This window comes from Platalea leucorodia (assembly GCF_965183815.1).
Source record: "Platalea leucorodia genome assembly, chromosome: 8".
NCBI lineage: Eukaryota > Metazoa > Chordata > Aves > Pelecaniformes > Threskiornithidae > Platalea > Platalea leucorodia.
Window position 1 is genome coordinate 57,624,752 of NC_138830.1, and position 120,859 is coordinate 57,745,610.

Here is a 120,859-nt window from a genome sequence, read left to right on the forward strand (position 1 = left end):
CATTCATGCCCCTGCAAGAAACTGCCATCCCAGGCTTTGCTGTTTAGTGCAGGGTGGAGTTTTCTAGTTTAAGGTTGGTCAAAGTAGGCGGGCACGGCACTGTTGAGTAGTCAGTCTTAGAGCTGTGACATATACAAATGAAGGGGACAGGAGGGAGCAGGCAGGGGTGTAGGTAAGAGCTGAGTACACGTGTGTATGAGAGCCAGGCACGAAGGCAGAGTGCCAGTACATGAACGCACAGCTGTCTGTGTGGCTGCCTGGAGGAGCGTGTACCACAGCAGTGTACGTGTGTGAGGGCAACTTTGCTTGAACCAGGTCTGGTGGTGCTTCAAGAGGACTTGTTAAGGTGAGATTTTCAACCGTTTCTTGGTATCTGGTGTGGGTGCCCAGAACTGTATTCGCTGCTCATGCTCAGCAGCCTGAACTGGGAGATAATTTTTGTAAAACACTGTAAACATCTGGATGCCAGTAAACTGCTACATGATTCCTCCCGCCGACAGAAGCTGTTGGTCTGGCTTAGAGGGTACCTCCTGCTTCTCCAGACTGTCTTCTCAGTGCCCCTTCTCAGCATTTCCCACTAGTGAGAGTCATGCCATCTGTTCTCCTCTGAATGGGCAGATGCTACTTCTAATTCTGCAGAAGCTGATCAGGCCAAATTGAAGAATTTCATAAAACCATGAGCAACCATTAGTGTCATCAAAGACCAGTGTCTGGGGCTTCCCTGGCACCAGATGGTCTTTGCTACACTACTGCCACTAGAGCAGTGCGGGATCTGTACGGGTCTGGAGAGCTCCCCCAGACTCGCAGAGCGCTCAGCTGCGGTCTGCAGAGTGCGAGGTATTTTGCGCTGTACTGTCACCCCCCCAGACACGCACAGGTTCAACAGCCCCGTACTCTGGGGACATGCTGCCCACGCTCAGAGTGCATTTGTCTCCATGGGGCTACTTGCTGCTTTCTGTAATGCTCCTTCTTTGCCAGGATCAAGCTTTTCCAAGGCGCCTGTGTGTTTCTGAAAAAGCTTAAAACTCTCTTAATTTTTGCGGAGACTCTAGCTGCTCAGGCAGGCAGATCCCAGTTCTTTGCGTTCTCATACATGTGCTGTGGGAGATTCTAACATGGTGACACTGGATTGTCGTATTTTTCAGTAGTTTCTGTTCTTCATCCTTAGTGCCTTGAGATTCTTCCTATTCTTTCCGCTCTCAGCCAAATCCTAGCTCATCTCTCTGCCAGCAGACAGTAACAGTGTGCCTTTTTTTGTTCTGTGGCTGAGGTTGTCTCAATCATTCTGGGCTGATCTTTACTCTGCAGCTCTGCGAGGGCTTCATATTTCACTTTTGCAATATGAAATGAACTGAATCACTTGTGACTTTCAATGTTTGCTGTAGGGAAAATGTGGTTAAGCTTAAGACCTTAGTTTAGAAACATCCCAGCTGCCATGATCGAGAGATACAGCAGTGAAAAATAAGGTTACGTAATTAGTATTTCTTTCATGGTTTTAGTATTAAATATTAATAGTATTAAATATGTAATTAGTATTTCTTTCACAGAACCCCTACTGTTCCTTGCTGCTCCTTGATTCTACTTCACCAAGCGCACACAACTCATTTCAGTCCTTCTCCCCTCCCTGCGGGACAGACTGGTCAGGGCAACAATCACCACTACTTCTCGTATAAGAGTGAAGAAGCTGTTGAGGCTGTGGCCTCACATGAGGCCATTTCTCAGGCAAACACCAGGAGCAGTCACAGGGATGGTCTGCATACTCTCTGAAATGTCTAAAACATCCAGCTGTCCCACCCCGGTTTGATTCAAGATAAAGGCACGCTCTTGCTTCCCCCAGAAAACTGAATCTATTCTTTTTTTACTCATACTCAGACCATTCACACACAGGTTTCCAGACAAATAATGATTTCTGTGGTTTTAAATTTGCCTGTGTATCTTAATGCCAGTGTTCATGTCTGCTCAACAGAGTTTTTCTCAATTAAGAGCTTCTGGCTATAGTCCAGGAACACTGTCGGGAGTTAGAATAATGGTATTAATGGTGCCAGACGGAAGTGATATCATCAAAGTTCATTCGGAAGCCAGGACTTTTGGTAAACACTGCTGTATTCATTTGCAAGGAGGAAGCTGATAGATGAGTTGTTTTTACAACAGTCTTTGTTTGCAGCTCTTCCTAGGCTTGATCCAAATGTTGACCTGAATCAGCTTCTTGTCAGACCTGAACACCACAGTCCATTTGTACAACCAAAAAAAATCAGTGGGCTGCTTGTGAGGGACCACATACTTCTGGTCTCCTGGACTAAATGCACAGCTCCATCCTTGCAAGACATTACTAAAATAAAATTCATATTGTGGTAGCACTTATTGGCAACAACCAGGCTTACCCATTGGGCTGGGTATTGTCCTGGCTCTGAGAAATTATAATTGCTGCCTTATAAATGCTAAACTCAAAACGAATGCACAGCAGGTAGATTAGATAAACAAGCCAACTTATGCATGTATGCTGGAAAGATAAGTACTGTTCCTAGTTGGTTAGCAGCAGTGACTGTACCTGGAAATCTAAACATCAGTGCTACAGGAACTGAAATCGTGGGAGGAGGCACCTCCATGCAAATTAGTCTGAAATCTTCACTGCAGAGGGAAATTGAGGCAGGGCATAAGGCGGAGGTTAGGTAAATTTTGACTGCGAACATTCATACATTACCAGGGACCCAGAAGGTAACATGGTAAGCACGTAGCAGGGAAGCAGTGTCTGCATTGTGGCCGGTTGGGGCACACTTTATACCTCTGCTGCTGTAGTAGGGAGGCAGCTGCTCTGCGTGGGCATGGCTGCCTGAATTCAGTGCACTCGTGGGCTGCACAAAAGCAGTGTACAACACTGCAAAGACCTGGGCTCCAGTGCTGCTCTGTCCAGGAGGACTTCCAGCTTGCCCTGCAGCCCTGAAGGCCCTGTTCTCTCTATCCTGTCTGGCTGTGGAAGCACCTGGAAGGACTGACCACAACTGAGAACCAGTAAGATTTTTTAATTTTAGTTCACCTTGCAAAACGTAAAGCAGTTGCACTGGCTAGGGAGGCCTGTCTCCACTGCAGCACAGCTAAACTGCCAGCCTGGCACGTGGTGACAGGGGAGCACACCATACGGTGTGGACTTCACCATGCTGCGAGGAGCCTGTCCCCAGGGGTGGCCAGTGCTGCATGCACCCACCTATATTCAAGGTACAATCAGGCATGGCTGGGGGCAGGGGGAGGAGAGCGCACAAGAGAGGAGCGGTTGGCAGAGCGTGCTTTGAGAAAACTCAGATCCCATCCCTGACGGTGTACTTCCTGCAGATTCCTGTGCCAGCCAGTACTCAGGCTATGAATTGTCCCCAGGCAGCGCAATGGATGTTTTCCAATAATGAAGTCATCCTCAACAGGCAGAATAGAGCTTTAGTGCAAGAAATAAGGAGCCAGCTTTGGGCAGACCTTTGAGTTGGACTAACACGTTGTGTTGTACCTCTTGTCATAAAAGACCTACAGGATGAGTGGAGTTGGAGAGAGGGCTAGCAGGAAACAGTCTTTAAAAAGGAGTTAGGCTAAGAAAGGGGTTAGGTGTGGGTGAGCCTGCCTACACAAAGATGGATGAGAGAAACACTTGTGGGCCTTTCTAGCAAAATTGCCTATGATGTTCTGATTGTGGAGGAGATATTGTTGTGCTTGGATTTATTACAGTGCCAAATGACTTCCTTTGTGAGCTGGTTTTGGGTGGGATAGAGCTAATTTTCTTTATAGTAGCTAGTATGGGGCTGTGTTTTGGATTTGTGCTGAAAACAGTATTGATAACACAGAGGTGTTTTAGTTATTGCTGAGCAGTGCTTACACAGAGTCAAGGCCTTTTCTGCTTCTCACCCCACCCCACCAGCGAGCAGGCTGAGGGGGCACAAGGAGTTGGGAGGGGACACAAGCGGGACAGCTGCCCTCAGCTGACCAAGGGGATATCCCATACCACATGACGTCATGCTCAGCAATAAAGAGCTGGGAGAAGAAGGAAAGGGGGACATTTGGAGTGGTGGCATTTGTCTTCCCAAGTAACCATTACATGTGGTGGAGCCCTGCTGTCCTGGAGATGGCTGAACACCTGCCTGCCCATGGGAAGCAGTGAATGAATTCCTTGGTTTGCTTTGCTTGCGTGTGCGGCTTTTGCTTTTCCTATTAAACTGTCTTTATCTCAACCCATGAGTTTTCTCACTTTTACTCTTCTGATCCTTGTCCTGTTGGGGGGAGTGAGTGAGCAGCTGTGTGGTGCTTAGTTGCTGGCTGGGGTTAAACCACGACACTTTGGTATGTGAGTTTTTGCATGTGATGACAATAAGTGTTTCCTGAAATTCCAAAAGGAATATAAGCAAAAGAAATGGAAGCCTGCATTGTATTTTTGCAGCATTCTGGCATAAAAATAATTGTAAACGGTGATCGGAGCAGGAGCTTAAAAGCAACAATGTGCAACCGTTGAATTCTCCACAAAAACTTTGTTCCATCTTTCCTCCATAAAAATTGCTGGGATCATGTCTCCAGGGATTGTGTACACTAAGTACACATTCCTGTGTACTGACTTATTTCAATACACTGAACTAACTCTTAAACTTTGATAAAAGTGCAGAAGCTTTTCAGTCATCTTCTAAGAGTGCATTAGAATGGCTCACTGACAATGCTTTTGTCACAGAAAATCTTCAGCCCTACAGTATTTATGTCCTTTCCAAAGACACCTTGTGCTGTGGTTGTCACAGTGTCACTGGTAGTGTGGCAGCTTTCCAAAACCAGGAGCCTGCAGAGGGATTGGCAGGAGCCTGATGCACCACATCCTGCCTTCTTCATGATCGTGATGCTGAATTTCCTCTGTCTCTGCAGGTCCTTTGCAACCATGATGAAGTCTAGAGTGGTGCACGTGCTCCTGATTCTGGCAGTTCTGTCCTTCCTTCTGATCCACTTCCACTTCCCGCCCTGCAGCAACAATGCCCCCGTGGAAGAAAAACCTTCTCCAGTCCACATCCTCATTCTCTCCTCCTGGCGGTCAGGATCTTCCTTCACTGGACAAATCTTCAGCCAGCACCCCAGTGTCTTCTACCTGATGGAGCCTGCGTGGCACGTGTGGGTTAAGATGTACCAGAACAGTGCCAAAGTCCTACACATGGCAGTGCGGGACCTAGTCAGGTCCGTCTTTCTGTGTGACATGTCTGTGTTTGATGCTTACATGTCTAGCCAGAAGAAAAAGTCTGATTTATTTCAGTGGGAAACAAGCCGAGCCTTGTGCTCCCCCCCTGCCTGCGACTCATTCAGTCGCAGTGACATAATCACTGCAGGCAATTGCAGAACAATCTGTGGCAAGTACCCATTCAGCAAGGTGGAGGAAGCTTGTAAAACCTACAGCCATGTTGCCATCAAGGAGGTTCGGTTCTTTGACCTGAAAGTTCTCTACCCCCTTCTCACTGATCCGTCCCTGAACCTCAAAATCATTCACTTGGTCCGCGATCCTCGGGCTGTGTTCAGGTCCCGAGAGAATACAGTGGCAGACCTGAAACGTGACAGTAACATTGTTGTGGGGTCCCAGAGTGCAAACGGAGAAATGGGGCCCTACAACACAATGGAAGTAATCTGCAAAAGCCATGTTGAGATTTACAAGGCAGGCAGCCAGGCCATTCCCAGCTTCCTGAAAGACCGCTACCTGCTGGTTCGCTATGAAGACATTGTCAGAGACCCGCTAGCGAGGGCTGCTCAGATGTACAGGTTTGCAGAACTCCATTTCACACCAGAACTTCAGAGGTGGGTGCACAACATGACCCATGGGAAGGGGCAAGGAACACAAGCCTTTGATATTGGGTCCAGAGATGCAGTGAGAGTATCCCAGGCCTGGAGGAAGACCCTTCCCTTCCAGAAAATACAAAAAGTGCAAAATGTGTGTAAGGATGCGATGGACTTGCTGGGCTACCGGCTCATTCAGTCCCAAGAAGAGCAAAAAAATATGTCGCTGGATCTTTTGTTTGCCCAGAACTCCGAGTAACAAATTCTGAAGGCAGAAAAGCTGCTCTCTGCACCTACTCTCTGAAGGCTGCAGAGTGGAGAACTGTCTACTAGAGCAAAAGAGAACAGAGGTACGTGCATGGATGTGCTATGCGAGGACAAGTAACACAGGAACCCCGACTGCACTCATGAGAGCTTTCTCAGCAGCACAGGGTCACGCTCCAAGGCCCCTGGAGGCTCAGCCACAATGCAGGCTGAAACAATGCAAGTCTGTTTTCCAAATTAAGCCCGTGGTTTATGTGAAAGAGGACATCCGTGTAGGTTGGAGCAAACAATGCCAAAGGACTGGGGCCAGATAGCAGAGCTCAAACCCCTCACAGACCACAGCTATATACTAGTGAAACCACATGGAGCAATGGCATTGCAAAGGAAGAGGATATCTAAATGGATGCTGAATAAAGAGAACATTACTTGTCGTGCTGCCACCCAGGACACTTAATGCCAGAAGAGATGCAAGGATGACCAGACGTTCGTTTCTGGAAAGATCCTTTTTTCGGAATGGTTGAGTTTTCAAGCCTGGTTTTTCTTTGCTCCATTCCTGTACCTGGGGATTCAACCTTAGTGGCAATGTTGGGGAAACGTTTGTATTCACTTAGTATATAATGGGAAAAGGGAATAAACCAGCTATAGTTGAAAATAAAAACTCCTGGGTTTGCACATGGGGATCCATTTCTGGGACTATGTGAATCCATTTATTTTTCAGCTGAAATAATTCTGTCTTCTAGCTTTCAAAACCAAGAATAGTTGTTCCCCTGGGAGTTTTCACAGTCCACATATGTGACTGAGAAGAATTCATTCTAAGGTTGAGACTATAAAGACAAGGTAAGGACACAGATTCCATTGGTATAAATACTGGAACTGGGAAGATAGGCTTATGGCAGTGGGCTGAAGAAGCCGAGAGGAGAACAGGAAGTTTTCCTATGGAATTATTTGGTGAGAGTATTTCCTGTCTTAGAGCACAACAAAATCATGTTTACTAGACTATGCCATTCTCCACCATCTCCCTTGGAGATGCCATTCTTCCACTTCCAATGGGAATATGTAGCTCAAACCTGAACGACAGAATTATTTTTACCTGGTTTTAGCAGTGTTCCATAAGACAAGGAGAAAAGCTGGTTAGCAGACTTGGGGAGTGAAATGCCTACCAATACCTCCTTCTAAACATCCTCTTTCATGTGTAAATTGCAGAGTCCCTTTAACGTGCATCCATTTAACAGTGCATTCAGATGTTGCTGCAGAGCTGGAGTATTTCCACTGCCCTGCAGACAGCAAGGCAGCTGTCCTAAGGCAGGATCACAAGCATCAACAAGGGATGAGGCTCGATTCTGAGGATGTGCATCCCTGGGAGAAGGTGATCAAGGCAAGGCTGGGCATTGGAGGTGACCTGAGGAGGCTCCAGGCAGGATCAGGGCATTCAGGGCCATGGGAAGCTGTGTTCCCATTCCCTCTCCACCAACGCCACCCCCCCCCCCCCCCCATCCCCAGTTCACCGCTCCTTCTCCTGGTGCTCCTCTTCCCTGGCTGCAGCCCCCTCCCCCAGGCCCTGTTCACTTTGTCAGCTGCCCTCATCATGCCACTGTAGTGCTGGTGAGGAGTGCTCATATTGAACTTGCCAGAATGGCATTTGGTAGTCACTATAGAAAAGTTACAACATCTACCTGGAGGATTAGACCTTGTTTGCATGTTATTAAGGAGTTGCAATATCTACTTAAAAAGAGAAATGTATACTGCTGAATTTTAAAATTAGGGGATATAGCGACTGCGTTCGTATTTGAAGGTGTATAGGCAAGATCCAGCCTCTACCTATTGTGTGTGTTTGAAGGGTGACAGAGAAGGATTCACCTTAACTGAATAGCGATCTCTAACAGTAGGAAGAAGCCTCTTCTCAGAAATTCACAGCAGCTGGGTTGGTTGTTTTTTTTGTACCAGAGAATTAATGAGGGTTTTGTTATGTGCTGATTCTGCTGAGGAAAGTAGGGAAAGTAACCTTACAGACAGGCTTTGAGCATTTATGTTGGTTAGCAAGAGAAGGTAGCTGCTAGCTAAAGAGTGGACCTGTGCAATGAACCAGTGAGCCATCCCCAGTTAACAGTCAGCTCCGAGACCACAAGGGGTAGCAGCCTAGAGAAGTGGGAGAGCTTCCCAGCCCAAAGCAGCTCTGTAGTCACCTTCACTGGGGTAAGCGCCGGCATTCCAGATCCTGTATGGCCCTTTGGGGTAAGAGACCATCCTGCCGCAGCGAGGAAGAGAGTTGCAGGATGAATTGTGCAACAGCCAGGGGTGAGCGGGCGAGGTTAGGGGCCCAGCAAGGCAGCTCTAGATGCAGAATTGCTCAGCAGTGGGAAAGATGATATAGGCAGGAGGGAGGAGCCTTTCTTTCAATTTCCGTTACCTTCGGTATTATTGTTAATTATTTAGATTTCACAGGCTGGTGTTTTGTCTTATCTGTGAAATTCTGTTTCTTCAAATGCCCCTGCGTACACTCATGCCTTGTAAGGGGTGGGTGGGCAGGGGCAGACCTCAGCTTGTTACCCGGTTAGTGGGGTTTTCCTGGTTTCTGGGTGCAGAACTAGATGAATGCCAGTGTTTCTGAAGGAGCCCTTTGAAACTGAATCCAGACATCTCTTACCACTAAACAGGGCCTAGCACGTTGAATTATTCAGATGCACTACTAAGTCTGCACACCATACAAGCTGAATTTCTCCTATAGTTGCCGGTGATTCCTTCAGCACGAAGTCGGTCACTATCCAAATTTCACTTTCAGTCATGCTTTTCTTTTGGATGAAGCAATCAGCCCTGATCACCAAGACTAAAACCATTTTAAAGCAGCTGTGGGTGATTACAGGATGTTTGCTCCTCAGGGACATGGTTTCTTTCTGGAGACCACTAAGATAGGGTTCCTCTACATACAAATCCTATTGTTTAAAACAAAGCTCTTATTCTTAATGGTTGGAAAGACTTCAGGTGCTATTTCTGTATCTTTCCAGAGTCTGAATTTCCATTTCATCATCTGTAAAACTGGAATAATACTGACTCAATTCAGAGGAGGCAGGTCTCAATCTTGTATTGTGTAAATAAAGGTTTGAAGCTAGATTCATAAAGGAGACATCTGAAGTTGTATCCGACGTTTAGGCTTTAGTGACATTTACAGATCACTTGCTACCATAGCCCTGTGGATATCTATATTCCTAGAGCTAAACCCCTAATCCCTGCAAAGGGTGGGATGTTGTATAATATGGAAATCATAGTCTTACTACGAGGGATCCTGTTGCTGAATGACAAAATCCGTGCTGAGCAGGCAGCGCTGGCATCACGGTGGTAAGTCCACTGAAAGCAAGGTATCTTCCTTCACACAGTGTTCACGCAAACGGAGAGCAGGCAGGCTGGCATAGAGAAGTAGGACTCGTACTGCGCCAGAGGCGCACAGCCACTGTATGTCTTTTAAAGTCCCTTTAAAATGGACCTTAACTCAGCTAAAAGCATGGAGTCTCAGAAGCCTGTTCTTACTGAAGTCATAGTAAAGAGCTTCCTACTTTATGTACCACGAAGCCTGTTTCTGAGCAAACATGGACTCTTTTCAGTACATTGCTAATTATATCTCTACATTAACCAATGTCAGCTTGAGTGGCATAAATTTTATTAGGAATACTTGTTTTCAGTGGACACAGTCAATTCTGTGTATCAAATGTTTAGCTGGACAAGAACCTTCATAGTGTTTCCAGTCACTCAGTAAACAAATGACATAAAAATAACATATGATGCATTTTCTTAATCTACTGTTTTGAAAATTACTTTAACTTCTGCTTCCTAAGTGTAATCAGAGAAAAAGCAGGATCGTTGATTTCAGTGTGTCTTTACTAGACTCCGTTAGCTATGTTTCCTCAATACAACAATTGGTAAGATTTCATTTTTTGTGGAAGTACCAAAGCCACACAGTGTGGTCACATGAAAATTTAAAGTTGTCTTAATGCAAGTAACGATGACTTAGAATACTTCTTGGAGGAGGGGGAAAAAAAAAACCAAACAAACAACAAAAAACCCCCAAACTTTTAAGACGGTGAGCGTGATGTTTAAAACTATGGCTACATCCTTTGGAACATGCGTAAAATAAAGATTATGGATGTCTGTTTAGAAAAAATGTCAAGTTTACATTGTGCAAGCTCAGAAGAGTAAACTCTGCTTTTATACCAATGAAGTGTAAGGTGGAGAAGTCACCAATCAAAGGGACATTTAAAAACCGACTCTGGTTTTCCTGTCTGTTGCTCTTCAACCTGGTGCATGCAATCAGTTCTTCCCTGGTAACTTTAGTTATGAAAGGCCAGAATTCATCGATTTTGATGAATGCTGGCCAACTCTAAAAGGAAGCGAATGGGAAATACCCACATTCCAGATAATAGTTTGCAGACCCAGTATTTCTGCCTCTGGAATTGTCCTTAACGCTAAGTTCTGGCATGCACGTTGCCACTCTGCTCGCCCTTCTAGGTTTGCAAATATTGCTGCTCCAGGCAATAATACAAAGAAGAAACTTGCATACTTCTTTGAGCTACAAAAAGAGCGTTCCCGATAGTACAGGGACCCGATGTTAACAAGGGAAGCCAAACTGTCTCCAGCATATTGGAAGGATTGTAGCTGTGTCTTGGGTAAGACAAAGCAGAGAAAACAAGGATTTTTGTCATGGGAGAAGGCAGAGCCGGAATGCCTTGAAGAAGCACCCTAAGATGTAGTGACATCTTCAGGTCCTGTTAATGGGAAAGTGGACTGAAGAGACCTAGACCCATGTGCCTGCACAAGCAAGAGTGTCTGCGGATAAGCAGTGCCTTTCAGGAGTTCAGAACAGATGAAACAGAGCAACCTTCGGTAAGCTGTGCTCTTTATGTCTTAGTTCCTGCGCCTACTGAGCGCACCAAGCGCGTATGGAAGGGGTCTCAGTGCTAGACAATGTCTTTGTATCGTTCTGCAAAGGTAAAAGCACTGTATGCGGACTCAGAAGTTTGCATCGCGTGTCTGACGAATCGCCCTGAAAAAGACAAACTCACTCTTAAAATAAGTGTCACTTAGAATTATAAAAAGGTATAAGCCTTACACCTGATCTTTTTACGTTGCAGCCATTTGATGTGTTCTGCCTCTCACTTTGAATTCTAGAGCAGGTTAAAGAAGACGACATTGAATTGTGAGGTTATGGTACTGCTGAGATGTGTACAACTGGTCTCCTGTTCATGAACCTGGTCATCAGGAGTCCTTGGATTTCAAATCCAGCTGGTAAGGTTTCTAATTTTTTAAAAACCTTACTACTTTATTTGCTATGGTGCATTCTCACGTGAAGTGCTTGTCGGGTCTTCCGCACAAGTCCCAGGTAACCAGTCCGAGCAGCATGATGTACCAAATCATTCCCACTTTTTCAGCAGGAATGACCCGTCCAGTGAAAGTGCGCAGTCTAAAGCAGAGTTCTGGCATTTATTTGGTTACATCGGTTAACACCTCAGATAATCAGTTGGTGTTTCAGGACAGTGGTTTTCTGAAGTAGCAGTCTCATTATATCTAGTTATTGTTATAATTTGAATTTAGCTTAACATCAGCAACTTCCTAATTCACCTTAATTTTTTGAGTGCCCGAGTGCAATAAGCAAAAACCTCAAAATATAACTCTAAGGAAAAAAAAAAAAATCAGTCTTTGCTTTTACAAGTCTATTTTATTTCACCAAAAGAATGAATTCCAAGTTTACAGGACTGACTTCAAATAATATTAAAATAGTGACCAGAGCACGACTTCAAGCTGCAAGTACTGAGTTTTTTAGACTGTGACTGTATACTAGCAATGATATTCCCTCTCTCTCAAACATAACTTAGGTGACAGATACCTAAATAAACTCTGAGCACTCTTTCTTAACTTGTATCTCCTCCTTCAACTATTGCACGTGGCCCTGAAAGCTGGTCTGCTTTTTCCAACTAAACTATATGGTCTGGTACAAGCGTTACTTTGCCTGAATTAAAGAAGCTGGGACTCTTCAATCTGTAGAGAAGCAAGCTGGGGCAGAGCTATTCATTGGTTTTGAAATCACGAAGCAAGATGGTAAAGTTAATGTTGTTAAACAAACCCCACAATATTAGCACTGAAGAACGGGTGCTGAAAGTGGTAATAAAAATTCAGATGGCTGTCTACTGGCCTGAGGTTTTAACTGACAGATTCCTGTAACATGAGACTGAGTACCGTAATGTCACAGTGACCTTTTTTGGCCATTCCCAGTACGCATGTCCACTCTGAGACATCTCAGCATTCATTTATGAGACCAAGTACCTCATCTTCTGGCATGAATGTTCTTGATCCCTCTTTTTGAACAGTTACATTTTCATTGTTATCGTCTCCAAATGTCTGCTGCTAATCAAGGTTCATTCACAACAACAACAGAGACTGGCAACAGCTGGCAGAGCAGGTTATTAAATGATCATCCACAACAGGCTGAGGTAACAGACACACGACAGAGAGCAGGCTGCTATTGTGCACTAATAATGCATTACAGGTTAGAGCACTCGATGCGATTCTGTCAGATTTCGGTGCCAACCCAATTCAAAATCCTTTGCGTGCAGCAATGTACAGGTAGGACTGTCAGCTGGTTTGTATAGTAGATACACACTTTAAAGCAAATTTTCAGTGAAAACTTGATACCGTATAGAACCTTTCTCTTCACCATTTTCTACTTTTAAACGTTTAGTATACTCAGTATTACAATTAAAAATCAAATACAAAATAGGCCTTTTATAAAAAAATCATTTTAAAGCATTTCTGAAACTTCAGAATGTTGCATCAAATTTTGCATCACATTTGCATTTCTAAAATGACTTTGTTTTTCAAGTTCCTGCCACAGCCCTAGACGAGTCATTCCCCTCTGCTTTGTTATCTAACTTTTCCTAAATGCTACCCGCTTTGCTACATTTTCAGCTCCAAATTTTGCTATCAGTTTATTTCTGACACGTTCATCATCTTTTTGCAATTCCAAATCATCCTCTCTGCTCCATACAGGGTACCCATCCAAGCGCTCCCCTGTCTGCAGAAAGTATAAAGTAGTCTCCACTTCACCAGTGTTTTTCAGAAAGGCCTGTGTAACAGTGAACAGGTCCATGCCAAACTTCTCCATGAAGTGCTGCATAGTTTTTACTACTTCTCCCACCACACTGGAAGAAGAGCAAGTGCTTGTTGGTCTTTCTTCCCTTTGTAACTGAGTGTCAGGGAGAGCACAGTCCTCCGGTCCAGCTTTCAAACCAGATTCTGTTTCTCCTGGGGACTTTCCCCCTCCATCTTGCGTAGAAAGTTCTTCTGAAACGTCCGAAGTGTCGCTTCCGGACTAAAAGTAAGAGAAGCGGAGTCATCAATTAGGCATGGTATTTTCTGGCAAGCTGCTTCTATCACTGCTACCCAAACACCCTCCCACTGTGACTCTACCGTATATAAAAAAAAACCCTCAGAAATTGCTAGGCATAGTGAAGTTCAGTGACTGAAGTGAAGCCGTATGTGTTAGCGAGGATATAAAAGATCACAGAAAAGCATGAAATATAAGGGAGAATTTGAACAAACTAAGTGTAAAAGGCAAACGTTAACACAACTGCAGGAACGTTTTATGCCTGAAGTGAAAGGAGGACTTCCATTTGCCCATACAGCTTTTACTGTCGCGACACTGCCACATTAATTTCCTCACGTTAACTTGGGCAGAAAAGCAAGCTCGGGAAATGGGTGGCAGCGAGGCACCGCTCGTCAGGAGCCGCGGAGCCCACGGCTGGCGCGAAGCGGCCGCGATGCCACGGTGCTCGGTCGCGGCGCGGCCGCTCGCTCCCGGCGGCGCGCAGAAGCGGCTGCGGCAGCAACGCCCGCGCCGTGCGGGCCGGACGCTTACCTCCGTGCTTTCGAACTCCCGATTAGCCGCCTCGAAAAGACCCGTGCTCTGCGCGGGCTCCTCCGTCCGCCGGGGCTCTGCGGGAACACGCGGGCGTCGAGGGCCGGGCCGCCGCGGGGCTCCGGGGCCGCGGCGGGGCCCGGGGCCGCGGCCGCCCCCGCCCCGCCGCCCCCCGCCCTCCCCTCACCCCGGCCGCCCCGCCCCGCCCCCCGCCGCCCCGGCTGCCCCCGGCTCACCCCCGAGCAGCGGCCGCAGGTGCCGCAGGTAGCGGTCGCGCATGGCCTGCCAGCTGTGCCGCGTCAGGCCCGCCCGCTCCAGCTCCTTCCAGAGCGCCTGGCCGCTCGCCCGCGCCTCGCCCCGCCCGCGCACCGCCCGCAGCAGCGCGGCGTCCTCCGCCTCCGTGAAAGCCAGGCGACCGCGCGGCGCGGCGGCGGGCAGTGCGGCGGGCGGCGCGGCGGGCAGCCGGAAGGGCTCCAGCGGCAGCCGCCGGTTGCGCTCCACGCACTCCGTCACGTACTCGGTGGAGACGGCCCCGCCGGGCGCCGGCTCGCCCGGCTGCGCCAGGAGCACGGCCCCCGGCTCCTGCACGCGGCACAGCCGCCCGCCGCCCGCCAGCACCAGGGGCGCCAAGCGCAGCTTGGCCAGCCCGGGCCGCACGTAGAACCGCATCGGGCTCCCGTCCTCCCACAAGAACAGCGACCGCGACCGCGCCGCCGCCGCGCCCTCGCGTTCCGCCATCGCCGCGCCGGGCGCGCAGGCGCGGGGGCGCCGGAAGAGCCGGCGGGAGCTGGGAAGATGGCGGCGGCGGCGGAGCGCCCGTGCGAGGCGGCGGAGACCGAGTCGCGCCTCAGCAAAAAGTGAGGGTGGGCGGGCAGGCGGAGCCGGGCCGCGCCGGGCTGGGGAGGCGAGGCGAAGCGAGGCGAGGCGAGGCGAATGTCCGGCCGCCCCGGTGCGCGTCTCCGCCAGGTGATCCGCCGGAGCGCGCCATGCTGAGCCCCGCCGCCGCGCGGCTCCGCGGCTGGGCCTGGAGGGCCGCGCCCGCGCTCCGATGGCGCCAGGCTCTTCACGACCAAGGCAGGTCCGTTCCGGGCGGCCGGGCTGGGCCTGCTGCTGTCGTCCAGAAGTCCCGGCCGGCGGGGTCGGGAGCCGCGGTAAAAGCCCGGCGCCCGTGGGCGCTGGGGGCCGGCCCGGGCTGCGAGGGCGGCTGCGGGAACCCGAAGTCGCGCCTGACTTCTTGCGGTGCGGAGTTTGCCGCGGTTGACTTCCGCGCTGCGTGGGCTTGCTGGTCCCTCGCGCGTGAAATGGGCCGCGGAAGGTCCGTGGGCACAGAGGCGCACGTCCTCGAGGTCCGTTTATTTAATGTTTAATTCAGTCCTAACTTTCTCTGAGTATTTGTATCTCGTAGAAGGTGAGCTAAAAGAGTTCAAAGAAGAAAATGCTTAAACGTGCTTAAGGATTACTTTTACTTTTGGGCAGAGTAAGAGAAATGGCAAGGTTATTTGTGCAGTAAGCCTCTGGCAGAATCCTGCCGCGTGCTTCTGTGCAGAAGTATCGGAGTACCTGCTGCATCTGCTTTCCTTCTCTTTTGCAGTGAGCTGAAGAGACGTTTAAAGGCTGAGAGGAAAATAGCTGAAAAAGAGGCAAAGCAGAAGGAGCAAAGTGAAAAACATTCAATTAATCCTTCCTTGACTTCTGACTCTGAGAATAACATCGGTGCTGATGAGGAAAGCTTGGATCCAAATGTGAGCATCTGGCCTTGTGCTTATTACGGTTCTGAGAGTAAATGTTATTGATTTACATTTGATTTTTTTTTTATTCAAGACAAATGGTTAAAAGGGGAGAGACCTAAAAATTCCTACATAAGGGCAGCTGTGTTTTAATTTACAACCTGTAAAATATTTTCAGTTTCTAACAAAATCGTTTGGTTTTGTTTGTTTCTGGTGACAGCAATACTACAAGATCCGTAGCCACGCAGTCCAGCAGCTGAAGGGCACCAGCGAAGATCCCTATCCTCACAAGTTCCATGTGGACATCTCTCTCTCAGATTTTATTGAGAAGTACAGTCACCTGCAGCCAGGAGATCACCTGACAGACATTACAGTGAGAGTGGCAGGTAAAGGCTTATCTGGGATACAGAAAGATGGTCTCTTGCTTTGCTAAGCCAAGTTTTAGCTGCTTTTAGTGATGGGGTGGTTGCTTTTCGAGTTTTGCCTATCCCCCGTTACTTGGTCATGAAGTCTGTAGCAGCGTTAGACTATTCAGCACACGTCCTTTCAGACTGAGTGGGCCGTGCAGCATCCCTTACAACTACGAGATCAGATTGTGATATGGGCTCTAAGACCCAAAGTTCGTATGGTCTTTTGTGCACTGATAGTAATTTTGACACTTAACTGCTTCTCTTTCACGGTTAGTGATCAGTTCAGAGCTGGTGATCCTTTGTCCAAGTGATAATACTGTGGCTTTTGCCCTTGTACCCTTCTGCTAGGAACTCTTCTCCTGATGTCCTGCATGCTTTGATATTTAGGTCGAATCCATGCAAAGCGTGCCTCTGGAGGGAAGCTGATTTTCTATGATCTTCGTGGCGAAGGAGTCAAGTTGCAGGTCATGGCAAATTCCAGGTAAGCAGAGGTATTCCCAGTAGCATTCTAACCCGAACTGCATTCTAGGGCCCAGAGATCTGTATTTGAGCATTCTGTTCCTTCATCTCCTTAGGCTATTTGTCTTTGGGTTGGCTTAGGCAGCCAGGTAATGTTTTGCATAGGATGTTGTTGTTGGCTTCCCTGCTAGAAGAATCCTTTTTTTAAAGGATTTGGTCTGGGGAGAGACTTGCAGGACAGTTTGGAATGATGACTTTTAAACAAAACTGCTTACACTGGTTTTGTAATTACAGGCTCTACAAATCCGAGGAAGAGTATTTCCGTATTAACAACAAGCTGCGTCGTGGGGACATTATTGGTGTAGAGGGGAATCCTGGGAAAACAAAGAAAGGGGAGCTGAGTATTATTCCTTATGAAATAACTCTGTTGTCTCCATGCCTGCACATGTTGCCTCATCTTCACTTTGGCCTCAAAGATAAGGTACTTGTCATACCTGTCACTCTTGGAGGCAATTTGACAGATAGGTCTGAATGGATGACCTTTTAGATCTGCCGATGGTGTCAGTCAATAAAGGAACATTAGGGTTTTTTTGGTATGTTTTCCTTTGGCAGCATGTTTTGTCTAGCTTGTTCTAATGGTATTTGTTCTTTTCAGGAAACTAGGTATCGTCAGAGATACTTGGATTTAATTCTAAATGATTATGTGAGACAGAAATTTATAACGCGTGCAAAGATCATTACATACATTCGGAGCTTTCTAGATGAGTTGGGCTTCCTTGAGGTAAGGCTTCAGTGTTTATTTCTCTCTGCATACTGAATGTGTTTAGAGCTTCTCAGCTTCAAGGATGGTTTATATTCAGGCTCATATGCAAAATATTTACCGAAGTGAGAATAATTACCTCAGCACGGTGTGTTTTATCAGTTTAATGTAATGAGAGCCATTCCTTTCCTCTCTCTTTAATGTTAGAACTATTCCTCAGTTGGGGAGGTTATGACTCAGGAAACTTTTATCAAGGTAGTACTTCAAACTACTGCTGCCCTTTCCTTATTTCAGTAAACTAAGCTGGAGATAACATCTTTGAAAGGGCGTTTTGCCTCTGGAGGTAACTGCAGGTTTTACTTCCTGTAAGTAAAATTGGTTTTATATTCAGATCTATTGTGGAGTAGCATACGAGAAAATAATACTAGCTCTGCTCTCTGTTGCATCCAGATTCTTGGTTGTACTTTACAGTTAGCAAAAAGATTAGAGCTTAATGTAGTTTATTTACAAGTGTTTATCAACTGAATCTGCAAAAGCTGCCAGTGGGAGTTTTTTGAGAGCAGTGGGAATCCGAACCTATGCTATGTCATCTCTGTCATATGTGTAATGGCTTTAATGTCTGTCTTTGATTTGGTTTTGGGTTTTCTTTTTCCAAATAATTCTTAATCAAGTAACTTAATCAAAAAGGACCATGAGAGTCCTTCTCAATTTATATGAAGTTCTGACTTGATGTTGGAATAATGGAGTGAGATACTTAGGCTTGGCAAGAATGCTGGGAATAAAACAAAAGGCAGAGAAGTCAGGGAATGGCCTGCTATACAATAGAGTGCAGTCTGCAGGTACATGAATCGGGCAGTGCTCAGTCACCCCAGTACTCCATATGGCACAGTGTAGTCTCAAGCCATGGACAGATACTAGTTAATTTCAAGAAAAATTAGCCAAACTGTCATGGGTATTGGATTGTGCTCTTCAGCTGATTGTCATCCACAGCTTCTCTGGGCAAGCTGTGCCAGTGCCTCACCACCTCACAGTGAAGAGTTTCTTCCTCATGTCCAATCTAAATCTCCCCTCTTTCAGTTTAAAGCCATTGCCCCTTGTCCTGTCACTACAGGCCTTGGTAAAAAGTCTCTCTGTTCCTTTCTTAGAAGCCCCCTTTATATATTGAAAGGCTGCAAGGAGGTCTTCCCGAAGCCTTCTCTTCTCCAGGCTGAACAACCCCAGCTCTCTCAGCCTGTCCTCATAGGAGAGGTGCTCCAGCCACCTGACCATTTCCGTGGCCCCCCTCTGGACCCGCTCGAACAGGTCCACCTCTTTCTTGTACTGGGGACCCAGAGCTGGACGCAGGGCTCCAGGTAGGGCCTCACGAGAGGGGAGCAGAGGGGGAGAATTCCCCCCCCTCACCCTGCTGGCCACACGTCGTCTGAAGCAGCCCAGGATACGGCTGGCTTTCTGGGCTGCAAGCGCACGTTGCCGGGTCATGTCCAGTTTCTCATGCACCAGTACCCCAAGTCCTTCTCCGCAGGGCTGCTCTCAATCCCTTCATCCTCCAGCCTGTACTGATACCGGGGATTGCCCTGACCCAGGTGAAGGAGCTTGCACTTGACCTTGTTGAACCTCATTTTCTGCAATGTAGAGAGATGATTTTGTGACAATACCACAGCCCAGTTCCTGGCTTTGATAACATGAACCCAGGAGGTTCACATTTATAGTAAATATGAATGATTCTTAATAGCAACAAATAGTTTAAGTAATTTATCTTTACTGACTGCATGGGAGAAGTGCTGTTTAGTTCAGAATTGTTTTTATATACTGGAAAGTTAAAAAATAAATGAAATACAGAGCTTTTTCATCAAAGCTAGCTGTGGTTGGTTTGTTTGCTTGATCGACAGAGTTCTGCTTTGGAAACAGATCAGACAAAAGCAGGGCATTGAGGTAGGAGCCTGGAAATATTTCTGCCACTGTTAAATTAATTTCTTTGTTGTTATTATTTTACAGATTGAAACTCCTATGATGAATATAATTCCAGGTGGAGCTGTGGCAAAACCTTTTATCACGTACCACAACGAACTGGATATGAATTTATATATGAGAATTGCTCCAGAGCTTTACCATAAGGTAAAATACAAGCCCCTCATGGCTAAGCCTATATTGTCCAGACTCTTATGATCTTATTCTAAGAAAGTAAATGTAGCTAAAATGAGGATTATTCTTGAAGAAAGGTGAGACTCACTGGACTGGAGGAAAGAAAAGTTATCTTGAATGAGATTTGTAAGGTTGCGTTGCGGTTGTGTGTGTTTGAGCTCTCTTTAGTTCTTCTTCAAAAGTTCGTGAGTTTACTAGAATTTCCTTTTGTTTAGATGGTGGTGGTTGGAGGCATAGACAGAGTATATGAAATTGGGCGTCAGTTCCGGAACGAAGGAATCGATTTGACTCACAACCCTGAGTTCACAACTTGTGAATTCTATATGGCTTATGCAGACTACCACGACTTGATGGAAATTACAGAGAAGTTGCTTTCAGGTGACGTATGCAATTGTAATTAAAAAAAGAGTAAGAATCTCCGGAAGAATTGCGTATTGTGTGGCATACTCTTCTAAACTTCAGGTTCCTTTTGCAGGGATGGTGAAACATATTACTGGAAGTTACAAGATCACTTATCATCCAGATGGTCAAGATGGACAGGCCTATGAGATCGATTTTACCCCTCCCTTCCGGCGAATTAACATGGTGTATGATCTGGAAAAGATCCTAGGAGTGAAATTTCCATCAGCTGAGTGTTTTGAAACTGAAGGTTAGATGCTGAGTATGAATGTCCTAGCATTCTTCCTTAACAAAAAGAGGGCAAAAGGTCTCAAGTTCTCAGCCTGCAGCCTGTCAGCTGCTTTTTTGAGGTGGTATTAACACATGGGATTGCTTTTCTCTGGTTTTGTCTGTTACTGAAAGGTCCAGAAAGAAGCCTTCATGCCTTGCAGTCTTTGGCAGGATCTGACTCTTGTGCCTTTTCCTTTGTTGAGTATATGCGACGCTGTATACTCAAGAGGCATGATCTGGGGACTTCTTGATCTGTTGAAGAGACCCAGCTTTTTATTTCTTCTGTCTCACGTGCAGTTGAGTCTCCATGCCTGTGATCATAGGTTAGGAGTATGATTATTCTGGGCTTTTTTCAAAATGTGGGTATGTGCTATTTTATTCCTGGAATCCAGAGCCATAAGGAAATGAGTTCTTACACTTTTTAGTGATATTTCCCCCCCACCCCAATTTTTGTTTTTTCCAAATGATAATGTCCAGCAGTCATGTGGGGTTGTGCCTAACTGTTGTCAAGTTTCTGAAATATAAAATAACTTATATTTTAGTGTAAACTGATTAAAAACACACACTGTTTTTGCAGATGGACGTTTAAGCTCATGTTTTCCATGATTTATACCATTAAGATCTTATAAATCCCTCTAAGACACGTTGAAGGATGCAGAAAGAAAAAAACGTGGTTGCCTGGGTGGCTTTTTCTAATTTTTGTCTACAACAATTTCAGAAACTCGCAGGTTCTTTGATGACCTTTGTGCAGAGAGAAATGTTGAGTGTCCACCTCCCAGGACAACAGCCAGGCTTCTTGACAGAGTAAGTAAAGGTGGTGCTTTTATGATCCTTTGAGGATCTATCTCTATCAACAGAAGTCTCTTCAGAGCAACAGTTTAGCTGCATCTGGGAAAACATGCTGAAAGGCACTTCATCTATTTCTGTGTCACAGTGAGAAAACTTGCTGTGTCAAAATCTTTTTTTTTTGCGTTGTCTACACCAAAATGTAGTTTACCGATGCCTGCTTAATGTGAGTGCTGGAGGATTTTAGTTTGATAACTGGTCTCTTGAGCTTAAAGCAGATCTGCTTTATCTTATGTCAGTTTTGTCTGTGAGATCTGTGCATTTGTGTGTACCTTACCAAACTGGTAGGCTTACCATACGCCACTTCTATCAACTGTATTAAGTCTTTTCCTTTGTACCCAGAATATTGCCTGATAGCTGTTTTTCTGCTGCTTTTCCTATTGGCTTTTGTTGTAATGTCCAAACTGAATTATGTTACTAATTTTTATGCATTTTCTGCTATGCCATTTTTCTTACCCAACTGTGACACACACTCTCTGTTAATGAAGACGTTACCATGATCAGAAATTATTATTTGGGAAACTTCTCGGTTTTATGGTACCTTCTTCAGTAGTGAAGACAGAGAAGTAGGATGTTTGGGAAAGGCAGTGCTAGGAAAGTGATATTGTACTCTACATAATTGTTTTGCTTTTGTTTTCCCAGTTAGTAGGTGAATTCCTGGAAGTCACTTGTATCAACCCTACATTCATCTGTGACCACCCACAGATCATGAGTCCTCTAGCCAAATGGTAAGAGTATGAGTCACAGTCAGTGTGTAACTCTTTCAAACCCTCTACTCCTACTTTATTAAAAAGAAAAAAAAAAGGGGGGGGCAAAAAAAAAAGTCACATAGGTGAAAACAGAGATTTTTATGTTGTATACTAGTTTGTGAATTCTGACACCAGCCAAGGTAGACATTGGTTCCTGAGCTGTGAAACCCATCATCCAGGGAAGAGGTGTGCTGATGCTTAGTAGTTTGAAGTTCTGACAGAGGTTACTGCCAAGTGTGGGTAATCCTCCTGAAGTAATGTGTGTGCTCTTTGCTTCTGTAAAGACGTTTATTTAAGGTGTGGTTGTTTTCTTATCTTCACATAGGCATCGCTCTCATCGGGGACTAACAGAACGCTTTGAACTTTTTGTGATGAAGAAGGAAGTGTGCAATGCGTACACAGAACTTAATGACCCTTTCCGGCAGCGGCAGCTTTTTGAGGATCAGGCCAAGGTATGGTGTCTTGCTGATAGTGAATCAATGATACAGGCATGTAAGCAAAGAATATTTCCTATGTTTATTCCAAATCTGTCAGTAGTCCCTACTGCTGAAAAGGGTTGTTACTACTTTGAGCAGACATATGATTATATGTATTGAATGAAAATTTGCCTGAAAATGTAATGTTAAGGTGGAGATTGGGATGAAGGATGGCAGTTCACGTTTCAGGTTTTCAGAGTCAGGCAGAAAAGTTCGCTTTAACAGTCTTTTGTAAAGTCTTCCTTCAAACTGCGTGAGCAAAAATGCTTGTTTCAACACTTGGCATTTTCTAAATTTGAGAGGGTTGGCTAGCCTGCGTTTTTATTCTTATGACTTTTAGCACTTGGAGGCTGTCAGTGTCAGATGCGTTAGTTACCATCTCAGTGTAGGGTTTTTAAATCTTTCTACTTGAGGGGGAAATAAGCAATCCCTAAATGTTGTTTGATGGAGCAACTACTGATGATTCAATTATGCTTCCTAGCTGTTTCTGCAAACATTAAAGGGGGGGCTGCAAGCAGTAAAGAACCTGAGAAGCCTTTGAAAGCAATTCATTCCGCTGTCATCTGCTGCCACGTGGCCCTGGAGGTAGCTTTTACTGAAGTGAAGGACCTGGGCCTTTGTCTAGAAAGGAAACTTGCAGATCAGAAAGCAGTGGAGCCCAGAGCTGTTTCGGAAGCACCTGTACAAGCGACCTCCACAGTTCTGCAGGTGCTGAGAGTCCTTCATCTGTCACTGGTGCAGCTGTACAGGGCTTTGGTTCATCAGTTACATGGCTGCTACAAACATCGATATTCCTCCTTTTTGGTAGGGGTTAGCAGAAGTGGCACTCTCTAGCTCTGTGCAACCCACCTTTTACTATTAATTTTCTCATTTAGGCAAAAGCTGCAGGCGATGATGAAGCCATGTTTATTGATGAAAACTTCTGCACCGCACTGGAGTACGGCCTTCCTCCTACAGCTGGCTGGGGCATGGGAATCGATCGCTTCACCATGTTCCTCACAGATTCCAATAACATCAAGGTAAACGTTAGGAATGGCAGCGCCTGCTGCTAAGCTTCGTCAGAGAACAGGGAATGAGGTTCTGCAAAGCAGGCCAGCTCTCTCGCAAAACAAACAGCGGAGAGCGCAGCCGTGGGAGGTTCTTTAAGATGCAGAAGTCCACCCCAGGAGAGCTCTCCTCTGTCGCGCCGGCTTAGGGATCTCCGCAGAGCCCGCGCGGGCGGCGCTGGGCACCGCGGCGGCGGGCGCGGGATCCCGGGCGGGGGCGGCCCCGGCGCTCGCTGACGCTGTCGCTGTCCCTTTCCGCAGGAGGTGCTCCTCTTCCCCGCCATGAAGCCGGAGGACAACAAGAAGGAGGCGCAGCCCGAGCCGGCTGCCGAAGGCACCTCCGTCTGAGGCCCGCGGGCCCTCAATAAACGCTGCGCGCTCTGCCGCCCGTCTCCGTGTCTCTGTCTGCGCCTGCGCGGGAGCCGCCGCTCCCGGCGGGCTCCGCGCGGGGGGGGGGGGGCAGCTGCGCCTGCGCGGGCCGGGTATCGCCGCCGCGGTGGGGGCGGGGCGCGGGGGCTGCGCCGCCTCCGCCCGGCCCGGAGCGGCGGCGTCACCGCGGCGGGTCGGGGCCGCGCCGAGGGCCGCCTGCTCCGCACCGGCTCGCTCGGGGCGCTGGCCGCCCCGGCCGTGCGGGAGGGCGGAGGCCCGGAGGCCTCGCTCCGGGTGCGGTGGCGCCCGGCGCCTCGGGTGCGATGCGGGGACCGCACGGGGACGGCGGTGTGAGGAGCGCTGCTGGCCGCTGCGTGGCCGGAGCCTCGGGAACGCAGCAGTCTCCCCTGCTGCTGCGCTAGCAGGGTGCTAGCATCGCTTTTTATTCCTAGCGATTTGGAAGGAAAGTGTTTTATTTCACGTGATATATTTCTTATAAATAATCCTGAAAGGGGCGGTGCACTTAGGCCTTGGATATCGCAGTCTGGTCCAGGAAGGTGTCGCACAGAAGGCGGCAGTAGGGTTTGACGACGTGGGGGCTGTTAGTTGGTGTTGTGACGGAATGCAGTTCTGTTTAGAACCTGCCCCTGCACCGGGAGCCGTGTGGTCAGCTGATGACATTGCTGAGCTGTGTTACCTGCATTATAGGACCAGACTCCCTAAGCAGGGGAAGCCAGATCCAAACAGGGAATGGACTTCACTGGCAGCTGTTGTCAAAGTGGAGTCTGCAGCCCAGAGAGAGGTTCTTGCTAGTCCAGGGAATCTGCAGGGTAAGAATGAGTTGTGGGGATTGGGGCAGGGGGGCAAGGGGGAGAGGAGGTGGCAGTCCTTGATGCTTTGCTTTTTTTGGTTTTGTTTGGTTTTTGTTTGTGTTTTTTTTCTCCCAAGATACCTTTTAAAAAAAACATAAACCCCTTCCTGCCCCATTTCTGTCTCCACCCAAATTCTTTACTCTTTGTCATTGTAAAAGCTTTCATAGCTTCTGTCTGGAAAGACATGGTTATAGTGAAATGCTGTACTTCCCAGACTGTAACTAAGATGATGAAAGCCTGCGTTTGGCTGTTCGCTAAGTGGCAAAAGTCTAGGCAGGACCTGAATTCCTAATGTAAACCCTTGCAAAAGTGTGTTCGGCTGCTGTTTGAAAGAACCTAGAAAGATCTCGGTTTGCTCTCCTTTAACAGACTGCCTTATTACATTGCGTGTTTGTGTTAGTTCACCATCATCTTCTTTTCCCTTACTGGCACTTCCATGTTGTCATGCAGACTGTATCCCATGCTTCTCTCTTGTGTTTGAGGAATCCTGTGCCAGTGTCCACTGTGTGTTGCCTAGCATATCAAGCCTGTGTTAGCACTCCTGCCATGGGATCGTAGACTTTTCCTGGCACTGGTGCTTCTGCCTGCTCTGTTCAGTTCTCCAGCTGATATTGTTTCCTTCCTGGAATGTCACCTGGCCGGTCTCCCTGTACCTTCCCTTCTACACAGTGTTCTGTGTGTTGTCTTACTAGAATGACTGTACGAGAACAATGCTTCTGGCCATAGTTTGTTCAGTTAATGTTGTTTCTTTTTTCAGTAACGAAGGAAGTTGTTGCTATGGGAACTGGAACAAAATGTATTGGCCAAAACAAAATGAGAAAAACTGGTAAGTATGTTGTAAAATCCAAGAACAGACTACCTATGGTACCTTCTTTCTTGCTGGTGTCATAGAATCATTGAAAATGTCCAAGGAATTGAGCTCAGACTTCTGGGTTGAAACCAGAAGTATAAGGCAGACTTCACCTCGTCAAGAAGAGAGGGGCTTAGGCGGCCAGAATGGCTGCCCTGAAACTTTGCTGCACGTGCTGCCTTAAAGGTGAATAAACTTCTTATATGTGGAAGTGTGTAGTTTAGACCCTGAGTCTGCATACCCAAAGACTTCATAACTGAAAGCAAAACAAAACATAAGCAAAAGAATTGTGCTTCAGTCGCCTGTTACAGTCTAGTTTTATTGTGGTCTGATGCAAAAGATGCCACTGCTGAGTTAGGGCAGGGGTGACACTAGAAAGGTACTAACAGGCTTTTTCTCCCTTACCGTATATTCTGTAGCTAGATAGTTTTAAGTGTTTGTACAATAAATGCATGGGATAGATACTTGACTTCCCACAGCTACCATTTCTTACCATTTATCGTAGGACTTTCCTTGCTCTGCATGTCCTTTTTTTTTTATTCAGAATGTATCTGTCTCCTCTCCTAGGAGAGGGGAGAAGCCGTAGTAATTAATGCTGGAAAGTGACTAAGGAGGAAAAGCGTTTGTGAATATGTAGCTACAGGGCTTTCTACCTTCTTTAGACTTCAGAAGAGGAGTAGAGCTGGATAGGAGAAACGGTTTTACATGCATCGGTTTTAGGCTGTTTCGTGTTCTTTATAACGTCCTTCATATCGAAATGAATTAGTGGAGCAAAAGAGAAGAAACTAAATTCTGTATCTTAGATTTCTGTGGATGTTTCTTGTGACTTAGCCATCTTAGAAGAGTATTAATACAGACATTTTTCTGATTGATTTAGGAAAATTGTGATTAAACCATTGTACTACTAACAGTGTAGATATTAAGAGTCAAAGTAGAAATCTGACTGGAAAAAAGGAAAGCTAGTTCCTCTCTCTGTTGTTTGTCTTGAGTAATCTTAAGTTTAGAGAATATTTTCCTCTTATGATAACGTTCATTTATTTTTAAGTTAACTTGGTTGGTAGGTCACGTTAATGATTATCTGTTAGAGAACTTTTAAACTTTTAGAACTGTTAAAGAGGACTTTTATCACCTGGCCTTTCATTCCTGAAATAAAAGCTGATCTACAGATCCTGTTCCTTTAGAAACCGCAATAGGCAGGCACTGCAGGAAGATTGAAGATAAGATGTGTAAACCTGGTAAATATCAGAATTACTTACAATAAAAGTAATTTAAATTGTAGGACATAGTAGGACGCTTCAACCAAAAGCTTAACAAACACTTGAAATTTTCTGGATGTTACGCTTAATCTGAGAATATCAAGATTTACTTTTAAGAACAAACATCAGGGAGGTTTTGAAGGAAGCCAGTGTTTATTCAACTCAAAGGATTTCAGATATCAGAAGAGTTAAAATTTGGTTTTTAAACAAGTCTCTGACTTGCTGCAGAGTGAAGACTTTTCTCCTTCATTCGTGTAGGCTATTGACCTCCTTTTGTAGTGACTGGAAGTTTAAATATCTTGGAATAACCTAATACCAATGTTAAACCTTCAAATGCTAACAAATCTGGAGAACTGTCAGCTGTCAAATTCTGGTTGTTTTGTTCATCTCCTTTTCAGTAACGATGCGTATTGTTCTCATTTGGTTGTTGCTTTAGGAGACATTCTGAATGACAGTCATGCTGAAATTGTGGCCAAGAGGAGCTTCCAGAGGTGAGGCGTGAAGTTCACGTGCTGTTACTCAGTGCCACTTCAGGTTGCTTGTTGTGATACAAATGGTTTTGACCTATAGCTGAAATAGCCAGATTTTGCAGCTTTAGGGATGAGAATGTAATGAAAGAGACGTTATTACTTCTGTGTAGGCAACACTTTTTTCCCCTTTGTTAGCAGGAGTTTAACCTAATTTTTACACTTCTGGGTGGTGTTAAGGCCCTTTCACAAAAGCTTGTTTCTTCCTCATTCTTGTAGAGCCTCTGTATGAAGAAGTAGGATCTGATTTCATGTGACATCAGTGCTGGTCTGATGACTAGCTGTCAAGGGTGGCCTTTTTGCTGTTTCCCACATACCAGCCCTCTTGTTCACATGGGATAAGCTGGTTCAAGGAACTGAGCCAGCAGCAATGCTACAGAAATGAGTACATTTCTTGCGGTTTGATGCCACTAAACTGGCTCTCACAGAATTGGATGAGTTGCAGTGCTGGTAAAAATACAGAGTGGGAGGAGGGGACCTTAGATATACAATTTGAGGAGATAGTTAACTCCACAGAATGCAACCCTTTGAGGTCTGTTATTAAGGTTCCAGTGATGCGCTTGTGTTTATGGAGTGTGTCAGATCCCATCTATCTGTAGAAACATGACTGCTTGGCTCCTCATAGACTTCATCAGGAAAGAACAGGCACTAGTGGGCATCTAATTTTTGTTGTTTTCCCATGCATCAAAAACGAAGCAAATGTTTCATGAAAACTTTCTGCCTAACAGGTATCTTCTCCATCAGATGTGGCTGGCAGCTTCCCATCAGCAATGCAGTATCTTTATTCCGGGAACTGAAACCGGGAAATGGAAACTCAAACCAAATATCGTATTTGTTTTCTTCTCCAGTCATACCCCATGTGAGTATGCTGGAGTGAAGCAATTTCATGGCTCCCACTCGTAGAATCTTTTCTGCCCCTTGCCTTTCTTTGGTCTCTATTTGGTCTGGAGTGAGAGTGAGGCAGTAACTCATGTTGTCAGTATGTACCCTAACATCTACTTGACTGATCCTCCGCAGATACATTTGGCGTTTTATCTTACTGGATGTGATTCATGAGAACTCCGTAATTCCAGTATACTGCTCATTATATAGTGGAATGCTTTATTTTCTCTTTAAACAATAATGGCTACTATTTTCTTCTGCAGAAACTAACATACTTGTCAGAGGTCTTGTCATGTCTCCTGGTTGCTTTGCTTTAAATGTTGTTTCCTTGGATTAAAATTGTAATAACAAACATTGACATTTACCACAGTTCCTTAAAAAAAACAAAACAAAAAACAAAAAAAACCAAACAAACAAAAAGCAAACCACCAAACAAAAACAAAAAAACCCAAACAAACCAAACAAAAATCCAAAACACCAAAACAAAGCAGGAAAAAACCCACAAAAAAACAACAAAACCCAACTCCCAAAAAACAACCAAAAGAACCCCACCCACAAAACGCTGCCACCCGGCAACCCAAAACTTCTTACGGAATGGAACGTAACTTTTTGTTTTGTCATGGAAAATGCACTTTGTGTGTTTTTAAAAATTGGCATTGCTGGAATATGCTATGATGGTTTTCTTCGTTAATGCAATATGAGAATAGAATCTACAGCTTCAAATTTAATAGCAAGAATAATTTCCTGACTGCCGTTTTCTCACCTGCCTGTCAGACTTTGTTTGCTTTGAACTGAGATTCAGAATTTTGGGTTTGAGCTTGTTTTAGTGATACAGATTGAAACTTCCATCCTTATTTGGTAGGTTATTCTTTAATTATTCTTTTTAGGTTTGTATTGTTTAGTTAGATCAGACTAGTTTTCCTGTGAGTCTTCGGCACTGCTTGTAGTCTGTCAAATGCCTTTGAGACCTTTTGCTTTATAATTTTTGTTTTAAATTTTGCTTTTTTGATTATTTCTTGGGTAGAATGCAGAACTTGAAATTAAATATACTGGCTCAAATTTCAGCAAAGTCTGGTTCATCATTGTACAGGGCAATGTTGTTTGAAAAGTGTGTTCTCACAGTTAAATTTTCCTGAGCGCAAATCTGTAAAAGCTAGTAGTAGCTGTAATATTACTGGCGTGAGGTGTTCCAGTCATGAGATGCATTTTTGGCCAATTTTGATGTTACTTCTTTTGTTCCAGGTGGAGATGCTTCTATTATTCCAATTAGCGAACCAGAGAACCAGCTTCCTAAGCCAGGGACTGGAGATGGTGCAGCTGGACAATCAGCAGAGTGTAGAAGTAACCATGATCATTTGGGTGCAGAAGATAAAAGGAAATCAGAGAAAATGGCAAGTAACCATATAACCAAGAGAATGAAAACTGATGACGATGGTTGTTTTTCCGTAATCACTGAAGACCTGGCTGTTCAGGAAGTATCTGTGAAACAAAAAGACGACACAAATCTGAAGAGCTGTGAATGTTCTGCAGAGAAGCAAACAGCTAATAAGGAGACTGGCTTAGGGAGACCAAAGATAGTAGATGTTTATCGAACTGGAGCAAAATGCGTACCTGGAGAGCTGGGTGATGCCCGAACACCTGGGCTAGAATATCACTGTGTGGGATTATTACGAGTGAAGCCGGGTCGTGGGGACAGAACATGCTCTATGTCCTGCAGTGATAAACTGGCTCGTTGGAATGTGTTAGGGTGTCAAGGAGCTCTTCTGATGCATTTCCTGCAGTATCCATTGTACCTGTCAGCAATTATAGTGGGGAAGTGTCCATATAGCCAAGAAGCTATGCGGAGAGCAATTATTGAAAGGTAAGTGCTGTCCTTTGGAAATCGGATAGTGTGTATGGAGACAATGAGTTATGGAAGACAGTATGTGTCATGCAAATATCAGGACTTGGCACCAAAGTCATTTTCAGAGAATGTGAATTTCTGCAAATGCACATTTTCAGAAAGTGGCCCTGTGTAGTATGGAGAAAAGGTGACTACTGCTGATGGATCAGACTTGAAGATTCACAAAAGAATTTCCATTAGATTCAGGATCCCCTTGGTTGTCCCTTCATGAAGCAGTGAGAAGCTGTTACCCGCCCAAGTTTTTCTAGAAGCCTTCGAGGAGAAAAAGCAGCTGGAAGGACACAAACTCAGCATAGTGAAGTTTTTTAGCGTAGTGAAGTTGAACTTTACTTGTCCTCTTCCTGAATTTATTTCCTCAAGCAGGGTCAAGAAAAGTTTTAATTTATTCAGTTATCCATATTCCACAAAGTCATTCTGAATATCTAGAAGTTCCCTTTTACAGAATTGTGTTGGTGAGCAAAAGCAGCTTCTATTTCTTGCAGGACCATTCCTAAAATTAAATTAAAAAGCCCCCAAATCCATCCATCCTAAAGGCAATCTGACTGGAATGACTCCAAATGAATGCGTAGGCAGATTTTTGCACTGTGGGAAGGATGTCTTTCTGGTTGTCCTTACAAACCTTTTCATAACTTAGCCTTAAATGAATGTCTTAGTTCTTCTGAAGCTTTTGCTGAGTTTACACCCTGCTTTCAGACTTACTTTCCAGGAAGTAAAAGATGCAGTATTTTAGACTTGCTTTGAAGGGAATTATAGTGCAAACAGTTTTACTTTTTGCTGTCTTCCCAAAGTGGGTCCAGGAAGTTAATATGTGGGTTACTGCATATGCCTGCATGTCCATCCCATGTAAATTTCAAAATCATATTGTCAGTCCGTCCTCAGTAGAGGTTTTTGAAAACCGCTATTCTAAAGTTTTGACTGTATCGCGTGCCTTCGGGTGTGCCATGCAGCCCATGGAAACTGAGTTCTAGATCTAATGTAGAAATTGCTGTGGAGTGGTAGAGTACGTGTAGGTTTAGAAAGATGAGTGCTGTTTGGCAACCAGGTTGGAAAGTCATGATTTCATGTCAACACTTGTTTCTATTAGTGCTAATTGTCAGTTTGTTGCTTTTCGAGCAAAACTTTGTGCTTCTGGGACACTTCACACTTGCATGCAAGCTAATTATCTGTCATTAGTCTATTTCACCACTTATATTCACACTGATTTGGATGTGCAGTGCAAATTCACCTTTTGTAGTCTTCATGCATTCTGAGGGATGCACTTCAGAATTCTACTATGAGACTCCAGGCCTTCAGCTTCTGTAAAGGATGAGGTGTGTGGCTCTGAAGCTCTGGCTTTGGCATACTTGTTTCTCATCCTCCTGCTCTGCAATATCAAAAGAAGTGGGATTTTTGAACCTGACGCACCTTTAGGAATGATTGAAATGGCAGATAGAGGAGCCAACGAGGAGAGGTACTCTGCTGGACCTCATACTTGCCAGCAATGATGTGCTCATTGGGGATGTGAAGGTTGAAGGAGGCCTTAGTTGCAGTGACCATGAGATAGTGGAGTTCAGGATCCTGAGGGGAGGGAGGAGTGTAAAAAGCAAGCTCACAACCATGGACTTGAGGAGAGTAGACTTCGACCTCTTCAAAGATCTGCTTGGAAGAGTCTTATGGGATAAGGCCCTGGAGGCAGGAGGGGCTCTGGTTAATATTCAAGGATCACCTCCTCCAAGCTCAAGAGTGGTCCATCCTGACAAGTAGGCAAAAATGTCAGGAGGCCTGCATGGATGACCAAGGAGCTCCTGGCCAAACTCAAATATGAAAAGCATATGGAGGGTGGAAGCAAGGGCAGCTAGGAGGAGTATAGAGACAGTGTCTCTGTATGCAGGGATGAGGTTGGGAAGGCTAAAGCTGAACTGGAATTTAATCTGACGAGGGATGTCAAAGACCAGAAGGGCTTCTCTAAGTACGTAGGTGACAAAAGGAAGGCTAGGGAAAATGCGAGCTCACCGCTGAATGAGATGGGGGACCTGGTTACAAAGGATGTGGAAAAGGCTGAGGTACTGAATGCTTTCTTTGCCTCAGTCTTTACTAGCAAGACCAGCCTTCAGGAATCCCAGGTCCTAGAGACCAGGGGGAAGGTCTGGAGCAAGGAGCACATACCCTTGGTGGAAGAGGTTCAGGTCAGGGAATACTTAAGAACACTAGGCATGTATAAATCCCTGGGCCCTGATGGGATGCACCCAGGAGAATTGAGGGAGCTGGCAGATGTCATTGTGAGGCCACTCCTGTTATTCTTGATCAATTATGGCAGTTGGGAAGAGTTCCCAAAGACTGGAGGAAAGCAAATGTCACTCCATTCTTCAAGAAGGGCAAGAAGGAGGACCCAGGGAACTACAGGCTCGTTGGCCTCACCTCAATCCCTGGGAAGGAGATGGAGCAGCTAATCCTGGAAACTATTTCCAGGCACATGAAAGATAAGAAAATCATCAGAAGTAGTCAGCATGGATTTACCAGGAGGAAGTCATGCTTGACCAACTTGAAAAACTTCCATGATGAAGTGACTGGCCTGGTAGATGAGGGGAGAGCAGTAGTTATTGTCTGCCTAGGCTTCAGTAAGGCTTTTGGCACTGCCTCTTGTAATGTCCTCAGAGAATCTGTTTTAAGTATAGGCTGGATGAGCAGACAGTGAGGTGGATTGAAAACTAGCTGAATGGCTGAGCCCAGAAGGTGGTGATCATTGGACAAAGTGTAGTTGGAGGTGTAACTAGCCGTGAACCCCAGGGGTCAATACTAGGTCCAGTCCTGTTTAACCTCTTCATTAATGGCCCAAATGATGGCGCAGAGTGTATCCCCAGAGAGTCTGCTGATGACTCAAAACTGGGAGGAGTGGCTGATGTGCCAGGGGATTGTGCTGCCATCCAGAGGGACCTCGACAGGCTGGAGAAAGGTAGGAACCTCATGAAGTTCAACAAGGGGAAGCGTAAAGTCCTGCATCTTGTGGAGGAGCAGCCCCAGCCACCAATATATGATGGGGGCTGCCCAGCTGGAAAGCAGCTTCACAGAAAAGGACTGGGCGGTCCTGCTAGACCCCAAGTTGAACATGAGCCAGCAGCGTGCCCTGGCAGGAAAGAAGGCTAATGGTATCCTGGGCTGCATCAGGCAAAAGCATTGCCAACAGGTCCAGGGAGGTGATCCTTCGCCTCTACTGGCACCGGTGAGGCCGCACCTGGTGTGCTGTGTCCAGTTCTGGGCTCCTTAGTACAAGAAAGAGACATGGACATACTGGAGAGAGTCCAAGAAGGGGCCTCAAAGATGTTTAAGGGACTGGAGCGTCTCCCCTATGAGGAAAGGCTGGGAGAGCTGGGACTGTTCAGCCTGGAGAAGGGAAGGCTCAGGGGGATCTCATCCATGTGTATAAATACCTGAGGGGAGGGTGCAAAGAAGATGGAGCCAGGCTGTTTTCAGGGGTGCCCAGGGAGAGGACCAGAGGCAATGGGCACAAACGGAGACACAGCGGGTTCCCTCTGAACATCGGGAAACACTTTTTTCCTGTGCGGGTGACGGAGCACTGGCAGAGGTTGCCCAGGGAGGTTGTGGAGTCCCCCCCCTTGGAGGTATTCAGAAGCCATCTGGCCGTGGTCCTGGGCAGCTGGCTGTAGGTGGCCCTGCTTGAGCAGGGAGGGGTTGGACCAGCGACCTCCGGAGGTCCCTTCCCACCTCAACCGTTCTGTGATTTACTGAAGTGGCTCAGGACACCTAGCATATGACAGCTTGTGCTGGTCAGCTGGAAAACGATTTAAGAGTTGTGTTAGACTGGACAGGCAAAGCTTATGTGCATTTCCATGGTGATAAAAATTTGTCTGCTTCTTTGACCTGAATTAAATCCAAGATTTCGTTTTGCTCCCTACTGTGAGTAGTAGAGCTCTGATAACACAACATGTCTCCTCAGGGGAATTTATGTGGGAGGTGAAGTGCAGTGCTGCTAAATGAGGAAAGTCGTCTGCTGTGCACTGGCTTTCTTGATCCTCAGATCCTTGAGTTGATGAAAACTGTCCCAGCAACAAAAGGATAGGAAGTGGATATTTTTCGTGCTTAAAAGGTTGAATCAGTGCAAAGGAATCTGCAAGCAGACTATTACATCTGACAATATGAACCTCAGTCTTAATTCATACCTGCTCTATGTAAATATTATGATGATTAAACACACGCCGTTTTTCCCTCCTCATATGATCCTAATCCCATTCAGTGTGTAACGGTAATTTAAGGTAAAGGTGAGATTATAGTGTATTTTTTGTCTTTCTAGTCTTTGATTTTGAACCTCTAGCTTTTCATAAAACAGTTGTTAATGTAATATGATTGACTATGTAAATACTTTGATTATTATTTTTCATTGTGATTGCAGAAGTATATTGCAGTTTTTATCCAGCATACTTTATCTCCATCAATTATACTAGCTTTTGACTAGACCTTTTTTAAAATCAATTCATTATAGTTTTTCTAGGATGGACAAGGTCTTAATAAACTACGTGGCTTTATTTTTTTTACAAATACTTTTTTGAAGGGAAAAATGCCCCCAAACCTCCCTGTCTCTCTTCTATAACTCATGTTCAATTCCATTTTACTGTAAAAGTAACGTGTTTCAGATTATGAAGGGAAATTGCACAGAATCAGCTTGTTTGGGAAGACAAGACTTAAAATCACTTGCATTTTCCTGTGTTTACTTTAGGTGTCAGCACATCTCATTTTTACCAGATGGCTTTCTCCCTCAGGAGGTTAAGCTGCTGCAATCGGATCTTCGATTTGAACATAGCCGTCAGGCAATTCAGGAAGTTCAAACTAATGGCAAAACAAAACTTGTTCCTTGTAGTGCAGGTGAGTTAACTTGGGCTAGTTGCATAACTATGTGCAAAAGTCCCAATAGAAATTAGGTGGGTTTGGCGGTTTCCTAAAATGGAATGTCATTCATTGCCAGTGCTAGAGGCAAAGTGTGACTTATAGCAAGAAATTAATTTCAGGGCAGAACTTAATTGTTAATAATTAATAATATTCATCTCAGCCTTTAGTTCCCTGTAGGGAGTTTTCAGACTTAGTAAACACTTGGTTGATGCCATTAAGAATTCATAATCTAAACAAAGACAGGAAAAATCCAGCAAAAGCAGAAGTTCTGAGGGTGCTAAGAAAACAAAAATATCAAAAGACTTGTTGTTTCAGTTGGTTTTGCATTCTCCTCAGTAATGAACAGAAGACTTGCCATGCTGAATTATGCTTGTAATTGCTTCGGAAATCTGTGAACGTAGAAAGAATACAGAGTAGTATAGTGTGAAGGTTTAATTGATAGAGGTTTTGGACATTGCATTTTTTTGTCATGGTGATGAATGAATATGCAAGTCACGTTGTGATTTAGCAGCATGGTCTCATTTGGGGAAAAACCGAATGGAACTGCCACAGTATGTGTGTGGTTAAGCAGTTTCTTTAAACTTGGACATGCCTGCCTTCTGCTGTTGTATTCTTTTCTGGCTTAACTGGAACTGGAAGTTATTCTGTTACAATAGAGCTGATGATAAAACAGAATGGAAACAAAGGGTTCCTTAATGGAATTCAGATTCATTAAATTGGAGTTATTTACAGGTGCCTGTTATTTACAGGCAGGAAAAGATTTTGATTCTGTGAGACAGGAAACAAAATCCATCATTGAAAAATGGTGCCAATTCACTTAGCAAAAAAGATCTGAAGCCAAGTATGACTAAATTCCTCTGTATGCTTGCCTTTCTGTACAGTTACTCAGGTCATTCTGTTAAATAAAGATGAATGATACTTGATCACGCTTTTTTGCATATATGAATTATGCCGGGTTGATTTTTTTCTTGAAGGGGTGAAAATCAGAATAAACTTTAAATTCAGGGCTGTTACACTGAGTATTGAAATATGCTTGATAGGAACATTTCAGCTGGTATTTTTAAAAAGAAAAATGTGTTCCATTTAATATTTTGACATTTGCAATAACTATGAAGAAATGAAATAATAGAAAATATTTTCATTTTTAAGTAAATTTTTATCTGCTTGTCAGAATCTGATCTCTTCTGACCAGGTGGTTTTAGATGCTCCACACCTGGAGAGTTTAATGTTTAATACCAGTTGTATGTATGTAATGTTATTTGACATTACACAGGATTTTAATTTAGTAGAGTGATACAGCATCGTACCTAAATCACAATGCCAGTACAATTTACGCTTAGCAGAGTATGGCAGTTGCAGCATACAGTTGAATCATAATACAAGTGTGATTAACATAACCAGTCTCCATAATATGCTTTATAATGTGTAGCTTTTGAGCATCTTGAATGGCAAGATGTCATGAAGGAGAGAAGCTGTGAAAATTGTCTGTAGAGTTAATGCATGTGGAACTGTTTTGCCTGTTAGGAACACAGAGAAATGGGAGAACTTAGGGAACAAAAAGGCAGTAGAAGTTAAAGGAGCTGTTAGGGTATGGAGGGACAGATTGGGCATGTCAATCAGTTTTGCTTCTGTTACCACGCTACTTATGCTTTGCTAGTTATTTATAAATCTGTAAGGTATGGCACGCAGAGTTTCAGCATTAAGAAGTTTACAGTCTAAGATGGTAATAAGGTGACCAGAATGGGGGTAAAGAATGAGGTTGTTGGCACTTGCTATCTCTTCCAACAAATTATTTTTATTTGACTACTGGCTAGTATTTTTCAAGTAAAGTCTACAGATATTTGATGTATATGAGTTATCAAACATAGAACTATCTAGAGTATACAATAAGCGATAAGATAGTAGTATACAATAAATTAATACGGAAAACATAGAGTGACTGGTGCAAGTAGCTTGAGGGAGTACTTCAGAGCCTGATATGAAAATAAGCCGTCTGACTTGGAAATTTCTTCATGCTTTCTCCAGGCAGAATGCACAAAAGTAGAATCCCCCCAAAAAGGGGGGAATTATGAAGTTGGATGCCAAATACTTGGAGGCATGGATTCTTGAAGGACCTGATTAAGATGAAAGCTCTCTGTGTGTGTGTGTATATATATATATAATCTATCTTATTATTTTTAAACAGAATTTATGTATTCTTTTAGGTACTGGAATCCTGGCCCTAGAGAACCATGGTCCTCTTTCTAGTTTGAATTATTTTGGGAAGCAGCACGGTATCATGTGAACACATAGAATGAAAGGAACTGTTAAGTTATGCTTTTGTGATGAGAGCACCTCCCTTGTTCATAATCCTTTCTTCTACAGCTATCAGTTGGAGTGCAGTCCCTGAGCAACCTCTGGATGTCACCTCAGATGGCTTCCGGCAGGGAACAACAAAGAAGGCGATTGGGAGCCATCAGAGCAGGTGTGAGAATGTTGTGATATCTGGATGTATATGCCTTATTCGTTAGCATACGTGCTTCTGTCAGCTCGTGCGTAGTGCATTGTCAGAACAGAAAGGAATGCAGGGAGTGGGGAAAAAGGGGAAAGGTAGGGAGCAGGGGAAAAGGAAGAGTTGCTGTGCAAGGGAGAGAAGGGGAGTTGGAATGACAAAAGTTGGATGAGGGTTAGCAAGTTTATCCTATTTCTTCTTTGTCACTGTTGATTAAAGAGAGCATTGTAGATAATGGGGGTGGGGGACTATGATAAATTTTTATTAAAAGACAGCTTATTGGTGAAGCTAGCAGAATTTTTGCTTTGTATCTTTTGGGTTGATGACTGTGAAGGAAATGTGTGTATTGCAGGTCCTCTTTTTACAGATTTCTTTTGCTGTAAGAGTCAGGCCAGCTGACCTGGATATATGATTGTTAAAAGTGTTGCTTTGAAATGTGACTTTCTGTCTTAAAGTTTGGAAAGGGTATGAAATTCTTTCAGTAGACTCCTAACACAAAACACGTCACCTTTCCAATTGTTGTCTTGACACTGTGCTCTTTAAGAAACATCATAATCTTCTATCAACTCTTACTGTTTAAAGAAACACTTACATATTTTTCTTGTGGTTGAGAGGAATTACTTGTAAACATCTGCAGACAAATTTCTCCATCTTTCTACACTTTCCTCAGTTTAGGTGAGGTGACCAAAATTATCATTGGTCTGTGGAAGTTCAGCTTGAGGGTTGGGGTCGTGTTTTGGTTGTTGGCTGCTTATACTACCAATTTATCAATGGTCATATTGTTCATTTTTCCCAGGCTTTCTGGGAGAAGAAGATAATCCTGACAGTAATGAATAGAATGTTAAGTAGAGCTTAGACAGTTCTTGTGGATAATTCATTCACTATGCCTGCAAGTTGCACACTGAGCTTCTCGAAGTTAGGCCTGATTTGACTGAAGTTTATTTTGGTATATCCTAGTATTTCAAAATTTTCCCTGAAAAGAAGAGGACCAGGAACTTTGTGGTTTGTGACCAGTATTGGTGTCTGGGGTATCGTTAGCCCAGGTGACCTGGGTGACGTAGCGTGTCTTTTGAGACAGGCTTTGTGCACTGTAGAATACTAATTTTCAATATATGGCATGTCATGTATTCCAGAAGACGTGCGAAAGATCAAACAAACCAACCAACCCCTTTTCCTCAGTAGGCTTAAATTTGTTACGTAGAGTTTGTGTATCAACTCTAAAACTTTAGAGCCATCTGCTAGCTGCCAGTTTGCACAAAACTGTAGGAACTTAATTATTGTTGAGAGGTCCGTCTCTCTTTTTTTACATGTGCTTGAAATTCACTACAACATTCAAAAGTTATTAGAGAGGGCCTACAAGACTCTGTGACTGCAAAGGTCTCCTTTCCTTAGGAAATCAGGATTAAAAACAATGTCAAGGAATAAGTAAACTGTTTATACTTTTGTGATAAATGGTCACAAAAGGAACTTTTGTAATGAAAATAAGGAAATTATAGCCTTATGGGGGGGGGGGGGTGTAATAATAAACAAGACTCATATTTCTACCCTTTTCTTTTTTTTTTCCCCCTCAAGGAATCTCAGGGTGATTGGTAGGGGGTGGTGTTTGGGGTTTCCCCCCCTCCTCAATATGTTAGATAACTCTCATCTACTATCAACCTCCTTAATATGGAAGGTAAAGCTGACTGATTAAAAGGAATTTGTAGGTAGATGTCTGGTATGTGCTTTTGTTAATGCTTAATTAACTCGAAACACTAAAAACTACAATATGAACCTTTGACAGATTAACATGACGAGGAAATTTTAGAGCATCTTCGCATGCCAATTTTGGGATTCTTAAAGAACATACTAGCAAAATAGGAAGGCTTTTTTTTGATTGGTGGGTTTGGGTTTTTTTCAATGCTTCTGGAGAATCGGCTTGCACATGTTGGAGAACTGAATCAGTCATTGTGAAGACAAGTATATAAAGAAAATTTAATTAAGTAGAGAAAATAGCCGTGGCTTTCAAAAACAAACTATGCTTTATAAACAGCTCTTCTGGTTGCCTTTTCTTTGGGGGAAGAGAAGGGCTTAAACTGACAGAGGTGCATATGGTATCTTTAAAAGACCTTTCAAACTTTTACTCACTTTATTTTTTTGATGAGCCTCCTCGTATTTAACTGCACTGCAGCTGTTGCTGAATGTGTCCTCGTCACCATTGTGAAGAGGACAGCATCGTTCCAGATAGTTCTGCTGGTTCTTTTATTTGTTGTGAATAATACAAAGTTTGTCAGTTTGAGTAAACCTTTGGAGTTGTTCTGTGCCTGTTTGATCACTTCTGGGACAAGTCCTTCGGGCTCAACCTTACTGTAGTTGTGAGCTGATGACAGTGCAGTCTCACACAGGTAACAATATGGGGATATTAAAATGTTCTCTCTGCAAACTGACAAAGTGCTGGCTGTAACAATGGGGGCAATGCAACTCTGACAACATAACATTTAAAACGAAGGGAAAAGGCAGGTGGGCAGGTCGGATGGGGTAGGAGAAGTTAAATTGTGGAGAACTCTTCATTCTTTGAGAAGTGAACGTAATTTTTTTTTTTTTTTAATAAAAAATGTTTGGCTGGGATGTACTACTGTGAGCTGTAAGAGGAAGTGCATTTCTGATTTCTTTTTTCCATCAAAATTTATGATTTCTTTTTTTTTTTTTTTTTTTTTATTAGATCCAAGATCTGTAAAGTGGAACTCTTCCATACATTCCAAAAGCTAGTGACAAGTATTTCACAAGAGGATCTACCAGACACTCTCCGGTAAAGACATTTTCATTATATTTAGAAGAGTGAATTTATCTTAATGAAACTCAAGAATACTGTGATGATACCAGAATCTGCTCATGAATCTCACTTTAGATAAGTTCATTGTTAAAATTTGATACTTGAAAAATATGGCATGTGCTTGATGGGTTAGGAAGACTCTCTTTTTGGTCGTTTTAATCACCTCCTTGGAGAAATAGCTATCACATCTCATGTGTTAAAGACAGACAGAAGGAATTGCAGGTGGTTTGTTTGTTTGGAATTAAGGTAAGAATTAGGGGCAGCTGACCTCTTCTGAAGGGCTACTGCTTTTCAAAAGGGTAAACTCTGTTCTTGATCAGCGGAGCCTTGTCCTTCTCTTGCACTAGATCTGGTGTGTGTTGGACACCTCTGTAAGCCTCTTTAGCTTGCTGTCTTGGCAGAAAGCTCTACATTTTGGGGTTTTTTTCTGAGTTAGTGGTCTTGTCTGAAAGTGGCAGTGGACAGCTGGGGAAGTAGGAGTGGAGAGGGAGGTGAGAGGAGGAAGTAGTATCTTTTCTTTTGAAAACGTGAGTTGTTACATCAGCTGCCTGCAGCACTGTACCGTTGGTGGCATTCAGATCCCCCATCCCAAAATTATCGTGGGGTTATTGATGTCTGGTTGGTGTTTAGTAATTCTATCAAATGCCACTTCTTTGTTTCACAAGAAGGAAGAGTTCAAGTAAAAAAAAAAAAAAAAAAAGAATTTTTTATTTTTATTTTTAGAAAAGCCTAGGCTAAAATCTTTTTTCATCTAAGTGTATGATGTAGTAAGAGCTAGTAAGGTGAGACAGTGTGTAGGGCTCTTTCTGCAATGCGTATATTACATAGAAGGAGGCTTCCTGGAAAGAACAGAAAGAAGCTTTTGTCTGAGGAAGCCATACTTGGAGGTTTCTTTAATATTATTAGAAATAAGTTTGGTTTATCAGACTGGAGTTTCTTGTGGTAATCATCCAGTCTGGTATTGCATTCTGTATGTGGCGGTATTCCAGCCCAAATAGCTACCACAGAGCAGGGCATAGTTTCGTATATACAGAAACTTGTCTCTCACTTTGCCTTAGAGATTCTGAGAGAGGTAGAAGGTTCTAAATCCATTGCCTTGGAAGGTTCATTTTATTTTAGACTTATTTCCAAGTATGATTTCACCAGCACTGGGATGTAGTTATACCAGCTGTTGAGCTAATTTAACTGCTTGTAGCTGCTGATGGGGATGGTCCTGCAGCAGTCTCTGCTGCTACTGGCTGTAGATTCCTGTTTTCTCCCTTGTATCAGTAGCACTTCTCCAACCTCATGGTGAGCCGCTTCAACTAACTCATGTGGCAGAAAACAATTTCCTTGTCTTCTGTGTTTTCTATTGGACTAATGATCTGAATTGGATAATGGAAAGCTAAAACGGACAATAAAACCTGTGCAAAGGAAGTAGGAGGTATGTGTGACTGGCAGCAGGGGAGACAGGCCTTTTCTGCCTTTCATGGTACCAAGACATTAGATGAGATGAACTTAGCCAAAGTAAGCGCACCCTGGATCTTTAATTGTTAGATCTTGCTTGCTTTTGAGTTTTGTGAATTAAAGATTGCAGTTACCTTCTGTGTCTGTAGAAGCGTCTCATAACTATTTTAAAGTTCTGATGTCAACATCAGCCATGCTATTGCTGAAATGGTTGAAATGATTCTATAGTTAAAGATACACTTTCTCCTTAATTCAGTTTTAAATATAAAATTATTAGCCTCTTTTGGGTGGGAGTTTGTCCTCGCTTGTTTAGCCATCCTAATTTCCTCAGAGTAGAGCGTGAGCTGGCGCGTTGTTGGGTAGGTGACTCATTGTGCTGGTCATGTGCTGCTTACATAAAGTCACTTCACCTCAGGGCTTTTCTGGACTCCAGCGGCTTTGTAATTTCCTTTGACTTTTTTGTCCTCTACCATTTTTCCGTCTGGGCTTCTCCTGACAAAGTCCAGCTGATTCGCAGATGTGGCATCATTTTTAGGCTGCACAAGCTCTATTTATACAGTAGAGGTGCTAGCTCACCAGTCAGCTTGTCCAGTTGCTTTCCTTTTGAAGTCTTTGTTTTTCCTACTCTTGGCTTAAAAGGCAAAATAAAAAATGTTGTCCTATTGTTGTTTCCTTCTTCTTCCCTTTCCCTTTCTACACAATATTCTGATACGTTTTCTTCCTTTTTCTTCCTTTCCTCCTTGTAGTCTGAATATGAGTGGACTTCAGATAAGAAATCCCACACTCTGAAATGGTTTCCTCTAAAGTCCTGTGTATTGAACTCTTACCCAGTTTTGTATTTTCTACCCGTTGAACTGTATCTTATTTCCTCCCACAAACGGTTGGCTCTAGTGCTGTGCTCTCACTCAGTTTCTTTTTCCCACTTTGCCCCTAAGTTCCTGCCCTGCCTCTTCTCGTCCACTTTTTGGTCTCTTGCTTCCCATCCTTTCTGCTCGATCAAGGGAACCTCATTCTGTAGTTCTTTCAGATTTGCTGAACAGCTCGTCTTGGTATTTGTAGGGTATATTAGGACAAGGATCATTCTTTACTTAACCCTTCCTTCATCTGCTGTTGTCCGCTGTCAGACCTAGGATACTGGGGCAGTTAAAGCTTTACATGGAACTAGTATACGGATTCTGATGTTCTTTTGTTTTCTTCTTTCCTGTGTCTAAAGCTGCTTCTCCTGCTTTTTGTGCCTTCCTTTCTCTTTCATTCTTCACTTCTCTCCAGAGGATCAGTGCAGGCACTGTTAAATTGGAACAGGTAGAGAGCCTACCGGGGGCAGGACTTTGCTGGCTCACCTAAAAGGCAAGTTTAGGAATTTGTACTGGTGTGGCTTAGCTAAGATGCTAAGCATAACATTCAGCAGTTGTTTTTTTCAGGATTTAGTTTATTTGCTTTCAGCTGAGACTGTGAGAAGAAGGTGGTGGTTGGCTGGCATTAGCTACTTCTTCACCAAGAACCAGATAGTGCTGTATTATGCTGTCCCACTTTCTTTCTTCCTTTCTGATAATTTCTATGATCTCTGTCTTCTGTGCCTTACTTAGTCTCACTCATCCCTCTAGCTAGACTATTTTAAATGTTAATGTTTCTTTATAACCTCTTACCTCCACCTGCCATGCTTCATTCCCTTCTGTTAACTCCCTCTCACATGTTGTTTCGTGTTAATGTTTTGAAATTGCAGGTACATAAATCCTTCCCCCCCCCCCCCGCCATGTTTTCCATGCTCACTGTCAAAGGAATGGTGACACACTGTTGGGCAGTGTTGTGCCATTGCTAATCTGAATTGTCACGTAAACACCTCTGCACTGTCCTTGTTGTTTGCAGATCACTTGGTGGTAATGTGGCAAAGGAGGTTTTCTGCATTGTTGGTGTGTTTTCCCTGCTGGTACAAAAAAACATGTCTTGTTCATCACCTGAGGAAGTGAAAGCCGCCTTTTGTCATACAGTGGCATCCACCATACAGAGTCACCAGGCATTGCTGTTTGTGCAAGGTGTGGCGGGCTGTGCAACCCTTGGTCTGAATCTAAGTGAGACTTTGTAACATAAACCTGCCCTGAGTTTCTCGCTGGGCTTGTTAAATGGATGACTGATCCTGGTTTCTCTTAAATTTAGTCAGGAGCTGTCACAATTAAGATTGTGCTTTCTTCCTCCTTCCCATTCAGTCTGCAGCATGGACGATTCCAGTTCCAGTGACACCTAATTGGAGGGGGTGGGCTGTTGCACAGAGGAGTGCAAGGACTTTCAGATGGCTTTAAGGTTTAAATAGCTAGACTTAAAGTATAGAACTTTCGCTTGGGCTTCATGTTTAAGATTTTTTGCCAATGTTCATTTGTGAAAAACAAAAAGATTCCGCCAGGTGGCCACTTAATATTTCCTGCTAGAGTCACTGAGGACGAGTGTAAGGAAGTGTCAGCCTAATGAATGTAACTGTCACGGGAGGGGTGTGTTTTCACTGTTACTGCTGTTCTGTAATTCAAAAAAAAAAAAAAAAATTTGGCAAGAATTTTGTTGCAATTTTCTAGTCCTTTTTCAATTTTCTTTTTAAAGTTTGCACATGAAAGAATTCCTGTGATGGTCCTACCACTGCATAGAGGCTTGTGGGACACTTAGGTCCTCTGTTCTAACTAAAAATCTTTTCTATACTGCATGTCACAGATGCTTATTAGGTCTTTGCCAGATTGAAGAGCCTTTTATTAAGTAGTATTTTCTGCCCCATGAAAATACTTATCCATCATCATTATCTCAAGACTTGATCTTTTTTTTTAGTTACTCTACTGAGCTTCTACATCTTTTCCTTTGTGTGATTCATTTTTTCCACATCTCAGATGACATTGGAAAAAGCCACAAAGCTAACTTTCCAATTTTTCAATAATGCTTTGAAAATCTGGTCTCCCAAGCTAGACACAGCAATGCAGTAACAATCTTCTAAACGCTGCAAAACCTTGCGTTACTGCTAAAACTTGTTGTATTCGAGTGGAACTCACTCATTGAGTTAGTTCACTGTGACTTTATTCTGTATCTTCTTAACAGCTGGTGTCAATTATAAAGTTTGCCTGCAATGACTGCATTTTATCTGAAGCATTGAAGAAGATACTGATAGAATCAGGCCAAGTATAGTTTTCTGGCCCCCTATCATTATGGATTCACAACAGATTTTTATATATTAAAGATCTGTGAGCTTTTGCCCTCTTAGATGTGATTCATTAATTTTTGTGTAAGAGTAATGTTTTGGTTGATGCCTTGTGCTTATGTCAACATTTTTCATGTGCAATATGTCTGTAATCTCAAAAGTGCATTATGGGTTGAATGTAAAAGTTTGAAACTGAATATGGGGTTAAAGGTAGGGTTTGTTGCTGAGAAGAAAGTATTGCAGCAGCATATTGCTTTTCTTTGCAGACTGCCTTGCTTGTGAGCCCATTTCTGCTCAGCTGAGCACATGAATGTTTTCAAGCACAATGGTGATTTGTGTAAGGCTTTTTCCAAGAGTGTGATACCTTTCAGAATGAAATCTGTGGATCACCTCTCATGTCTCTAGCACACAGCCATTGGAATCACTCTGTCTCTCTCTTACACAGTAGTGTAGGGGCAAGATTGAAATAGTAAAGGGAAACATAAAAGGAATGTAGTCAGGCAGACCTGGATAGGCTGGAGATCATATGATTGTACTGGACTTGCCTGGGGCAGCAAACTAGTGTTCACTTCTGCCAAAAAAAATGTCGCAGGTTCTTCATTACTAATGCTCAGAGCCTTAATGGCCCAACCAAAGCTAAGATACAGTCAAAGCATGTGAGGTTTTTAGGCACACGTAATGTACTTTGAATTTTAAAGCATTTTTCCCATATATATGTTGAAAATTTCTTAGAACCTTAATGTGGAAGTTGAGCATGAATTAAATAAATCGATTTGATTTTGGCAGCTCTTTGAGGAAGCTTTTTAAAATTCAGCTTTTTATTGCATCCACTGTCAAATCCTGTAGTGATGTTGTTTGCTTGGAGAATGAGGCCCCAAGAGGCTGCAGTCACATGTGCTCTTGTAGCTGCTACAGTGGGGTGAAAATACTGAGCTGCTCCTTACCGTCTGTCCTGCTTTTGTACTAGCTGTTTTCCCTTACTGTCTACTGTAACAGTTTCCAAACAAAGGTCTGTTGGAATAATCTAGATTAGAAAAATCCCATATGTGTTTTAGTTAAATTGAATCAGACTGACATATATGAGTTGGAGAGCCATTGATTTGCCAGCAGATTCAGGAAAAAGAGCAACATTTAGCAAGGAAGAAATGAAGAACAGCTAGGCATTGGAGTCTTTCTCTTGGCTTAGTGGCAGGTGGAATCTATCTATCTGTCTATATCTGGATCTATATCTATATACGTGCATCCCCAGCAAATGCAAGGAAAACAGCTGTTTCACCTTTAACAAGATTGAGCCAGTCCAAAAATCTGTGTTGTAGAATTATTTTTTGATCTTTGACCATCCTAAATGTGACCTCATAAGTACAAGTAGCTGTGTTTTGAAGATGTAAACAGCATCTGATATTAACTATTCTATGATAAAGGACAAATATAAGTCATTAGATGCATTTATGGAGAAGAAGGGCAGGGCCAAAGTCTTAAACAAATAGGTCAGATGTACTTTAAGTGCAAGAAGCATGTTAGCATGAGAGTTTCTTCCCAAAGAATGATTCGGTCATTATCCTTGAGTGTAAGCATGCACCTTGCTCCCCAGAGAATGGTTTTGAGGTGGAGGAGAAGGTGCAGGTGGTTTGTACTGTGTCTGAGGTACATGTCGGACTACCTGGGAGAGGAACAGCTTGCCTATGCTAGGGATTTGGAGCTGCTTGTGGTGGGTTGACCTTGACCTTGGCCCTTCTTGAACCTGTGTTGTTTCCTGAATGCTGCTTATGCAGATAGTTGCTGGTCTTTTGCCTGTTCAGTGATGCTCCTAAACCATGATCCACCGTTGATAATGGGGTTCTGTGACTGTTCCACTGGGCAGGTGAGGGAGAGTTGCAGTGGACCCTGTCATGGAACTTTCCAGAGCAGCTCAGAGGTTAGTTTCACAGAGTTTGATTAATGTGAAAGAGAGAATACAAAATGGATTAGCTGTGACAAGAGTGCAGGCAGGTTTGTAAGAAGGTATACGTCTCCCATGTTCAGCAATGGCAGAGACAAGTTCTGCACTCTTGCACTTTCTGAACCGAAGGTCTGCAGGATAGAGAATATCTCATGGCTGGCTATGTATGTCACAGTGTTCTAGAAATACATTTATAGCAGAATGCTGAATGCCTGAAATACAGCTTCTGATAGTCTGCTGTTCCCTTTTTTGGGTTTTTTGGGGTGGTTTTGCTGCTGGGCGTGTGTGATCAATATTGCCTTTGAGCATGAAAGCCTGTTTGGGAAGTTAGTGCAGTGGTTCTCAGACTTTTTAGGTTAGGGTTCCTTTAGTAGTTTGGCTCTTCCCCTTTCTTGATGAAGGTCATGTTGCCTATGATCTTCCCTTCGTATTGGGTCGAATGTATAAACATTATGTGCAACATGTGGCTGACAGACTGTTTGGCAAAGGGAGACGAAAGAGACTGGGAAAGGAATGCAAGAAAAGGAAAAAAGTCTTGATGAAATTGTCTTAGAGGCGCTTGTGTTCAGATACTCCAGACCTGAATTCCCTGTTTTGAAAATCTAATGGTATAATGCTCTCAGCAGAATGACCAGTGGTTCTGCTGAGACTGTAGGAAGCAGGTGCTACGTGAGGAAGGGGAACTGAGCAGCACCAAAACTGCCGAGTCTCTTTTGCTTTAGGGAGAAGATTAAAAAAAAATACTTTCTCCTTTGTCTCACTCTTCCCCATTATTTCGTGTTGGAAAAGAACAGCTGTCCTGTTCGTCCTTGTCCCCTTCCCTTCCAGCCAGCAATTGCATCCATTCTTCTAGCAAAACAAGGCTACTTCCACCCAATTCAAAGCACCTATCTATAGCCACCTTTTCTGCTTTGCTTCGACATTTTTTGCTATCATGGAAGTTTTCTGTAACCTGTCACTACACAGTCAAACACACTTCTGTTGCTGGAGAGTGTGTATGACGCATGGTAGGGGAGCTGGTTTGCTTCGTTTTGTAAGACTGCTGACAGTGTCTAGATACAGTAGCTTCAGGGCCTGGGCCTCTCCAAGTCTCCCTAGAAGCGCAAGAGAATTTCACTCAGTAGCATGAAAGACCTTATAGGGCATCATCATGTTCTTAGATGTTTGATTGCTCTTTTCATTTTATGACATTACATCCAATAGGATAATAGAAATGTTTTCGTTGTTGTGCATTTTCTGTCAGGATGAAGACTCTAGAAACCTACTGGGACTACAAGGAAGCTGCAATAAATTATCAAGAAGCCTGGAAGGTGCTGCGTAGCCAAGCTCTGCTGGGTTGGGTCAAGAATGACAAAGAATACCTGCACTTCACATGAGAATACATGCGGCTATGTAAATCCAGCAATAAGCCCTGGTGCACAGCAGATACCTCTGCAGTTCAAGGGCCGGGAAAAGCTGTCCTCTAGTTCCTGTGCTGTAAGGAGACAGGAGTGAAAAGGAAAGCAATTTAGAGAAGTCTTTATTTTGGTTGAGTTGAAGCCCCCTTTTTATTGAAATATAGAAAAGGATCATTGCAGACTTAAAGTTCTGAGCTGCCTGAAACAATATGCCTCCAAAAGAAAGGAAGCAGCGATGTGCTGTCCTCTGCTGTCTGAGGATATGATCTATCAGCCATAGTCTATTGCAATGGAAGTAATGTCAACTGAAATCGAAGCAGTGCTATGGAAGAAAGGCCGTCATTGTAAAATTTTAGTGCTGCTTTTTTCTTCCATTCTTCATAATGTTATGGTTGGTTTTTATGTTGCTGGGACAACCCTAATGTATAGTAAGTAATATTTTTATAACTCTTGGCTCTCCTAGTCTGGTGCCTGGAAGAATTTTCTGTGTCCCCCAGCCCCATCGCTTCTAACTGGAAATACTAGTTCTGCTAAAGGGTCTTTTTTCTGGGAGCCCTTCATATAAGCTTCTATTTACTAAATACAGCCAAAGCAGAAGCAAAGGAGTGCTGGGGAGAAGGCTGTGTCAAATAATACCACTTATGATATCCCGTGCATCTCTCTTAATGTCAGGACTTTGCCAGATACCCCTTCAACTGCTTTGCTTCCGCGGGCAGGAAAGAAACCTCCTGAATTACCTGATTCAAACCTGTCAATCCTGTGTAATTCCAGGCAAACATTTACCTACTTTTCAGTGCTTCACACACTGTCTATTCCCCTGTCCCCCTGTGATACATGGTTAATTAAAAGCAGGGATGCCTTAGCCATTTATGTCACTGTTTCCTGGCAAGCGTTCATTACTAGCCTGGCAAAGGTGGAGATGCGTTGTGGGGGACTGGAAGTAGTCTCTGGCAGTCTTTGCCTTTCTGCTTTATTACCACATAACATCTGCATGGCAAAACAGTCAACATTGCAAGCTGGGGGGAAGCAGCGGGTAATCCTCCTTAAACTTTCTGTCCCAATTATTGCCTTCTGTGAGCAAGTTCAGGACTATGTAACTGCTACTGAGCACACTCCCCTTTTGTACTTTTTCTGTTGTAAGCTACAACTCATAAAATATTTGGACAAGGCAATGGCCAGATGAAAGAAGTGGGTAATTTAGAACTTAAGAATTCTTTAGTGATTTGAGTTTTCTGTTCTTTGGTATCTTACTATAGTTTTGGATTTGAAAAATGGGCACAGCAGTTCTCCAAACAGTCTTTACAGTCAACCTACCAAGGTACATATGGGACTGAACAGTACATATCACATTACAGTCTGAGAATTGATTACAGCAGATCTTCTTACTTCACGCTTGGGTTGACTTGTCAAATAAGAATAGTTCTCCCTTACTTGTTGAAGAAGTAACAAAGAACTTAACTTCTATGTGTATAAGCCTCTCGTCTCAAGTCCAGCACTAACATGCAGAAAGACCAGTTGTATTGGTGAGGGTGGAGTCGTTGTATGTGTTTGTAGGGGGCAGGAGATTATGGAGAACAGTGACTTGCGTTAGTCATCAGAGGATGAAAAATGGCCCGATGGCATTGCAGATGGGCTACAGGGTGAACTGCTGAAGAGAAATGGTAGCAGTTATTGTAATTGAGCAAATAGTATTCCAAGGGCAGGGTCCTGTAGTGCACCTGAAGAGAGAAGCAGTACGTTTCCAGGCTCCTGAAATTTACTTCTGTTCTTCCCTGAAATCTTGCAGAAAGTATACCTTAACATACCTAGTTTCCCTTTGTTAATCAACAAGGTCTGTAGCGAACCTGCTGACCAGACTGGAATGTTCCCATTTCCTATCCAGCTGCCATATGAAAATGAGTTACATGAGGCTAGTTGTTCTGTAGTCTTGGCATCAGGCTAGTTTTCAGATGAGCAGTTATATGATGTAAATTCTTTTAACTCTTTCCTAAACTTGAGCCTGGCTGTTAAGAAAGGCTGTTCCTAGTAAGATTTTTCTGTGCGTTTGTAAAATGCTTGTGAACTGTGGACTGTTGCTTTCTACTACTTGTCAGGTTTAAAAGTAGTTTTAGAGGTGCTGAACACTGATATTAACCTCACTTTTTGGATGGAGTTGAGGACATATTTTAGCCTAGAGTGAGTCAATGAATATGCGAGGAGAGGGAAGGAGCTAAAACAAAGCAGCATTTAAAAGGCTGAGGGGCTAAGCTTGCAGGATCTTATACTCCATGGGGTAGCATTTCTGGGATTGAAAATAAGTATTTAAATGCTGCATCTGTTTAATTCCAAAATGTTAGGAAATGCTGTAGGCAGCGCCAAGAAACCGATCTAAAAATCAGAAGGGAAAAATGCAGAGAGGAGAGAGAGACAATCTCTGCTTTTGGAAGAGGCAGCAAACTAAACTTTCATCATTGTCAGCAGGTCTTTGGCAGAATTGCTCCTGGAAGGTAGTGGTTGACGTGTTCCAAGCTTGTATCACTCCGTTGCACTGGAATAGCTGATACTCTGAAAACCAGAGATAGGCAAGGTGTAGGGAGGACAGTGGAATGCGGAGACTCTGCCACAGGGGAGCAGGGGGTGGGGGTGAAGTAGGGGAAATGAAGTGCCCACAGTTCATGGTTAATGAGGACAACCAAACAACTGGTAATGGGAGCAGCAGAGCATATGAGGGCACTGAGATTCCCAAGGCATGTGTAAAATGCTCTCCAGAGCATATTTGTATTACCCAGATAGGTCCTTGACTTTCCCAAACGAGTATGGGGACCAATGGTCCCTATTTGCCAGAACAAAGAAACTGTGATCCTTATTTTGAGTGGGATGTCTTTAACAGCTTCACTATTGGAGAAATCATTGTGTTTTCAATCACAGTAAGAAGGCAGGGCAGACCGCCTGCTTATCTTTAAGGAAGTCAAAACCAGAGCATAGAAACAAGTGTTTTTGTGCAAGTGTAGAAGTAGTCTGAGCTGGAGGCTGCAGTTCCATGAGACAGCACGCTAGCATCCCACTCCCTTTGAAGAAGCAGGGTTTTGATCTTCGCAGCGTTCTTCCGCGGCTCACCTTACACAGGCTGGAGTGCATACCGATGTCAGTGTGTTCAAAGTAAATTGAAGACTATTCAAATTACTGTCTTTGTAGAAAAACAAATCACGAGCCCAAAACAAGTTGTAGCTTTTCACTAGGAGTTAAATCCGCTTTGCACTAAGCCCAGTAAGCACTCGAGGACAGGAAGAGCTAGGGCTGTGCTGCCGAGGGCAGGAGGAGGTGGAGGCAGGCTTCCTTTCCCTTGTTACAAACTGCTAGCTGTATGAAACCACACCTGGAGAAAATGCTTGAGGCGTGAGTATGGAAATGAAGCGTGAGTTACTTCTGGGAAGCCGCTGTTGGTAAGGAGGAAAGAAAGGTGTGGGAGTAAAATTGGGAGCCAAATGTAGTTGAGGGGCCTAGCAGTTCTTTCTCTCAAAGCGTAACCATCCCGAGAATCTGACAATGTCATTGTAAGAGGGTTGCAGCAGTGGTTTCCAGGTGGAAGCAGGGCAATTTTGGAGGAAAGACCATCTAAATTCATCTAGTACTGGTTTAGTTATATCAGAGATGACATTTCAAGTCAGCTTAAAGATAGGTGATGTGGAAGTGTTGCTGTAGGAATAGTGAGGCATTTCTTTGTTTTCTGTTCAGTGTATAAATTGAAATGCCTTCCCAGTCCTGAAGGGTTAATAGAAAGTGAAGGCCGTATGGGACCCAAATGCTTTTAATAATTTTACAAGAGTGCCTGCACTGTCTAAAGGGATGCTTTTCATCTGTGCGTTTCAAAAGGAAATCTCTTGATGTTTTATTGCCATTTTAAGCGCATCTGTAGATGAAAAGTAAAGTTAGTGCTGTAGAACATCTATCCTTGCATTCTCTAGAATTACTTGTGTACGTGGGCTCCTAAATCTAAACTAATAATTACAGAGACGTTAAAGAAAGTAGTTATGTGGGGTTTTTTAGGGTCTTATGAAGGGTATCCCAAAAATCACCTCGATCATAACATTGGGAATAAAACTTCATCTTCCCTTGTTTTGTTTAGATGTATCTATGTGCTAGCATGTAATTAGCTTTATCTAGCAGTTTTATTTCTTACTCTCTTGCTAACAGCTAGCAAAAAAATATTACTGTATAACCATAGACAAACTGTGAAGTTTCAGCTTAAAGGAAACAGAACATTTTCCAGTAATAAAAGGTAACAAAAAAATTACAGATGAAACTACTTTTCTTCATTCTGAATCAAAAATTCTGTTAAGAGTAAACATTAATAGTAAATGCATGGAAAGGCGGGGGGTAGAAGGAATTCACGATGGAAGCAGTGACGGAGCGTTTACTAAAGCAGTGCCGTACATGGCAGCGCTAGTCTGACTCACGAAGGCTTACTGAAATCAAAAGCACGTTTTGAGATGCAGTAAGCACGCGCAGCGCTGTGACTGTGACAAGCCTCAATAACAGAGTAGGGTCAGCATTTCACAGGCTCCTCCCTCCTCGCTGTGGAGTCCTGCCCGTTCCTGTGAATAACTGTAGAGCCCAACATAATCCTAGGTGACTTCATGGGAGTTTGAGTTACTATGAATTTGATTTAAGCTTGGAAAGTGATAAATTTCCACTGTGACTGGAAACATTCTAAAAACTAAACTCTTCCGCACCATGTAGCGTGAAAATGAAGTAAAACTTTTATTAGGAATCTAAAGTGTAATTAGTGTTTCCTTGCTGGCCTACGAAGTTCAAAGTGCTGCTACTTTTCCAACCCAGTGTTACCCTTTAATATCAAAGTGTGAACTCAAATACTGCGCAGTTACGTCAATTAGGTGTTTTTCCACGCCCCCCCCCACCATGCAGAGCCACCAGTTTGCCTCTTTGCCTGTAAGCAGAGGTAGCCGTGTAGCTATGGTAAGCCCATTTGGAGAGAAGTTGAGCGCCTCATGAGTAACAACCTTTTTTGGTTTTGTGGCAAAGCCTCTACTTTTGCTGTGCTGCATATGTGCTTTGGCAATAGTGCTCATAAACTGGAGGAACTGATCTTGAATTCTTCATCTTGCATGCAGCATTTCTAATTCTAGTTGTCTGTCTCAACTAAATAAAAGAGAACGGTCTGGGTGGGAAGGGACCTTTAAAAGTCCCTTTTAAAAGTGCCCGTGGGCAGGCATAGCTCTTCTCCTGATGAGATCTAGTGGCTCTGAAGATACTGGTTTTGGAACCTACAGATAGCTCCTTGTTCCTTGTATCGTCATCCACATACGAAAGGTTGAGAAGCTGTACAGTGTCTAGTAAATAATATAAGCAGCTGTATAGTGTCTAGTAAATGTGATGTATAACTTTCTGGCCAAAATTAAGGTAAAGAAATGACAGCACTGCCTGTTTGTGACAGGAATTTTTATTGTACTTGTTTGTTAATTGAGAAAGAGGAACATATTAGCTCAATTCAACATGATCAGCATCTTGCTCCTGCTTAGGATAAGCCAGCAAATCCAGTGTTCCCAATACTAATTTAATGTTTTTATTTTTCTTAAACTAACACCTCAAAACAGAATAAATGCATATTCTTCTTTTCATGTTTTAGTAGCCCAACTACTTTGCTTTGTTATTTAATCAATGTCATCAAATGTATCCCCCAAAGGAGTGAGGCTCTGGGAATTCATAGCCATGAGGAAAAAAAAACAAAAAAAACAAAAAAAAAACCAAAACAAACAATGCACAAAACGAACAAAACTTTTTTTGATAATTTAACAGTCTAGTAAAACAAGACCTATCAATATATTAAGAAATAAATCCAGTTACAAATGCTTGTATATAGAAGGAACTTCTGTGGATGTCAGAACAGAAAATGATCAGCTATTTACAAGATACACAGCAGGATGGTATAGCAGCCAAGACCCACCATTCAGAAACCAAATGTGTTCTCTCCACTGTAGGCAACATACAAGAATCCATCCTCATCCTTTTCCTTCTCATAAAGTTGTCCCATAGTTAAGCTTGAAGGGGAAAAAAAGAGAAAGGGTTTGCTTGGATCATGACAGTTGCAAATGGTAACAGTTAGAACCTCACATAAACAAGGATTAATAAAAGCTAAAACTGGTAAGTCTGTGTGTAAATTAAAATCCAAAAATGAGGCTCTGTGAAAAGCAGTTGACTCCTGAGTTAGCAAAATGATTCTGGGCTCTCTGCACCCTGTCTGGGTTTTTGTTACTTCTTCACAAATGCATTTGTCAGAATGCTTCCTTATTTTATTGGAAATTAGTCACTGAGTGCATTTCAGGTTCTGAATCATCCATTATTGATGCTGTGACTAATACAAGGATCAATACCTGACCGCACCTTCCTTGAATGCAGCTGCATTAACATTGTCTTGTGTTGAGCAACCTGATTTTTCTCCCTCCACCTGGTGTGGCTGTGAATGCTCAGCTGCTCTCAAGTCCGTCAGACTTGTGCTTTTTGGACTGTTTCTTAGAGGTCCAGGTTGTTTTGGGGAGTAAAAGCCTCGCTTTCTATGTTGTTAAAAAGCGATGACTTAAAATAGGACTAGTACCAAAATGCGTGGGCAATAAATTACAAGTTAGCCAGAAACTAGTGCTTTTTCAGTGGATAAGGTTCTGAACATTTGATCAAATGAAAATTTTCTTAAACTGAATAGGCATGTGGCCCTTCACCATCTGAGCAGCTGTGGTCTTTAGGGCAATGTCTCCATTTTGAAAACAAAAAGAAACCCAAGCAATTACTTGGCCGGTACAACTGCTCCAACCATCTACCTACAGATGCAACAGGCAGTTGGTACCAGTTGGTACCAGTCAGCTGCACAAATGACGCCTCCTCAGCTCACCTCTGTCTGGCTTCCCCAGACTGAGAAAAGGCTGCTGAACTGAAAGATGCAGGCTGAATGTGAGTGATGGGGAAAACGATCGTGGCTTTCTACCCAAGAGAGGAGCTGGGAAGAGCTGCAGGCAGTACTTGAATTGGAAGGGAATTGGTGAGTAGTAGATAAACTTCTGGATGAGAAGGATGTCAAGAGATAGCAGTCTATGTAATAAACTCAGCTTACGAGAGGAGCAGAGCCATTAACAGATCAGATTTTTGTTTATTTGTTAACAAGTTACCATTCTTGCATTAATATTGAAAGTTCAAGGCCCTATTTTTCCAGCAGAGATGTGACATCTCATCATGAACATGCAAGGTGAGACAATGTGCCCTTTCTCTTGCTTTCCTGTTCCTAGCAGTTCTACCGCACTGTTAAAAAGATGACATATAGGCATTCCTAATACCCTTAGAAGCAACCAAGCAGAAAAAGGTGGTTCTCACAGGTGCCTATTGCGTATCACAAAGTAAATAAAAATTTTCCTGACTGAGTCTGGATGAGTTACCGGAGGGACTGTTACGCAGGTAAGGATTAATAAGAATAATATTCTATCTAAGCCATGTAACATCATGACGTACTATTTCCTCAAATAGTATTATCTCGTATAGAAAGCAGTTGTAGTAGCTGCTTCTGCTATACATTATTGTGTACACAGCAGACAACAATGAAACTTATTCCTATATAAAAGCAAGGTAAAAAACCTTTCTATAGTCATTTTGCATTTTGTGTTTATAGAAGAAAAGAATTAATTTTTAGAACAAGCAATAGCAACTAGTCTGTAACGTCCTAATTTCTTTCTGAGCTGACAGGTTAATGTTTCTTCAGAATAATTTATGGTGCTTGCTTTCGAGTATTTAACATGCAACTTCTTTGTTACACTGAGAATGATTATTTTTTTTGGCATTGATGATGTAAATGTTCTTGCACTCAACCAAAGATATTGTAATAACTCCAGAGCTCACCCTCTTGCCATGGAAGTAAATCATAATATATTTTTCAGTCACCTTTCCTTTCAGCTTAGCTGAAGAAATGTTTATCAAACTTGTGAGAAAAAAACCTGTCATGGTGAGATTAAGATGTAGCCAAACACCTCCCAAAATCACCAGATAAGCCTCAAAGAGGGGAGTTACTGTCCCCTTCATGCACACACGCTTGCTGAAACAGTTCTGAATACCAAGTGAATAGCCTCTCACCTGGACTGTGGGACAGTCTTGTCTACAAAGAGGAATATTGCTTTCTCAGATGGCAGTTGAATCCTCTTCCTGATGATCCACATGAACTGGGCCACGGTGATGTCAGATGGAACTAAGTACTTCCTCTTGTCAATGTCAACAATCTGAGATCCTGAGACCTTCTCCACTATGACCTGTAAAGCACAGGTGTGAGGGTCAGGCTTTTCAGGACTGGTACCAACAGACAGCTTTGGTAAATAGCTTGCTGGTACAGGCTTACAGCAGTGAGCAGAGGGGAGGAACAAAAAGGTTTCTTGACCGCAACCAAATGAGAGGTAGCACTGGCTCAGCACTGTAAAACCTGATTTTACAACTGCTCTGAAACCTCATTCATATACACAGTGGCTCAAAGCTTCCTATGCCTGCGGTTGACAATGGGGTAAAAAGATGCAATATGTCTACAAGAAACCTGTGACACGAAAGTATACGCATCTTTTAACTTTCTGTACACCGATGATATGAAATTACTGCAGTGTGGACCCCAAGTTGAACATGAGCCAGCAGCGTGCCCTGGCAGGAAAGAAGGCTAATGGTATCCTGGGCTGCATTAGGCAAAAGCATTGCCAACAGGTCCAGGGAGGTGATCCTTCGCCTCTACTGGCACCGGTGAGGCCGCACCTGGTGTGCTGTGTCCAGTTCTGGGCTCCTTAGTACAAGAAAGAGACATGGACATACTGGAGAGAGTCCAAGAAGGGGCCTCAAAGATGTTTAAGGGACTGGAGCGTCTCCCCTATGAGGAAAGGCTGGGAGAGCTGGGACTGTTCAGCCTGGAGAAGGGAAGGCTCAGGGGGATCTTATCCATGTGTATAAATACCTGAGGGGAGGGTGCAAAGAAGATGGAGCCAGGCTGTTTTCAGGGGTGCCCAGGGAGAGGACCAGAGGCGATGGGCACAAACGGAGACACAGCGGGTTCCCTCTGAACATCGGGAAACACTTTTTTCCTGTGCAGGTGACGGAGCACTGGCAGAGGTTGCCCAGGGAGGTTGTGGAGTCCCCCCCCTTGGAGGTATTCAGAAGCCATCTGGCCGTGGTCCTGGGCAGCTGGCTGTAGGTGGCCCTGCTTGAGCAGGGAGGGGTTGGACCAGCGACCTCCGGAGGTCCCTTCCCACCTCAACCGTTCTGTGATCCTGTGATTTATTCTTACCAGGACAGTAACGTCCTATTGTGTTTAAATATGGCTAATTTTCAAGATGTTCTGAAGTTCCCCATGTGCACTATCCAAAAATAGTGTATTCCCCAACAAAAGCTTAGGGTCAGCGGCAAGAGAGGAACTGGCATCTACCGAGACATTCGAAGCTCAGGCAGCTTGAAAACTTTGGGTTTAGGAGTGGCTTGTCTGCACTACTTCTCTTAAACTAACCGGTGACTGAAGTCCAGGACTTCTGTCTTTTCACTTAACTCCAGTTGATAGTAGCAAACTAAGGAATCCATTTAACCATATTCCTTTCTTGCCCCAGTCAGCTGTAGCGGAGTCATGAAAAATTCAACTAGACTGCAGCGCTGGTACCTGAGCAATGGTAGGTGATCTGAGGAAGTCCATTCCCTTTGTACAGATGCTGCTTACTTTGTTTTTGTCACTGTCACGACGTAAGAAGAAAGTGGAATAGAACAGAACAGTTCAGTTGGAAGGGACCTACAATGATTATCTTGTCCAACTGCCTAACCGCTTCAAGGCTGACCAAAAATGAAAGCATGTTATTATGGTCCAACTGCCTCTTAAACACTGACAGGCATGGGGCATCGACCACCTCTAGGAAGCCTGTTACAGTGTTTGACCACCCTCTTGATAAAGAAATGCTTCCTAATGTAAAGTCTGAACCTCCCCTGACGCAGCTTTGAACCATTTCCATGTGTCCTGTCCCTGGATCCCAGGGAGAGAGATCCCAGCACCTCCCTCTCCATGTCCCCTCCTCAGGAAGCTGCAAAGAGCAATGAGGTCACCCCTCAGCCTTCTTTCCTCCGAACTAGACAAGCTGAGAGTCCTTAGCTGCTCCTCATAGGACATGCAAGTGTGGCCATCATTGCTTGAAATCTTGTGTTAACACAGAATTCTAGTTTGCAACAAGCATGCCCTATCCTCTTTTAAATTGTCATGACTAAATAAAATGCCACAATACGAAGACATACAGGTTTAATATACACACCACCTCCACCCTTCCAACTTAACTGTCTTCTTTAAACAATGTCCCAAGTTGCTCGTAACAGATGACAGAACCAACTGCCTTGATATGAAGTATAGCAAAAGAAAAAAAAAAAAAGAGCATTAGAAATAAATTTCAGTAACACTGAAGCTAAAAAATCAGTATTTAGGTAAATGGGAGGGAGAACCACCAGCCTAGTCTAGTATCTAATCTGCCATTTCACCTGTTGTGTACAAGCCAGAAATGCCAAAATGGCTCTCAGGCTTCCATCTAGAGCATTACAGTAGTCATTAACACTTTTGTTTTCCTCCCTGAAGTCTTTTGTATTCATCTCTGCAGCATACCATACTATTACACAACACGTACCAGTATGTCAGAAACTGTCGCGCTACGTAGAGGCACATGCATACTTCAGGTAACTCAAGGCAGAGTTGAAGAAGCCATGTTATATCTGAATAAAGTCAAAAATCTGACACAGTTGCAGTGTGAACTGTGGTATAACACAAGGTTCTAGTTGGCCATAGACCACGTTCATTTTTTTACAGTGCTTTGCAGTACTGCTTTTGATTTGACATCCATGCTGTCTGCATTTCTTTAATTAATCTGGCAATGATTACTGACTTCCCACAGCTAGCCACGAAGCGTTTCAGCCAGGCTCAACAATGCCTCAAGGAAGAGAAATGAAGCGTGGTTGCAGTACGCTCTGGAATACCAGCTGGCCTGCCAAGGATGCCCGTTGAGCACTGCACCAAATCACCAGAAAGGTGCTGTGACGTGATCTTGTCTGTGTGCCTCTGCTGTACCAGACTTAGACTGCCAGATAATCCAGCAATGTATGCATCTGATGTTAAAAACTATATGATTACAGCTTCAGTTGATTGGGTGAAGTTACAGGATGACAGTGAAGCCACACTAATAAAGTGTAGGTTTTAGCTATCTATGAACGAAAGCCAGATGGGATACATAGGCTGTATGGAAAAAAATAAGATAAAAAAATAAATCACAACCCATGCTTATTGCTGCTAGGCCACCACAGGAACTTGGCTATTCTCTGCCTACACCAGGAGCGTTCGGTAACAGAAAGCAGGCAGGAACCCGAGCAGAGATGCCCAGATAAGATGATGTTTGCAGCATCAACAGGCTTTTGTTTGCAACTTTGAAAAAACAACTGCCTATGTTAATCACTATTTTAGGATGTCTGTAGACTCAGGTCTGCAATAGCATACTGATTTTATTACTGGAAACCAGATTTTTTTTTTTTTAAAAATGTGTTATTCTGAATATAGCTGTACTCTGGGGCACATTGTTTGTTCCACCGTGTTACTGTTGTCAAGGTACGACTCATCAATGCTATTCTCTGCTTTGTATTATGCTGAACTGATATTAGAGTATCTTACTTCATACGTTAGGAAATTAGAAACTGACTACAGGAAGGAAAGATGGCAAGATGGCCACAAACAAAACCAAACAAAAAGCAACAGGTACAGGAGGAAGGAGAATTAAGTATTACTTGTGGAAAGGACCTGGTGCTTGTTGCTCCACACAGGCTAGTTCTTGAAGGAAAAATGCAGCATGTGAGGAAATAAGGCTTACAAGAGGTTCCAGTGTCTCCATTCCTTAGTTCTGCATTCCCCTTTGCTACAGCTTACAGGTAATGCTCAAGTAAATTTACAAAATGTGCTATCTTATGACCTGGAGAGAGTGCTCCTTATAATTTCTTCAGCTCTGCCTGCAGAAACAGAAGGAGGGCATAGTAACTGCCCCTTGCAATTTAATATGAGTAAACTGTAAAGAGGACCAAGAACAGCCTGAAAAGAATACTGAAGCCTTAACAACTGATATTTTTTTTAAAGATTACAATAACACACTAGGCATAGCTTCATTATGCAGAAACTGTCATAACTGGAAGTCAAGGCTGTTGGTGAACTGCTTCTAGTAAAACTTACAGATACCTTTAACCCTTCACCACTTGATTCCCCAAGCAAATTTAAAATTGCAGTGTTTAGCAAGCATGAATATCTTTCACCTCCCATTTTATTCCTAAAAAGTCTAGCCTAGGACAGAGGCAGGCTGTTCATATATTATCTCAATAGGTTTGAACCACTGAAACAGCTCTAAATCCAGGTAGACAGATACAGCAGCTGAGAATTGAAGTCACTTTGACCTATGTCACTCTGGATGCAGGCTACAACCTGGAAAGCAGGAAACATACATTAAGGCTGAAAAACACTTTTGACTATTAAATGCCAAAACCACATTTGATACCGACTTTTTCGTGAAAGGTACATGGCTCAATCTGAATCATCAGGCAGAAAACATGTATCAGCCCAGACAAAGCATCACACTGCAATGTGAAATTCAATTCCTGTATCCATCCATACCTTGCTGTCCACTCCTGATACAGCATCACGTAATTCTGACTCACACTATGAGTTTCACTGTCTCTTTTTCCCCTAGGGTTACAAAAGATATTCTTGAAATGGACAAATGGTTATCTGTGGAGATGTATGGTCATTAGCATGCTACAGTCTATATATGAGGGGGTAGGTGGCCAAGCAGAGAATGGCAAGGATCAGATCAACTTGCCAGACAGCAACTGGAGAAGACACTGTGACTAGGTGCAACTCAGCAGCAGAGAAAGTCAATGGGATTAGAGGTTCTTCTCTGGGCTGCGCTGTCTAATGGACAAGTTATTTACCAAGAGGTCAGACAGGACTGGCACTAACTGGCATGTGGTCAGATGGGACGTGGGAAATTTTACTCATGAGCAGATAAGTTGAGAATGTGGACATGTTGCTAGCTGCTACATAAGGACGTGAAGTGTGGTCATTTCACAGACTGAAACACGATAAAAGGGATTGCGGAGTGAAGAAGAGAGGTCATTCACTATTTCGCAAGTAGGCAGGTATTAATGCAGAAAGGAGGGCCCACCACTTGCACTGGCTCTTCAAGCAACAGGGTTTGCATGGGGAGATTCACCACGATAAGACTGGTTACAGGCATGGAATACTTGTGGGAAAAGAACCTTCCTCATATAGCCAGGACAGAAGATTGTCAAGGTTTAAAGAATTTATGATCTTTCTTGGGATCAGGCGCAGAATGAATCCTCAAGGCGCTGAAGGTATTTGCTGGGATATAATTGCCATTAGAAGAAACCAGGACACTGATAAACCATAAACATGCCTGGGAAGTGTTTAGAAAGTCAGGCACTCTTGCTTACTTGTCAGTATGCACTGGTGCAGAGGAGGGAATGTTGGATTAGTTAGATGTGTTTGAGGCCTCTTTAAAACATCTAAGGACACAAAAGGGAAGATGTATTTACTTCGTAGGACCTGATCAAAGAAAAGAGGGCAGGATGGAAACAGCTTATCCACCTTTGCCTCTACGTACTCAGATGAAGCTGGCTTGGTTACTCACCGGGACACGGTCAGGGTATTTGGCTCGGATTTTTGCCGACTCGACACATCTGTGCTCTGTGAACAAAACTCGTAATTAGTCATTGCATAGTAGTAGTATGGCCAGGGTCCCGGGCAGAGAGGGCAGCGCCCGCAGGGACGGGAGCCTGCGGGGATCGCGGCCGTCCTGCCCCTCCCGAGGGGGCCTCCAGCTGTCCAGGGAGGCCGGCCCCGGGCATCACGCCACCCTTCGGCGAGGGCCGCAGGCGGCTGTCCGCCCAGAGACAAGACGACCGGCTCGGGCAGCCGACCGGGGCACGCAGCGCCGGGAGGCCCCGGGGCGGATGGCGACACAGGAGACGGAGGACGGCGGGGCCGCCAGCGGGCAGCGCCCGGCCCGGGCCCACCCTTACCCAGCGCGTGGTCCTCCTTGAACATCCACTTCATGGTGCGGGCCGGCGGAAGCGGAGCCAGCGGCGGCGAGGCCCGTGGGCGGGCGGGCGGGCGGGGGCTCGTGCCGGGCGGCCGGGCCTGTCGCTGTCACGGTCCCTGTCACAACAACAACAGCCGCGGCTCGGCGGGCGGGACTTCCGGCTCGGCCGTTCCCTAGCAACCACCCGAAACGCGGCGCTTCCGGCCGGGGGTGGAGGGGCGGGGCCGTAGCGTCCGGGCGTGCGGTCGCCTGGCGGGTGCGCGGCCACGCGTCGGCCCCGCCCGAGGCGTTCCCGGGGCGCTCGGAGCCGCATCACGGGCTCCGCCGCCGCGGCGGGTGCCCCCGTCTCCGTCCCGCTGCCCTTCCCGGGCGCCCTCCCGCCTCACCGCACTCGTCGGTCCCGGACTGCAGCGGTACGCGCTCATTGGCTGGCGCGCCCGTTCCCCCTCGGCGCCCCGGCGCGCTGATAGGCGCGGCGCCCCGTCAGTTTGGCGCCCCGCCGTTGCCAGGGCGAGGGCGCGGGCGGCTGGCGATGGCTGGCGTGGAGCTGTTCTCGCATCCCGCGCTCCACACGCGCTACCGGGCCGGGCTCTGCTCCGCCGCGGCGCTGGCGCTGCTGCTCATCACCGTGCTCACCTACGTGCCGCCGCTGCTGGTGGCCTACCGGAGCCACGGTGAGCGCCGCTCGGCCCCCGCGGCCCGGCCCGGCCCGGCCCGGCGCGGACCTGAGGCCTCGCTCTGTCTCTGCCCGCAGGTTTCTGGCTGAAGCAGAGCGCGTACCTGGAGCAGCCCACTGTGCGGTTCCGGTACGAGGTGCTCTTCGTGGCCACCATCGGGCCCGGCCCGGGCAGCTTCTTGGCGTGGAGCACGTTCCCAGCGTTCAACAGGCTGCAGGAGGACCGGCTGCGAGTCCCGCTCCTGTCGGTAGGCCTGCCCGGGGCGGGCTCGGCAGCGGCGGTGGGAAGCGGGGCTGGAGAGTGGGCCCAGGGGATGAGCTGGCAGCGCCTGCGAGCAGGCCGCCTGTCGTGCACCGCTGCCTTCAAGTAGCAGCAGCTTCATGCGTAACCTCGTGCCTCACAGCAAAATTCGCTTGGGACATGTGATTTTTAACCAGTCCAGTTTTACGCCCTCTCAGTGTCATAGAATCATTTAGGTTGGAAAAGACCCTTAAGATCATCAAGTCCAACCATTATCCTAACACTACCGAGTCCACAACTAAACCATGTCCCTAAGTGCCACCGGTGGTTTGCTTCTGCTGGGATTCAACAGTGGCAGCAATTTTTCTGTGTTACCTCTGTTATGAGTCCTGTTATGCTTGCACATAGCTGAAGTACTGGGCATTTGTGGCACAGAAGTGTAGCAAGCCTTGGCTCGCAACCAGGAATTGGCATACAGAGGCCATTAATAGGCAGGCTGCAATGGCAAGAGGCAAAAGCCTGACCATCAGTCACACATTTGTGCAGGCTGTGACAGAAGATCCGGCACTAAGGCATGCTTCGTAGCATGCAGGGGAGATGGTTGGAATGGCATGGGGCAGAAGAGACCTTGAAGTGTCTGATGAGCTTTCCCTCCCTAGGGGGCATATGAGACATCGTATAACAGAAGAAAATTGCAGGCTTCTTGCTTGTCTCTAGTCCTGTGTCTATACAGTCGAGCAGCTTTTTATTGCTTTCCTAACTATGCAGTTTATTTGCTTCCTTAGTATGTGCATGCTGCAGTTGTGGAGATCCCCTGGGGTTTTACCTTTTTTTGTTTTTCTTTCTAACAGAAGTTCCCGTCTTTAAAAAAAAAAAAATCTTATTGATTCTTTTAGACTAGAGAAGAAGACAAAAATCAAGATGGCAAAATGGATCAGTTGCATTTTAAATTGGAGCTTCCGCTACAACCTACAGAGCATGTAGTTGGTGTTCAGCTGATTCTACTCTTCTCCTACCAGCTTTATGTGAGCTTTTTTGGTTTTATTTCTTGTGACATATAGATGCAGTGTAATATTCCAGTAGTGGTTATGCAAAGGATGAAAGAACCTTTCCACATTTGAAATTCCTATCTAAAAGATTTATTTTACTAACTAATGTTTAATTGTCTCCTCTTCTGCTGGGTCATTCCTAGTCTAGCTCTGTTGCATATTTTGATATGTTTCGTTAGATTTTTTTTTTTTTCTTAAGCCTGTGTATTTTCTTGGGCTGTAGTGCAGCATAGAGGAGAGAGATGCACAACAGTGGATATCAGTGTGGGTGGCATCAGGAAATAACTGAGAGTCTTGCAGTAGGCAGAAGGATGTGCATTCTTAGGTACTGCTGTGTCTTGACATAACCAGTTAGTTCTCTGAGGTGGAGGGGCAGGCTGTTGCAGCAGCCTAAAACTCCATAGATTTTGCTTACTTAACAGCCCTTGAAGCAATGGTAATCATCTGCCAGGATCTTCTGTATCTTGTAACTGGGAGGGGGAAGAAGGTGTTCTAGGGAGACAGGAAGATAAAATTCTGCTGCCATTGTATCTCAGGTGGCAGTGCAATTAATACCTAAAGCAGTGAGTAAAACACTAGTGCACAGAGAACCCACGGATGCATCTGAAAGGAGCAATAGTATAGTGCTGTGTTAGATGCAGCCACACAGACAAGAAGTTATTTTACTAGGGAGATTAGGCTTAGTTTATCCAAGAGACTCTTGCTGATTGCAGATGGACAAGCTTAGCAAGCATAGCTGTGTCACGTAGAAAACAAACCTATGAGGCCCAGAGTAAAGACCCGACAGTCCTAAATTTGCGCTGAAGTATTAGATCAGTGATTAGTATCACAGAGAGTTCCAATATTCACAACAACTTTGTTTTACAGTAAATGTGTAACTTTTCCTTCAGCTTGAGTGGTCGATAAGGGCTAAGGAACTTCTTTGCTTGGTCCTTATTGCAGAGCAGGAGTCCTTAGCTGGCTTTGACTGCTGAGTATTTTAAAGTGTGTCTCCAATTGATGTGTTTAGTCATCTTGCTGCTTTTCGCACGTTACGGCAAGTCAGATATTTCTGTCATTAGCCACAGACTGTTGGACTTCACTGAATTTCCTGTGGAACTTTGGTTTATAAAGTTAGTTAACTAACAACTAAGGTAGTTCACTTAAAAAAAAAAAAAAAAAAAAAAAAAAGTAATTCATATTTCTTGGTGTTCCTTTGTTTAGACTAATGTGACTATCTGAATCTTGGGAGTCAGAAAAAAATCAAATCCATGCAGAAAATCTGTAGAAACAAAGAGGTAGAAAAGTACGTTGTGTTCCCCCCCGCCCAAATTCTCTTTTCTCATGTTCACCATTTCAGAGAATGTCAACACTTGTGATGCAGAGCATGGCTTTTCTTCAGTTTTTTTCTCCTGTGCCAGGGTCTCAGCTCTATATGAATGGAGACCTGAAATTGAACCAGAGGCAATTACTTAACCATTGTGGACTGGATACCAGATACAACGTGAGGAAACTTTTTTTCCCCTTCCCCATCAATTTCCCCCCCTCTTCATCCTCCTAGTACCATGGGTGACACCCTCATTATTTCTACTCCTGCACAGAGTGCACCCTAGAGCCCCTGTTGTTTATGTGCATTCCTTCAAGGGCATGGTTACTTTGCGTAAGAAACTCAGTAGAATTACTTTCTTGAAGAGCGTACAAATAATGCAAGTACCTTGTTGTAACAGGTGTCCGTGGTCAATGGCACAAGTCCTTTTGCGAGTGACTATGATCTAACAAACATCATTGCAGCATATTGGGATAGAAATGGTAAGCCTGAATGTATAGCTGTGAATTACAGGACAGCAGTAGTTAGCATATTGGCAGCTGTTCTGTGAGGATTTGAGTTCTGTATTAAGACTGAAAAGCCCCTTAACCTGGATGTTTCCTTTCCCCATTTTAGTGACAACAGTCTTTTCAGATCCCAACCCTGTTTGGATGACTGGAAGAGCAGCAGATACACCATTTATCATTAACGCCACCATTCATTATCCAGTGGAAGTTATCTTATATCCTTTGAAAACTGCGTAAACTGTGACATAACTGGGTTGCATTATTTGGGCTTCCACATATAGGCCAAATGAAAACTGTTTTCTTCTAGACTCGTTGCTAAACTTCTCCTTTGTTAGCTAAGCAAATGCTATAGTTCTGGAGTTAGCTGAATACCTATTTGCCCGCTCCTCCAGGTGGTTCTGCTTGCATAACCACTTTTTGCCTTTCTCTACTGGGAACCTGTGTTGCTTTTCAGCCTTACTAAACTGGCCTTGAAGGCAGTTTCTTAGCCATTCGCAGTGAATATCCTTGGTAAGTCTTGCTTTGCTGCTGCAGCACCTGCTGTCCTGGTCTGTCATGGATGCTACTAGCAGAGCATGATACTGTATTCTGTGACCTAAAGCAAATCATTAGAAATCTGTATGCAAGGTAAGCTCACCAAATAATAACCCCCACAGTGGATGTGGCAAATCTGTTACATGCACAGACAGACCTGAAATTATTTTTTCTGCAAAATAATTCTTCGTTCATTATGTTCTGTACTCATTTTCTCAGACAAGAACAAGCCTGTGTTTAAAAGAATCTGTATGGAGCACATTTCTTATGAGGTTTGTTTACCTCCTGAGTATTACCAATAACTACTTTCTGGTGAGTCAGGGACGAAATAGGCACTTTCTACAGAATTGGTTTAAATGTCTTGTAGGACAGACATTCTCTGCAGCTTCTGTTACATACTACAGTAAGAGGCTTTTAGGGGTTTCCATGGCTCAAAGGCTTTGCATTTGCCACACAAACTGATGTCTGATGAGTTTTGTGCCTTTCCACCTCTGAGTTCCTTTGTTTAGTTATTGCAGTGGTAGTGTCAGAAGCTTCTTCATTAATGCTCCTTGACTCTCTTTAAATATCAGCCAGGATTTTGGGAAATTATTAAATTTGCCTGGATCCAGTATGTCAGCATTCTCCTTATCTTTCTTTGGGTCTTTGGTAGGATTAAAATGTTTGTGTTCCAGAATCAGGTGTTGACTACAACTCCAATATCACCAGTTCTGCCAGTGTCTCCAGTACTGTCCTACAAACAGCACCAGTCCTGAGGAGATGCCTGAGAACACTTTAAAGAAATGCAGCTCAAAAATAGATACCTGCTTTTATTCTCTATACATTTTTTACTTCAGAAGATCAGAACTTTGTAAGTATGTTCCAAGTATGTTCTGTTCATGCTTCCTTTTTAAAATATATGTTCATTCATCTGTTTCTCTGGGAACACTGCTTTGGGACTGAAAAATTAATATTTTTGGCAGTTAAAGAGGAACCTAGTTATTTTTTTTTCAACCAGAACATGCTTCAAAAAACAGTAAAAAGCAATAAGACTGCTTTTGCATTATCTTAATTTTGCTAAACCTTGAAGACTGAAAATAATATGCTAGCAGTAACAACATAAGCCATTTTTGCTGTCTCGTAAATTAATTCACTGCTGAATTAGAGTTCTGTCAAGAGCTATTTGTACCAGCATTTCTGTGCACTATGAAAGGAAAAAATATAAGGAATGTGAAAAAAAATGTACAGATGAGTTAGTGTCAGAGCCACACTTCTGTAACTGAGGCTATACGTGCGCACTGATTTAGCTATTAAATTGGATGATGGATAAATTCAAGGTTGATGTGAGAAACTGGGTTGTGGGTGATAGCGTCTGCAAGGTTTGCACAATCATTTACTATTGGCATTATTTCTGTAGCACTAGACCATTAATTGCGAATTGGGAATAGTAAAACAGAGAAGCCTGGTATTTATTTAAGGAAAACTAGCAAAAAAAACTACCAGAGAAGCTTCAGAGTTCCAAAGCAAGTGAATAATGACTTTCAGAACTTAAATGATAACTTAAAACAGATAATTAAATCCATTATAATCACCTGGTGAGCACTGAAAAACTATGTCCCTCATTCTTGATGGGTGGGGTGGTGGTAAGGAAGATTATTTAATTTTCTTTTCTCTTTCTGGGCTTAGTTTTTATGCTGGACAAGCTTAAAAGGGGAAACCAACAAAATTTCCGTTATGTTTTCGGTTTTGTAGTTAAGATTTAATTCTAGCAAAGCAATGTTATGGCAGGAGAGAGTCTGAAACAATTCTAGATGCTAGCTAACAAAATTCTGAGTGTCTTTGGTTCTCTTGAACTCTTAAGACGTGGTGCAGCTATGAAATGTGAAAGAGCAACTTGTACAGCAGCACCCCATCTTTTGACCATTGTCCTCTAGAATTCAGCACCCTGGAATTTTGGAGACCTGCCTATTGCTTTTTCTTTTCTCCTTCTCAAAATGGCCAGCTTCTTTTTGAACTTCTGTTAAAGCTTATTTTAAACTTTGTAATCGTGCAGCTTGCATTTCTCCCAGCTTTTACATGCTGGATGGACTCAAGCCTATTCTTCAATGCAAGTGAAACGTTAATGTGGGGAGCCATGTCTTGGTTATTCAACACACTTCTGTGCTTGTGAAACTTACGTACTGACATGTGAACTGTAAATTATTGCAAGGGACATTTGCTTTATATACATATTTATTTTTTGGTTTGAAATCTCCAGTTTGATCTTTGAAGTCTGTACCTGGCAGCCTAGGACTATTGATAATTGGCTTCGTGTCAGTGCAGAGCATCAGAGCAACTGTCTACTGCTTTTTAGTGTTTTTCTAGGCACTATGCAGGATGAGCAAAGGGGCCTGTGAGCTTGTTTCCCCAGTATCTCAAGCTGATGTCCCTCTGGTCTGCTGTAGTCCAGCTCTTCTCCCTTGCAGTGGTGATAGCGCTTGTGTGACTGCATGAGTTAAGTCAGGGAATTCATTATGGTGAAAATGATCTTTACTAAATATACTCACTTTTTCAGACAAGTCAGTTCCCTGAATGAACTTGGTATGTGTCTGCACACACATCAGGGTAGGCCTAAGCAAGGGACAGAAATCTCTGGAGAGACCAGAGCGCCCCATTGTAAGGGTTTGAGCTGTTGTACTCCCACAAAAATGGAAGGTGTAACAGCCCTCCAAGCTGAACAGAAGTGTGTTTAAGGTAGCAACTGGAGCGTGAAAGAGGATAATGCCGGAAAACAACAATAATACCGGGAGACTCCATTATCCCTGTCTCACTTTTCTCTCCTATTATTTCTCTCCTATCTTATCCTTCCACATTAAGTTATGACAAATGGCGCTGCTCAGAGCAACAGTTCAGTGAATGCATATGAGAGAAGAAATGGTGAAAAGGTCTGGTTCAGGAAACAGAGAGAAAAATATCCTTATGTTCTCTTTTCCTTTGGAAGGGGAAAGCTAGAAAAGATCCTCTACAGTAATTTAAGAGGGGAACTATTTAAGTTAAAAGGAGGAAATCAGAAAGAGTTAATTGCTTGCAGGTGGCATGTAACTGTGTAGTATGACCTGAAGCAATCCCTCCATTTCCTTCTTTTGAAGGAGGTGTGTTTCACAACTGGGACTAGTAAGTGAATGCAGCGTAAAAGGAGCAGGAAAGGCAGATGTGACTACAGCAGGGGAAAAAAAACGTGTTTGTGATACTTCTGCTGTCGTAACTTCCTGGATCATTTTTATACTCAGTTCTTGATTTGTAGTTCTGACTCCTTTCTCAAGCTTGGAGAGGCATTCCACTTCTGTAAGTAACCAAGCAATAGGAAAAAGGTAGGTAAGATTTTTATGGCTGTAGCAATAAGCTGAAGTACAGAGAGAGTCCACTGCAACTAGCATTAAAGGAGCTTCAGGAAGGAGGAGTCTTTCTCAGAAGGCTCCCTGTAAGGACTCTTCTTTTAGCTTGCTAAGCAACAGAAAATAAACAGACAAATAAAAATACCACTGCAGTGCTACTACACGGATTTCTGTGTACACATATGCCAGAGAGCAACGTAAGTGCTGCTCATTGAGGAAGGACACAGAGGCATGTTAGGATTAGCCAGACTTCTGTAAGTGGCTCTGCAAGAGGGAAGGGTAAGCAGCTGGTTAGGAGTCCTGTGCATCCGTACAAGTGGGAGCGTGGACGAGTAAGGGCCGCGCTCCACGAGTTTTTTAAGGGGTGATGCTGGGAGGAAAGACACCACCTCTGCTCGTTTCCTGGCTGGCCCAGCAGCCCGGGGGCAGGGCCGTCAGCGCTGCCGGGGCAAGGCGGGCAGGCTGCGGCTGCGGGGGGCCGGGGGCGCTTGGGGCCGGCGGGCCCGGGGCGCTGGCGAGCGGGGCGGCGGAGGGGGAGCGGGGCGGCGCAGGCCGCGGGGAGAGGCAGGGGGACGGCGACGCTGCGACGGGACGGCTCCGGTGAGGCGGCCGGGCCCCTGCGGGCGCTGAAGCGCCCGAGCCGCGGGCCGGCGTCTGGCGGAGGCGCTCGCTGGGGCGGCCCGGTGCCGTGCTGGGGCGGGGCGGGAGGTCGGGCCGCCTCTGCTAGGCTGCGCCGTTGCCCGAGGATGCTCCGGGTGCGGGGCGGATCGGCTCCTTCCCGGGCTCCTCCCGCTGCCCCGGCGCCTCGGCCACGTCTGAAAGCGGCTCATTGTCTCTATGGGCAGCTCGGATCCGCGGCGGTGCCGGGAGGCGGCGGGAAGGTAACGGGCAGGCCGGTCGGGGGGGAGGCGGGGTCCCACAGGGCTCCCGTCCCGCTCGGCGAGCCGGGCGATCGCAGGCCTTTTTTGTCGGCATCCGACAACGGCGCCGGTGGCCGCTTGCGCCGCGCCTCGGGGATGGCGTTGAGCCGTCGGCAGGCGCCGCTGCCCGCGCCGGCGGAGCGGCGGTCGCGCCCGGGGCGGCGGGGCCGATGCCGCACGGCCCCGGGCCGGGCGTTGCCTCAGGTGAGGTCCGTTGTTGACAGAGGTAAAGTTGAAAATCAGTCTTTTTTCTCCTCCCCGCCCCCCCCCCCCCCTCCCCGGGAACATGGCTGATTCGGGTGAAGGTGGTGGCGTTAGATGGCGAAACCAGGTGCCTTGGAGAACATTCCCCCTCATCCCGGGAAACCCCTTCCCGTTTTGTTGGACTCGATGATCTTGAGGGTCTTTTCCAACCTTGACGATTCTATGATTTTCTGCTGTGCCCAGCCTCTGTTTCTGGGTGAAAGCGGCGTACGGGACCAAAGCGTTGGTCGTTATTCCGTAGTGGCGGCGGTGGCTTCAGCGGGCGCGCAGGGCACGCCTCGGCCCCTTCGCCCTCGGACTGTTGGCGTTTGAGGCCGCCGTCGTGCTGGTGCAGGCAAAGTCTCAAATAAGCGAATAGCGTTCAGTCGCTGCGAGTGTCTCTCTGTCACCCCAGTTTTGCCGTCCTTAAAAACAGTAAAACTTCCTACAAAAATGGCAACTGACCAGACCTCATTTCTTGAACGCCGGTAATTCTAGTAGCTGAAAACACTTGGTGATCCTCAGCTGCATTGCATGGAGAAATTGGTGTTGTGGGGCTGTGCCTCGACACTGCCATTTGTTTGGGCTGGACAGCTTTATCTAACTCCAACCAATATAAAGAAAAAAAAAAGCCCAGTACCTTTTTTTTTAATAATTTTTATGGTTGTATCATGAAATCTACAGTATGTTTCATTGTATTATAAAGTATTTAAACCTGATGATTACCTGGAAGCGACTCTTCCAATCTCATTTTCCACTAGGTTGTAAAAGGAAGTACGTTCTCAAAAGCTAAATTAACACTATCAGCTGAAATGCTAATACGTCAGAATTAAAAATGTCTGATTACAGTATATTTACTGTACTTTTATTATTTCTGTTGCAGTTTCACTGTTGTATTAAAAAAATAGTCTTATTAATTCTTTCAGCTATTTAGGAATGATCAGCTATCAGAAAGACTTCCAATTCTTTTTGAAGTACCAGTGGTTATAGAAGGCACCCTCCAAACTAACTTTTTCTTTCCCCATTTCAAGACCATTCTGCATATTGTTGGCGATACAGTAAGCTTTTGCCTTGTGAAGATGTGTCATTTCTAGCTGTGGAAGAACACTGGAAAGTGACGTTTTGTCAGCGGGGTGATTTATAGCAAGAATTACTAATAACATTGTTGTGCATTTTTCTTGGACCAGCTTCGTCACGTTCCTGCGTTTCACTTTTTTGAGTAGCAAACTATGTTTATAATGTTGGCTCATAGAAGCCATTCTGGTAGTGGTTGTGTTGGTGCAATGTCTTATAGGTGAAGTATGTAGTGAGTAAACTTCTCCATAAGGTATAGTAGACCTTCAGGTGATCTTTGCTCTGTTTATCATACCACACACAAACATTTTCTTATTAATTGTTTAAAAGTATGATGACATTTACCATTATGATTTTTTTCAGTCAGTACCGAGGCGTTTTGGTGAATTGTAAGTAATGATGATACTTATACTCAGCTCATACGATTGCTCTGAAAGTCTGCATTTAGTGTATGACAAGCATACAGGACGAAATCATTTTTGGCTAGCAAAAGGCTGAGCACATAATATAGCATTAGGTATTAATTTTTCAGTGGAATAGATCAATCTGGGAAATTAATTGAATGTTTATGTTGCATTTAGTGGAAGTTGAAGTAATTTCTGTGTACTCTATAAAGACTTTGGCTTTGAAAGTGCTGCATAAACTGTTTTAAATGAAAGTGTGCTGGAAATTTTCTCAGACACAAGATGGCCGGGAAAGACTTTGACAAAGGCAGCTGACATTCAGTTGCTCAGAAGTCCTTTTAGGGGAGCGGGTACCTGTAATTCTTCTCTCCATTGTTTTCAGTTCTTTGCTTTATTCCAGCCAGATTTTTCAGGCTTCCCGTAACAGACCCAGACGTCTTTGTTCTGAGGAAGTCTTTCATCCTAGCCTTTTGTCCCAAGCTCAAAGAGAGCCCATGTTTCTTCATAGCTCTAATGTGAGGCACTCTCTTTCTGTCTTTCTACAGTCTTAGCATCCCCCCCCAAAAAAAGAGCAGTGTAATAGGAGGGTCTTTTTTGGTTTTTTTTTCCTTTTTTGTAGCTATAAAGTTAATTTTTGTTAATTTACTGTGTCTCTTCAGGTTGAATTCTGTACTGAAAGTAAGTTCACTGAGCAATTGTGCTCGTTTCAGTGCTGACCTGCAAAGATCTGATTACGCAATTCCAACATTGCTTGTCTTACATGACAAACAAAAGTCCCTGAAAGCAAGAGCTGAATGATCATCCGCTGCACAATTTATTTCTTTCCTTCTCCATTCTTTTCTACCATTCTGGGTCTGAGAAGTGCTCTGTTTAGAAAACAAGCTTTCTGGGATCAATACTACTGCTCACTGTGGTTTTACCCTGCCTGGTAAAACTGGGTAGCTGTCTGTAATGTATCTAGTCTCTCTGCAAGCAATGGCAGATGCTAGTGGCACTGCAGCTCAGCATTCTATCAAAGCCAGTTTAAGTGATGAAGAAAATGATTGCTCTGTTGTCCGGTTTGTATAATTAATCTCCTTTGCACAGTATGTAAGAATAATTATTCTGGGGCAGACCTGGGGTTCATCTAGTCCAGGATCTTGTTTCCATTAGTAGCCATTAGCGGACAAGCCCAGCGACAGAGCTTGACTCAGGACTGTCAACTAAACCATATGTGCAGATGCTTTTCAGATCACATTTTGAACATTTGCATTGGCTTGTGAATAGCTGATTCTGCCTCAAGAATTTTTTTAGAATTAGACTTTTGATTATTCTGCTGTTTGCCAGAGCTCTCCCTGAAGAAACAGTATCGCAAAAGAAGTAGTACTACTGTCACAGAAAAGGAATAACATTGTAACTGTTATTAAAATAATTTATGCTTAGCAGTATTGGTTATGTACAAAAGCAGGTGTTGTGATACCACCAAGCATCGCGATACTTGAGACGTCTCAGCGATGCGAAAGGTGTTGGAGCGCTCTGTGCTGCGACTTGATGTCCCTCTCGGTCTGTTTTTCTGCCTCTTGTAGCTCCCTCGCCGCTTCTGGTCGGTCTGATTTCCTGAGTCGCTGAGGAGGTGCTCGCGAGCGGGTTTTGTCACTGCGCTGGCAGCCAAAGCGGCAGGAACGCCAGGACATCTGGCCCCTCTGGTGCGGCTCCCGTTCCCCCCACGTTTTTAGTCAGCGGGCCTGCTCTAGGCAGGCCGGTGCAGCCCCAGGGAAGCGCTGCTGTGAAGCCAAGGAGGAAGAAAGGAGGCGGGAGCAGGCCCCTCGTCAGCTCTCCTGAGGGGAGCTCGGGGAGGCAGGTAGTGCCGCCGAGCTGCAGGCGCGGGAGGAGGGCCCCAGCAAAACGAGAGGCCGTGCCGAGCAAGTCACAGACCGGCGTTTCACCTGGTAACTGATGGCATTTTGGCATCTTGCCTTTCTGTGCGGAGAGAGCGAGCCTGCCTGCAGCACCCGCTGCCGAGGCCTGCCACGGAGTACCCGCAGGACCAGGAGGAGCAGCCTGCATCCCAAGGCCCTGTCCCTCACGACTGAGGCAATGATACCGTGTAACCTGTTCAGTCGATTTATAAATATATATATGTGTGTGTATATATATTCAGGAACTTTATGAGAAGGTGATTCTTCAGAGTATTCAAGAGCTGCATTCTGCCTCGTCTAACATTTGTCAAAAATCATGAAAGATCTTGGCGGGTTATAAAGTTGCATATTAAAGGGGTGAGAGTTTAACCCAGGGTGAAAGCACCTTAACCTTAACTGCGGAATGCAACTGCAAATGGTAAAAGGGTATTTACGTGCAAATAGAATTGCACGTGCCCGTTGTGAGAAATGCAGAAATAAAACGCACTCTTTAGAGAGAAAATCCAGTGAACTGGATGTGTATTTGGCCTCAGGCACCGGCAACTGCCCGAGATAGTACTCTACAGATGCTGCGTTTTGTTGTGCAATTACTCATTTCTTTGTGGTGTCTGCGTGCCTGTGTATTCCTTAGAAGCATCCCAACTTTCCCCAAACGGTAGAAGGTGAATCTTAAATACTGCAAATGTATATCTACTTAGTGCTTTACTTTGATATTGCACTTTTTCTTGCAGAGTAGGGAAATACTTTAGCTACAGTCATTTTACATATTATTTGTAGTGCTTATGGTGGGCAGACTAGGTCAGACACAAATTATGGACTAATACTCATGTTAGCTGTGTTTTTGTTGGCACGGTATTGTCTGCAACAGTACTTGGGTGGGAATCAGAGTGAGGAGAGGTCCAAGAGGCAGTCAAGGCAGATGTGAATTTAAAAAAACTGGCTTTTGGTTTGACATCTATGTGTTTTTATTTCTCACTTCCCCACCCCTTGCCAATAAGGTGTAAAGAACAGTTAGTGTTCACGTTTCTGCAAAGTGGTATTGATTAGAGCAGAAGGTCAGTTATGTGTAGCTAGAGTAGAAACATATTCTTTAAGAAGTATCATTGGATCTCTAAAAGCTATGTAAAAGGTTAGACTGTGAGGAGCTGCAGAGTGCTGTCAGTGTAGAAAATGGCTAATGTTTTGCAGACGAGAAAAGGATTTGAGGTAGTTATGGCTGGCTGGATTTCAGGCATAGAATCTGTTTCAGGAAAACTTGAACTAGCAAATGCAACTGCTCTTCCACTTTTGCTTAGATTCTTTCATTGCCTCTGTTTAGCGAAGTGTCAGTGCAGGCTGCTGGATTGCTGATAATCCTCACAGCATAGAGAAACTCGTAGATGCTTCTGGTGACATAATATGCAAAAACTCAGTATTTGAATGAGGCAGATCTTATCTATGAAGAATGGCCATGCTGAATTAAACCAAAGGTTTATCTATCTGCTCTTGTGCCTGCCTTTACCAAGTAGTGGATTGCTAGGGGAAAAGTTAAATAATCCAGGAAATGATTTCTCATAGCATACCTCCCAGATGCAGGCATATGTCGGGCCATCTACAATTTAGGGAATTGCTAAGCTGCTGGCTGTAGCCTCATCTTTGCATTTAACAGTCTTGAGAGGCTCTTCGTCTGTTAATTACTTTCAATTGATGTAATCATTTGTTGAACTCTTGTATACTCTTGCTCCCACAGCATTTTGAGGCAGAGTTTCACATTTTTTATGATGCAGTGTACAAAATGGTTTTGTCACGAGTGATCATTTAATTGAATTCTCCCAATTTTCCTGTTTTGAGCTGTCATGAGAGAGTGTTTTTGCAGTTGCTCTCTCCAGGCCAGTTGTGATTTCCCTGTCCAGGGAGCCTCTCTTCCAGGCTGAGGAGTGATAGTCACTTCAGTATTCCTTTTACAGAAGTTATTGACTGTCCTTGTGCCTGATCTTCACACCTTACTGTATTCTGCTATATTGTCTTGAAGAATTATTGTGGGCAAATTAGCATGCAAAATACGATGCTCTAAAAAAAGTCATTGGTCCCATATAGAGTCAGGACTCGTTGGGATCCCAATCAGGAGATCTTGGAGCTATGCCAAGGGCCCGATAATTCCTAACATTTCATGGTTTGGTGCAGTGCCAAGCTATCAGTTTATAGACCAGACTACACCTGTCATTCTCCAGTTCCCTTTAAAGTACACCTTTAATATTGATTGTGCACCAAAATACAAAAGCCAACTTGCAGTGTATTTGGTCCACAGACACCCCGCCTCCCCCCATCCCACTGCCAAAAATTGGCGGCATATTTGTTTGCTGTCCAGACACCGTTGCCAGAGCAGAAAGGGGAGACTGGGCTACTTTTTCCATGCTTGTCTGCCTGGATGTATTAGTCACGATTTGAAGGAATATATTGACATCTGGGTCTTGTAAAAAGGTATGCTCTTTTTGTGGCTTTGAATTTGCTTATGAACCTGGCCCTGAAAAATAAGGTTATTTATGAGTACTCTGTTATATTTGTTATTTTGTTAATATCCTCTCAGATAGGAATATGGAAATATACCTATGTATTTTTTTTGTCCTATTTTGCTATTTAAAAAAACCAAAGACATCTTGAAGTGAAAACAATAAAGGTTACTGTATAGAGAAGCTGGTGAAGTATGGCCTGGATGGGCGGATAGCGAGGTGGATTGAAAACTGGCTGAAGGCCAGGCCCGCAGGGTGGCGGTCGGTGGAACGAAGTCTAGTTGAAGGCCAGTAAGTAGCAGCGTACCTCAGGGGTCAGCACAAGATCTAGCGCTGTTCAACATCTTCATTAATGATCTGGATGATGGGGAAGAGTGTACCCTCAGCAAGTTTGCTGCTGATAGGAAACTGGGAGGAGTGGCTGATACTGGGAGATCTTACCAATGTTTATAAACACCTGAAGGGAGAGTGATGGGACAAGAGGCGATGGGCACAAATGGATACACAGGAGGTTCCCTCTGAACATCAGGCAATACTTTTTCACCGTGCGGAGCATTGACAGAGCACTGGCACGGGTTGCCCAGAGAGGTTGTGGAGTCTCCCACCTTGGAGATACTCAGAAGCTGTCTGGACATGGTCCTGGGTAACTGGCTGTAGGTGGCCCTGCTTGATTCCATGAGACGAACCAGGGTTCTTCAATCATTATTTTGAAATGATGAAAGAATTGTAGCAGCTTGATGAGAAAGATGTGGGTTGTTTTTTTTTTTAGTTTGTTTCACAGAAGTTGTGTGGGTTTATCCTTTTCACTGTTCATTTGTGTTTTCTAAGTTTGGCAGTTATCTAGATGCTTCTGTAATGTGAGTAGTGACCCAGTAGGCTTGAGAGACCAAGGGGAGGCCTAGCATGACTTCATGTGAAAAAGCCATGTAAATGATTTTGTGACATGATTATGCAGTAGATGGTCAAAAGGTATAATACTGATTAATTTGAAGATCTGCGTGAATGGCTTAAGCTGTGTTCTGTTGGCAGCCGTGGTCTGGGGCTCCCCTGCTCTCTTTCCCTTCTATGCCTTTTTGTTCCTTACCTTCTTCCAGCTCCAGTGCTGGTCTGTGCTGTGCTGAGTTGTTTCAACGCTAAAGAGCTAGGTGAAGAAAAACAAACAAGTAGCTTTATTCCAGGCTAGCAGGCTGAAACGGCTTGGCAGAGCATCTGATAAGCATTGGGCTATGCAGGAGAGGCTTGGGGGGGCACGGGTTTCGTCCTAGGAGGTGCTGTTGCAGTCACATGTCACGGATATTTGCGCAGTTGATGAGAATGTGGAACCACTGGAGAAAAGGGCCTTGCCTCAATGGGCAACACAACCACTTAAAACTTTGTGATAACCACAGTTTTAGAGAGAAATGAATGCTGTTGCTAAGTTACAGAAACATTGTATGGTGAAGTAGGGAACATAATAATACAGTAAAAAGGCATTTTTAGCTGAATGGGTATAAAGTAGAGCAGATGTAAAGAGTATACAGAACTTTGCATCCAAAGAAGAGCAACGAAGCTGGTGAAGGGTCTAGAGAACAAGTCCTATGAGGAGCGGCTGAGGGAACTGGGGTTGTTTAGCCTGGAGAAAAGGAGGCTCAGGGGAGACATTACTGCTGTCTACAACGGCCTGAAAGGAGGCTGTAGCCCGGTGGGGGTCAGTCTCTTCTCCCCAGTAACAAGTGATAGGACGAGAGGAAACGGCCTCAAGCTGCGCCAGGGGAGGTTTAGGTTGGATATTAGGAAAAACTTATTCACCGAAAGGGTAGTCAGGCACTGGCACAGGCTGCCCAGGGCAGGGGCTGAGTCCCCATCCCTGGAGGGATTTAAAAGACAGGTAGATGTGGTGCTTAGGGACGTAGTTTAGTGGTGGACTTGTCAGTGTTAGGTTTACGGCTGGACTCGATGATCTTAAAGGTCTTTTCCAACCTAAATGATTCTATGATTCTATACCTTTGGAACTTTGGGAAAAAAACTTCTGCAAGCAAGTTAGTACCTTACTCATTTCCCTTACTCCTCTTAAAAGATACTGTATGATACCGAAGGTAGATGCTTTTATTGACTCCTTTTTCCTACTCAGCTCATATTTCTGCTGTTTTTCTTGGCTTACAAACAGAAGTTTAGTAGCAAAATTGTGCTAATTTAAAATAGAATGCATTTCTTTATATCATGAAGAGACGTTTAGGCAGTGGAAGGAGCCAAAACTGCCCATTTCTACTCTCTCTTTCATTTGACCATTTATTTCGGCTTTTGTTACTAATTAATAGTCTTTTTCATGTTTCATTAGGCTAGCACTAAGAACTTAATGCCTTTATTATGTCAAATGAGTGTGTATCTATATTCGTTAGTCTGCATAGTTTACTTTCAAGAGTCCAGAGTGTGTTGATATATGTACCTTTCACTGTAATGAGAAAAAAAATTGTCTAAATGCAGCTAGATAGCAAATGCTTCCATGTAAAACTCTCAAAATGACCTTCATACACGAGGATTCTTATTTTCCTAATACCATGCCTACCAACGTATACTGACTGCTTACAAGTGGAATCTGCAAAAGTGAGAGTACAACGAGGTAGGTACCAAAAACCTGTAGTAAAATGTTGTGAGGAGCGCATGTGGCTTGAACTTTGACTTCAAACAGAAGTCCACTTGGGGTCGACATGCCTAAAATTTTCCAGGAGTTACATGCAGACTAATTCTAACTCACAAATGCATAATTCCTTAAATGCAAACTCAGGGTATTCAGTCATGGGGTATATGCATTCCAGCCCAAAGACACATGTCAGCTGCTTTTTCATTTTAACATCTGTTGTCAGATGCAGCTTCAGGTTGAGAGTTTTCACCCATCTCATGCAATTTGGAAAATAGAGGGTTGTGCACAAGCATCAGTCGCTGTAGCGGCCTACCGTCACTGCAGGGTACAGCACTCACATTAGATAAGAAGATGATTTTTATTTCAGTAGCCACAGTTACTGATGTTCCCATCTACCCTTTTTAAGGAATAGAAGCCCTTGTAATATTAGACTGAAATGGAAATATAGTGGAGCGATTCAGAAAGTTGTGGGGTTTTTTCCCTCAGCAGTATTTACCAGAATTCACGTTGAGGGCTTTGTGTATTTTGTAGATTTTTTTTCTTTTTTTTTTTTTTTTCTTACCTCCAGCAGTTGAGCTGCATCAACCCAAGGTTTCCTTCAGCATCAGGCATTTGCTCCAGATTTATTTCTGCTGTGATCTTGCTGTCACGCATTACTTTCTTTCAGTTTTCAACACCTGTCACCTGCAGATGATCATCTCCCAGTGCCACCGATTAAGAAAGCAAATAGTGCCAAATACATACATGCATATTTGAAGAAAGGTTTTACTAATGCAAGAGTTTGTATTGTGTAAGTTTTATCATTATTGTGCCACAGCAGCAATGGTTCACCAGCATTTTCCTTCTCTTTTTCAGCTTTATGTATTGCTTTTCCTCGGTGAGAATGGCAAGGATTCGGATTCCTAGCACAATCGTTATACTTTTTGTTACGATTCAGACGGGATTCTTACTCTTCATGTATGCCCGGTACAGTAGCTTCATGCCTCAGTCTGAGGAGAAGCCATCTCAAGTCCACATCCTCATTCTCTCCTCCTGGCGGTCGGGATCTTCTTTTGTCGGTCAACTTTTCAGCCAGCACCCCAGCGTCTTCTACCTGATGGAGCCTGCATGGCACGTGTGGGTTACGATGTACCAGAACAGCGCCAAGGTCTTGCACATGGCAGTGCGGGACCTAGTCAGGTCCGTCTTTCTGTGTGACATGTCTGTGTTTGATGCTTACATGCCTTGGAAAAGAAACTTATCCGATCTTTTCCAGTGGGCAGTGAGTCGGGCTCTGTGTTCAGCTCCTGCTTGTGACTCCTTTCAACGTACTGACATAACCAGTGAAATGGCATGCAAGACTCTTTGTGGACGGTACCCATTCAGCAAGGTGGAGGAAGCCTGTAAAACTTACAGGCATGTTGTCATCAAGGAGGTTCGGTTCTTTGACTTGAAGGTCCTCTACCCCCTTCTCACTGATCCATCCCTGAATCTGAAAATTATTCACTTGGTCCGTGACCCCAGGGCAGTCGTCAAGTCACGGGAACAATCCGTCAAAGCATTAGCCCGTGACAATGGAATTGTTTTGAGCACCAATGGCACTAAAGTAGAAGACAGCAAATACAAAGTAATGCAAGAGATTTGTAGAAGTCATGTTCAGATTTATGAAACGGCTACTCTGAAACCACCTAATTTCCTTAAAGATCGATATTTAATGATCCGTTTTGAAGATCTGGTAAGAGATCCATTATCAGAAATCTCAGAAATGTATAAATTCGCAGATCTTAGTTTGACCCCCACGCTCAAAAGCTGGATTTATAATATCACACATGGAGAAGGACCAGGAAAAAAAAAAGAAGCCTTCAAAATCACATCTCGAGATGCAGTTAGTGTTTCACAGGCCTGGAGAAATGTTCTTTCCTTCCAGAAAATTAAGAAAATACAGGAAGTTTGCAAAGGTGCTATAAACATGCTTGGCTATCAGCTGGTGGATTCAGAAGAAGAACAAAGAGATCTGTCATTGGATTTAGTGTTGCCAAGACGACAAAATCAATTCAGTTGGTCATCATTTAATCCAAAGCACTGAAACATTATTTTTGAGAGATCTGGGTGGCGGTGGGGGGAGGGGTAGATGGTTGAGTATTTGTATACTGTGCAGCATATAGGTAATTTGAAAATCCTTGGCTGATGAGTTTAACTATCTTCCTGTCTGCTGTTTTTCCGTAATGGAAGGAGGTTTTTTTCTGAGTTTCTTACACCACAAAAATAAAAAGAGGGCATGAGAAATGCCATGAGATACTTGTCATTGCAGATTTACAGCTGAGCTGTCCTGTTCTCAGCATTCTTTTAAAAATACAATTTAAGTACTTTCTGTTAAAAGATGAATTGTCGAAGATGTCTTTGTTCATTGATAATAGTTCACTTCTGTTTTCATGCTTTAAATATTTAAGAATCTCAGTTCTTAATTTGTATAAATGGAACAAAGTAGAAACTAAATGCCTTCACTTTCTTCCAGAATTGCTTGATTTTCTTTTGCTTTAAAGTTGTTGTGCAGTTGTGTATTTTTTTTTTTTTTTAGACTTCTCTTGATGTTTTTAATTTTAATAGAAGAGTTCTTCAAGAGCTGGGGCAACTGCAGCAGTTAGGTTGTAAAAGGCTTAAGCAGGAACTTCATTTATTGATAAATTTCTTAGTGCTTTCCCTGGAATGGCAAGGTTTGCAATCAGATACTTGAACGTGATGTTGGCATGGAGTGCAAAAAGCAAAAGAGATGAAGAAACTTTGAGCGGAGTCACCATGGAAATAGCGTGTTAATGCTGCCCCAATCATGCGTTCTAACGCTGCGACACAGAGTAGGCACACACTTGCTCCTGCAGAGCGATTCATGCCATTATCCTCTCTCTTCAGAGCTACAAGTTGTTGTTAATGAAGATCACAGAAATTTAACATGCCTTGGAAATCTGCATATTGATTATACTGCTGTGTGGAAGTGATCAATTCAAACAACTTTGATAGCAGAGATGGACACTTGTGTATGGGGTTTTTGTTTGTTGTTTTTTTTTTTTTTTTTAATACAGCACATCTCAGGATGGACAGTACATGTTTGATTGATGCCAGATAATCCTGTTAGGGCTAATTGAAGAATGTTGTGCTGTAGCTCATTTAGGATGAGCACAAAAGCTCCTCAGTGCCACTACTGTGATCTGCTGTAGGAGATGGATGCTCCTAGCGCTCCAGATGCTGGGAGGTGGGCCCGTCGACGCTGTGTCTCCTTGGGGGGAGGGTGTCTAGGGCCACACCCGTAGCTTCTGGGGATTTTCCTAAGTGTTCCCAGAGCTATCGTGGGGCCTGCGGAGTCATATTTTTTTGTCTTGGTGGCTTTTCCAGCAACTCTGAGGTTGTGCTGGCATCTCTGGTGCATTCCTCAGTTGTTTGGGGTCCATTTGCTTACTCAGGTTATCTGGGGCTTCTTCCTTGTGTCAGGGAATCTGGAACTTTTGGGTGGAAAGGGTATCTGGGCTGTTGTCTGTAGCACAGGAGGTCTTTTGGGCTCCCCAGTGCAAGAGAGGCACAGATACACTGGACAGAGTCCAGTGAAGGGCCACCCAAGGTGACAGAGGGACTGGAGCATCTCTCACATGAGAAAAGCCTGAGAGAGCTGGGCCTGTTCATCCTGGAGAGAAGGCGGCGGGGGGGGGGTAGGGGGTGGGGATTCGGGATATCTTATCGATGTATAGAAATACCTGAAGGGAGGGTGTGAAGAAGATGGAGCCAGGTGCTTTCCAGTGGTGCCCAGTGAGAGGACAAGAGGCGATGGGCACAAACTGAAGCACAGGAGGTTCCCTCTGAACGTCAGGAAGACTTTTTCACTGTGCGGGTGGTGGAGCACTGGCAGAGATTGCCCAGAGAGGTTGTGGAGTCTCCCACCTTGGAGGTATTCAGAAGTTGTCTGAACACAGTCCTGGGCAGCTGGCTGTAGGTGGCCCTGCTTGAGGAGGGAGGGGTGGGACCAGATGACGTACACGAGGTGCCTGCCAACCTCAACCATTCTGCAGTTCTGGAGTCACTACTGTCACATCCAGGGCCCTTAGCTACCACAGGCATGAGAAACTTGCCCCAGGCCTCAAAGAGCATCCAGAGCGCCTGCTGCTTTACTCCAGCCGCAGTGCTCGTGAAGAAGAGGAGCATGTAATTTTGCACTTATCAGGGCTTTTAGGGCTCAGTGGTGGTGTTAGGGCAGTGTGATGGTGTGCTCCCCCCCCCCCCGACCTTTATCTCCCGTAACCCTGCTCAAGCAATAACCACCAGTGGTGGTCCTAATGGATGCATCTGGTTGTGATGGCTGCATCAGGCTCAAAGTGGATTCAGGAGACAGATAGCAACGCAATAGCCAAGGGCTAATTTGAGCAACGTGCTCACCTAACCACAGTGCTGGTCAATGTCTGACTCAAACCAGATTTGGAAGAAACTAGAATCTGTGGTTGGTATGCAAATATGACTATGAGTCAATTCTCTTACCCCTATGAATAGTGAGCAGCCCGAGCCCTTTGAGCTCTCCTGCATATCAGTGGACTGCATGACAGGATCTCCCCTTGAGTAGGGATGCCTTTCAAGGTTATGGCTGCTGCAGAGGTCCCTTACTCCTCGATATTGAGAGATCCCTTGCTGCAACAGATCCTCAGTAAGCAACTAGTAGCTTGCTAAACTTTGTAAGCTTCATTGAGATTATATCTTAGATTGATTAGCCACATATAAACCTTTAGACATAAACTGTTGACCAGGTCTGGGACTAAGTTTGGATCCAGCTGCACCTAGACTCCTGTAAGGGAAGGAATTTAGAACACACAAGGGGGTCCTCTCTGAACCTTGTGGCTCAACGGGAGGGTCTCCCTAACAGTTTTGTCTGGCCCTGTCCTCTGTGCAGTAAATAATCAAGTGTACCTTGCCATTGAATCTTGTTAAACCACTGTCGCATTTACTGTCAAACTTTGTTAAATTGCTGTTTTATATCAATAAACATATTGCTGCTTCTCTCTTAGGAGTGAAGTTCATCACTCCATCCGTGACAGGCAGGGTTGGGGGGTTTGGAGTGACAGTTTGGGAGGGCATCTGAAATGCCCTTGCAGGGTGGAGTGAGGCAGGAAAGAGGGGGTTAGAGTTGGCAGAGGGGGACGACTGCCCTGGTTGGGGTGCTGTGTGCACGTGGGTGCCAGTATCTCAGCTGCTGTGTGTGGCTGTCAGCATTGCAGGAGCCATGGGGGTGATGGGCTTTACTATGCCTCCCCCAGAAAGCTCTGGCTGACAAAGTTTGCCACAACAGAGACTGCAGCTGTCAGTACCACTGGATGCTGATAATGACAGCCCAGGCCTCGCACTGTACTGTCATTTTCCCTGCTACTTGCAATGGACCTGCAATGGCCTTACAGATCCCAAATATCTCTAAAGCCTGCCCCGTACCCCCTAGATGCTGCCCCAAAGCTGCCAGCAGCCCCCAAACCCTTCCTCAAAGCTCCTATTGACCTCCAAACGCTCCTCAAAGACCCCCTAAATCACTCTTTCCATTCCTCTGTGTCCCTATCCCTCTTTTCTTCTCTTGTTCTCCCCATCCTCTTTCTGGATTCCTGTTCCTCTGTCAAGCTGAAGGTCTGGCATTCTTTCGTGTTTTGTCAGGCCTTTGAGGTGCCAAGGGCTGGTGGGTGCTCAGTGGAGATGATCAGCAGTGAATGGAAGGTGGTGTTGATCTGCCTCATTCAGACTAAGTCTAACACCTCTCCAGAGATTTTTGTTGCTGGGGCACAGGGCTGTGGGTGTGCACTGGGGGAGCACCCATGGGCCAAGACGCTATAGGGAGGGTACGGTTGATAGTGGGGAAGGTGTCAGGAAGACAGAGATCAGAGTCTCTGAGTACTTGGGTGTTAGGGCAGGTACCTGTAGTAGGGTAGCCTGGAGCTGCTGTTACCATCTGTCTTCTGCATAGGCTGTTATTGCCTCTTGCTCACCTGTGCCCAGACGGGGCTGTCATGTGGTGCAGCTTGACTCAACTCATGAACGTGATGCCGGCACAGAGCCCAATTTCCTGTTGGATCCATCTTTATGTAAACAGGTATCTTCCTTACATCAGCCTCACGCTGCTCCTCTTCCACCTCTCTGCAGCAGCAGCTTGCCCTTGACTCAGCCTTTGGGCACGCTGTTCGAGTCACAGGGCTTTCTAGCAGGGTCTCTCTGATTTGAGCTACTTATGTGTGTTAGGCAGCCTATGGAAGTGAAGCGAAACGTTGCTTCTCACTGTCCTGGCTACAGTCTGTTTCCCATTAGCTTAGTCTCTCTAGTGCTTGGAGCTTTAGAGGCTGCTTTCTGAAGGGTCTGGAGGAGACCAAAAAAATTCGGGTGCCATGGGTGTTGTGTGCCTGATGTGTCTGTGGGAGAAGTGCTAAGTGAAGAAGCATAGGTGGGGTGTGGGAAACAGAGGGCTGGAATGCGGGCTGGCTTCCTTGCTCTCAGGTCAATGAGAAGGGTGCTTCTGGTGGCAGTGCACTGAGTAGGCAGCGCTCTTGGGCACGGCCGTGGATGGTTGCTTGGGAGTCTGTGAGGTCTTAGCTTTCCTTCTCTTGCCTGTGTTGAATGAGAAAGCAGATAGGTCAGAGGGCTGCTTGTTCCCCCTTTCTATGTTACGTGTTTTTTCATGCTAAGTAAGACAAACAAACACTTCTAACATTGCAGTGTCTCTCTGTGCTGCAGTTTCCCTGAGGAGTACCATCTGCCAAAGGCTGAAGACAGCCCGGTGCCTGAGCAGTTAGGTAGCTTGGACTAGAAGTGCTCGCGCTGTGGTTTATAGGCTAAAAACACGTCTAGTTTACATCATAAATATTTCCTTGTCTGTAGTGTTTTACCCCTGTTCTGGACACTGTGTGCCATCTTCTGGATAGCCTGGATAACACAAATGTTTGTTGGTACTGCATGTGAATTAGCTCTCACAGCGTGGCAGGTAGGTTCAGTGGAAGTGCAGCTTAGTACAATCCTATGTATCACTTCTTGCATATGGTCACATTTGAACGGTGGCTAAAACCAAGCTTATAAACAGCAACTGTAAAGTGTTTGTGACGTGTCTTACAGTTCTGCTGCACTCACAAATGAAGGGAAAGTTTTAAGCTGTGGGCACGAATTCCTTGGCTTCTCTTTACTGTTTTCCTGCTCACATGGGCTTTGATTTTTCTTGCGTAAGACTGAGGGTTTGGAGGTTTTCTTGTACAGTTGGGTTTTTTTTTTTAGAATTTCTTGTTGAGGGTTTCTTACTCAGGTGTTGTGATTTACTTGTTGATTTTGTGGGACTCAGCATTTATCAGTCAGGATTTACAGTTTATACATTTACTGCTCAGGGCATAGGTTTTAAAATTTAACCTCAGCCATAAGTTGTAAAGCCCCAGCAACCATCTGCGTTCTGAGATTTGCAGTTTTTCAGCTAGAGTTCAGGTTTTACAGCTTACTGTTAAATAGACAGGTCTAAATTCTGAGATGATAAACTTTGGGCTATTTATCCCAGAGAGAAAGGCACTCACGCTCCACAAGGTATTGATTAAAATTCCATTTATTGAACTTAACACCAGAAGGAAAAAGAGGTTAGTATGGATAGTTCTGTGTCCTTCAGATGCTGGGAACTCTGATTTGCACAGAACCAGAGGGACTTCAATCAAGGCACAGCATATCGTGCAGATCCCCTCTGTGGGAGGTTCCACCAACGTCTTGGCCTTTAGAGCTCTTACAGGATTTTCTTAGAAGAAAATAATTCTATTCATCATTTCTGTTGTCAAACAAAAGGATGTTCACACGGGAACCTGCTGCTTCACTTTACGATAAAGACATGCAGATGCTATAATCACCAGTGTCAAGTGGGAGCGGCCTACAGGCTCCTTTGTTAGCCAACTAAGTTTATTTTCTTAGTTGGGTGGACTTAGTCGATGGGTGGACTGTTCGGTGGATAGCTAATTGGCTGGATGGTCACATCCAGAGGGTAGTGGTCAATGGCTCGGTGTCCAGATGGAGATCAGTGATGAGTGGTGTCCCTCAGGGGTCCGTACTGGGGTCAGTGCTGTTCAATGTTCAATGTCTTCATCAATGACATAGACAGCGGGATCGAGTGCACCCTCAGCAAGTTTGCAGATGACACCAAGCTGAGGGGTGCGGCTGACATGCCTGAGGGACGGGATGCCATCCAGAGGGACCTGGACAAGCTGGAGAAATGGGCCTGTGTGAACTTCATGAGGTTCAACAAGGACAAGTGCAAGGTCCTGCACCTGGGTCGGGGCAATCCCCGGTATCCGTACAGGCTGGGGGATGAAGGGATTGAGAGCAGCCCTGAGGAGAAGGACTTGGGGGTACTGATAGATGAAAAGCTGGACATGACCTGGCAATGTGCTCTTGCAGCCCAGAAAGCCAAGCGTCTCCTGGGCTGCATCCCCTGCAGCGTGGGCAGTGGGGCGAGGGAGGGGATTCTGCCCCTCTGCTCCGCTCTGGGGAGACCCCCCTGGAGCCCTGCGTCCAGCTCAGGGGTCCTCAGCATGGGAAGGACATGGAGCTGTTGGAGCGGGGCCAGAGGAGGCCACAAAAATGATCAGAAGGTGGAACACCTCTGCTATGAGGACAGGCTGAAGGAGCTGGGGTTGTTCAGCCTGGAGAAGAGAAGGCTGCGGGGAGACCTTATTGCAGCCTTTCAATACTTAAAGGGGGCTTATAAGAAATATGGGGACAGATTTAGTAGGGCTTGTAGTGATAGGACAAGGGGTAATGGTTTTAAACTGAAAGAGGGTAGATTCAGACTAGATACAAGGAAGAAATTTTTCATGATGTGGGGGGGAGAAACGCTGGAACGGATTGCCCAGAGAGGTGGTAGATGCCCCATCCTTGGAAACATTCAAGGACAGATTAGATGGGGCTCTGAGCAACCTGATCTAGTCTTCTAGTTAGGATTACTACAGTAACCTTCCAACCACCCAGCATTCAGCTCCGTGCTCTGATCCAAGGTCTTAGTTTGATATGATGCAGGCATGATGCACTGAGTCAGACTGCTGAGGTGGTGGGCGACCCGAGAGCTGTGCAAGTTTCTTGCAGAGTCGTACTCAAGGGATAGGGCAGAGGAACAAACAAGTGAGGTCGGGGGTCTTCCTCTCAAATACCAGAGCTGAATCCTGTCCCTGAAGGAAGATGTGGTGGGGAGGCTCACAGCTGCTCGCTGGTTTGCCACAGCGAGCGCTGCAGTAAGAGCTGACCCTTCCCCACCAGAGTGATGAACGCTGCCCGAGCAATGCATACTGGCACTGAGCCCCATGGCAGACTCACTCCCAGGTGTGAGGTGCATTAATTAATAAATAATTGCTTTATTCTTTACAGTCATGGCTGCGGGTCCTGCAGTCCCTTTACATTCAGTAAGAGGTGCCTGAGGATGGTACCCAAGGGAGGGAGGCTACCTATTGCTTCTGAGGGAGTGGGAGCTGGTCCCAAGGTCTCTTGTACTGTTTTTGGGTCACGGGGAGTCCCAGAGAACTCCAGCACTGTTCACAGGGCTGCTGGGGATTTATGGACACTTGGGGCTGTTGGTAGCATTTCCCATTATCCCAGGGGCAGCCAGCCCCCCCCCGCAGGCTGCATGAGGTCCCCAAGCTGCTACTGACTTTGCCTACTGCACCCTGAGATGTCTCCATTGTGTCTGGGACAGGGGGCTGGGGCCTGTGTGGATGGTGCTGGGAGACAAGGATTCTGCTTGCCACTGGACCTTCTGCTTTTGGCTGGCTGTGCCTCCGAGAGTTATCAGTTGCCCTGTCATCCTCTGGTGTTTTTCTTCTTTTCATTGCACCCCATAGCTCTCAATTTGTTCTTTTCACCTTAAAACTCATCCTTTTTCCTTTTTGTGCACCGCAGGGCTTCTCCCTTTTTCTTTGGCAAGCTGCTCTGAGGAGCTGGGGCACGCTCGGCTGCCCTGGTAGCCCCAGCTGTCCCTGATGGGGCTGATGGTGATGGTTCCCGTTCCTGACCAGCTACAGCTGTGGGTTGGGAGGCTGGGGACAGAAAGCCCCAGGTGCAGGCAGCGGGGCTAATGGCAATGGCCCCTCTACATCCAATGTGCTGTAGTTGAGCAGGGGTTGTGCAGCCCAGGGTGGCGGCGCCAAGGTCTGTTTGGGACAACCGAGCTGCTGTCAACCATCGCCTGCTGGGACCGGGACTGTGACCGCCACCACAGAGAAGGTGAGCCGGGACTGGGGGGTCCCCGCAACTGCGAATGTCCTGGGCAACGTGAAACAAACGGTGGGGAGGGCAGCACGCTGGGACGGGGGAGCTGCGTTGGGGCTGTGAGGGGTTGCTGGGGTGAGGGGTAGCCCGGAGCCATGGAAAGGGGAAGGTGGTGGCCTGGAGCGGTGCACCATGGCTCACCTGTGAGCAGCCCCAGTGCAGCTCCTGCTCTGCCCTGGCGCTGCCCCACGCCTCCGGCACCGCCCGAGACCCCCGCCCCGAGCGCCGCCGCCTTCGCACGGCTCCACCCCGCCCCGGGCCGCTCCCCGCACTACGCCGACCCTTCGGGGAGCCCCGCCGCCCCCCTCCGCCTTCCCTAGCCGCGTCCCCGCGCAACGGGGCGGCAGGAGACGAGGGCCGTGTAACTCTTCCCTCCTCTTTTATTTAACAGATGAACTGCCACGGCTGCGGGCCCGCGTTAAAAACAAGAGAAAATGTTGATTAACCAAGGTGATGGACACAAGTTCTAAGGCATTTCTGCCTCCCAAGAGGAGAAGCCCCCCTTTGGCAGGGAAGGCGGCTCCTCTGGCCCCGGGGCTCGCGTTGGGGGGCTGTAACGCGCGGGAGACGGGGGGTGCTCGGCGCGGGGGGGGGAATCAGCCTGTGGGAAAAATGGGAAACCAGCACCACCTTCTCCTCTCGCCGCTTCCCGTGCTCGTCGCCCGCATCTCGTCTTCCTGCCTCCCGACGGCACAGCCCCGTACGCGGGGCAGCCCGGCCCCGCGGCTCCCCGGGGATGCCCCTGCCCGCCGGTACCGTGTGTGCACCCCGCACGGGCGGGGGAGGTTGGGGGGCGGCAGCGGGACGGGACCGTCGGCGGGACCGGGGCAACCCCTGGCCCGGGGCTCCGCGCTCGCAGCCAGTTCTCCTCGGTTCGGGATGGGACGGGGCCGGACGCCCCGAGAGAGCCCCGGGACGGCTCCTCACGGCCGGGCGGAGAGCAGCACTCGGCCCCCGGGGCCTCTGGCGGGCGGGGCAGGGCCCGGCACGGCACCGAGCGGCAGAGCGGGCAGCACCGGCAGCCCGGCGGAGCGGGACCGGCTCAGCTCGAGCTGGCGGGAGGTGTCAGAGCGAGGAGGGACAAGAGCCGTCCCGGAGCCGCCGGCGGGAGGAGGATGAGTCCAGAACCGGGGAGCGGGCGGGAACGCTGCTGCCCCGGGCCGGGCAGCGCCTGGGGGGGCGGGGGGGGCGCGGGGCGGGAGAAGAGCGGCGGCGGCGGCCGGGCCGGTCGCTGGGCTTCGTTCCGCGCCGGGCCGCGGGGCAGCTGGAGCCGCGCCGGGTCAGGGGCTGGGGGCGCGGCGGGTCTTGGGTGCGGGCTCCCCCGGCCGGAGCTTCCCTGGGCGGGTCTGGGCCCCGTTCCCCTGGGGTCGGTGGGGGCTGAGCGCTGCCCTGGGGTTCGTCGGGGGGTTTTGGGGCCGAGCCCGTGCGCGGCCGGGGGGAGCAGGGGCGGCCCCGTCAGCACTCAGCCGCTCCTTGTTGGGGCCGGGCAGCCCCGGGCATCCCAGAAGATGGAATAGAGCGTGTGCCTGTGAAATGTAAGGACAGCCAAAAGCTGGGAGGGACCCTAAGCAGGTTTTGTGGCACAACTGCGGTTTTAAAAGATCTCGACTGCTTGGAGAAACAACCTGGGAAAAATCATTCCTTTTTTGCAAGGAGGCAGTTCACAAGGACAGATGGGTTGCTGTACTCTTCAACAAAACTATTCAACTTGGGACGTGCAGGGCAAGGAAGTCTTGGCTATACGTAGGCTTGAGAAAATGTACATAGGTATCTGTCTGTCACCTACATCTATCTATGAAAGTGGTTTTAGTGAAACTAAAGCTGCCAATGAGTTAAAAAAAGACACCGTCATCTAAAAAAAATGCAAAAGCTCTTGTGGCCTGTGTCAACAACTGTACTAAATGTTGCAGAAGTCACTGTAGCTCAAATAGAATCCGATAGCTAGCGTGAGGAGCAAGGCCTGCTGCAGCCTCAGACTGCACGCCCTGAGCTTTCACCTGGATCCGCAGACCGTATGCTGAGCTCCTGCCTGGCTACATGAAGGAAGGGCCTGAAACTGGTGCAAACCAGGAAGATAAGGTAGCCGTGACTGTCGGCAGAAGCTGCAGCTATTCAAGATAAGAAAAGGAACGTCCTGCCTGGAGACAGGGAAAGGATCCAATAAGGAACAAGAAGAGCCCAGACCCAAATATTGCTGTTGGACTGAACCGTTGACCAAGGGGAAGGGAACTTAAACTGCGAGGGTATAATTGCCCAGGGCTTTCTTTGTTTGGGGTCTCTCTCCGGAGACACCCAGCTCGAGCTGCTCTTCACTGCTGTACCACTCGACAAATTCGCCTGGCGTACATCGTGTCGGAGACTCTGCTTCGGGGAGAACAGGGGCTCGAGCATGAGGGGAGAGAAAGCTCCCAAGGGTGAGCGTGTGTGTGTGTGAGCGAGGACTCGAAAAGGGGCACTGGTCAGCTCAGTGCAGCTGCCCGCTGCGAAGGGGCTCCGCTCCGAGCGGTTAAAGTCTGGGGTGGTGTGCGTTGCTACTCCCCAAATAGTGTGTGAATGCTCGGGCGGCTGCTGCTCCTTTAGCACAAAGAGGATGCACAATACATATTCCTTCACTCAGTTGTAGTCTTGTAGTTGTAGTTTGTAAAACTTAACAAAACCAGGCAGCTTTGGATTCCTACCCAGCTTTATGCTAAATGTTTTTTTTCCTCTTTCAGCAGAGTGTCAGCTGCCGCCGTTTCACCGCGGTCGCCCTTTCTTCTGCCGTGAAAGTGCAAGACGGACGGAAAGGCTCCATAGCGGTCTGCGAGTACAAGGTACGTCCGCGATGCGTGTCCGCGTTTTTCCTAAGGCGCTTGTAGTACGGACTTCAAAGTTAACGTCAAGAATGTGCCAGCTCTCCTTCCTTCTGTAGTTTTTCTAGGAACTGTTTTAACGCAGATACTAAAAGTCAAAGAAGGTCTGCGCTGGAGCGTGTTAACGCCTGTGCAAAGTCGGCTTCCCTCCGTTTATTTTGCCTTCCTGAAAGCGCAATCTTGTGTTTCTGTGCGCTTACTAGGAAAGGATATCGGGAAAACAATTGCGTCCTAAAAGAGGAAAGACAATGTTTGTGAGAGTTCAGGCGTTCGGAGGAAACAGGCTTTGTTTTTGTCATAAAAGCTGTGTGCTTTTTCAGTCAATAAGTTTTTAAAATATCTTACAGTAGGTCTTGAAAAGCTTACTGCGATACTAGCGTCCGTACTAAAAGCGATCAAGGTCCAAGGAGAGACGTGGACAAAAGAGGAGGAATCGGCGTCGCTTTCCCGAGAAGCATTGCCAGCCTTGTAAGTAGCGACAGCGAGTCCTGACGTGGTTTCGGTGAGTTACTGCTTCGGCAGCATCCTTTTTTCTTAACCTACAGCGTGTGATTCCTTACTTCAGCTGGAAAGAGATTTTCCAGAATGGAAATCTTTCTCATTCAAAGAAGTTGTGTTTTATGAGCTCCCCATCAGAGTGGGGATCTTCAGAGATGATGCGCTTGGCAGTGGAAGTCAGCAGCAGCAAGACTTTCCACTCTCTTAAAAAAAAAAAAAAAAAGGAAAAAAAAAAAAAAGTCCGTTTGCTTCCAAAGACCCGAGCACAGCACGTCTTCCAGAAGTTGATGGCATCGCTGGTTCTCAGTTGCAACAGCCGAGATGTCATCAACACGCGTTCCTCTGCGTGCTTCGGCGCAGCCAAAAGCGCTAGCAAATCTGCCGGTCCTTTTTGGTAGCCTTACGCGTTGCAGCCCCGGGGATTGGATTCTGCCCCCAAAGTAAAACCGTATGGGGGATCTCTTCTGTCACGGATTTTTCTCTCCTAGATGTAACTTTAGGAAAAAAAAGTTAAAATTGGATCTACAAACTGCCTTGCGTTGTTTCAGCTGTAACTGCCAACTAGCTGTGGCGTACAATTGCTTAGGTGTGTTTAAGCAGTTAGGTATTCGTTCTGAACGTTGACCAGGAGAGGCAACTGAACGTTACGGGGTGTTTTCCCCCCCGCTCTTCTGACGGAGTGCTCTGAAGTACTTTCTGTCTGGCTTTCAAGGGTGCGTTTCCCTGGCAGTTCAGCAGCATCTCTCTTGGGCGGCGCGGCTGGCCAGATGTCGCTCCTAATGACGTAAGGCGCAAAAAACCCCTGGTCAAATGATAACTGCGTATCTTGGAGACAGATAATCTACTGGTATCGATTCACAGCTGTGCAAGTTAAATTAACGCCAAAGGAAAATCCAGTCCTTCTCCAGCAGAAGTATTTTTATTGGATGTTTATAAACACACGCACAGCTTTTTTTAGTATGAAGCGAATTGCTGCGATTTGTCCTTTGCTTTTCCTTTTCCCCTCGAAAGCGTTACGCTTCGCTTCCAGCTTTGTCGACCGAGCCAGCAAGATGTGCAGCAGCAGTGCAAGGACTTGTACTGGTTTCAGCTGGGACAGAGTGAAATTTCTTCTTAGTAGCTGGTATAGTGCTGTGTTTTGGATTTAGGATGACAATAATGTTGATAACACACTGATGTTTTGTTTGTTGCGGAGTAGTGTTTATACTAGTCAAGGACTTTTCAGGTTCCCATGCTCTGCCCGGTGCACAAGAAGCTGGGAGGGGGCACGGCCAGGACAGCTGACCTTGAGTCAGAGGGACTGCGACCTGTGGATGAGTCCACGTGGGAGCAGGACACCCCGAAGCGTCTGTGGACGTGGTAAGCCCATGCCAGAGCAGGTATGTCTCGAAGCGTCTGTGGCCATGGTTATGTCTGTGCCGCAGCAGGTATACCTCTGAAGGGATTGTGGCCGAAGGAGAAGGCCACACTGGAGAAAGTACCCCTCGAAGCGCCTGTGGCTGTGGATGAGTCCGCGCTGCAGCAGGTACACCTTGAAGCATTGGTGGCTGTGCATGAGCTCATGCTGGAGCACCTCAAAGCGTGTGGCCATGGGTAAGGCCCTGTTGGAGTAGGTTTACTTCTGAAGAGAACGTGGCTGTGGGTAAGGCCATGCTGGAGCAAGTATATCTCGGAAAGCATTGTGGCCTGTGGAGAAGGCCACGCTGGAACAGGTGCACCCCTAAGTGAGTGTGGAGAACTCTGTGCCACAGCTGGTGTACTCCTGGAGAGACCGGCTCGTAGATACGGCTCCACTTCGAGCGGGTAAACCCCTAAGGGACTGCAGCCCTTGGATAAGTCCAAGCCAGCACAGGAACGGAGGGGGAGCACGGCAGAGCAGAGCCTGAGCGAGAGGTGCGGCACCGTCCCCCGGCAGGCTCCCCCCGCGGCGTGGGGCAGCCGCCGGCTTGCGGGACGGGGGCCGGGGGGGGCTGCAGCCGTTTGGGGGGGCTGCCCCCATTTTATTGTTCTGGCGGAGTTCCCCTTTTTGGGGGCTGTGTGCGTATGTAAATGGCATTATTAAAGTAGCAAGCTGCCGGTTGGGGCTGTTTTCCTTGGTTTTGTGCCTTTTTTTTGGGGGTGAAATAAAAGGGTGGGGTAGGGTGGAGGAGCCTGGGGGGTGATGATGTCATTTGGGGCACCCCAGTGTCACTGGGGGCGGGGGCGTGATGATGAAACAGAGGAGCAGGTGAGTGGGGGATGGAGGTGTCACGGGGAGGTTTCCCCCCAGATAAGGGGGGGTCACAGCCCCAAAATACCTGAGAATTCATTAAAACCATTAAAAACTGTAAATACAGGTGTGAGGCATTGCAGTAGAGAAAAATCTCTCGCCTTTATATATATTGAAAAAATATAGAAAAATAATATTCATTTTTTTCTATATATATATATATAGAAAAGGATTTCAAAATACAAACCTGTACCTGCTATGTTACAGAAATTATTAAAAAATCTAAATGGAGATAGAGTTTTAAAATAAAAAAGAACTTGTCTGTATGTTAAGAAATAAAGGAGTTTAAAATGCAAAAAGAGATGATGTAGATGAACGAATTTAAAACAGAAAAAAGTCTGGATAGGTAGAGCTCTCTACGCTTACCGTGTGTCCCAGAGTAAAAGGTTATACAGAAGTGTAAACAGATAACTAAGTCTAAACAGATAGAATATCTAAGTCTAAAGAGAGAAGTCTAAGGTATCAAAGTGTCAAAATATCTAAGTCTAAACAGCTAGCTAATCTAAATAGATGTTCTATATAATAATAAGTGTAAATAGGCATGTACATGTAAGTAGATATATCAGTGTAAACAGGTAATATGCATCAAAGGTATCTGTTGCCTGAATGTATGTATGTGTAACTAGCTATGTAAGTGTAAACGTCTATGCTACAGAAGGTTTCTAAAATGCAAAGAAACCCTGTTTATAGAAAGGATTTAAAAACTCGACCTCCCCCTCGAATCTCTCTTGAAGGTATAAAAGCACTTTCCAAAGCTGTCCCTTCCCCCTTTTCCCATCCCGCTTTGGGGCCAGTTTCCCCCAAACAGGGACTTTCCCCTGCGGGGCCACGCAATTTGGAGGGGGGGAGCAACACAGTTTCCTTCGGCTGGGGCTGCACGGCTGGAAGGCGCGTCCCCTGGGTGGTGGATAGGGGATCCCTCTCTGGAGGGTGCACCGGATAAAATTGAAGAAGGTGCCGCGAACCAATGCAGCCTAAGGGAAGGCCACCCTGATAGAAAAACCACTGGCCCTCCAAGTCATGGGGGTTGGGCAGGAGGCCAACTACCTCCTCCCGGGAAAAAAAATAAAAAGTTGCAGAAACGACGAGCATCAACTTTCAAAAAAAACCGAAATGGCGGAGATGGAGAAAATCAGTAATGAAGTGAGGAGGAGGAGATGGAACTGGATCGGTCATGTCCTGAGGGAAAAACCAACAGAAGACTGCGCTGTGGCCCTTGGGGCTCCAGAGCACGCAGCCGCAGACCGATCGAAGTGGAAGAACAATGTTCGCGCCTTGTGTGCCTCCTGGCACTGAGAGAATTCAGATTCAGAGCAACACAGTTTGGGGCTCCCAGGAAAGCCAAATCTGCCTGGATTTGTGCAGCTGGAAAGCAAACACTGCCCCCCCCCATGTTAATGCAGAAAACCAAAAGCAAAAATGACCCATTGTTATGTTGTGGAAAAGCGCTGGAAAACCCCAGAACTGAATATTTTGGAAAGCAGAAAACCACAAGTTTTGTATTATATCAAAGCAAAAAAAAAAAAAAAAAAAAAACAAAAAACAAAAAAAAAACCCCACCACACAAACAACCAAAACAAAAAACAACCAAAACCCAAACCAAAACCCACCAAAAAACACTGCTAATTTTAGCAAAATTTGGGGTGAAATGTTGGCAGTTTAAGGGCCATTGCTGGGGATTCTCTGGAGTGGATTTGTTCTCTGGCGTGGATTCCTTCTCCGGAGCGGAATATCCGTTGCGGGTTATCCCAGGTGAGTTATCTGCTGTGGATTATGCCGGGTGGACCCCCTGGTGTAGGTCATCCCCACCCGTGTCCCCCCGTGCACCTTTGTACCCACACATAGCCGCCGTCCGTCCGTCCGTGTCCGTCTCCTCCCCCCTGTCCTCCTCTGCGTGTCTCTCCGCCCTCCCGAGTGCTCTCCACCCGAACGTCCCCCCACACAAGGTTTTTCCCCCTGTGCGTTTTTTTTTTTTTTCCCCGGGCCGTGCCCCCCGCGTCCCCTGCCCTCCAGTCTCGCGCCCCCGCTCCCCTGCTCCACCCCTCCCCTAACCCCTTTGCTTCTGGACCCCCGGGGCGCTGCCTGCACCCCCCCATCTGCCCATTGCCCCCACCCAAACTGACACCCCCCAACCCGCTCCCTGTGTTGTCCGAAAAGCGGATCCTTTGCCCGGTGTGCAATGGCCCAATAATCACCCACTCAGGAGAGACGTTGATTACTTATTTCAGGTTTGCACAAAGCTGGGTGCTTGGCGATTTCCCACAAATCAGGCACACCCTCATACAAAACGGCGGTATATTTATCAGCTTACATGATTAGTATAAACCTGCCTAAATTTACACTTGTTGGCTGGTGATTAACATTTCATACACTATTGGTTTACTGTACTTAAATTAGCCTTGCTTGCTCTGTAAATTAGCACGCGTGCTCCTTTCAGGTGTGGGGGGGCAAGTCTTTTTGGTCCTGAATTGAGTCGGCGGTCGCAATCTCCCCTCGCCACATTTACCTGTCACCCACTTTCTGCAGTTTGATCAAACTTCACGCTTCTCTGGCCACCGTCCAGTCTTTGGTGGCACTGAGAGAAAAAAAAAAACAAACAAACAAACAAAAAAAAACCCAACAAAACCCAACAACTTATATCCATTACAATTATGTAATTCGGAAAAATCAATTTGCCAATATTCCCTAGGTGTGAAACATCTTTTTACCTCTCTGGGAGGGGACGTCCTTTGGATCTTAGGGTTATTTTTGACACAAATCGCACATTGTTGTGTGACACTTTTAGCAATCAACGTCATGTTGATTCCTACAGCCTACCTCCTACTGTTTCAATTAAAGCTTCAGTTCCCATATGTGTGCTCTTATGTGTTCGTTCCGTTAGTTCCTTCATTATCTGTGGAGTTACAACACATTGTCCGATTGGAGTCACCCACCATCCTTCAGCAGTCTTCATGCATTCCAATAGTTCAGCCAACTTGTCTTCTTTTTCTGTATATTTAGGAGTGTCAATTTTTAAGATTCTTTCTGGAACTAAGGTTGTCACTGTTGCTGATAGAGCAATTCTTTTTCATAGCCTCATCTGCTTTTCGATTTCCTTTAATTACATCAGTTTGTCCAGACTGATGTGCTTTGCAGTGTATTACTGCTGTTTCTTTAGGTTTATTAAGTGCCTCAAGTAATTTCATAATCTCTTTGCTGTATTTTATAGGGTTTTCTTGTGATGATAACAGTCCTCTTTCTTTCCAAATTGCACCATGTGCATGTATTACTCCAAAAGTATATTTTGAATCAGTACAGATATTAGCCCACTTTCCTTCTGATAATTCCAGAGCTTGAGTTAAAGCGACTAATTCAGCCTTCTGAGCAGGTGTATTCGCTGGCAGTGGTCTTGCTTCTATTTCTTCTTCTAAGGTACCAACAGCATACTCAGCCATCCGTTCCCCTTTCACAGCGAAGCTGCTTCCATCAGAGAACAGCTCCCAGTTGGGATGCTGCAAGGGAGTATCCTTCAGGTCTGAACGACTAGAGTACACCTGTTCGATCGTTTGTAGACAATCATATGACAATTCCTCCCTTTCATGTAGAGGTAACAGCGATGCCAGATTCAGGGCACCGGACACTTTCATTGCTATATATTCTTGTTCGAGCAATATTGCTTGGTCTTGTACCATTCTGCTCAGGGATAGCCAACAATGTCCTTTCTGCTCCAGCACCGCCGCAACAGCATGTGGCACATAAACAGTTATTTTCTGTCCCAAAGTCAATTTTCATGCCTCTTGTATTGGCAACACAGCAGCTGCTACTGCTCTCAGACATCCTGGCCATCCAGAGTTTACTTTATCCAATTGCTTTGAAAAGTAAGCTACTGGTCTTTTCGTCTCCCAAAGTTTGTACAAGCACTCCCAGTGCCTGATGTTTGATAAATTCAGGAGACCTAAAGCAGGAGCACTCATGAGAGCGATTTTTATTTCATCAAATCCTTCCTGGCATTCTGGCGCTCCTGGTCCCTTAACAGCTTCATACAAAGGTTTAGCCATTAACCCAAAATTAGGTATCCACAGGCGACACCATCCAGCCATTCCTAGAAATCCCCTGAGTTCTCTTTTCGATGGGGGGAGGGCGATTTGGCAGATCGCCTCTTTTCTCTCAACTCCCAGTTTCCTTTTTCCTTGGGATATCTCTAATCCAAGATAAATTACATTTTTCTGCATAATCTGTGCTTTCTTTTGTGACACTCTGTATCCTGCCAACCCCAGACAGTTCAATAGATTAATAGTTGCCTCTCTACATTCTTCAGCTGTGTCTGCCCCCAACAAGATACCATCTACATATTGTAACCAGGTAGCGGTAGGCTTCTGACCTTGCCATTGTTCCAGTTCTTTTGCCAATACATTACCAAAGATTGTAGGATTATTCTTGAATCCCTGAGGAAGCACTGTCCAGCAGAACTGCACTTTGCGTCCCGTTGCGGGGCTCTCCCATTCAAAGGCAAACAGCTTCTGACTTTGTTCGTCCAATGGAATGCAAAAGAAAGCATCTTTTAAGTCCAACACTGTAAAATAAACATTTGAATCAACTATCGTTGTCAGCAGAGTGTAGGGATTAGGCACCACCGGGTGTACATCAATCACTATTTGATTAATAGCTCTTAGATCCTGTACTAATCGATATTCCTATGAATGTGGCTTTTTATCAGGCAAAATCAGGGTATTATATTCAGATTGACACTCTCAACAGTCCATATTTTAGAAAATTATTAATTATAGGCTCCAGTCCAACCTGAGCTTCCAATTTCATGGAATATTGTTTTCGTCTTACTGGCCTCGCTCCCAGTTTCAATTCCACTTTTAGCGGTTCTGCCAATTTGGCTCTTCCAGGTTTCTCAGTTGCCCATTCGCAGGGAACCGCTGCATTCGTGATTTCAGAGGGAACTTCAATTTGTTCTTCCTTATTTTCAGCATTCTTCGTTTCTGACAATTCCTGTAACATATATGTTTGTGCCTCCCAGGCGTTATTTTGTGGAATATGTACTTGAACTTTATTCTCATGAAAAAGTTATCTGTGCTCCCAATTTATTCAATAAATCCCTTCCCATCAGAGGTAGGGGATATTCTGGCATACACATGAATTTTTGTATAAGTGCTTTGTTTCCATTTTCACACTTAATCAGTTGAAAGAAAGTTCTAATCTCTCGTTTTCCCGTGGCACCAATTACTGACATAGAGAATTTACTCATAGGTCCTTTACAACTGTTTAATAGAGAATGTATTGCTCCTATATCAACTAAAAATTTAGCTGTCTGATTCGCCAGCTTAACTGAAACCAGGGGATCAGCTGGGGAGACCTTAATGTTTTCCCCTGGTGCCCTTCATTCATTGTCTGAATCCTCTAACGCCATAAGGTGGGCATTTCTTACCCGATCTTGCTCCTCTAGCCCCTTTAGGTTCGGGCGTTCATTCTTCCAGTCTCCCTTCTGTTTACAGGCTGCACATTGGTTTGGCCCCACCAGGGTTAGGTTTTGTGAACCTCTTCCCTGCATCATTCCACCTCGTTCCCCTCTTACTCCACTTCCACCCCTACCTTTCCTTCTACTATTATTCCCATTTCTTGCTGCTGCCAGTGAAGATGCTTGCAACTTCATTCTGTTCTGTTTCTCTTTTCTTTCTCTCTCATCCCAATTATTGACATACCCCTGTCCCCACTGACTTTCTGTAACATTCTCTTTATATCCTGCACTTACTGCCCAATAAACACCATATTGAACATCCTCCCATTTGCTTCATCATCCGGCTTCAAATCCATCCATTTTCTAGCAGTTTCACACAGCCTCTCATAGAAAGGAGAAGGGTCTTCACTTTTACTCTGTACCACCTGATACAACTTTGCAAGATTTTTGGGTCTAGGTACCCCATGCTTTTTGGGCAGGAGGCCAACTACCTCCTCCCGGAAAAAAAAAAAAAAAGTTGCACAAACGACGAGCATCAACTCGGAGATGGAGAAAATCAGTAATGAAGTGAGGAGGAGGAGATGGAACTGGATCGGTCATGTCCTGAGGGAAAAACCAACAGAAGACTGCGCTGTGGCCCTTGGGGCTCCAGAGCACGCAGCCGCAGACCGATCGAAGTGGAAGAACAATGTTCGCGCCTTGTGTGCCTCCTGGCACTGAGAGAATTCAGATCAGACCCCATGCTTTACCCCATACAAAATTAACTGCTGATACCTTTTGATCATCAATCTGTCTGCACTAATATTCTGATCCCAATCTGGTTCTTGTATTGGCATAAAACAACCCGGACCGTCCCTGGTATTTAACCTCATATTGTCCTCTGGAGCTTTTTCTAACACCATTCTCTTCTCCTCAGGGAGAAATAAAGTATTAAGCAACACCTGCATATCTTTCCAATCCGGGTTATGATTTTCAATTATCAATTTAAAGGACCAATACATTTTTTCCGGATTTTCCCGATATGACCCAGCAGACTCCTTCCAATTCATTAACTCTGAGGCTGAAAAAGGTACTTTCACATAGACAGGTGTTCCGTCCGGTCCTACCGCCTGGCGCAACGGAGCCCGAATTACGGGGTTCTGCTGCGCCCGAGTTCTGCCCACGATAGGACTCACGTCCTTCACTGCTTCTCTCCCTATCGACAACACTGTCCCCTTCTCTTCCCGGGGAGACCATCAGCTGCGCATCCTCTTCTCCATCTTCCACTTTCAAACACCTTTTCCCAATGCTAGAAGCAGAACAACACCGAGGCAATTTATTTTTATACTCCGTCATCAAGACATTTGAATCAGATACCAACAATTTGCATTTTCTTGTTGTCTTATAATCATTTCTTAAAGAAAGAACAAATCCACGTATTTCATCCCATTTATCCTGCCTTATACAAAATAATGAGCTGCAAAATAGTATTATAATTCAGAGTTCTCATATCCGGCCATTTTTCCCCATCATCCAATTTATACATTGGCCACCATCGACTGCAGTATTCTTTTAATTTTCTTTTAGTTAGGGGATCCCACCAAACTTATTCCAGTATTGCAGTATGTATCCTAATGGAGAGCAAAGGGGAGGTTCAGCAGACTGTCCTGCCCCTTGTCCCGCTCCCATATTTTTACCCAAAAAGAATGGTCTTATCCCCTTTTTCAGGCACTCCAGTCATCACTGTCAAGCGTTAACGAATACCTCTTACTTTTACCATTCATACAGCTCCCCTTACAATGTCTCTAACTTACGTGTTGCACCTTTGAGTCGCTTGCCCGCTCCGGACAGGGAGAGCACTCGCAGAGTCCCCGAACAAACAGGTCAGCGCGCGCTGGAATCCGAAGAACGGCTTCTCCCCTCCGGTGGCGGCGAGTCGTCCCGGGCAAGGCTTCACGGCTGTCCCATCGCGGTCACCAAAACTGTTGTCCGAAAAGCGGATCCTTTGCCCAGTGTGCAATGGCCCAATAATCACCCACTCAGGAGAGACGTTGATTACTTATTTCAGGTTTGCACAAAGCTGGGTGCTTGGCGATTTCCCACAAATCAAGCACACCCTCATACAAAATGGCAGTATATTTATTAGGTTACATGATTGGTATAAACCTGCCTAAATTTACACTTGTTGGCTGGTGATTAACATTCCATACACTTTTACAGTTTACTGTACTTAAATTAGCCTCGCTTGCTATGTAAATTAGCACGTGTGCTCCTTTCAGGTGGGGGGGGCAAGTCTTTTTGGTCCTGAATTGAGTCGGCGGTCGCGATCTCCCCTCGCCACATTTACCTGTCACCCACTTTCTGCAGTTTGATCAAACTTCACGCTTCTCTGGCCACCGTCCAGTCTTTGGTGCCAAGATGCTCCCTTTTATCGGTCTGTTAGCGCTTCCTCAAGGCTAGAGCCGTTAGTTTTCCACAGTTTGTTACTTATACAAACACTTTCATATCTTTGAACTCCCTCCCAAATTCCTTTCCCAAGGCACAAGTCATTAGTAGTTTTGCTAATTGGAAAATGACTGTTTCCGCAAGACACCACCTGCGCCCTGCTCCCATCCCACTCTCCCTGCCCCTATGTTTTGGATTTGTGCTGGAAAAAGTGTTGATAACACACACAGGGATGTTTTAGTCACCGAGCAGCACTTGCACAGAGTCAAGGCCCTTTCTGCTCCTCACCCTGCCCCGCCGGCGAGCAGGCGGGGGCACAGAGCGCTGGGAGGGGAGGGGGTTGGGAGAGCTGACCCCGGCTGACCGAGGGGACGTCCTGCACCATGTGGCCACATGTCCAGCAATAAAATGAGGGGGGAGGCTGGTGGACGGCTGTGGCTCAGGGATTGGCAGAGCATCAGTCGGTTGGTGGTGAGGAATTGTTTTCATTTGTATTGCGTGTCTGTATTGGCTTTGTTTTTCCTCTCTTAGATTTTTAGTATTCCTCTTTTCCGTAACAGTGGTTGTGGTTGTTGAACTGTTTTTATTTCAACTCATCAGTTTTTTCACTTTTACCCTTCTGATTCTGAATTTTTTTTTAAATCTCTCCAGGGTCTGTTGGCTCGCTGGTGTCACTCTCCCACCCCTGATGCCACCTGCAGATGAATCCAGCAATCCCGGGGGCTTACTCTGGGGGCAAAAAAGCCGAGCCAAGGCAAAGGTATTGACCAGGTTCCCTGCGCTGCTTCCCCCGGCTGGGTCCTGGGGTGAGGGGCGCGGAGAGAAAGGGCCAGCAGCCCTCTGCGAGCTGTCAAGTGCAGAGGACTGAAATGCTCGAGCCGCTTGGGTGCTTTTTGGGGGCGAGGCAATGGCTCTGGCTGCGTGGGCTGTGAGCGGGAGCAGGGGCAGAGAAGGGCGAGGCTTGTGGCCCCCCCCCCCCCCCCCCCCCGTAAGGCGGCGGCGGCTGCGGGCGGCCCAAGGCGGGCCGGGGTGCGAGTCCTTTGTCCCCGCGGGGAGCGCTCGGGGCGCGGGGCTCGGTGTGGTGCTGCCGCCTGGCGTCCAAAAGCGGGTACTGCAGCTCGGGTGGCGCCCGGGGGCGGTGGGGCGTTTTGGCCGTGCCTCGGTGCTGCCGCCTGGCGTCCAAAAGCGGGTACTGCAGGCCGGGAGCCGCGCAGGGGCGGTGGCGTGCACGTGATCCCCGGTGCCGGTGGCCGGTACCGGGCATGCGACAGCGCGGCGCCCGCGGGGCGATGCCGCCGCAGCCGTTGCTGCCTCCCGGTAAGGAAGCGCCGCTCTCGCCGCCCGGGAGGTGCTCGCTGCTGTTGGCACGGCCGCCTCGGCCTCCGCTGCAGCCCCGCCCCGGCCCACGCCCCCGTCCTGGTGTGGAGCGGCCCCGCCCCTAGGGACGGGCCCCGCCCCTGGAGCTCCCCGGCAGGGGAAGGGCACCACCCCTAGCGACAGGCCCCGCCCCTGGAGACCACCCCGTGCGGCGTGTCAGGGCGGAGCTTAGGCGCGGGGGGCGGAGCCTTGCGGTGGTAAAGGCGGAGCTTTGCCATGTGAGGGCGGAGCTTCACCGGCGCATGCGCGGTGCATGGGGGGCGGAGCTTTGCAGTGGGAGGGCGGAGCTTTGCCCTGAAGGGCGGAGCTTTGGCCGAGCATGCGTGCTGTGTCAGGGGCGGAGCTTAGCCGCGGGGGGCGGAGCGCTGCCGTGTGAGGGCGGAGCTCCACGGGCGCATGCGCGCTGTGTCGGGGCGGAGCTTTGCCGCGTGGGGCGGAGCCTTGCCGCGGGGAGGGCGGAGCTTCGCTGGCGCATGCGTGGTGTGTGCAGGGCGGAGCTTAGCCGCGGGGGGCGGAGCCTTGCGGTGGTAAGGCGGAGCTTTGCCGTGTGAGGGCGGAGCCTCACCGGCGCATGCGCAGTGCATGGGGGGCGGAGCTTTGCAGTGGGAGGGCGGAGCTTTGCCCTGAAGGGCGGAGCTTTGGTCGAGCATGCGTGCTGTGTCAGGGGCGGAGCTTAGCCGCGGGGGGCGGAGCGCTGCCGTGTGAGGGCGGAGCTCCACGGGCGCATGCGCGCTGTGTCGGGGCGGAGCTTTGCCGCGTGGGGCGGAGCCTTGCCGCGGGGAGGGCGGAGCTTCGCTGGCGCATGCGTGGTGTGTGCAGGGCGGAGCTTAGCCGCGGGGGGCGGAGCGTTGCGGTGGTAAGGCGGAGCTTTGCCGTGTGAGGGCGGAGCTCCACGGGCGCATGCGCGCTGGTTCAGGGCGGAGCTTTGCCGCGGGGAGGGCGGAGCTTCGCTGGCGCATGCGTGGTGTGTGCAGGGCGGAGCTTTGCTGCAGAGGGCGGGGTTTGCCGCGGGGAGGGCGGAGCTTCGCCAGCGCATGCGCGGTGCGTCGGGGGCGGGAATCGCGCGGTGGGCGGAGGTTCCCCGCGCGGAGGGGCCGGGGTGAGCCCGGGGCGGAGGGGAGCGGAGCGGTCGTTGGGCTGCGGCTGCAGGCAGCGAGGAGGTGAGCGGGGAAAGCCCCGAGGAGGGCGGCGGGAGGCACGGAGCGGGGAGGGTGCGGTGCCGTGTGGGAGCCGGGCGGGCGGAGCTTCCTGGAGCCGGTCCGGGGGGGCGCCGGGCCGCGCCGCTCCGGGGCCGGGCGGCGGGGGGGGGCGCCGAGCCGCTGAGCTCCGGGGCCGGGCGGCGGGGGGCACCGCGCCGCTTCGGGGCCGTGCGGCGGGGGTCGCCGGGTCGGCGCCGGTGGTGGGAGGCCGGCCGGAGCCGGTGGCGGGGGCTGCCCGGAGCCGCGCTGGGGGCTCGGCGGGGCTTCCACGTGCGGCGATGGTGTGGGGAACGGTGTCCCCGCAGGGTCAAAAGCAGGGAGGGCTGTGTTTCGCGGCATCTTGGAGCCCGGGGCTTTTGGTCGGCCACGTTGGTTCCCCGGGCCATGCCGGGAGGTGTAGTTTCTATGGTCGTGGCTGCCGGGAAACCGCTTCCTTTTTTGCCTCCTCCTTTCCAGTGTCACCTTCTGCGTCCCGTGCAGAAAATGCTGCGTGCTTGATTCCGCTCGCTGCTCAGGTAATGGCGCGTCTGGGGCTGCGGGAGCGGGGAGAAACACTTGCCGGTTCAAGGACGCCACGGGTGCGCCACATCAAAGCCAGAGGAAAGGCAAATCTGCTGCCCGTGCAGAAAAGCCGAGGACAAACTGCAGGTAAGAGAGCGCACCTCGTTCCTGCAGTGCTCCCTTGGGCGTTACGGATGTTTGCCTTCCAGGCAAAAGAACAGACTTTGCCTTAGGAGAAATGAAGAGCTGCCTGTTCCCTTCTTTAGGGTCCGGTGTTTCACTTCTGGTTGGTCGTGCTAATTGGATGGGTGAGCTGGAAATAGCCTTTTGTTTTGATACGCAGAAGTCAATTGTTAGTAATACGCGGTGTCAGTAGAGTTCATTTTTGAGCACCTAGGTGCCAGTGGAAACGTAAGGAATGAAGCTCGATGGGAACTGATACTTAAGTTTAGTTTTCCGTGATTTTTCTTTGCCGTTCGGGCGTGGATGGCACGGTGTCCTGTGGCTCGGTCCACGTTCTGTTCCGTGGAGCCTTCGGTCTAGGACTTTGAAGTAAGGAAGTTTGTCCTTCCAGAAAAGGGCTAGTCGCTCCTAGGATTGAGGTGTGGACTTGCAGAGTCTCTTAGGCACGTGCTCGGAATTGGAGGCGAATTTCACTTGATGTTGCTGCTGTTTGTCTTCACTTTCCTTCCTTTCCCCACGGCTCCATCAGGAGTGGGAGCTCTGAATCATCATTTTGTTTTCAGTCTCAAACACGTTTTTTTACCCAAGGAGGTGCTGCGTTTAGAAGTTAATGAGTTTTGTCACAAACGCGTCGGTCGATGCGATTGCGTTGCGATTGTTAAAACCCGCAAAATAACACCAGTCTTACGGATCTGGCCTATTTCTTCCGAACACGGATTCGTCACGTGCAAATCGGGATACGGGTCGTCTGCGCTTCGTGCTGAGACAGGGATGAGCTCCCAAAGGCAAAAAATACAAGGTCGTGGGGGTTGTTTTTGTTTGTATTTGGGGGCGGGGGGGGGTGGATTTAAAAGAAAAAAAAGAGCGCAGTGTTGACTGGTGGCAGCCTGCAGGGCTCTTTTGCTGCCCGACCTCTCCTTTTCCTCTCTTGAACTCCTCTTTCGTGGCTGTAATTGTCGTTTGGAGAAGTTCAGAAGAGCGGTTCAGTGGCTTGCCTGGGTCCGTGTGCCAGTAATACCGGGAAGGGAAGCGCTTGAACCGGTAGCAAATCAAGTTGGCTACAAGCAGAGGTTCTGAAGGAAGAACAACGATAACAGGAAGCAAATAGCAAGTTCCCAAAAAATGGGCGCGTGTCAAACGCATCCGAGTTTTACGGCCAAATGCTGTTTGGCAATATGTTCCAAACGGCTATTTTTTCCTTCCCTCGGTTGTAGTCTTTGCAAAACTTCACAAAACCAGGAAGCTTGGGACTCCTACCCAGCTTTATGCTACGGGTTTTTTTTTTTCCTCTTTCAGCAGAGTGTCAGCTGCCGCCGTTTCACCGCGGTCGCCCTTTCTTCTGCCGTGAAAGTGCAAGACAGACGGAAAGGCTCCATAGCGGTCTGCGAGTACAAGGTACGTCCGCGATGCGTGTCCGCGTTTTTCCTAAGGCGCTTGTAGTACGGACTTCAAAGTTAACGTCAAGAATGTGCCGGCTCTCCTTCCTTCTGTAGTTTTTCTAGGAACTGTTTTAACGCAGATACTAAAAGTCAAAGAAGGTCTGCGCTGGAGCGTGTTAACGCCTGTGCAAAGTCGGCTTCCCTCCGTTTATTTTGCCTTCCCGAAAGCGCAATCTTGTGTTTCTGTGCGCTTACTAGGAAAGGATATCGGGAAAACAATTGCGTCCTAAAAGAGGAAAGACAATGTTTGTGAGAGTTCAGGCGTTCGGAAGAAACAGGCTTTGTTTTTGTCATAAAAGCTGTGTGCTTTTTCAGTCAATAAGTTTTTAAAATATCTTACAGTAGGTCTTGAAAAGCTTACTGCGATACTAGCGTCCGTACTAAAAGCGATCAAGGTCCAAGGAGAGACGTGGACAAAAGAGGAGGAATCGGCGTCGCTTTCCCGAGAAGCATTGCCAGCCTTGTAAGTAGCGACAGCGAGTCCTGACGTGGTTTCGGTGAGTTACTGCTTCGGCAGCATCCTTTTTTCTTAACCTACAGCGTGTGATTTCTTACTTCAGCTGGAAAGAGATTTTCCAGAATGGAAATCTTTCTCATTCAAAGAAGTTGTGTTTTATGAGCTCCCCATCAGAGTGGGGATCTTCAGAGATGATGCGCTTGGCAGTAGAAGTCAGCAGCAGCAAGACTTTCCACTCTCTTAAAAAAAAAAAAAAAAAAGAAAAAAAAAAAAAAGTCCGTTTGCTTCCAAAGACCCGAGCACAGCACGTCTTCCAGAAGTTGATGGCATCGCTGGTTCTCAGTTGCAACAGCCGAGATGTCATCAACACGCGTTCCTCTGCGTGCTTCGGCGCAGCCAAAAGCGTTAGCAAATCTGCCAGTCCTTTTTGGTAGCCTTACGCGTTGCAGCCCCGGGGATTGGATTCTGCCCCCAAAGTAAAACCGTATGGGGGATCTCTTCTGTCACGGATTTTTCTCTCCTAGATGTAACTTTAGGAAAAAAAAGTTAAAATTGGATCTACAAACTGCCTTGCGTTGTTTCAGCTGTAACTGCCAACTAGCTGTGGCGTACAATTGCTTAGGTGTGTTTAAGCAGTTAGGTATTTGTTCTGAACGTTGACCAGGAGAGGCAACTGAACGTTACGGGGTGTTTTCCCCCCCGCTCTTCTGACGGAGTGCTCTGAAGTACTTTCTGTCTGGCTTTCAAGGGTGCGTTTCCCTGGCAGTTCAGCAGCATCTCTCTTGGGCGGCGCGGCTGGCCAGATGTCGCTCCTAATGACGTAAGGCGCAAAAAACCCCTGGTCAAATGATAACTGCGTATCTTGGAGACAGATAATCTACTGGTATCGATTCACAGCTGTGCAAGTTAAATTAACGCCAAAGGAAAATCCAGTCCTTCTCCAGCAGAAGTATTTTTATTGGATGTTTATAAACACACGCACAGCTTTTTTAGTATGAAGCGAATTGCTGCGATTTGTCCTTTGCTTTTCCTTTTCCCCTCGAAAGCGTTACGCTTCGCTTCCAGCTTTGTCGACCGAGCCAGCAAGATGTGCAGCAGCAGCTGCGAGGGCCGTAGCTGTTGCGGCGGACCTGTAAGCGTAGATTCTGATTGCGGTACGCCCTCGTCCTGCAGCCTCGCAGGGTCGTCTCCCTGCAGCCGTGCCGTAAGGAAGGGGTGAGACGTTTTCCAACGCCGGCAAGAGCGTGTGCTTGTATGCGAAGAACGTGTTCGGAATCGTACCGGTTAGTCTTAATGCTGATTGGAAGCGTTCAGGTCGCTCTAACTTTTAAAGGATGTCTTGTATTTGGAGCTGACCTGCTTACCTCGAATCCTCCTTGAGCTCAGCTGCTCTCCTCTCCCTTGCTCTGACTGAATTCCTGTACTCGCTGCTGTGCTATTTTTTTCACATGCTGAAATATCGCTTGGGCTTTTTGTTTTTCAGGTGTCTTGTTGCAAGCGTCTCGTGATGCTCGCTAGGTACCCCCCGGCCCAGGTTGGCCTGCCTGTCGTGAAGCGTCCCGAGGGTAAGGGGCCGGCCCCGTGCCTGGAGGCTCCCGGCTCTGTCTCCGGCGGGTGCCCCGCGGGTGCGGCAGCGAGGGCTGCGTGGTGGGGCGAGTCCCGGGCCAAGAGGGAGCGGGGAGGTTCGTTGCCCCGGGGAGCCCGTCCCAGCGCGGGAACGGAGGGGGAGCACGGCAGAGCAGAGCCTGAGCGAGAGGTGCGGCACCGTCCCCCGGCAGGCTCCCCCCGCGGCGTGGGGCAGCCGCCGGCTTGCGGGACGGGGGCCGGGGGGGGCTGCAGCCGTTTGGGGGGGCTGCCCCCATTTTATTTTTCTGGCGGAGCTCCCCTTTTCGGGGGGGCGCCTACATATGTAAATGGCATTATTAAAGTAGCTGTTTTCCTTGTTCTGTGCCTTTTTTGGGGGGGTGATTAAAAAGTGTGGAGGGGCCTGGGGGGTGATGATGTCATTTGGGGCCCCCCAACGTCACGGGGGGCGGGGGCGTGATGATGAAACAGAGGAGCAGGTGAGTGGGGGATGAAGGTGTCACGGGGAGGTTTCCTCCCAGAGAAGGGGGGTCACAGCGCCAAAATGCCTGAAAACTCGTGTGTGTGTGTGTGTGTGTGTGTGTGTGTGTGATTAACCATGTTAAAAACTGGAAATACGGGTGCGAGGCATTGCAGTAGAGAAAAATCTCTCGCCTTTATATATATATATTGAAAAATAATATTCGTTTTTATGTGTGTGTGTGTATATATATATGTAAAAGGATTTCAAAATACAAACCTGTACCTGCTATGTTATAGAAATTATTAAAAAATCTCAATGGAGATAGATAGGGTTTTAAAATAAAAAAGAACTTGTCTCTATGTTAAGAAATAAAGGAGTTTAAAATGCAAAAAGAGATGATGTAGGTGAAGGAATTTAAACCAGAAGTCAGTCTGGATAGGTAGAAGTACCTACGCTTACCCTGTGTCACCGAGTAAGCCTAAGTAGGTATCCCGTGTAATCGAAGTAAAGGTTCTATGGAAGTGTAAACAGATAACTAAGTCTAAAGAGGTAGGATTGTAAGTAGATACCGAAGTCTAAAGAGAGAAGTCGAAGATATCAAAGTGTCAAAATATGCAAGTCCAAGAGCAAAATATCCAATATCCAAGAGCAACACAGTTTGGGGCTCCCAGGAAAGCTGAATCCGCCTGGATTTGTGCAGCTGGAAAGCAAGCACAAACACACCACACCGCACATGCACACACTCACACCCCCCCCGCCCCCCCGCATTTTAACGCAGAAAACCAAAAATGACCCATTGTTATGATGTGGAAAAGCGCCGGAAAACCCCAGAACTGAATATTTTGGAAAAGCAGAAACCCCCAAGTTTTGTATGATGTAAAAGAAAAAACAAAAAAGAAGAACAACAACAAACAAAAAAACCCCAAACGAAAAACCGGCGCCAATTTGGGCCAAATCTGGGGTGAACCGCGGACAGTTTGAGGGGCATTGCTGGGGATTATCTGGCATGGATTCCTTCTCCGGAGCGGAATATCCGTTGCGGGTTATCCCAGGTGAGTTATCTGCTGTGGATTATGCCGGGTGGACCCCCTGGTGTAGGTCATCCCCACCCGTGTCCCCCCGTGCACCTTTGTACCCACACATAGCCGCCGTCCGTCCGTCCGTGTCCGTCTCCTCCCCCCTGTCCTCCTCTGCGTGTCTCTCCGCCCTCCCGAGTGCTCTCCACCCGAACGTCCCCCCGCACAAGGTTTTTCCCCCCGTGCGGGTTTTTTTTTTTTTTTTTTCCCCCGGGCCGTGCCCCCCGCGTCCCCTGCCCTCCAGTCTCGCGCCCCCGCTCCCCTGCTCCACCCCTCCCCTAACCCCTTTGCTTCTGGACCCCCAGCTCCGCACGGGCCACGGGCAGCCTGGGGAGCTTCACCCCGAGCCGTTCCTTTCCCCCCTGGGCAGCAGCGGTTCTGCCGCTGCTACAGGCAGGCGCTTTCTGGACGGGCGAGGGGCTGGGACGACCGGAGGCTGCCGCACGCTCCGGTCCGAGCGAGACGCTGTTCCCGGGGGACCTGGCGCAGGGAAAGGCGAGGGACTCTCCGCGCTGCTGGTGGCTCTTCAGAAGGGAACCGCGCTCTGGTTTTAGCGGCAGAAGGTGTCGGTCGGGCAGCCGCGTAGCACCGTGCTGAGCGACGGGGCAGGCGTCTGGCTTGTTGGAGTCCAGGCGTGTTTCTCGCCTCGCAGTCTCGATGCCAAAACAAGCAGGGGGTTCAGGTTCCCAAAGCCTTTGGACGTGGGAGCAAGATGACAGCTAGGTCTCTAGCAGCACGGTATTTCAGCCGTGTTGCTTGCTGCAAATGGCTTGCAGGCCAGGAGATGTTGAGAGGGGTCTGAAACAAAGAAAGGGAGCGTGGAAGTGGTTGGTTGAAGGCGGCAAATGAGGCAGCCGAAGGAAGCGAGCGGCTCAGCCGCCACCTCGGCGGACCAGCCCCTCCAGCCTCCCGAGTCTGGCGCGCCGCAGGCGGTCAAAGCGCAGGCGCCGCGCTCGCTGGCGGGAGCGGCAGGGAGCGCAGAGCTGCGCTGCCGTCCAGAGCGGCGAGGGAACCGGCAGGGCTCTAGGGCCATCTGGTGCGGCCAGCCGACGGGCCTCTTTGCTTTCCCTGTTTCACGTCTAATTCCTTTGCGTGCCGCAGGGCAGGGTGGTAAGTAACATCGCGCAGGTCTTATTTAAGTGGCAAGCCCTGCGCGGGAAGCCCGGGGCGGCGCAGGATGAGCGGAGGGCACCGCGGCAGAGCCCGAGGGTCACCGGCGTATCGCTCGCTCGCAGATCGCGCGCTTGCCGGCGGTCTGCTCGCGTGCACCGCTTCCTGATAATCGTAGCTGCCCCTCTCACACAAAGCAGCTTTCAGTATCTCCTCGCGTGCCTTCAGGATGTCATCAGTGTCGCTTTTTTTTTCTTTTTTTTTAATAAAATCTCTCCAGGGTCTGTTGGCTCGCTGGTGTCACTCTCCCACCCCTGATGCCACCTGCAGATGAATCCAGCAATCCCGGGGGCTTACTCTGGGGGCAAAAAAGCCGAGCCAAGGCAAAGGTATTGACCAGGTTCCCTGCGCTGCTTCCCCCGGCTGGGTCCTGGGGTGAGGGGCGGGGAGAGAAAGGGCCAGCAGCCCTCTGCGAGCTGTCAAGTGCAGAGGACTGAAATGCTCGAGCCGCTTGGGTGCTTTTTGGGGGCGAGGCAATGGCTCTGGCTGCGTGGGCTGTGAGCGGGAGCAGGGGCAGAGAAGGGCGAGGCTTGTGGCCCCCCCCCCCCCCCCCCGTAAGGCGGCGGCGGCGGCTGCGGGCGGCCCAAGGCGGGCCGGGGTGCGAGTCCTTTGTCCCCGCGGGGAGCGCTCGGGGCGCGGGGCTCGGTGTGGTGCTGCCGCCTGGCGTCCAAAAGCGGGTACTGCAGCTCGGGTGGCGCCCGGGGGCGGTGGGGCGTTTTGGCCGTGCCTCGGTGCTGCCGCCTGGCGTCCAAAAGCGGGTACTGCAGGCCGGGAGCCGCGCAGGGGCGGTGGCGTGCACGTGATCCCCGGTGCCGGTGGCCGGTACCGGGCATGCGACAGCGCGGCGCCCGCGGGGCGATGCCGCCGCAGCCGTTGCTGCCTCCCGGTAAGGAAGCGCCGCTCTCGCCGCCCGGGAGGTGCTCGCTGCTGTTGGCACGGCCGCCTCGGCCTCCGCTGCAGCCCCGCCCCGGCCCACGCCCCCGTCCTGGTGTGGAGCGGCCCCGCCCCTAGGGACGGGCCCCGCCCCTGGAGCTCCCCGGCAGGGGAAGGGCACCACCCCTAGCGACAGGCCCCGCCCCTGGAGACCACCCCGTGCGGCGTGTCAGGGCGGAGCTTAGGCGCGGGGGGCGGAGCCTTGCGGTGGTAAAGGCGGAGCTTTGCCATGTGAGGGCGGAGCTTCACCGGCGCATGCGCGGTGCGTAGGGGGCGGAGCCTTGCCGCGGGGGGGCGGAGCTTTGCCCTGAAGGGCGGAGCTTTGGCCGAGCATGCGTGCTGTGTCGGGGGCGGAGCTTAGCCGCGGGGGGCGGAGCCTTGCGGTGGTAAGGCGGAGCTTTGCCGCGTGAGGGCGGAGCCTCACCGGCGCATGCGCAGTGCATGGGGGGGCGGAGCTTTGCAGTGGGAGGGCGGAGCTCCACGGGCGCATGCGCGCTGTGTCGGGGCGGAGCTTTGCCGCGTGGGGCGGAGCCTTGCCGCGGGGAGGGCGGAGCTTCGCTGGCGCATGCGTGGTGTGTGCAGGGCGGAGCTTAGCCGCGGGGGGCGGAGCCTTGTGGTGGTAAGGCGGAGCTTTGCCGCGTGAGGGCGGAGCCTCACCGGCGCATGCGCAGTGCATGGGGGGCGGAGCTTTGCAGTGGGAGGGCGGAGCTTCGCTGGCGCATGCGTGGTGTGTGCAGGGCGGAGCTTAGCCGCGGGGGGCGGAGCGTTGCGGTGGTAAGGCGGAGCTTTGCCGTGGGAGGGCGGAGCTCCACGGGCGCATGCGCGCTGGGTCAGGGCGGAGCTTTGCCGCGGGGAGGGCGGAGCTTCGCTGGCGCATGCGTGGTGTGTGCAGGGCGGAGCTTTGCTGCAGAGGGCGGGGTTTGCCGCGGGGAGGGCGGAGCTTCACCAGCGCATGCGCGGTGCGTCGGGGGCGGGAATCGCGCGGTGGGCGGAGGATCCCCACGCGGAGGGGCCAGCGTGAGCCCGGGGCGGAGGGGAGCGGAGCGGTCGTTGGGCTGCGGCTGCAGGCAGCGAGGAGGTGAGCGGGGAAAGCCCCGAGGAGGGCGGCGGGAGGCACGGAGCGGGGAGGGTGCGGTGCTGTGTGGGAGCCGGGCGGGCGGAGCTTCCTGGAGCCGGTCCGGGGGGGGCGCCGCGCCGTGCCGCTCCGCGCCGCTCCGGGGCCGGGCGGCGGGGGGGGGGCGCCGGGCCGCGCCGCTCCGGGGCTGGGCGGCGGGGGGGGCGCCGGGCCGCGCCGCTCCGGGGCCGGGCGGCGGGGGGGGCGCCGCGCCGAGCCGCGCCGCGCCGCTCCGGGGCCGGGCGGCGGGGGGGGCGCCGCGCCGCGCCGAGCCGCGCCGCTCCGGGGCCGGGCGGCGGGGGGGCGCCGCGCCGAGCCGCGCCGCTCCGGGGCCGGGCGGCGGGGGGGGGCGCCGGGCCGCGCCGCTCCGGGGCCGGGCGGCGGGGGGGGGCGCCGGGCCGCGCCGCTCCGGGGCCGGGCGGCGGGGGGGGCGCCGGGCCGCGCCGCTCCGGGGCCGGGCGGCGGGGGGGGGCGCCGGGCCGCGCCGCTCCGGGGCCGGGCGGCGGGGGGGGGCGCCGGGCCGCGCCGCTCCGGGGCCGGGCGGCGGGGGGGGCGCCGCGCCGAGCCGCGCCGCGCCGCTCCGGGGCCGGGCGGCGGGGGGGGCGCCGCGCCGAGCCGCGCCTCGCCGCTCCGGGGCCGGGCGGCGGGGGGGGCGCCGCGCCGAGCCGCGCCGCTCCGGGGCCGGGCGGCGGGGGGGGCGCCGCGCCGGGCCGCGCCGCTCCGGGGCCGGGCGGCGGGGCCGGGCGCCGGGCCGCGCCGCTCCGGGGCCGGGCGGCGGGGCCGGGCGCCGGGCCGCGCCGCTCCGGGGCCGGGCGGCGGGGCCGGGCGCCGGGCCGCGCCGCTCCCGGGCCGGGCGGCGGGGGGGGGCGCCGGGCCGCGCCGCTCCGGGGCCGGGCGGCGGGGGGGGCGCCGGGTCGGCGCCGGTGGGGGGGGGGCCGGCCGGTGGCGGGGGCTGACCGGAGACGCGCTGGGGGCTTGGCGGGGCTTCCACATGCGGTGGTGGCGTGGGGAACGGTGTCCCCGCAGGGTCCAAAAGCAGGGAGGGCTGCGTCTCGCGGCATCTTGGAGCCCGGGGCTTTTGGTCGGCCACGTTGGTTCCCCGGGCCATGCCGGGAGGTGTAGTTTCTACGGCCGTGGCTGCCGGGAAACCGCTTCTCTTTTTGCCTCCTCCTTTCCAGTGTCACCTTCTGCGTCCCGTGCAGAAAATCCTGCGTGCTTGATTCCGCTCGCTGCTCAGGTAATGGCGCGTCTGGGGCTGCGGGAGCGGGGAGAAACACTTGCCGGTTCAAGGACGCCACGGGTGCGCCACATCAAAGCCAGAGGAAAGGCAAATCTGCTGCCCGTGCAGAAAAGCCGAGGACAAACTGCAGGTAAGAGAGCGCACCTCGTTCCTGCAGTGCTCCCTTGGGAGTTACGGATGTTTGCCTTCCAGGCAAAAGAACAGACTTTGCCTTAGGAGAAATGAAGAGCTGCCTGTTCCCTTCTTTAGGGTCCGGTGTTTCACTTCTGGTTGGTCGTGCTAATTGGATGGGCGAGCTGGAAATAGCCTTTTGTTTTGATACGCAGAAGTCAATTGTTAGTAATACGCGGTGTCAGTAGAGTTCATTTTTGAGCACCTAGGTGCCAGTGGAAACGTAAGGAATGAAGCTCGATGGGAACTGATACTTAAGTTTAGTTTTCCGTGATTTTTCTTTGCCGTTCGGGCGTGGATGGCACGGTGTCCTGTGGCTCGGTCCACGTTCTGTTCCGTGGAGCCTTCGGTCTAGGACTTTGAAGTAAGGAAGTTTGTCCTTCCAGAAAAGGGCTAGTCGCTCCTAGGATTGAGGTGTGGACTTGCAGAGTCTCTTAGGCACGTGCTCGGAATTGGAGGCGAATTTCACTTGATGTTGCTGCTGTTTGTCTTCACTTTCCTTCCTTTCCCCACGGCTCCATCAGGAGTGGGAGCTCTGAATCATCATTTTGTTTTCAGTCTCAAACACGTTTTTTTACCCAAGGAGGTGCTGCGTTTAGAAGTTAATGAGTTTTGTCACAAACGCGTCGGTCGATGCGATTGCGTTGCGATTGTTAAAACCCGCAAAATAACACCAGTCTTACGGATCTGGCCTATTTCTTCCGAACACGGATTCGTCACGTGCAAATCGGGATACGGGTCGTCTGCGCTTCGTGCTGAGACAGGGATGAGCTCCCAAAGGCAAAAAATACAAGGTCGTGGGGGTTGGTTTTGTTTGTATTTGGGGGCGGGGGGGGGGTGGATTTAAAAGAAAAAAAAGAGCGCAGTGTTGACTGGTGGCAGCCTGCAGAGCTCTTTTGCTGCCCGACCTCTCCTTTTCCTCTCTTGAACTCCTCTTTCGTGGCTGTAATTGTCGTTTGGAGAAGTTCAGAAGAGCGGTTCAGTGACTTGCCTGGGTCCGTGTGCCAGTAATACCAGGAAGGGAAACGCCTGAACCGGTAGCAAATCAAGTTGGCTACAAGCAGAGGTTCTGAAGGAAGAACAACGATAACAGGAAGCAAATAGCAAGTTCCCAAAAAATGGGCGCGTGTCAAACGCATCCGAGTTTTACGGCCAAATGCTGTTTGGCAATATGTTCCAAACGGCTATTTTTTCCTTCCCTCGGTTGTAGTCTTTGCAAAACTTCACAAAACCAGGAAGCTTGGGACTCCTACCCAGCTTTATGCTACGGGTTTTTTTTTCCTCTCTCAGCAGAGTGTCAGCTGCCGCCGTTTCACCGCGGTCGCCCTTTCTTCTGCCGTGAAAGTGCAAGACGGACGGAAAGGCTCCATAGCGGTCTGCGAGTACAAGGTACGTCCGCGATGCGTGTCCGCGTTTTTCCTAAGGCGCTTGTAGTACGGACTTCAAAGTTAACGTCAAGAATGTGCCGGCTCTCCTTCCTTCTGTAGTTTTTCTAGGAACTGTTTTAAGGCAGATACTAAAAGTCAAAGAAGGTCTGCGCTGGAGCGTGTTAACGCCTGTGCAAAGTCGGCTTCCCTCCGTTTATTTTGCCTTCCCGAAAGCGCAATCTTGTGTTTCTGTGCGCTTACTAGGAAAGGATATCGGGAAAACAATTTTATCCGAAAAGAGGAAAGGCAATGTTTGCAAGAGTTCAGAAGAAACAGGCTTTGTTTTTGTCATAAAAGCTGTGTGCTTTTTCAGTCAATAAGTTTTTAAAAAGGAGGATTTCAAAATACAAACCTGTATCTGCTGTATTATATAAATTATTAAAAAATAATTTTCTGTCTTTTTCCCTTTTTTCCGTCTCCGTTTTAGTTCACCCATGCGGGTTTTTAAATCACTTCCCGATGTTCTTAATCGCCGCTTCCTTTAAACACTTTCCTGACTCCTTTTCTCCTCTTTGCTGCTGCCTTTATTCCCCTGTATTTCTGTTTTAATTCTTTCTTGTCTTTCCTTAGGGCCCTCGTTTTTTGAATCTTCCTTCTCCGTCCCTCTAGTTCGCTGTCCTGTTTTTTAATTTTCCCATTTATTTCCCTAATCCCTGTGGCTTTTTCCATGTTCTAGGTTGACTTTTCCCCTGGGGGTTTAGCTGGGTTTAATTGTTTCTTCTCTTCCCTTAGTGTTCCCTCAGTGCCCTCGCTTTCTAAATTTTCCTTCCCCGATGGAGCTCCCTGTCGCTATTTATTAAGTTTTTTCCTTATTTCTTCCGTCGCCCTTGCTGTTCAAACGTCCTGCTTTCGGCTGGCAGAGAGTTAAGGTTCTTCCTAGTAGCTGGCACAGTGCTGCCGTTTGGATTTCGGATGAGCATCGTGTTGGTAACGCGCTGACGTTTTGTTTGTCGCTAAGTAGCGCTGACACCACTCAAGGACCTTTCAGCTTCCCGTGCTCTGCCCGGTGCGCAAGAAGCTGGGAGGCGCCACAGGCAGCTCAGCTGCCCCAGACCGGCCGCAGCGCTATTCCCTACCGTGGGACGTCACGCTCGGTCTGGAAACTGGGGGGGCGTTGGCCAGGAGTCAGCGATGGCAGCTCGGGGACGTGCTTGGCATCGGTCGGCGAGTGGTGAGCCCCTGTCTAGTGAAGCGCTTGCTTTGTATACTCTTATTGGTTTATTACTGCTACTACTGCTACTACTAGTGTTACTACTATTCTGTTGTCTTTTCCTTCAATTGTTAAACTGTTCTTACCTTAACCCCCGAGTTTTCTGACTTCGACCCTTGCAATTTTCTCCCGCGTAGCGGCTGTGTGGTGCTTGGCTGCTGGCTGGGGTTAAACCACGACAAAAGCTTCTGTCGACTTGTATTCCGTCTGCCGTTTCCATTTTTTAATTCTTCCTTGTCTCTATTAGTACCTTTGCTTTGTCCGTTTTCTTCCTACGTCTCTCTTTTAGTTCACTGTCCCTGTTTTTCATTTTTTTCTCTTTGTTGCCCTAATTCCCGTCACTCTTGAATTTTTTTTTGCTTTTATCCCGTTCCCTGTCTTTAGTTTGCAGTTAGTTCTTCTCTTTCCTTAGGGTCCTCCCTTTTAACAGCCTCGGAGGGGGCGTAGCTTCCCGCTGAGGAGCGGTTGGAGGAGGCGAGGTGGTTGTCAGCCGGGTCATCATTTAATAGTAAAGTATGAAATGGCACGTTGATTAATCATTTACCTTTTGGTTTTGTGGGAGCTGTGCTGGCTGCCTTTAGAATCGGCTGAGAATTTGAGGTGAGCTGGGTTGTAGAGGGGAGGCACCCGGGGCTGGCTATTTCACCCGAGCGCCACGGGAACTTTGTGTCTCCTGGCATCCTAGGCGCACCGAGTGACAGTCGCAGCATCTTTCTTTAGAATAGGCATGGAGCAGGTGAGCGGAGCGGTACGGTGCTTTTGAGGAGGAGGGTGTCGCAGAAGCGGTTGGCAGTAACCAGACCGATGCTGAATACCAGCGCTGTGTTTTAGTTTGTTAGTGGGTTGGGAGTTTGGTGTTGGTTTTTTTTGTTTGTTTGTTTTTGTTTTTGTTTTTTTGTTTTTGTTTTTGTTTTTGTTTTTGTTTTTGTTTTTGTTTTTGTTTTTGTTTTTGTTTTTGTTTTTGTTTTGTTTTTGTTTTTGTTTTGTGGCTTTTGTGGCTTTTGATGACGAAGAGGAACTGGGTGAGTGCAGGAATGTTCTAGTTAGGTGTGTGGTGGTTTTCTTTTTTTTTTGAGGGTGGATTCAGATCCCTGGCCCTCTGAAAGCTCAGTTGCGGGATCAGGGCTGAGGAGGTAACAAGGATAGGAATTGCAGGGAGGGGTTATAAAGTTGGTGTCGGGGAGAGGCCTGTCCAGGAGCAGTCTCCTTTGGGAAGGGCAAAGGAGCGGGTTACTGTTGTTAGCGCGCTGCTGACGTTTGCTGAGCAGGGCAGTTCCATCCTGTGTCTGTGCGTTTTGCTTTTGCGTAGTCTGTCTGTCTTCTGTGTCTCGTACCATGGCTTTCTCAGGTCTCGATGTTTCCGTAGCTCTTTGTGATCATCGGGCCCCTCGGTAAGCCTCCCGAGGGTCTCGAACGCATCGCCTCATCGGCATAGCGTTTCTTGAGCCCTGCTTATCTTGCCGTCGTAGCTTAAAGCACGGACGTGTCCGGGAAGCGTCGCGTTCCAGATGTTTCCGAGGGATCGTCTGTTGCGGTGGCCGGCCGGGCGGTCTCCGCAGGTCTGCTTTTGAGAGTTACGTTTCTACGGTCGTCTTCAGGGGTTTCATCCCTGGTTCCTTAATGGTCTTAGGTCTTAAATCCTGGCTTGTCATGCATCCATTTATCTTTTTTAGATGGTAGTTTTATCTCCTGGGCCACGGCAGGCACCGTAGGGGTTCCGTGCCGGAGGCGTCTTCCCTACCGGAGTCGTTCCCGCTCGTGATCTTCTCGGGTCTCGAGGTCACGTCGTTTGTGGCATCTGTGTGCAGTGTCTGTCTGTGTGTCGGGGTTGGAGCCGCTCTGCCCAGGAGCGTTGCGATATTGGAGTTGGGGGTAGCATAGCCTCACGGTGATACGTCCATTTGTACAGTATCTGTAGGCAAAGATTGTACGGGCCATCTCGAGGCAAGCAGCTGTAGACAGGTGCCGCAGTTACTTCTGTTGTGTTTTGCGGGTGCCGGAGGCTGGACCGGCGCACGTAGCGAAGCGTCTTCTTCGCCTTGCCGTAGCGGAAGGTGAAACTTGGGAATCGTACGGAGCCCAAGGTTGTTTAGAGGTGCGCGGCGAGGCAGTTGCAGGGATA

General features: G+C 47.3%; 7 protein-coding genes across 13 annotated transcripts; 5 read left to right on the forward strand and 2 right to left on the reverse strand.

The window, feature by feature from the left end:
- Nucleotides 1–260: 260 nt before the first annotated feature.
- On the forward strand, nt 261–6,031 carry CHST4 (carbohydrate sulfotransferase 4; the record flags this gene model as incomplete). Its single annotated transcript, XM_082319347.1, has 2 exons — nt 261–346; nt 4,882–6,031. The coding sequence occupies exon 2, from the start codon at nt 4,895–4,897 to the stop codon at nt 6,029–6,031; it is 1,137 nt and encodes a 378-aa protein (XP_082175473.1). The 5' UTR covers nt 261–346; nt 4,882–4,894.
- Nucleotides 6,032–11,648: 5,617 nt separating this feature from the next.
- Nucleotides 11,649–14,674, reverse strand: TERF2IP (TERF2 interacting protein; the record flags this gene model as incomplete). The annotated part of the gene is made up of 3 exons (XM_082320188.1): nt 11,649–13,390; nt 13,937–14,013; nt 14,173–14,674. 3 exons carry the CDS (start codon nt 14,672–14,674, stop codon nt 12,947–12,949), a joined length of 1,023 nt encoding a protein of 340 aa, XP_082176314.1. The 3' UTR covers nt 11,649–12,946.
- On the forward strand, nt 14,591–23,605 carry KARS1 (lysyl-tRNA synthetase 1). 2 transcript variants are annotated; one of them, XM_082320185.1, is made up of 14 exons: nt 14,591–14,793; nt 15,528–15,678; nt 15,884–16,049; nt 16,461–16,554; nt 16,827–17,013; nt 17,188–17,313; nt 19,288–19,407; nt 19,650–19,812; nt 19,910–20,083; nt 20,822–20,907; nt 21,592–21,677; nt 22,024–22,150; nt 23,050–23,193; nt 23,482–23,605. In XM_082320185.1, exons 1-14 carry the CDS (start codon nt 14,732–14,734, stop codon nt 23,566–23,568), a joined length of 1,773 nt encoding a protein of 590 aa, XP_082176311.1. In that variant the 5' UTR covers nt 14,591–14,731; the 3' UTR covers nt 23,569–23,605. The 2 variants fall into 2 exon arrangements, with proteins under 2 accessions (XP_082176311.1, XP_082176310.1); XM_082320184.1 differs by lacking the exon at nt 14,591–14,793 and adding an exon at nt 14,815–15,014.
- Nucleotides 23,606–23,715: 110 nt separating this feature from the next.
- On the forward strand, nt 23,716–47,993 carry ADAT1 (adenosine deaminase tRNA specific 1; the record flags this gene model as incomplete). Of its 2 annotated transcripts, none has more annotated exons than XM_082320187.1 (9): nt 23,716–24,419; nt 25,219–25,287; nt 27,004–27,058; nt 27,823–27,953; nt 29,219–29,837; nt 34,591–34,736; nt 37,125–37,224; nt 39,950–40,036; nt 47,861–47,993. In XM_082320187.1, exons 1-9 carry the CDS (start codon nt 24,212–24,214, stop codon nt 47,991–47,993), a joined length of 1,548 nt encoding a protein of 515 aa, XP_082176313.1. In that variant the 5' UTR covers nt 23,716–24,211. The 2 variants fall into 2 exon arrangements, with proteins under 2 accessions (XP_082176313.1, XP_082176312.1); XM_082320186.1 differs by lacking the exon at nt 47,861–47,993 and adding an exon at nt 43,373–43,830.
- A 14-nt stretch (nt 47,994–48,007) lies between these two features.
- Nucleotides 48,008–62,225, reverse strand: GABARAPL2 (GABA type A receptor associated protein like 2). Of its 2 annotated transcripts, XM_082320190.1 has the most exons (5): nt 62,112–62,225; nt 61,721–61,776; nt 56,124–56,296; nt 53,959–54,052; nt 48,008–48,091 (listed from the first exon to the last, which is right to left on the reverse strand). In XM_082320190.1, exons 1-4 carry the CDS (start codon nt 62,143–62,145, stop codon nt 53,962–53,964), a joined length of 354 nt encoding a protein of 117 aa, XP_082176316.1. In that variant the 5' UTR covers nt 62,146–62,225; the 3' UTR covers nt 48,008–48,091; nt 53,959–53,961. The 2 variants fall into 2 exon arrangements, with proteins under 2 accessions (XP_082176316.1, XP_082176315.1); XM_082320189.1 differs by lacking the exon at nt 48,008–48,091 and having other exon boundaries at nt 53,753–54,052.
- A 410-nt stretch (nt 62,226–62,635) lies between these two features.
- On the forward strand, nt 62,636–67,198 carry TMEM231 (transmembrane protein 231; the record flags this gene model as incomplete). Its single annotated transcript, XM_082319129.1, has 7 exons — nt 62,636–62,805; nt 62,886–63,055; nt 63,945–64,073; nt 65,437–65,580; nt 65,804–65,885; nt 66,019–66,131; nt 67,016–67,198. The coding sequence occupies exons 1-7, from the start codon at nt 62,664–62,666 to the stop codon at nt 67,196–67,198; spliced, it is 963 nt and encodes a 320-aa protein (XP_082175255.1). The 5' UTR covers nt 62,636–62,663.
- Nucleotides 67,193–82,414, forward strand: LOC309593943 (carbohydrate sulfotransferase 6-like). Of its 4 annotated transcripts, none has more exons than XM_082319125.1 (2): nt 67,193–67,293; nt 80,300–82,414. In XM_082319125.1, exons 1-2 carry the CDS (start codon nt 67,226–67,228, stop codon nt 81,507–81,509), a joined length of 1,278 nt encoding a protein of 425 aa, XP_082175251.1. In that variant the 5' UTR covers nt 67,193–67,225; the 3' UTR covers nt 81,510–82,414. The 4 variants fall into 4 exon arrangements, with proteins under 4 accessions (XP_082175251.1, XP_082175253.1, XP_082175254.1 ...); XM_082319127.1 differs by lacking the exon at nt 67,193–67,293 and adding an exon at nt 69,691–69,772; XM_082319128.1 differs by lacking the exon at nt 67,193–67,293 and adding an exon at nt 70,652–70,677.
- Nucleotides 82,415–120,859: the final 38,445 nt, after the last annotated feature.

Excerpts from the sequence above, each read along its gene's own strand:
- KARS1 (XM_082320184.1), top strand. The coding sequence starts at position 14,923 with ATGCTGAGCCCCGCCGCCGCGCGGCTCCGCGGCTGGGCCTGGAGGGCC. Across the intron at positions 19,813-19,909 it reads TACAGAGAAGTTGCTTTCAG|GGATGGTGAAACATATTACT; the intron begins GTGACGTATGCA and ends TTCCTTTTGCAG. Across the intron at positions 21,678-22,023 it reads ATGAGTCCTCTAGCCAAATG|GCATCGCTCTCATCGGGGAC; the intron begins GTAAGAGTATGA and ends ATCTTCACATAG.
- GABARAPL2 (XM_082320190.1), bottom strand. The coding sequence starts at position 62,145 with ATGAAGTGGATGTTCAAGGAGGACCACGCGCTGG. Across the intron at positions 56,297-61,720 it reads AATACCCTGACCGTGTCCCG|GTCATAGTGGAGAAGGTCTC; the intron begins GTGAGTAACCAA and ends TGTGCTTTACAG. Across the intron at positions 54,053-56,123 it reads AAGACTGTCCCACAGTCCAG|CTTAACTATGGGACAACTTT; the intron begins GTGAGAGGCTAT and ends TTCCCCTTCAAG.
- LOC309593943 (XM_082319125.1), top strand. The coding sequence starts at position 67,226 with ATGCAGCTCAAAAATAGATACCTGCTTTTATTCTCTATACATTTTTTA. Across the intron at positions 67,294-80,299 it reads CTTCAGAAGATCAGAACTTT|CTTTATGTATTGCTTTTCCT; the intron begins GTAAGTATGTTC and ends TCTCTTTTTCAG.